The following is a 134,768-nucleotide window of genomic DNA, read 5'->3' as shown; positions in this document are numbered from 1 at the left end:
CTAGACTCTAACCTTCCTTCTATGCTCATTTTCCTTGATCTATCCTCAGTATTTGACATGGTCAACCACGCCATCCTGCTCAATCATCTCTGTGACAACCTGGGTATCACTGGTCAGGGCCTAGCCTGGTTGACCACCTTCCTCTCCGATCGACCCTCCCAGGTCCAACTTGGGTCCTTCCTCTCTTCTATCTCTCTCTACAAGTGGTGTTCCCCAGGGGTCTAACCTCTCTCCCTGGCTCTTTAACCACTACCTGGCACCTCTGGCTCATCGCATCTCTACATTCTGTTCTAAGTTTCAGTGTTATTTGGATGACACTCAGCTCTCCTTCAGGCTCCCCTCAGCCTCCTCTGCTCCTTCTCTCATACCTGACTGCCTGTCTGCAATTCAGGAATTATGTGCCACCAATGATCTCCGCCTTAATGCCAGTAAGACTGGGATCCTCTTCATTGGGACACCTGCTCCCGCGTTTTCTCGCCCACTCTGGCCGCCCACCCTGGGCCCCCTACCTGCACTTTCCTGTGAAGCTATGAACCTTGCTGTCATCTTCGACCCCACCCTCACCTTCTATCCTCACATCTCTGATGTCTCTAAGAAGTCACACTATCAGCTGTAACTCCTCAGAGGTATTCTTCCTTTTCTCACTTTCCCCCAGAAGCTCACTGTCACCACAGCCCTGGTTCTCACTAGGCTGGACTACTGCAACAGCCTCTTTCTAAATCTGCCTGACTCTACTCTTCGCCCTCTACAACTAATCCAGAACAGGACTGAAAGACTTGTCCTTAGCCTCAAGCCTAGGGATCGTATCTCTCCAGCCCTGGAATCTCTCTACTGGCTCCCCGTGGCTGTAAGGATCAAGCACAAGACCATCTGCATCGTCCACAAGCCAGTCTGGCGTCAGGGACCACACTGCATCCAACCTCTCTTCCTAAGCATCTTCCTTCTTAAGCATTCTGTTCATTAACCTCCAACTCTCTGAGGGTCAGACTCTTCTCCAAGCAGAGAGTGGGGGTAGATCTCTGTCCAAGGCTGGGGCCTCCCTCTGGAACAGCCTCCCTGCCACTCTTAAACTTGAACAGGACCACCTAAGTTTCTGCAAGCACAAGCAACTCAAGACCTTCCTTTTTGCTTTTGCTTTTCCACTCCCTCTACCTTACTTATGCTCCTGTCTGCTGCACAAACTGGTTACCTGGCCACCCACTGAACTTATGGGACCAGGCTCTTGCACAACCAGTTGCCCTTGCACTGCCTTCCGGTCTCCCAACCACTTAGGGACTGTATCTGCAACATTACAGTCCCCTGACTCCCTGCACTTATGATCCACTTCTCTGGCAGCACTTACGCGTTACAATGCACTCTTCCCCCACCTCCTCGCGGCACATCTCCCCTTCCTCCACCTTACTTGCGTGATCTGAATGACACAAGGCCTAGTAAGATTGTTGATTTTGTCCTCCTTTTGTCTTCCCTTCCTTGTCTTGTCGCACCTAGAAACACTTGTGTACAGGCGTGTTATAAATGACTTATCATATTACATCATATCATTGTCTCCATGATTATCAGTAAAGTTCAGTTTATGTTAGTGTTTCTAAATCTCGCAATGTGAACTATATTTAATTGTGTAGTGGAATGTGCATCACATATGACAAACACGAGAAAAAACCTTTGAAAATGTACATCATCACAAAGCATAATGGAAAACAGTTGTGTGGCATGTTGGTTAAAAATATCTGTGCAGTTGGTGCTCAACCTATGAGCTAATCCCAAATTCCTTGACATTCTATCTCATCAATCTGTTGCTTAAAACCAGCTACACTGAAAGTGACAGACGTCTGCAAACTACAGTTTGTACCTAGTTTGTCCAGTTCTCTGCCTGCTACAATGTCATCCACTTTGCCTGGGACTTAAAGGCAGTGTTCTTTCTAAGCTTTCCTGCATGTTTATCGGCCGTACAATCCTTGTGGCCCTTGTGCTCCAGGGACTCTTGACATAACATATGACCTTTAAAGTGGACTCACATGGATGTGCCTTTTGGTGTTAGTCGATGTGCCAATCATGTATGTGCAGGTGGCAAAGGCCTGAAATGGTTGAACACGTGTAGTAATATACCTCTAGAGTCCCTGTAATGTACGAAGATCAATTATAATTCATAAAATAATTACAACTGTGTGGGGACTGTAGGGGAGGCATGGTATCACAAGTATGACACTGACACAATGGATACAATTTGTAAAACCTTTATTGAGATTGTTGGGGCTGAGAAAACTCCTACTTTGCCCTATAACTAACATGGGAGTAGTCTCAACCATCAAACGATAAACAAAACCTAGTGGAGTCTGTCAAAAGAAAATGGCCTATGATAACAAAACCTAATGCCTGCGCTATCTCTTGTACAGAAAGTGTGAAACAGAGAAATATATGCAAAGGAAAATTCAGTGTTCAAAAGAATAATTGTGGTTGAACCAGCTCTCCTCCCCACATTAGACCTCAAGGAGTAATGCTTTCCCAGTAGGCAGGATGTCACACTTTGGCTCGGTTTTCAACACAATGAGCAGTTCCATAATGTAGATCGAGGCTTGTCTGGCCATCCACGTTAAAATCTCTTTTCCTGACTTCCAAATACTGTTTCAACAAAAAGGTCACAAAGGCCCCCCACTGTCGGCTCAGACCCTTAACAGCAAAGTTCACATAGGTCCCCCTCTATCAGGCTCAGACTCTTCACAATAAAGTTCACATAGGTCCCCCTCTGTTGGGCTCAGACCTCTCACAATAAAGTTCACAAAAACTTGCAAGGAGGGCTCCCTTCCCAAAGCTAATTATAAGACTTTCAAATGTGTGTGGCTTTCTTTACTGACCGTCGCAGGACCATTTTTTTGACTCAAAGTTCACAGTTTAAATTTAACTTCACTTTTACTATTCATTTGCCTTATCGGTTCAAACAATGTACCTTTCACAGAGACTTTCGAGTGGGCTACTTCCTTTCGCCAGACCACTCTGTTACTTAGTATCGCTGATCTCACTGCCGTCCTTACTTCAAAGTTCATTCACAGGTCTGCCTTTCTTCATGTCTCATCCACACGCGTGCACACCGGTCTCTCAGGTCGCTTGCCAATTCACCAGCTGTGTCCATCTCTTTTGTGGTTTTACGATTTCCAATTCAGGGATCAAGGTTAGTACCAAAGGCTTGGCCTCACCTCCCCAATGGGAGGGTCGCTGGCGTCCTTGAAACACAATGCAGCCTTCTGATGTGGGATCTGGCCTTTTGCGCCTGTCGGAAGCAACAACCTCCACTAGGGAACTCTTGGGGTTTTTAACCCACTGCTCTCATCCCTTGGTCCGTAATTCTGCTGAAGTAGGTTTCCCTTTGTCCCAGAAGTTCTGCTCGTACTCATGTTCTGCCTTGCTCAGAGTGTGATTCTAGGTTCTGCCTTATGTTCGTGTGAGGAGAGCCGATTGGTATCAGGTGTATGCACTTAGAGTTAAGTGCCTGACTTTGCCTGACCCAAATAGCGGGACATGTCCAGTACAATGTGTGAAAGTTAATGTTGTTCCTCTCAGTCACCCTCTTCCTTGGCCCAGTGTTTGTTTAAAAGGAGGGCAGGGTCGACACCTCAGAGTATCCTAATAAAATAGGATGGGTTAGATAAACAAAATAGGGGGGGATACCAGGTCTCACCATCGGCTGCCCCACCCCCTCTCCCTGAAGACCCCTCACCCAGGTTATCTTCCCGCACTGGACCACCCCCAGGGTCTGGATCCACAGGTGATGGCCGTGCCCTGGCCACCTGAGAGAGAGATACCCGGGTACTAAAATGTGACACTCCCTGGTTTCTCACATGAAACAACCCTCAATAATCAATAATCATTCAACGTTCTATTAACCGAAGATTATAAAAACATTTTATTGTCTAGAACTTGAATACTTCACATTGACAAAAAGTAGTATTAGTCAATCCTAATTATTTTGAGATTGTTCTGAAATGTCTTACATTGCACAGTTTGCAGCACTAGTGGTTCTTTAATTGCACAGATGCATATATATATATATATATATATATATATATATATATATATATATATATATATATATGTATATATATATATGTATATATATATATATATATATATATATATATATATATATATATATATATATATATATATATATGTCTGTCAATGTATTTCTGTACTGTTGGTGCTTTGTATAGTATTCAGAATTATGTCAAAATAATTATATTTGTCTAATCAATGTGAAGTATTCAAGTTTCTAGACAATAAAACGTTTTGATAATCTATGGTTAATAGAAAGGTGAATCATGATTATTCATTGTTGAGGGCTGTGTCCGCACACAGTTGTAATTATTTTATGAATTATGTCTTTGGAACTAAATGTGTGAGCCAAATTACCAAGATATTTTGTATTTGTATATATGGTTGAACAACTGCCCGTCATAGAGGCCTTGACCCCATCGTAGGCTAGATATGAAATTATTTCAACCTGAGTTCTGACTAACCAAACATCAGCCTGAAGGCCTTTGGAAAGTGACTTGTGGACTTCCAGTGCTGTTTCAGCTGTATACAAGGAGTAAGTAGCTGCTATATGTGCTTCACCTGTCTTTTTTTTTATGACCCAGCCACCATTTTGTCAAAGGTGTTTTTTATGGCTTCTTCTGGGGCCATGACAAATCTGGCCATTAGGCAAATGAGGACAGTTTCCCCCTGTACTGACTGAGCAAGATATGCATTTGTTTTCTAAAATTGAGTGGCAGAGATGGCTAATTACAATTTTCTTAATTAGCAAACAAACGTTTGTCTTTTCTCTTACAGTATGAATACACACATCTAACTAGATGTTTACATGATATCCTCCCTTTACGTGGCCAGAAACACTTCTTCAACACTTACCCCTTCAGCATTCACTTTGTCAGACATTTACTTCTTCATGCAATTTCTTCTTACATTTACTTTGTCTGCATTTTCACATTGTCAAGGTGGCAATGCATATGGCAAAGTTAGCTGTAAGTTTAGGGTTGGCGTCAAGGAGGGTTAGGGGAAGAATATCATTTGGAAAATACGAGCGAGACAGAGGGTCTCCCACTGTAATGACTAAGTGAATGTTCGAATAAGTGAACCACAGATGAAGTAAAGGTATGAAGAGGTAAATGTGGCAAAGTGAATGTATGGTACAGTGAATGCAGAAGACTTAAAGACATACATCTGTTTACACAAAGTAATTATCTGTTTTTTTATCCAGTCTGTTCATAAAGGACCTACTACAAGCCGTGCAGTGTACTTAGTCTCCTGACCTATCTTTGACCTTTGGTTATGACTGTAATAAATATTAGCACCTGGGCAGAGGCACTGGCCAATCAGGAGGCCGCAATGCAGGCAGAATCTGCAAGTACCTGTCTGCATTCCATTTCAGCTCCCTGCACCCCTTCCCCAACCATCTTCTTGGTTAGGGTACCAGAGTTAAAGTCTCCACTGGAACCACTATCCAAAGTCCCCAAGCTCACAACCCATTCCCCACTCACTTGCACTGCCACGAGGCCCTGGAAAAAGTTATTTCCAAATGCAACATTTTTAGTTTGTAAAGTGAGCAAGCATGTGTGAATCACGCTAAACATTCATGAAAAAATGAAAAATATTTCAGCACTCGTGGTCCTATTAGAAGTAAATACCACTTTATTTTGCAACCAAGGCTGGAACGCTGCTCCCGGGCCTACCTGGCTCGGGCTTGATGGCGGTTACCGGCCCAGCCCACCCCTAAATTGGTATTTATTGCTATATTGATATCGGTTGTGTCAATGAAAGGTAAGAGAGATCTTATCCATCTGACCTTCTGAAATTGCCAATTACCCTGCCTGCTGCAACAACATATTCTGTACTTTATATCCAGCTCTGACTTTCCTCTAAAATGATCTACTTTGTGGGGTTCAATGATAGCCCCAGAATTACATGAACGGACGGCCAGGCTAGGCTTTTATAGTGAAAGATATATTGTTAAATGGAAAAAAAGCACATGGTGAATATCAAAAGGAAATGGCAGCCTGTCAGTTTCAGCTGCCATATTCAAAATACTGGAGTTGTAAAGCAAGGGAAAGCACTGATGCAGAATGGCCTTGCATGTAGTCGATAAGGCAGAGAAAAAGGAAAAGTATGATTCAACACGAAAAGCAGAGTTTTTAAATACTGAAACGGCAATGTCCAGAAGTGTGTGCATTTCACAGCATTAAATAAAGACTTAGGGATAAATGATTGCTTGCTAAAATGAACATATGAGTAAGAAGGGCATTGAATAGCAATGGCAATAGCAAGATGCAAGTTATTAAAAGAAATATAAGGCTTCACATGGAAAACGAATGCACCAATTGAAAAAGGGTATTTTCTTTCAGAAGCAACATGTAAATCTCTTGTGGACCCAAGAACGACATGACTTGAGCTTGCCTGGCAGAATACTCTAATGCAATCCCCAATTGCAGGTCTGCTATGCTCTTTATCTGGAAGTCAGATCTCTTTGAGAGCTGAGCAGAAGGACTTGGCTCATGCATGACAGGAATGTATGAGGGCCTGATCAACAACAGAGCCAGCCTGGGTGTCTGCAGTTCTGAAAAAAATACAAATTCTAGATCTAAAACGTGATGTACTCCAAATGACAGCACTGCCTCATGATGTTCAGAGGGCAGATGTGCAACCATGTGTCTTGAAGCATAAGAATATCGTCACCATTAGCCCTAAGGGAGCACAGGCTGAGAAATGTACTCCAGCCTTAAATCTACACTGGAACAGATGCATTGGCCTCCCTGCAACTTAAATTGGCAAATGAAACTACACGTTATCTATGCTAATTATGTAGCCTTAGACTTACATTAGAAAGGTCATTTAACTGGTAACCTTTGAACCATGATACTTACAGAATTACGACATATGTCATTTTAAAGCTGATATCCAGGTGAGGGTGTTGATATAGTTTTCATCCAAATTTGAGTTGCGGAAGTTAAGTTATAACCAAAAATGTGTTTCTGGTTTCCCGAAAATGCTCTGAATCTGAATGTTGGGGAGCTGATGGCTTATGAAATTAGAAATCTGGCTAGAACATTTCACATTCCTAACTATGATAATCTTTGTGTAAAGGGCAAAAAACCATAGCTCGCACATGCAATACCATGCCGAAACTAAAATAAGTTCCACAGATCTGTTATGATTAGGGAATATAAATAGCTATATATTGTGGAGTTTATTTGTAAATAGCACATTTTTGCCATTTAGAGACGTTTTTAGTGCAGAACATGAAATGTAAAAAAATGGAAATGACGGTTGGTGTGTATCTCTTCACATCACTTTAATCCAAGAACTCCAAGGACCTATCAGTAAAGGGGGGGTTGAAACTTAGGGATAGAAGAGGGCTGTAAAGGTCCAATGAAAATTCAAGGCTACTGGTCTTAATATTCCATGGGTGGGGTTTAGGCATTAAAAACTTGTTATACCAGCCAGAGAGAAACAAACTTGCCATAATCCCTCTGGGTGAATCCTGAATCTGCAGCCTGCCCTTACTTGGGTGGAGAGGCCTCAAAATTGATGGAGACTTAACCTTGCATGGGTGACATAAACTGTGAAAGCCTAAAATAGGACTGGGCCCTAGGATTAAGGAGAGACTAATGAGGGATAAATGCTGGTGACTATCTTTGACTGAAGTGTTCGATGCTGTCCAAAGAGGAGCCCTGCTGTCTTTCCTGAATGCTAAGTTTCCATTGTGAGTAGATTATCCAAATGAAACCAAGTGTGTGGCGAATCTGCCTGCCTTAATATTTTCCCTTAATAGTAGATAGGGGGAAGGGTGTAGACGCCTAACATATTTGAATTAATATTAATTTAATTAACTCCCAAATATATTGAAGCAGGGGGGAGCGTAGGGGGGTTCTAAACCTCTGCCCTCCTTCCAAGTGGGAGGATATAGTCATTATAGTAATTGGGTACATTTATTTTCCTGTCAACCCCAGACTTCTCCATAGAAAAGAGGTGTCCTTGTCTCAAAATTAAATTCCTAACTGTCCCCAGTCACCAGACCTTGGGCCTCATTGCAAGTTTGGCGGTAGCTTTGCCGGTAAAACCGGCAGGCTGTCGCCAAACTTGCAAATAATTCCAGCACACGCAAATGGGCAATTACTGGGTCATTACAGCCTTGCCGGACCTGGCATTTGCCCATTCGCGGGCACCGGAAAAAAATGCTTCCCATTAGGGCTCAATGGAAATGGGGAGGTCGGATGTACTGGCACCTTTCAGAATGGTGCCGGTGCATCTGACATGCTCTGCTCGCAAGTGCTGGTACGCCCCCCAGGTCAGACGTGGTGTGCGGGAAGGCACACGCGACCAGTACTCGTAGTTTACTGGTCCGGTAACAATGGTACTGGCAGGCTTACCAGTTCCATTGTTACCGGACTGGCAAACTTATAATAAGGCCCCTTGTCTTTATAGCAAGGGGTTCCCTTGGACCAAACAAAATTCCCAACTGTCCCCACTCCCCACACCTTACCTTCACACCAAGGGGTTCCATTGGCCCAAAACAAAATTCCTAACTGCCCCCAGTCCCCAGATCTTGTCTTTACACAAATGGTGCCCTTTGCCCAAAATGACATTTCTAGCTGTCCCTACTCCCTAGACCTGGCCTGTAAACAGAGGGGTGCTGCATATAACTGATGCCTAGGTTTTTGGTGCAGGGGAGAGAAGTGCTTTGCAAAGTGATATGTAGGTTGTTGGTCCCTCAAAGAGGGGAGGGCAGGAAGAAAAAAGAATGGAAAGGGAAGAGGTGTTCCTGGGAAGAGATGGATGACCTCATGAGGAAGCACTTTGAAGAGGAAGAGCAGGCCTAGGAGTAATGAAGATTGCCAGTATGTTTTCCCCGCATAAGCTTCAGAAGATTGTGTTTTGTATGCCGGCTGGGGCGCTGGTGAGCTCTTGCATTCTTCTCGGGCTTAGTTGGAAGTGGTGCTCCTGCTTGGTAATCTTGCATGCATGTATGGTGCCCTCTGCAATACTCCCGTAGGCCCCCTCCTCAGTGATTGTTTGACACAGAAGTTCTTGGAAGTGAGAATTTGGTCACAACATACCTCCCCTTCATTAGAAAGGTATTTTGTCTATGTATGTAGTTCAAATTATATTCACTGTGCGTTACAGGTAATATCTTTACTCTACTGAACCAACCCGAGGGCTAAACTTGAATTACTGACTCAGAAAACATGGAGTCCGTAGCAGGCTCATTGAGGAACATCTTGGTATTCTCAATGCCTTTGTCAACTTGAATTTCGGACTGTTTCTCATGCTGACCATTCTTTGAAGCTATTTCAAAATCTGTGTATGGGGTTTCTACCACGCTCCAACACTGGGTTCACACTTTTTTGTTGACTTTCCAATGTGCTTTCGGAGTGTGTCACAATTGGACACATGAGAAAACCTTGTGTTGCTCTCTTTGTACAAGGCAGCATTCCTGCCCCACATTCTGAACACGCTTATCTCCTGTGACAATGTGATAGATTATTACACATGTCACCTTCTGGGGAGGGAAAAACTTGGATGGGTTGTCTGGTGCATAATCTTTAATTTTTTCCTTGATCCATTCTCCTAAATTAAAGGGCGAACGTCTCACTGATTTATCTTCATCACATCAAAGTTATCTGGCCCGTTTACGCATTCTTCACCCTCCATAAGATATGCTCAACTGAAACTAATTTGTTCATGATAATATCTGTCAGGCATGGTGATATCAATGTGGACTATTCCCTTCTTCCCCTCATCACCTGTAATGAGGAAACAATGGTGCTGAGTTACTGGACCCCATTGTCAGTCACCATCTTTATAGGTATGCCTTCTTTGGGAAGATTTCCTTGAGGATGTTGATTACTTTGGATGTGGAAATGCTAAACACGAATGTGTGTTATAGCTACTTTGAGAAGTATTAAGACTAGAGCAATTCTGAAGTGATGTTCTTTATCCATATTGTTCAAAGGGCCGATTAAATTGAGCTTTACCTTTACCCATGCGGCTGATGGATGTTCCACCTTTTGAAGTGGAGCTTGCCTAATCAATAATTTTGTATCGCTGTTAAGAGAATCATGGCATCTTTCGACGGCTCTTGTGACATTATGATCAAACTGGGGCTCCCAGCAAGCTTCTCTGGCTCTCCTTTGAGTAGGTACTTCACAGTAGTCCTTTAGGACCTTTGACTTTTATCTTCCTTTTAATTCACACTGGCGGTACTATCTTGTCGATTCTGAACAGCATGACGTCCATTACCACAAGTACTGGGCCTATTTATTTCATAAAGGTGCAGCATAGGTGGGAGATTGAACCGCACATTGCTTAACTGTGCTGCTTTCTATCACTGGCACTGTGGGATTTTTCACTGCGAAAGTGGTGTCATATATGAATATGTCCCATAGTGTGGCCACAATAACTCAAAGGTATCTGCAGGGTCATGTGGTTCAGGAAGTCTGGACATACAGTTTCTGTGTCCCTTTCACCAACCAGGCACCTGTTGCATCTTGAAAATGTACTTTGTAAGTTTGGTGACACGCCTTGCATGTCTCGATGTGGGTGTTCGGGTGTCTCCATGATTGAACAAATGGATCAATGACTTATGGGCGGTATGTTGGCCATGGTGATGAATCACAGGTATTCCTCCCTTCTTTCCAAGGGGAAGCCTCACCTTTTGAGGCTAGGGAGGTGAGCGCGCTCTGCAAGACCCTCTCTAGGGGTCGGGCAAGTAGGACCTCACTGGGAGAGACTCCCCCTTAGAGGACAAGGACTGCTGTTCGTGTAAGGAAATCCCTAAGCCCTCCACCATTGTGGCGTGCATAGAACTATCGGATATGAAGAGTATTGCAAGTGCCAGAGACCTGGCTGAAGCTAAAACTGAAATAACTGGTTATGTACAAGCAGAAGGGTCTGTCTCTTTAAGAGGAGACGAGTATGCTGGGATGCTGGGAGAGGAGAGCATGCTGAACCAAGGTGCAGTGCGAGCTGAGAGAGACCAGCGTAGGCAGGGAAGGGCGTAGGCAGGGAAGCCCCCTGTTAAGGTTATGCCTTGAGTCAGAACCAGAGAGAGCTGAAGAGCCTGCGACTTCCAAAGGAGTCCTAAGCTGCACAGGGAAGAGCGAGCATTCCAGAATTCCCAATAAGCACGAATAGGACAGGAAACAAAGCAGTACACTGCTGGTGGCGTGACCATAGTGAATCCATAGTGGGAAGACTGCCCGTCTAACAATGCCAAAACCACACAGTATGGGAGTGTGAGAGGCACCCTGCTACCCGCAGTCCTACCTGTGGGATGTATTGACCCACTTTTGCTCTGCTATGCTGCATCACTCCGTTATGATGGTGGGGCCAGAAACGGCAAAATGGCCGCAAAACCTTTGTGCGTGCCAAAATCCCTGAAAATTGCGCTTTTCAACGCACAAAAAGATGGCTTCCCAATCTGCCACGCATGTTGTCAGTGGTGGAACAGAGCTCTCACTACTGAAATGTGCCACTGGGCTGCACAACAACTGAAAGTGGGGTGCAGAAGGAAAAAGTGGTGCTTTGCTAAATGAAACTCCAAATCTTGCTTTAAATCACCTTTTCTTTGCTGATGAAACTCCAGAATGCCGGTACAGAATACCTTTCACATATTCAAAATTCTTGCTGGGTGCAATTCACGTTAAGGAATCATTGTGAATTTACAAGGTCCTGAAAAGCTGAGAGCATAAAGAGGTTTCCACAGAAAAAGTGGCCTGCCTATGGATCTGTCAAAAATCTCTGTGCAGCAGAGATTTTTGACAGAGCTGTCATCACAGCAGAGGGCTGCTGTGATGACAGCTGTCAGGGCACTGCCTGAATAAACTTTAACATGTATAAATTGAAAATCAAATGTTTGCAATCTAAGAGGCCTGTTACTGATAGTAACTCATATTGTAATTGTGTTGATCCCATGGGGGTAACATCTTGAATGAGAATTCTAGCTGTTATTTGATACAACAAGTTTGTTTATGCTAAAAAAAGTCAACAGAGTTAAAAATTAAATTGAACCTGGTTGAAGCTACCAAACTGGAATAGCAGGTTTTTCTCACAGAAGGAAGGTCTTTCCCCCAGCAGGAAATCACGGAGAAGTGTTAATTACAAGGTAGGAAAGAACCTGGTCTACAGATGCAAAAGGAACAATGACCAGCTGCAACTAAGGAAATGTGAGGTGTGAAGACAATTGTAAATGGCCTCTGCAAGGAACAAACAGGGGGTTGGCTCCTTGGCTTCCAGGGAGAGACCGAGGGGTGGAGCCAAACAACCATTTGTTGCTTAACATGGACAAATAATACATTTTAAAAAGACTGATCATTTTCTATTTAAAAGTGTGAAAAATATAAAAATAACAGAGTTGTTAATGTAATTCCTGGCTGCACGGGTGAAGAGGCGCCAGAACTGTGTGACATGTTCTGTACAGCAGTGGCAAGAAATGTGATTTACCGCAAAATGTATTTCCGCTAGAATTGTGAAACTTTATACACTTATTCACATGTTAAACACGCACACTTGCAGAAATTTGTTTAACAATTGGACATTGTGTTCCTAGTGAAAAGGGCATAATTCTGTGAAAAGCGGAGACAAGATCCCACAGCTACAGGGTTTTGAGGTATAGCTGCTAGGTAGAATATGTAATCTGTATGTGTGATTTTTATAGACGTTGCACATGTGGAAATATGTATTTTGCCAAAAGTAGATTTGGTGTTCCAGGGCTAGGGGTGGATTCTCAGCCTCATAAAAGTGCACCATAAAGATGACACTCCGTTGCTCTCCTCCTATCAAGGCAGAGAGTAGACTCTGACCCAATCACCTTTCAAAGGGGCAAGCTTAGGCTAAACCAGCCCACACACCCCCTTTATGATGTCATTTCATAGCATAAATAGAGACAGCTCACCACTCATAAGGACAGACAGATTCACTCACTATCCTGATGCTGGCAGAGAACCCTGCTGCTGAACTCTACATCTGCCTTGCTCCAGACTCCAGAAACTTGGCAAAGAAAAAGGCCTATTGCAAATTCCAGAACAGAACCCCACAAGCTTAAGGGGAAGCATCATAATACAGCCGGGCTGTGCTGTTACTGCTTCCCTGCTGAAAAGAAATAACCACAGAACCAAGATGGGCAGATCCAATCCAGTCCTGTGCCATGCTGTGACCAGAGCACCTTACTAACCCTGTCCAGTCCTGTGCTGTGCGGTGACCAGAACGCCTTGCTGACACTGACCCGTCTGATGTGCCCAGCCGTCTGTCCTAACCCAGATCCAATTCCCTGACTAGAAATGACGGTCCCATTTAAAAATGTATCCAGTGAGTATAAATAGGAAGAATTGTGTCACTAGCATATGTATTTTGCATAGTCTTGTCCCTATCTTAGACCCATCCTATCTTGTATTCAAAACCTGTATTGTTAGGAGTATCTTTGCATTTGTCTGAACCCTCTCTCTCCAAATCATCCTATCTTTCCTCCAGAACTAGTATAGTCAAAACTATCCCTGCACTGATCTTTTCTCATCTGAAGAAGGCATGTTTCCTTAGCAGGCAGTCACCCTGATCAAGTGACTGTGTTCCTGTGTGGTATTTGTTTTGTTCATAGTCATCCTCTAGTGCAAGAAACCCATTTGTCATTTTTAAAAGTGCATTCCTGTTTTCCATTCTTGCGCCTATCTAAAAAAAAATGACCTCTACTAAAACGTCTGTAACTCCCTCAGTGTTTGTGCTAGAAACAAAATTTCAACTTCTGCTTGTAGCTAACATCCGCACCATTCCAGTTCTCCTGTTATAGCGAATATCGCGCAGTGAAAAGTTTGCCGCAAATTTTCATTTTGGGAAAACAGCTTTTAATTGCTTCTGACTTGAATTTAAGATTTTACATGTTTATTTTGGATTAACTCATTGCTCGTGTTTGTGTGCAACTATCCAAAGCGGTTCCCATAAGAATGTATAACAATTTCAGCAATTGTGACCATATTCTGTGTTTTTGCTCAGTCCATTCTAAAGATCACTTTAAAAGCCATTCTGACAGCATGACAGTCAATTCCGTTTTTCTCTTGGGTTTGCTGGGGGAAAGTGGGATTGATATTCTGTTTGAATTCTGCCATTCCTCCTATGTCTTTACATTACCTATTGGGGGTTGAGGGGTGAGCAGGGGGAACCTATAACCACAGTGCTATTTGATCTGAACCAACACAAAAGTATTATTTTCTGTGCTGAATTGTTTTGCTCACTACTTAGTCCTCATGTATTAAAGAGATTATTCAGTGTTGCATCACCCCATTGGTGATTGTTGTGTACATATAAAACCCATTTTGATTACATTTTAAATACACAAATAAATATTTAGCTTTGCAAACCAGCCTGATACCTAATTCAGTGTGACCGGGCTGGGTCCAGGAGAAAGTTTTGCACTACATGCTAGGCGTTGACTTGGGTGTGTGCCGGATTGAAATCCCTTACATACCCGGTCATCACATATTAGCAGATAGAGTGTGAGATACTGACCTAGAGGAGAAGCATGAGATACCGGGACCAAGACCAAGAAGAGAACCCAAGCGAAAGCCGAGCCCGAAAGCATCCCAATGTTGTTAAGGTCCAGATTCAAGGATGCCAAGGGAAGGGGGGGAATGCACACATTATTTGTGCAAGTAATGTGGTGAGTGACATGGAGGGTGTCATCGGGAGCAGGGACGCTATTGAACGTGGTGCAGGCTGCATAGGCATAATTTAGTGTGTTATGGCATAGTCCCACGAGTGAACGCAGTGAAGGGTGGGTGATTTGGGTAAAGAAGTGCGTAGATGTATAGCGCAGGCAAGAGGTGAGCTGCAAGGTGCTTCAGGGGTAATGTGGTAGGAGGGCTTTTGAGCAATATGTGAACAGTACAGAAGGCCTTTTCTTGCAGTCCTATATTAGGAAAGCATTTTTCACAGACAGCTCATAATAAAGGGATTGCAGGTTTTTGTAATGGCAGTATGTAGTTTTGAACAGTCAACAGAAACAGTGTGCAGAAATGTTGCTAGGCTGACATTTCCCAAGAGAATGCAGCCCCATCAAAGTCACTCTAAGAGATACTTTCGAGGCCAATGAGTTAGGCACCTGGGTGCATGAGGAGAGTTTGCAGAGACATAGAAATCAAATAGAGGTATTTAAAATTCAGCCACTGCATGGTGCAATTTTTTCAGACTACTTTTGGCAGCAATGCGTGAAAAGGGAGCTGTGTGGTTAGAGCGCTGGGTTAGGGGTTAGGGGGCATCCGGCCAGGAGCCAATCAGGGGAAAGAGGTTCCTGTGTCCCTAAAGTGCAAGATTGTACAGTGTTCTCGCTGATGTCAACGGGGCACATCATTGGTCAGACACATGGTCGTCCCTTGCCATCTCAAGCTGTTCCGTCAAATCTGTATGCAGCAGTTCATCTATTTGTATACTGGGCATTGCCAACCAATGACAAAGACATGTTTTTGACTGATCAGCACAATCACATAATTGTGGGGTGGTGTTGGAAGGTTTCTGACATCATGAGGGGTGATAATGTGATAATGGCCAAAAAATGATTTACCCAATAAGAGTCACTTAACATATACATTCTTATAGGGGACTTACATACTTCCACAAATCAGCTCCTTTCACCTGCCCTAAAAATGTAACTAATATGTTGTATGATAATTCTGTAATTTGGGTATAAAATGTGTAGCCACAGTGGCAGCCGTTAACATCTCCTTTCATTCAGTTCAGTTCCACGGGGCTGTCTGAACAGTGCTTCCCCGCTGTTTGTGTCCAATTAAATTGCGCTACTTATTGCTTGGTGTACGCTCGGTTTTTGGACTACCTTTACTTCCCTGGAATTACTTTTGGCAGAGGTCCCCTTGTACGTAACGCCAAACACAAAGGTAACAGAAAGAAAGGGTATACTGGGAGGCCGCCGGGGCTACGTTATCGAACAAGAGAAACTCGTCCCAGTGAAATTGACAAAATGCCAAAATCATAGCCATTAAAGTGGACCTGTATAAATGTAATCAGGAGTATAATAAAATAAGGCCCAAAAGATGTTATTGAGGAGTGGGCATGAAGAGAAACCTGTCCCAGTGAAATATACAAGACATTAGAGATGCAAACTGTAAAATGGAGAGTGGACCGATTGGTCCCAAGAGTTACGAATAAACCTGAGAAAGCAAGTGTCCAGAATGGGAATCAACCCCAGGAACCGGTGGGGAAGTAAAGATATTAAATAGGAGTTTAGAAGCACTAGAGTTAAAAGAACATTTAAAGGCGAAACAAAGAATAATCTCCAGGGAAACCGAAATCCCTCCCACATTGGAACATGTATGCAGGGCTAACAGAAGAAATTAGTTCGAGAGCAATTTCACTAGAGAGCGATCCTGCATTTCCCAGGCCAATTCAGAACATCATGTGATTTTTTTGTACATGAAAGGCAGATTCACTTCTAATCTATTGACAAAGTTAACCCATTCCTATCAAATAAAATGTTAATGATTTACACTGCGAATAAGACTGCGATGGTTCATTGTGAAAACATACCGACATTTTAATATATAACATTGCAGGTAAATAATCAGCTGATGTTGTTTTCAATTTTAATAATGTTGTCCTGATTGTAGAATTTGGTGCCGGCTTTCTGTGTCTTTCAGCATACTGTCCCCATGTGGCAAAGCACCCCTTTAAATGACTGCAAACATTTATACTTTACTACAATTTTCAGCGCTTCTGGTGTGTGACAAACTGTATTAGTCTGGTGCGATCTCTCATAGAAGCAAGGAACTACCTGATTCCTGCAGGTACACCCTGGCCATTGAAAGAAACCTTCAAATGCGAATGAAGCAAGAGATTATGGGCCTCGCAGTAGACCTGGAGGTGAATACCCAACTTTCTGCCAAGCTCATAGTTGGGGAGAGAGGTAATGCAGCGGTAATAGCGTACCCCGGCACTTTTTAACGCTCTGCCCAACTTGTGATGAGGCCCATAATTCTGGCATGTCTTTCACTTTAAATTTAGACAATCTCCATGTTTCTCCTTGCATGCGGTCCACTACATGAGGGAACACCTACTTCTATGTTTTATCAGCACAATAGTTCTCCTTACAATTGAATCGTATGCACCACACTTGGAAGAAGCAGTGCAGTTTTTCAGCATCTCATGCTTAAATTGAATACTTTTGGGTGGTTCCATTTATTATAACATGAGGGAATGGGGAATCAAGAGGGATCAAATGTATGAGGGAGAGAAAAGTGCTTTGAGGAGGCATTGAAATCAGGGACCCTCAGCGGCTTGGATGTCCTCTAGACCTGCTCCTGACGGTTCTTGTCACACCATCTGGCTCTGATATGTAGACATAATTCATCATGGAACCTAATTGTGCTAGTTGGTAGTGTTTTGTCATAATAATAGCGTCCAAAAAGATTTTCTTTATAGTTTGTTTACAGGGGATACAACTGTTCCTCTTGGTAACAACTCTTAAAAAAGTGGATCAAAACCACTAGTGTCGTACAATTGCTAAATTGAAGAAAACTTTCTCAAACATTTGTCAAACTGAAAAGAATTCGCGACTGGTCAACACGTGTTTCTCACTGCTTGCACTAGTGATTAATACACAAGTTAATTTCTTCTTCAGGGACTTTATTGCTTGTCATAATACAGTAAATATAAGTTGTGTACTTCCTGAAATCTGTATTCTGTTGCATAATGTTTGCAATGTTAACGTATTTATTTTGGTATTATGTTTTATTTTACGTAAAATATTTTTAAAGAAGCCTGTAGGCATGTGTATTAAAAATAAGGTTAGTAAACCGCGTGATTTTGGCGTTCACTCCACATGCCTCCAGGACACTATTGTTATGAGTAAACACTATTTACTAAAAGGTGCATGTAGGGTTTGTGAAGAATTTTGTCTATACAGCTCAATTTAAACCTGCAGATGGGGTTTATGTTTGGGTTGACATGTGCAGCTGTCCTGAAGGTGCACTCAGAGTAGAAAGATAGTATTAGTTTAAAAGAAGATGAAATAATTATTTCATGGTGCAACAACCAAAGAATACCACATGTGTGTTGTTTTTGTTATACAGATCTGGTATATGTTTAAGCTTGAGTGTGTGTGTTATAAGTAAGCTCAGCTGCATCTAATCCTGTCTCTGGGTGTATTTTAAGTATTTCCAGATACTACATTGGCAACAAGTCTCTGAAGACCCTGCACCACCTGTCCTTGCCGCCGTGATGCAAGTTGTAACACCTCCACCTCTGTTCTTGCCAGTACAGGGCGAGTCTGTGGCGCCATGGAACCAATGGCCACCGCACTTCATAAACCTATGTAGCAGGCAGGGCACACAATTTTCACTAGCCATTGCCTAATGATATTTGACTCTTGGCGAGTAAGAAATGGTGTGCCGTGGGTATGTATAGAATTGAGACGACGAGTGACATTTTCTATGGCAGGCTAGGAGCTTGCAACTTGAATTTCTGCACATTGTAGAAGCAATAGATGGTATTGACTACAGTGCACAAAGGAACAAGGCCTTGGATCGAGGTGGAAGTTTGCAGGCTTCCCAACCGGCCTGCCCTCTGGGGAGGCTGATAATGGCACAGTCGATTTTGTGGCGATGAAGAGGAAAAGCACACTTCCTGAACCAGGAAGATGTGATGCTACACAAGATAAAGTTCTACCTGAAAGTGCAAAGTTTGTTGAAGCAGGCAGATTATGTGCCTCATTACATGTTTGCCGGTATTCTGCGGGTATTAATGGCGGGTTACCGACAAACTGTAATACCGTTTCTGCCACTTGGCCCTGCTGGAATTACCGTCAGATTCCAAGTGGCGGAAATGCAGGTAAATCCCCATTCCATGGAGACCCATAGGACTCCGTGGGGGGATTTGCCAGCATTACCGGCAGCGGTATTACCATGCCGGCAATTCTGGTAGATTTTCTTGCTGGTAGGGTGGGGGATATACCTCCAGCTCAGAGCTGGAGGTAAATCCACCATCCTAGCGGTAAACTTGGAGTGTGCCGGGCCGGTAACAAGCCGGTCTGCAGTAATACCGACACGTTATTCCCGCACCGGCACACTCATAATGAGGACCTATGTCATTAAACAAAGCTGTCTGCATCGTGTGATTTCAAAAATCAGTCTGGTTTATTAATCATACACATGTTACTACTCCACACAAACAATCATAAAATGCAGGTCAAAATCGTACAAGAAAAGGATGTTACCTTAGACAGAGCTTTGAGAAAGACTGATGTGAAGGCCAGCAGGATGAAAAGCAGCTCAACATCATAAAGAAAGACAGAATTGCACGCCCTCAACTGCTAAAGAGGCGCAGGGAGGGGAGAATACAATGCCCGGGTACACACACCCCAAGTATGAAACTGAAACCTGTAATTGATGTGGGAGTCACAACCATATAGCCAATGATTTCACGTGCCCAGCCAAGATGAGCGACTGCCCGATAAGCGGTCACATCGTCCATTTTGCCACCAAAAGCAAAGGAAATAATGATCCGCAATGGGCAGTTGTTCGGAGGCTCCAGCTGCCCATCATCCTGAGGAGGAACCTACAGTATTAACCATAGAACCCAGACCCATGAAAAGATGCAAACCTCATTGCATAGTGAAAGTAGATGGGAACAAAGTCGACTACGAAATTGGAATGAGACTTCCTGGTTATACCCACAGACACAATCGAGTCAGTCAAGATGGCTGAATGCCTAAGTTCAGTAGTATTGGTTAAGAAAACAACATCTAAGTCCCTACGTTTGTGTGTGGACCTGCGCAGCCTAAATAAAGAAATTGTAATGGACCGTTACCCACTACCCAGAATGTCTGAACTGATACTTATGCTATGTATGTGATGCATGCATATTTTCCATAATAGCATGAGAGATGACTTTCATCAAATCAAGCTGCATGGAGTGCCCAAATCACTCACTGCCTTCATAACTCCATTCGGAACATACAGGTACTACCGCATGCTGGTTGGGTTATCATCAGCAGCATTTGTGTTGCAGCGGAGGATGGACTCTACTTCATGAGATGCGTGACATAGCATACTTTGAAGATGAAATTTTAATATATAGAGAATGAGAAGCCAGCAACAATGTGGCCCTCAAAACAGGACTGCACCCTCTAATGTCAGCTGCTATCAGACGGAGGACAGTGATACAGGTGGAACATTTAGCACACTCTCGCCACCGAATGTATTAGACCCAAGCGCAAAGTACTCATGGCCATCGCGGAAGCTCCTTCCCCATGTCCAAAGAGGAGCTGAAGTTGCAGCTAGGAATCGTAGAATACGGTGCCAAATGTGTGCTGTCCTATTCGGGAAAACCTCAGTAAACAAGAGATGTTCCATCTTGAAAGCTCCCTATATATATTTTAAATATGTATTACTTAAACTACAGCGCTAATACTGAGTCTGGCTTGTATACAAACAACCAGGTGTAACTTAATGTTCACTTCGTATTAATTCCAAAGAAAATGTTTTGTTACATTATTTATATGTATATTTATTAGTTATATACGAAGACATGAAATCATATAAACATTTTAACAAAAACACATTTAGTGATGCAATACATTAATCTCAAAGTCTGCATGTTAAAATATAAAATGATATAGAAACAATGTTAACCATGGTAACAATGTTTCGGCATCATTGTGAAGTTCTTCTATGCCTTCATCCACTTCTGTACCATTATGACATACAATTTAGCATGGAGACAAGGATAACCAGTTACTTTAATCCTTCTCTGTGTACTCAAATCTGTAAAACAATGATACTGCGATTTGTGCAAAACCAGAGGGTGTTTCACCCGCTAGTCCCTGGGGATCTCTCTCTCAGGTGGACAGGGCACGGCAATCGTCTTTGGTTCCAGACCATGGGGGTGGACCAGTGCAGGAGGATCACCTGGGTGAAGGGTCTTTGGGAAGTGGCGGTGAGATAGCCGATGGTCAGACAAAGTATTCCCCCCTCTTTTGTTCATCTACCCCATCCCATTTTTTAGGATTTACTGAAGTCCCAACCCCCCGCCCCGTTTACACAAACACTGGGCAGAGGAAGATGGTGACTAAAAGTAACCAGACAAACTCTCAAACTTTGTACTGTACATGTCCCATTAATCAGGTCAGGCAAAGTCAGGCACTTTACCCTAAGTGCATACACCTGATACCAGTTAGATCTCCTCATACGAATAAAAAGCAACACGTAAAGGCACACTCTGAACATATTACAGACGCTGAGTTCCCGAAAGGTCTACCTGATCCCTTGGGAGTGGCCCACTGCCCCGGGTGGTGCAGACATTCGGGAAAGGTCAAACGTTGTGGGAGTTGGCGGATTGAAATATATGTTTGTGCACCCTCAATTGAAAGCTCAAGGTGCAGTACGGTATTTGATGTTGTCGGATTTTCCTTTCTCTCTTTTATTATTGAGTAGTGCAATTAGCGCAGAGACCTCCCCGTAGTTGGGGAAAGGCCGCGTCGTATAGTAGTGTATGCGGATTGGAAAAATGGATCTCTCCAGAGGTGGAGAAGTCTGGCACGGCACAGTGGTGTATGAGGATTTGGTGAAGGGATATTCTCCTTTGGGAGGAAAGATATCGTGATGAGAAGTGTAATATTGTAATACATTATAATATAATATGTAGCATAGTAGTTCATGTGGATTAAGGACATGGATGTCATATGGGGGATCCCTGTATAAAAAAATGATTAAAATGAAATATATTTTGGTACATTTTACTTTTTTTTAGATCGCAAGCTTGTAGGCTACGGGTCAGGCATTGGTATAGCAGGGCCCGTGTGCCCCTGCAGCCCCCATCAGCGCACCCATACCCCCTGCCAGCAGCAGACACAGTACCAGCAGGGTGAGGCCATGAGGGTCAGGCAGGGATGTCTTCCGCCTTCGTTTCACATGCTGCATGCATACGCTGCAAGCACATGCAGTTTAGGCAAGAAGGCAACACTTGCCTGAGCCTCACGAGCCCAGCCGTACCTTGACACCACCGACAGAGGAGCGAGGCTCCAAAGGGGCAGGAGGAAGTGGCACTGTGAAACAGAACTCCCATGGCGCCGCCCAATAAACAGTTGTTGTTTGAGGGAGTCCTCAGCAGATTAGAGAACAATCCAGCAGGGACATTGCGCTTGCAAATGGAGGTGTGCCAGCCTGCTGCTGAGTGACTGTGGGGGTCATTACGACCTTGGCAGTAAGGGGTTAACGGCGCCGGTAAGAGTTCACCTTTGTGGAGGCGCCTCTGACTCTCCAAAGAAACCCTGCGGCAATATGTTAACAGCGGTGGTTTACCATTAAGCACACGCATTTCAGCACTATAAGGAAGGTTATCTGCAGTCCTCTTCTAAGGGGAAGAAGGGCCATTCACCATGAAAGCGCTGCAGCCGCTCTCTGTCCTCCTGCGCCTCCTCTCCTGCCTCCATGCATTGCAAGTCACTACTGTGAGTGTCTTTGCTCTGGAATGTATGTTATGTTATTTCGAATACTTATTTTTTTTTTAATTCTTTTTTGGTATATTGCCAATCCTGCCACTAAATAGAGTCTACCTGCGAAACAACATCTTAGGAGACAACACATTAAACGCATACCAATACAGGAGATGACGGGGATGGGAAATGTGTGATTTTAATACTGCAGAATATTGGGTACAGGCAACTGTTAATGGAAAGTCGCTGAGGTTATCAGTCCAGAGAGGGCACGGATGAGAGGGAGGGAGGGAGGGGTGTGTGTCATAATGCACCACTTGTCGCACATGTGGGATATAAGAAGACTTTTGTAGCTCCACCTATGGTATTTTGGACTTATTTCATGAAATAATGCATAACTTTCAAGTGCACACCAGTGGGCAAAACGTAATAGGATTTACACGCCACTTTAAATTGGGGTTTGGGGTTTTCCTGGTTCACTTTATGAGAAATGTATGGGCAGCCGTTGCATGTTTTAGCATGTGGGAATATTTGTCAAAACCTGACGACAGGATGTGTAGGTAACTTGACAGAGGCGCAATGCGCCCCATGGAATTCTGGGAACATTTGGTGGCAAGTCATGCATTTTAGCGCACATTGGGCAAGCACATGGCTGAAAAGGGCATGGGTTCCAAAGTAAATTCTGAACAGGCCTTGATCTCAGCAGGCAAATCAAATTTGTCATTGGTACACATCACCACCACAGCAGTCCAAAATCAGAGCTTGTATCTGCCAATGACTAACCATGCTCCTGCCAGAACAGTACCGTACACCGGCAAAGCAGTACCAGTTCTTATGTGACACCCAAAAACTTTGATCCCCCAAATCAGTGCTGGAAGTTCTCAGCTCCCAGCATTATTAGCTAAAAGAACAGTATCCCATTTCAGTACACAATAGTCACAGGTCTGCACATTGCCCTTGTCAGCACTGATAGCCCATTGCTTACATAAAAGTATCACATTCTGTTATTAGTGCCTAATACAACAGTTCAGGTTGTTGTGTTGGACGTCTGCTTACATTCACAGTAATTTGGTAATATGGGTCTGTGCACACTGATATTAACGCTACATATGGTGATCCATTCTTGGATGAAATGTATGTCATATTACAGTGATATCATAACCATATTTTTGTTAGTGTACCGAGGAACAATGCTATGTAATGCCACTTCCTGTTTTGTCAAGGGGGGAAAGGTTGTGTGCCACCACTTCCGGCGATGTCACCTTGTGGCGGGGTCAAATGACATCACTTCCTATGACGTCACCGGAGGTCAAGGGTGTGTGAAGTCCCACTCCCTCAACCCTTCGCTTTTTGGTGAAATGGCGTCCCTGATTAAGGAAGGGGATCGTCATAGGCATGAAAGATGACTTTCTAAAAGAGTAGCGTTGACATACTGATGTCGAGCAATTCTTGTGATAAATAGCTACCACGCTGCGCAGAAGTGATTTTTTGACTTGTGAAGGATAACACGAAGTAATTGTGGTGTTTAGAAGTGTATAATTTGGATGTGCACTGTTGTGGCTACAGGTTTGTTTTAAATGTGTAAGGGGAGACATGTGTTATTGTGTTAAAGGTAGGACTGGGTGAGGTATTTGCCTTTGGTTGGATTTGTGGTTGATGAAGTATGTGTGATTGGAGTTTGATGGGATGTGTGTGTATGAGGAGTGTGTAAAAATATGCGTTGTGTGCATTTGAAGAAGTGAGGACGCACACGTGTGGTGTGTGTTAAAAACATCTAGAAAACAACCGGTTGACAATTCGCATTGTGAAATTGGGGATTTAAATCGACTTTTGGGGGTTGTTAATGTACATTTGAATTCAATCACATTTTGTATTGAGAAGGAGGGAACACACAGAGGGAAGGGGTACCGGGCACTGCTGGCACAGTGTTTAAAAGGGGTCACATGGGCACTATGGTGGCTCCATTGATGTGATATGATATGAATTGACGTGGCATTTATAATGCGCCTGTACACAAGTGTTTCTAGGCGCGACAAGACAAGGAGGGGGAAACAAAGTGACGACAAAATAACAATCTTACTAGGCCTTGTGTCATTCAGATCGCGGAAGTGCGGGGAAGAGGGAAGGGAAGAAGTGCCAGGGGGTCAGGGAAGAGGGAAGTGCAGTTAACTCACAAGTGCAGCCAGCGGGTGGCTCATACGTGCAGAGAGAAGGGACTGTAGGGTTGCAGATACAGACCCTTAAGTGCTGGGGAGCCCGGAGGCAGTGCAAGGGCAACTGGACATGCAGGAGCCTGGGCCAGAGTTCAGAGGTTGACCAGGTGACCAGTTTGCGGAGCAGTCAGGTGCATTAGTAGAGGAGAAGAAGTGAGAAAGCAGAAGCGAAAAGGAAGGTCTTCAGTTGCTTCCGGAATCAGAGGTGGTTCTGCTCAAGTTTGAGAGAAGCAGGGAGGCTGTTCCAGAGGGAGGCCCAAGCCGAGGAGATAGATCTGCCCCAACTCTCTGCTTGGAGAAGCATCTGACCCTCAGAGTGTTGGAGATGGAAGAGGGGAGAGCTCGAGAAGGAAGATGTTTTGGAAGAGAAAGTTCGAGGTAGAGCGGTCCCAGGCCCCAGAAAGCCTTGTGGACGATGCAGAGGGTCTTGAAGTTGATTCTTGCAGCCATGGGGAGCCAGTGAAGACATTTCAGAGCTGGAGAGATACGATCCCTGGGCTTGAGGCCAACGACAAGTGTTGCAGTCCTGTTTGGATAAATTGTAAAGGTCGAAGAGTAGAGGCAGGAAGATTTAGAAAGAGGCTGTTGGAATAGACTAGCCTGGGGAGGACCAGAGCTCTGGAGACAGTGAACTTCTGGGGGAGGGTGGGAAAAGGAATAATACCTCTGAGGAGGTGCAGCTGATAGTTTGACTTTGTAGAGACATCAGAGATGTGAGGAGAGAAGGAAAGGGTGGAGTTGAAGATGATACCAAGGTTCTTAGCCTCACAAGACAGAGCAGGAAGAGGGCCAAGAGTGGGCGGCCAGAGAGAGAGAGGAAAGGAGGGAGCTGGTGGCCCAATGAGGAGGATCTCAGTCTTATTGGCATTAAGGCAGAGATCATTGGCGGCACATCATTCCTGAATTGCGACCAGTTTGGTATGAGAGAAGAAGCAGAGGTGGCTGAGGGGAGCCTGAAAGAGAGCTGAGTGTCATTCGCATGTGCAAGATAATCCACAGCACCAGGACAAGATATTGAAGTATCATTTTGAAAGGGTAAAGGTCACAGCAGGGCAACTTTTCACACCATGGCCCGGAGAGGGTACGCACTAACGAGATATCATAGGGCACATGTGTAGAGGAGGTCCCAAACACGATTCGCACCCCCAGCGCCCATTTTGAGGTGACAGGAACGTTCACACTGAGATATGTCACGTATGATGAGCAAATGAACCAGCAGAGAGCAGCAGCGGGGCTGTGCTAAGTACCTATCAGACTGACAGCACCTATTGAAGTACCTGCACCTAAGAAACCTTGGACAGTAAGCTACCCATTGAGAAAACCATATCGACAAGTGAGACAGAATGACGATTGTCAAAATGCAATACCGGAAGAAGCCAAGGAAGTCCTAAAAGACGACGAATGGTGATGTCACAAGAACCCGGACTGACTCACATATAAAAGATATGATGACCTATGAATGATGAAAAGAGACGAAACACCATGGATAAGTGACATCCTCAGTTTAAAGCGAAATAACAATGTCAAATGTTAGATGCTTATGCCATGAGCGTGATGCAGATATTCAGCCAGCTTACACGTGTACATATGTAAGGAACCGCAAGAAGCTAAGAAAACCGCAAGGCTTGCTAAAGACTAATAGTAAAATAGAGTGCGGCAAGCGCCACCTATACATATCTACCTCAAGAAAAGAACAGTATATAAGTATAATTCCACTATGCACAAGCACAGAACTGACCAAAGATTACTTAAGGTCTCACGAGGAGAGCTTCGCAACAGGAAAATCGAAAATTAAGGACAGACAGAAAATGAGACGAAGACAAGTCATGCCAAGAAGCCAAGGTCGTACCAGCTAAAGTAGGCCAATAGTAGATACATTTAATGAAGAGAAGAACAGAGTATCCTATTCTGAAAGGTCAATATAAGCCACAGGAGGCAGATGGCTAACAAAATGAAATCAAATGCACGAATTACATGGAGAATAAGATGACTTTCACGGTGTCGGAATCACGTGACCGAGCCAGCAGAAGGGATGAAACTTTCACACCTACACATGGAATTGTGCCATGCCCATGCGCCTTCACTTTTCCAGACCAAGGGCAGTCTCAAGGCCAAGATACAAAGAAATAATTGACACATGACCACTGAAGTGATGATTGATTGTTGCAATAATTGGAGGGAAACTGAGGGAGCGGACGAGCTCCCTGCATCTGGCCAGCTATTCTGCACGCTGCTAGGCTGGTGGAAAAGTATGAGTGGGGATGATGCCAACCCAATCATAGTGGACCAAGTAATCTAGGGTCGTACAGTTAATAGAACCAATGAGACGTTATACTTTTAGTGACGTCTACGGCAGCCATTTTGAAGGAAGGGCTCAGATGCCCCACCTGACATTGTTTATCCAAGCCCCTCACTTTGTTACCATATACAGATATAGTACCTACATTAAAGTTACTTTCCTATAACCAATAGAATTGCATGCAACATTTTAAGCGTTACACGTCAGTGATGATGAGTTTTCATTACAAAAGATGTGTTTTTTTATGAAGTTCGTTGGAGTTGTCAAGCGAGACGGAAGATCGAGCGATTACTAATGTTCTTGAACTCCCTGTTTTTTGTACTTGTCATTAAACAGACTCCCTTTGCCAAACTATTGAGTTATCATTATTGATTCAGTGCGAGAGTATTAATCTGCATCCCCATCCATCTCACGGATGCTGCTACTCATCTTAAAGTGCTATTGGGTAAGCCCAGCTTTAGGGGCCAGTCGGGGTCTTAGTGCACACTTGGTAGCATGGAGAAGATGGTTTATCGACTATCGATTAGAGAAGACACCCATTGACCGTCGACATAAGTAACTCTAGGTCCTCAGCAATATCACGAGTCCTTTGCCATCCGGTTATGTAGACCGAGAAGCTCCCCATAGATAGTGGCTAGAGTAAATTATGAAATCTGCAGTTGAGGTCTGAAGGAACCTGTGTTTTCACCCAGAAATCCCTTCACACTTCTACGAGCAGCCTTCCAGAAGAAAAGCAGGAGAGGCGGTGACGGTGGCGGTGATCCCGAGGATCCAGAGAGGAAAAAAATGCCGTGAAGAAAGACTAAATGCTTTGGCAAAAAGTTGCATGCTTTAGAACAAGTAAGGGAAGGTAACGGAGGGAGGTGGGAACACAAAAAATAAAGTCTGAAGTAGAGTAGAATGTATTTCTATATATATATATAAAAGGGGAAGGTAATATTGACTCAAGGGTGACCGAGCAGAGCAAAGAGGATACCGGGAGGATACCCGAGCTAAATAGAGGATACAAGGAGGATACCTGAGCAGATTGAGGATACGCCCAAATAACTACGCTTTGAATATAGCGATTAGAAGAAGCCTGCATTCAAAGTTCTGAAAAGATAGGGCAATAGGAGACCGAAACGGTTAAAGACGTTTTCGAAAGGAAAGGAATGGGCTTACACTCCATGTCGGAGTAAATCATAGGGGCAGGAGATCTATGTAGCCGGCTGGAGTCTGTCACGTCTGTCTTATGGTTTTTTTCTCTTTTTCCTCTGACGTCTTAAAAAATAAGATATTTTTGGAAGAATTAGCACGAAAATTACACGATTGTTTAACTAAGATATTGTATAATGTGAATTGATGATTGTTTTGGGAAAAAATATTTTTTTGTGAAAAACTGGATTGGAGCTTGCGATGATTGGTGCTCGCTCATATTGTTGATTTTGTTTAAAATGTAACAAAGTGTTGTGTGAGGAGAAGATGAATAATTTTAAGTATGGAAGATATTACACTGCTAATACACTTGTGCAAACAGTGGCCGAATCATGCACCTAAACTGAAAAAGTACAGTGCAGAATGGGTCAAAGGAACCACCCACAAAATGTTTATGCCATGGCCTCAGGGTGGATCGCTATCTAAAGCAGTCCTGCAACACATGATGTCATATTTGCACGCCACATATACTGGGAAAAAGTTAGACAAACGCCTAGCTAGTTTAGAGCTTTGGTAGATGTACCAAGTGGAGAAGGAGGAGAAGCCACTGGTAGATTGGATACTTAACATATGCACAGAGGGGGGTGAAACGCCTTCAGGCCCACCCGCCCCGTTTGAAACAAAAAGCAAAACCAGCAAAGACGAAGGATTATATCCATTAAGAGAACTTAAAATAGCCACGGGATATAGCATCCCGGCATATGTGTCATCTACACAAAGCAGTGACGAAAACCCAGACAAAGACTGAGACAGAGATATCACCTCCAAAGTCCCGAGGGACAAAGAGAGGCGCGAGAAAGAAAAAGGAGTTCAGGCACAAGCAAGTACATCTATAGATACAAATAGAGAGGGAAAAAGCTGGAAAGGCGATGCAGACAGAACTGATAAGATGGCATTCACCCAGAATGAATGGATGGGAGGTCAGATTCTATTGAAATTTGATGGTAAAGGCAATGAGGATTTGAGACAAAAGGGAGAGCCAGACGATTCACAAAGAAAAGAGAAAGAAAGGGAAAAAGGATTGAGAGACGAAAGGATCAGGAAAAAAGATAGACAGAGATGAGAACAGGTGTATCGCGAAGATCAAGAAAGGAAACGCGATCATATGCTAAGAGCAGCTAATGATCAGAATGGCAGGAACAACAGAGAATAGAGGAAGAAGAACAAAAGATAAGTGAGAAGAGAATAAAAAGACGAAGGGATGAGGAAATAGGAAGGGCAAATGAACGTAGAGATGCAATGAAACAGGAAGAAGATAGGATCAGAGAAGAAGCAAGGAAGCACAGAGAGTTCGATGACGACATAGAAGGTAAGCGAAGACAGAGAGCACGCGATCTTGAATATCTGGAAAGAGAGGTTAAAAAACCTGATCCAGTAGTAGAATGGGAAGACATAGAAGAATTCTTTCTTGAGTACGATTCAGTACCAGGCACGTCTAGGGCAATATCAAAGATTACTTCGACACCAGAAGCATCAGACAGACGATTGATAGAATATATGATGAAATGGGGCTCAAACAAGTACCCTAAGGGAGAGGGGAGGATGAGTGCCTTGAGAGCACTCAGTTGTATGATGCTGATGATGCCTCCCGAAGTAGTAGAAATAGAGAGCTGTCCCTAGATGGGTTGACACTAAACAGAAACGAGGAAGATGAGAGGAGTTACAGGAGTTGGGCACAGGCAATATCAGATGCAGAAAGAGAGGAATACGAGGAAAAGGAAGAAGAGAGAAGATGCCAAAAACACTTCTCTGGTGGAAAAGGAATAAGATGATCAGATTCTAGCGACTCTGGACATAAGGTATCAGAGTCAGCCACACAGTCAGACTGACACGAAGAAGCATCTTATGGTCAGAGAGGGGTGTCTCCACCACCCTATGTGAGCCGACTGAGGACATTGGCAGGTAGACGGCGATGCAGGACTATAACCCCTGCAGTGGATAGAAAAATTATGATAGAGGAAAAAGAGTGCCATGTATTACAATTCCCGTTGCTCGAAAAAGGAGGAACGAGGCCACAGTATATTCCATGGACACACAAGGGCCAAGAAAATCTGAAAAACAAGCTTCCAATGTTAACATCGGGAGCTGGAAAATGGATACATGAGCTGGAAAAAATGACAGGAGGGAACACGTTGGCCACAGGGGATATTAAGGGTCTTTTAATCGCCATACTTGGTGATCGAGCTGACAACGTGTGGACACGTGCTGGTTACCCTGGTATAACTGCAGTTAATACTGCACATGATGGAGCTCCATTTAACAATTGCAGAGCCGCGGTATGGAAAGCTTTACGATTGCTATACCCGGATACGTCTGACATTGGAGCTATAAGGACCCGCAAAATGAAGGAGTCAGAAGATCCGTTGCTTTACATTCTGAATTTCTAAGACGCATGGGTGCTGGAAACGAGGGAATCTTGGGGGAAATCCATACCCGTGTTTTACCACATATTATGCCAAGGGCTGCCAGATCAGGTACAGAAGCAGCTCAAGAAACTGGTAGGAATTGAGGCCAAACCATGGTCTGAGATATAATTGACCATAGCTCACTATTGCAGACTTCTGCAAGAAAAGAATCGCAAGAAAGAGACTACACGAAAAGCTGAAGAGGCAAAGTTAGTGCAGAAGAAAATGTCAAAATATGCCATTGAAGGGGCAATGATAACTAGCACAGACGGATCAAACATACAGCAGGTCAATAATCAACAGCAGGTTAAACAGGGCAGTAATGGGTTCTACCCCAGAGGGAGAGGCTTTCGAGGAAGAGGATGGCAGAGTAATCAGGGAGGTTTCCAAGGTAATCATGAGGTTTTCAAAACATGCAAAGTGGCAATCAAGATATAGCAAATGGGCAATTAATCAAACCACCGCCAATATGTTGGACTGTTGGACGTGTGCGATGACAGGGCATCTAGTGCGCACATTCAGAAGTCAAGACATGGTGCAAACAGACCAAGGAATCAGAAGAAGAATGGTGACTCCACCTGTGTTTTTACAGCAGGGTGGAAATGGAGTAGCACAGAATCACACGGTGCAACAGCAAACGCCAGGAGCACAACAAAGCTTGCAACCTCAGAACTTGATAAGTTTTCCACAAGGACAGTTTCAACAGTCGCTGATGCAACTGTCACAGACAACAAGTGCAGGACATGCATTTAACTCTGGAATGAGAGCCAACACTGGTGATGGAGGAAGTCCATTCACGCAGCATGGGACAAGGTTATATGTGGACTAGGACAGCTCACTGGGAAACCTGATGTGTTCTATCCTATCGGTGACACCAAACCCTCATGAGGAACCAAGGGTGGATGTCGTTATAAGGAATAGAGAATATTCCTTCCCAGTAGACACAGGTGCACCGCGCTCGTGTATACATGAAGGTAAGTTTTCTTTGTCCGGTGATGCCATAAATACTCAGGGCTTCATAGGAGCAACAAGTCATGTTCCTTTTACAAATAAACTTCCAGTCTCTATAGGAGAGTGTGACATGAAGGTGCCATTGCTATATTCAAGGCAGACCGCAGTAAATATATTGGGCAGAGACTTAATGACAAAGTTAAACATGATAATCTTGTTCATGGAGAAGGGCATAGTATGTTCAACTCCAGGAATACATTATTTAAACATCTGCGAAATGATTAGAGTATACGCGGGACAAACAGGTATTAGAGCTGTCCAATTGGACCCAGAAATATTCGCGTATGGGATACGCATACTAATGGCAGGGCTACCAGGCCTCGCAGAAAAAACCATGAGAACCCCAGATGAGTTTCTATTTAGGCCAAGAATACCTATGCACAAAGAAAAGGGACAAGTATTTCCCTGGGCAATATACACAGCCATAGTGCGAGGGAAAATGGCACTGATCAATGGTTGCGATGATGAAGGCAGACAATTGTGCACAGTAATCGCCATTGAGGAAGGGTACAGATTGACTGACATCACTGATGACAATCTGTTTGACGAGCAAAAGGATGTTGAGGAAACAACAGTTGAGGTAAATCTCATGTTTTGGGTGCGGATGATCAAAAGAGAGATGTCCCAGAGAATTTTGCTGGCACAGAATCGTCCTAAATATTTTGATGACGACATGGTCCAGGTGCCTGTCTCAGTGTGGACGACAGGCCCCTATGATGTCGGCTTATTGAAAGGAGTCAGAGAAGTAAGGATTAAATTGAAACCAGGAGCAATATTCCCAAAAGCATGACAATATCCCATGTCTAGGGAAGCAGAGTCGTCATGCAACACCGCAGTTTATCCGATTAAAAAATCAAAGGGAGGGTCGTGGAGACTAATTCAAGATTTATGCCTGATAAATTATATTGTAGAGTCCGAGTTCCCTCTAGTCCCTAACCCGGCCACAATCCTATGTAATATACCTGTTGAGGCTAAATATTTCACAGTGATTGACTTGAAAAATGCATTTTTCTCAATCCCATTGCACAAAGACTCACAAGATCTGACGTAATTTCCATTCAGACAGATGAGTCTGAAAAGCATGAGGTTACTCCAGGGGTACTGTGAGTCTCCTACGATTTTTAACAGAGTCCTGCAGATGGACTTAAGCAATATTGCATTAGATAGTGTTGTCTTACGATATGTGGATGACATCTTAATTTGCAGCACAACAGAGGAGAGATGCAGACACGGTTCTGTTCAGCTATTGACCATATTGGCTGAGAAAGGATATAAAGTTGACAAAGAGCACATTGACATCTCAGAGAGCTTCTGCTTCTGAAGTGATCATATCAAATCCATCGATTAAGATAGTTTGATGCAAAATAGTGAACCCAGTTATGTTCATAGCAGAGCCAGTCACTGAAGGAGAAGCGATCCATGACTGTGCCAATTATGAAGAATTCTATGATGATTCCCAGAGTGAAAGAAAACGCATTGGCAGAAGGAGAAATTGTCTTCATTGACGGTTGTTCGAGAATCGATCAAAATGATGGGCAACGATATAAGGATGCTGTTGTGATGAAGCAGACGGCAAATGGAGAATTTTGAGTACTCATTAATGCACGATTACCATCTTATTATTCAGCAGAGGCTGCAGAATTATTGGCGTTGATACTCGCCATTGAGAATCACGCAGACCAGGAAGTGACAGTGTACAGTGACTCTGCCTATGTGACATCAACGGTTCCCGCAGGCTTAGCGCGCTGGAAAAGGAGGGGCTACCTCCGAGCGGATGGCACGCCAGTACAGCACGCAGCCCTATTGGATAGATTCATTAAGGCACTACAGTTCCCAGTGGGCATAGCGGTTGTAAAATGCCCCGCCCAAACAAAAGGGACAGTTTTGTATATCACATGGAAATCGAGCAGCAGACACAGAAGCCAAGCGTGTGTCCACCAAAGACGAAGTTGTAATAGATGTGGAAACAACTGATGTGCATCCGAGAATGATTGTTGCACGAAGTGAACCTGACAGTTATAGTGACATGGGGCAAATTCCAGTTAATGGACCTCCAAGGGGAAGCACCACAGGAGGAGAAAAACCTCTGGAAGCGGCAAGGGTGTTCTTTAAAACCCTCCGAAAGCTTGTGGTGACAAGACAGCACTGGTAAACCGGTGATGCCTATAGCCCTTTTGAACATAGCAATGGAGCAATTGCATTATCCAGCACATATGACAAAAGAAAATCTAGCAGCAAATATCGCTGAAGACTGGTTCATACCGAACTTAGCGGAGCATGTTGCATTGTTTATGGTGAACTGTATTATCTGCCAACATTTCATGGCTGGGTACACACTAAGAGTAATTAGAGGAGTCATCCGAGGGCCTAATGGACCTTTTCAGCACTTGCATGTCGATTATAACAATATGATTCAAGTATGTAATGGGTACAGGTACCTAATTGTTGTGGTGTGTCCCTTCTCTAGATGGATAGAAGCAGGTCCATGCACACACCCAGACTTTACCTGTGTGGCCAAATTTCTGGTGAGAGAGGTATTTCCCAGGTGAGGAGTATGTGAATTCATGAGGTCAGATAATGGTTCTCACTTTGTTAATGCAGCATTTGAGCAGATCAGCTTGCTGCTTGGTAAAAAGCACAGGTTCCTGTCAGCGTATCACCCGCAAGGTAATAGGGTATGTGAGAAGCTCAACAGCTTGTTAAAGGAAAGGATAGCCAAGTTGAAGCTTACTCTAAAAAAGGGATGGCTACACTGCCTTCCATTGGCACTGTACGCACTCAGAAACCAGCCTGGTTCTGACCATCATTTTACGCCGCACGAAATAGCAACAGGCAGAAGGATGCATACTCCACTGACACCCCGAGCTAGAGTTAAATGTGATGCCCAGCCAACAGGAGAAATCTTAGGGCCTGAAATGCAATATTACTTGAACTGCATGCCATCTTGTCTTACTGTAATTTCAGTACAGCTGCAGCGACGACCAAAAGGGTGCGGGGCAGGACAGAACACAGAAGGAGATACTACAACTGACCCAATTCAAGGACTACATCTACCACCAATCTTTCCTGGAGACAAGGTCCTGGTCAGAAACCACACGAGAAAGAAGTGGGACGAGCCAAGGTTCAACGGTCCATTCAGAGTGGAGAACGTTACTACCTCTGCAGTCAAGCTAGAAGGCAGAAGAGCTTGGCTCTTTCTGGGTGATATCAACCATACATCGGAGAAGGCCCCCTGATCCATGACGAGAAATAAGGACGCTTGACCAGCAAAACAAAGATGAGAAACTCGGATGCAAATTGTGGCTTAAAATTGAATATTTCCTCTGAGCAAAAAAGGGGATAAGGACATAAAAAACAGACACTCTATGCATCCTAGTTGCAGGGTGAAGAAGAGAATTGCACGTATAAGCCACAACCTATTCTGTTGACTTTGGACTGAGGCATGTTGAAGCCTTGATAATAAAAGGATATGCCAAATTTTGATCGAGGACACACAAATTGGAAGAAAATACAATATCCGGTCTCGTTCCAAACAGAAGCATTATTTGGACTCACTTATGGTGTCCCACAGTAGCGACATCACTAAAGACGTTATGAATTATTTTGACATAGTCTAGAGGTCATACCCGTCACTAGTGGGAAGGCTCATTAGCATCACTGAATTTCTGCAAGACCCTGAAATCGAAAAGACAATAAGAAGGTTGCTCACTGTGATCGCCGAGCAGTTCCTCCTGCTTCCGGAATACAGGAAAACACAAATGTACCAAGCAGAAGAAGAAGCAAATAGGCTTGTTAGCATACTGTTCTTTCGCTTAATTGAAGACTGCCCAGATCTTGAGAGGAGACAAACGGACGTCTTGACATTTCTCCGAGATCCTGCAAACACAGAAAGTTTGAGCATAATCCTGAACGGAATCGTAATCCAGGTTGCTCTTGAAGCTCACCGAAATCACAGAATCTGCCCACAGTGCAACAAGGACAAAACCAATGTCCTTGTCACCAGAAGACAGCAGATTGGCGAGCAATGTCTTCTTTCGCCTAATTGAGGACTTCCCAGAACTTGTGGGAGGCCTGCCGGTGTTGACATCCTTACTTTCATCAGAGACCCAGCAAACTCTACACAGATGAGCCTGCTCCTGCATGGTATTGTGATGCAGGTTGAACTTTTTAATCATCATCAGAATTTCCCAAGGAGACTGTAAAACTTTCCGCCGAGGGACAGATCGAGAAAGTGTTGCCAGAGACTTCACTCTTGTTTATACTATCAAGGCCACGACATGTCGTCCAGAGTGAAACAGATAAGAGGAACAGACTGGGTGCTTGTGTATTTTGAACACGTACAGTAAAAAAGGACTTGCTGAACTTAAGTGCCTTAATTTCGAATACAGAAAAGAGAACTGTATCCAGAGACAATAGACACGCCATTGTCTAGACAAAGGAGGATAATTGTTCATGTACCTACAACCGACAAACAGAAGCAGAAGAATCCAGAGATATTGTTGCATAGAATGTATTCAAAGTTCGTTTTCTTTCCTTAAAATGATGGAGATGGGCAACTGAAGGAGTAATGTTGTCATCCCTCAAGAGGAAAGGCGCTCATACTTCTCCAGAACTAAGTGTTGCCGCCTAACCTACAGAGGCATAATGTACCTATGTATTGTATTTATCATTGTTCTACTGTCACTGACGATTCAAACTGCATTTTGTATTGGTGCACAAAGTATTCCGATTTCAGTGCACCCACCTAATGATGTACGCATAACACCCACAAAAGTACCCAGACCTTTTATAGTCCTTCAAGTTCCTAGACAAGCTGACAAAGGGGTGAGTAAGCTTGAAATGGATGTTATTAGCCATGACGCACACACATATTTGGTAACAGTGAGTACACTTGCACCAGGTCTAGTGTCAATAACTGCAGAACCACAATCCAAAGCATGGGAGAAGAATAGACTGCCTACTAGGGGAAGTTCTACTAGAAGTGAAGTAAAAAGACACATGGAAAAAGCTGAATTTTTAAAGAGACAAAAGAAGGTGGAGAATAAACCAACAGAGACAGCATCAATAAGCACACATGTTCCAGTGAAGAGTACAAGTACAAGTTCTACACTAAAGCCATATACCGGGCTAATAGCAGAGTGGATATGGACATTTATAACCAAGAGAAAAAGGATGCAAGAGGAGAAGGAAAGGATTGCCAGACTTCCGTCTACTCCATTAGTACAGATGAAGAGACCTGAACCATGGATTGAGGTACCTGAGAAGCTACATGGATGCTATTAAGGGTGTGATAATAGCAAACTACATGAAAACCTTGAGAATAAAGAGGAGCATAGGAGATGACAATAAACTAAACGATTACCTGGACAGCACAGCACACTTGGGAAATAACATATGGTACCAACACATGAAAGACGTTGGACGACGTAATTCAGAAGGGGAATGCTTTGTTTGTGTACTCCTACCTTACAGCATGGAGAAGTCAAAGATCTTTGTAGCTGTGGAAATTGATGTCCAGAGAGCACACTGTCTATCACACGTCGCAATGTGCACGACCAGAGGCCAGTTCATGCGAAGTGATGCCTCACTGAAATGGGCAACTGAAGCAACTGATCCAAATGAAGATGATTATGTTCAGGACATAAAGACAAGAAACAATGGAAAAACAAACACATTGTGATCCGAGACGAGAAGCCAGGGGGTAAAGGAGCAGCGATCAGATGAGAAGCAAATCACAAACTAAACGTTCAAGGAAAGACACCAGAAGAGGCTTGAAAGTGGAAAAACAGAGGCCAAATGCAAATTTGAGGAAAAGTGTGTTCACCAGACGGATGGGAGAAAGGAGTAGTGATATGCAGAGCATGGATGGTCTTCGGTCCCTACGAGCCCACCATCAACATAGTGCGAAATGGATGCAAGCCATTATGGCCAAAACTTGCTAAACTATTGACATGGGTCGAAGACAGAGGAGGACCCTTACAGATAATGCCATTAGAGAATCCAAAACTGTGCTTCAGAAACAATGGTACAAGAAAAATGGGAGAGAATCAGAACTGAGTCTTTGACACTCCAGGAATGGTACACGGTAGTGCAGTGATCATGGATCAATATGGGGCATGTGGATCCAAAGCATATATCAGACTGCCGAGAAACTGGGCAGGTATATGCACAATAGTAAATGTCCATGTTCCAGCACTGGTGATCCCAAAAAGTGATCTGAATATTGACAGTTTCCCGAAAGCAGATGCTCACCTGAGGAAAAGGAGATCTGTGGAACCGATGAGCCGAATGAAGCGAGAAAATTACTTTTCTACCAAATCCATAGAAGCTTTTGATGATATCCCCTTATGAACATAGGCTGTTCAGTCAGACTTCTTCAGTGTTCACAACAATTTTCATGCCGAGAATTCAAGTTGGAGCAAATACTAAATGGTTGCAGATAACCAGATGGGAGTTACTGCAGACCATCAACACTACCATAAAAGGATTTAATGCGATCAGAGAAGAACTGAGGGCAATTCTACTATTGACTCTACAGAACAGGTATGTCCTTGTCATGATCACAGCTATGGATGGAGGAGTTTGTGCAAAAATTGGAGAATCATGTTGCACATTTATACCATCTCACGGTGAAGAAAATGGAACGTTAACAGAGGCTATAGGTATGTTGATGAAATTACAGAATCAGATGATCGATGAAGCTGACGAAGTAGATGACGACAGATGGTTTGGATCACTATTTTCCTGGATTCCACAATGGATGGCAAATGCATTCAAGTTCCTAGGAGCCCTACTAGTGATGATATTACTCGGATTCTGTGTTATCAAGATAATAATCTCTCAGTGCCACAAAACTGCGAAAAAGGCCATAGGAATGAAGATCATGATCGATATTGAACCAGGATGTAAACGCAAAGACCTGACTGATTAAGAAATAAGAAACTTTGTGAAAGCTAGCATTCATGCACCAGAGGGAACCAGGTTTCGGTATCCAAGGAAACACACAAACTATGTGGGAAGATGGATCTATTGCAGTCCAAATGGACAATGTCAACTTATGACATGGAATAAGGAAAAGCATGTGAGAACAGCAGGAAGCCTGAAGGGAGTCATAACAATATGGACTCCAAAGAGACATTTCTTCAGACCTTCATGTGTGTACCCAGAAGACAAAGTAGAGATGGATCCAGAAGATGAAGTGAAAGTGAATACAGAGGATCCAGGAAAGATGGACACAAATTAAGAAGTGAAAGTGGTTGATGAATTGTCCAGAGGAGGGAGTGTAGAGGAGGTCCCAAACATGGTTCACACCCCCACCGCCCATTTTGAGGTGCCAGGAATGTTCATGCCGAGATATGTGACGTATGATGAGCAAATAAACCAGCAGAGAGCAGCAGCGGGGCTCTGCCCAGTACCTATCTGACTGACAGCACCTATTGAAGTACCTGCACCTAAGAAACTTGGGCAGTAAGGTATCCATTGAGAAAACCATATTGACAAGTGATACAGAACGACGATTGTCAAAATGCAATACCGGAAGAAGCCAAGAAAGTCCTAAAACACGACGAATGGTGACATCACAAGAACCCGGACTGACTCACATATAAAAGATATGACGACCTATGAATGATGAAAAGAGATGAAACACCATGGATAAGTGTTTGGTCTCTTTTCACCGGGTACAGGCTCCCTCGATGTGACTCTCCTGCATGATACAGCACTTTCAGTTTTCACCGTACGCCTCAGTCTTCTACACTCCTGCACTAAGCACGTTTGTAATTTCTGTGCTGCAGCATTACGACCACGCCACATCAGTTTCTCCTGGACTGATCTGCGGTGTTCACAGCATTTTTCTGCCCAGCACTGATTGATACCGTGCTCCAAGTTGTTGGATTTCCAGCACAGCAAGCAGAAGTCTGTGTCCAACAGGCCATTTTCACAAGCAGTATAAGGGTCCCGACACGCCGGGATAGCAGCCCCGCGGCATTCCCCTGCCCTCCATACATTCATAGGGGATCAATCACTGTACCACATCAATTCTGCCCTGAGGAAGGCTCTGACCACAAAAGCCTGTGTAGGCCTGCCGAAACGTGTTTTTCCTTGCGCTTTGTTCCCCTCCCTTCTGGAAGCACTTTGGGAACAAATCTTCGATATTTCATACACATTGGCAGTTATTTATATGGCAAGACAACCATATGACCTAAGTTGATTGTGAATGATTTCACTCTGTCTAAACCAGGGTAATTTTTTACACACCCTGGTGATATTCAGCCCACAGGTACAATTGCTTTCCTGTTGGGCTCCCGTTTCTTTCATTAATTGTTTTTCTGCATAACATCCTATTTCATTTCTTTGATGAAATTAGAATGTACACATGATGAATGTTATGCTTTATGTTTCTGTCTCATTTTTTGATATGTCTTTTAAACCTGTGTAAAAAGCATTCTGAAATTCTCAAAAAAATGTGTTTGTTTGTATAATAAATTTATTTTCATGTACTCCTATGATTTTTCTTTGGTTTTGTTGTTTCTGTGACTTTCTTCGAAAGCACATTCCTTATAATAATATGGAGATTTAACCGAAATTATTGACAGAATTTAGGACTGTCATAGGCGTGGGTACCTTTATTAGGTCCCTTATTTTGAATGTTTATACTGCCCCTGCCCACGCATGCACAGTGGGGTACACCTATTGTTTGTATTTACACCATGGATAAGTGACATACTGAGATTAAAGCGAAATAACGATGTCAAATGTTAGATGCTTATGCCATGAGCGTGATGCAGATATTCAGCCAGCTTACACGTGTACATATGAAAGGAACTGCAAGAACCTAAGAAAATCGTGAGGCTTGCTAAAGCTTAATAGTAAAATAGAGTGCGGCAAGCGCGACCTATACACATCTACCTCAAGAAAAGAACAGTATATAAGTATAATTCCAATATGCACAAGAGCAGAACTGAGCAAAGGTTACTTAAGATCTCACGAGGAGAGCTTCGCAGCAGGGAAATCGAGAATTAAGGACAGACAGAAACTCAGATGAGGACAAGTCATGCCAAGAAGCCAAGGTCATACCACCTGAAGTAGGCCAATAGTAGATACATTTAATGAAGAGAAGAACAGAGTATCCTATTCTGAAAGGTCAAGATAAGCCACAGGAGGCAGATGGCTGACAAAATTAAATCAAATGCACGAATTACATGAAGAATAAAATTAATTTCACAGTGTTAGAATCACGTGACCGAGCCAGCAGAAGGGATGAAACTTTCACACCTACTCATGGAATTGTGCCATGCCCATGCGCCTTCACTTTTTCAGAACAAGAGCAGTCTCAAGGCCAAGATACAAAGAAATAATTGACACATGACCACTGAAGTGATGATTGATTGTTGGAATAAATGGAGGGAAACAGGGGAGCGGACAAGCTCCCTGCACCTGGCCGGCTATTTTGCATGCTGCTAGGCTGGTGGAAAAGTATGAGTGGGGATGATGCCAACCCAATCATAGTGGACCAAGAAATCTAGGGTCCCATAGTTAATAGAACCAATGAGACGTTGTACTTTTAGTGATGTCTATGGCAGCCATTTTGAAGGAATGGCTCAGATGCCGCACCTGACACTGTTTATCCAATCCCCTCACTTCGCTACCATATACAGATATAGTACCTCTATTAAAGTTACTTTCCTATAACCAATAGAATTGCTGCAACATTTTAAGCGTTACACATCAGTGATGACGAGTTTTCAGTATAAAAGATGTGTTTTTTGTGAAGTTCATGGGAGTTGTGAAGCGAGACGGAAGATCGAGTGATTGCTGATGTTCATGAACTCCCCGTTTTTTGTACTTGTCATTAAACAGACTCCCTTTGACAAACTATTGAGTTGTCAATATTGATTCGATGCAAGAGTATTAATCTGCATCCCCATCCATCTCACGGGTGCTGCTACTCATCTTAAAGTGCTATTGGGTAACCCCCAGCTTTATGGGCCGGTTGGGGTCCTAGTGCACACATGTATGCCTATCTTTTACCCTGGGGATTTCATCATAGAATTCTTCATAGTTTGCACAGTCATGTATCGGCTCTCCTTCAGTGACTGGCTCTGCTATGAACGTAGCTGGGTTCACTGTTTTACATCAGACTATTTTGATCGATGGATTTGATATGATCACTTCATAAGCATAAGGTCTCTGAGATGTCAATGTGCCCTTTGGCTTCTCTAAAATGGCAAATAATGAGTGCTCAACGTATATATGTAAAAAGGTATCAGGGATTATCGAGAGATGTGTAGTAAACTACATACTTCATCACGCAATGTAGTGTTCTAAAGAAAATTCCATTGCAGTGTTCTTTCTAGTAGAGGAACCTACTCACACAGAAATGTAGGTATTGGCTGCAGCATTCACCACAGAGGTGCTATGGTTGAAATTTCCCAAAGTTATATAATAAAACGGTGAATGCTTCTGTATCAGACTTTTCCGGTCTGTGAAACATGCACTCAGTAGCTAATAATGCATCACTTACTACATATTTCTACCAAAACGCACAACATATAAATAGACTACACTGCATACAAATATGCCGCCTTTATATGGAGAGTAAAGCAAGCAAACAAGAGGCAGTATCATTATCAATTGTGTATAATCTACATGATTGTATTCATGCACCAAAATGAGTGCTGTGCAGTAGGCCTACTTCTTCCCCTACATATATACATCATAAGATGCGATTAATTTCTAAGGAAAGTAGTGTAGGAACGTGTGAGAATAGCACTATCTATAAATGTAATATCTTTTGAAAGTTAAGTTTCTGACTGTCAGTAGATAAACCCACCTGACCTACTTATGTCAAGAAACAAAAACAAGTGGCTCAGATATGTGATGTCATCAGTGATGTCATGAATGATATTTGTGATTTCATCTTTGATGTCCTGGATGTTAGTCATAGCAGTGCACGGTGGTGGCGCGAGTTATGGTTGCTTAGCTAGTGTTAGTGTTAGCAGTTCACAGTGGTGCAGGCAGTTATGGTTGCTTAGGCTACCATATATATATGGCAGTGTACAAAAACAAAGGGGCTAAATATGTGATGCCGTCAGTGATGTTGTCAATGACATTTGTGATGCCATCTTTCATGTCTTGGATGTTAGTGTTAGCAGTGCAGAGTGGTGATGGCAGGTGTGGGTGTTTAGTCAACCATAATTGGCGAATTTCAGGGGGTTTTCGGTTTTATTTTGAACCATAGTGGCACGTTTGGAAAAGTTTTTTAGTGTAGTGTACAGGTTTTTGGTAGTGCAACTTAACCATAATGTCCCGTTAACAAAGTTTTTTTTTGAGTGAATTTTACAGGTTTTTAGTAGGTCAATGTAAGTATAACGGCGTGGCAATAAAAAAATGTTGTACTGAATGTCACAGATTTTCAGTAGGACAACGTAACCATGATGTTCCTTTAGCAAGGGTCTTTTGCTAAACTGTATAGACCTTGCGAAGAAGTCACATGACAATATGCAGGCATACAGCACGATAGCATGTCCCAGAATCAGCATACACTTAACAGAAAGATCTGTGTCTCGTTGACAGTGTGGAAATATATTCGGTATTGCTGTCGGAACGTTCACCTTCAACATTTACCTTACACACCGCTAACACGTATTGGTACGTAGCGATGTTCCAGAATGAGTGTACACTTAACAGTAACATCTATGCCTCTTGGACAGTGTGGAAATAGATTTTATATTGATGTAGGTATGTGCATCTTCAACATTTCCCTTACAGAGCGCCAACACGTATTGGTATGCAGCGATTACCAATGCACTGCACATTATATATGTGTAGCTAAAGTTGTACTTATGTGAAAGTGACATCAGCTAAAGGCATCCTTCCTCCCTAAGAAACAGTAGCAGTGCTGAGATGAAGAAGCTTGACAAACAGTGCCCCTACCTTCTAAATAACATACGTACAAAATTTGCGGCCGTACATGTACCGACCCATATTACCGTTTGTTGCCTCTTTGCTTGTGGCCGTTTGCAAATTGCCTTAATACCTGTCGTACCAAAAAATAAAGTCACCCATAAACAAAGTTAATAAAGCGTTAATAACGACCTTTCACGGTGTGAAAAATGTGTGTAAAAAATTTTGCATACACTTGAAGTACTGCATATTTCTCACTAAAATACATAGACGTCATAATCTTTGCCAGTAATAGTCTAAATTTGCAAAGCACTAACGTGTGCTACTAAAAAAGAGGATTACTTGTTATAAGCCATGGCGGCTTTGGCAGGTCGGTTTACAAAAGAAAACCCTTGCTCAAGATGGCCACCATAGAAAGGGAAGGGGGTTATTTTATACATAGTCCCTCTTCCCTTTCCATGGTAGGCTGCAAAAAGCACAAGTACATCACGTGACGCAGGACCTGTAAATAAACATACAGCGATGTGCAACCTAATAACTGACATTTCAAAATAATTGAGAGCACTGTAAAAGAAAACGTGAACATTTAAATATGCATATAGTAGGTTTATTTAACAACAAACTGACAAACTGTCAGAGACCATCGGAGTAATCACGTTTTCAATGCAATGATAACAATGGTTGTAAGGGCGACATTGGAAATGTCACACGTTGGTTGTTTCGCATACAAACATTTTCGGTTCTTGGTTAAAGCAGCTGCTTTGTGTTGTGATTTCCAAGAAGGTGCCATGTCCTTGAGGCTACACCACCATAAATGTTGCTCTGAATAGTGAGTTCTGCGTACAGACAGAGCGGGCTTAGGGTGTCATCCCACATAATTGTTATGGACAGGCAACCGCTCACGAGCAGTTGTATTTGCAGGCTGAAAAAGCCTTCACTGGGCAGCTGAAACCCATGGCATGGTTATTACGGCAATATATACCTATGCAGCAAAAGTAGCAGAAATTCCGTGTCAGTAACCAACCTGTACCAAAAAATATCAAAAACGACACAAAAAATGTGCAAAGTAATACAGAAATGTAAGTGGTCAAACATGACAGGTTACTGAAATGTTACTAATGACCATGTGTAACTGTAGTAGGAAAATAAAGGGATAAATAAAAAGTTATTACGTTTCGTCATTGCAAAGAAAACCGAAATAACGTGCAAACTGATACACAAAGCTATGTGGGCAAACCTAACGTTTGAAACAAAAAGATTAATGGTAAGAAAGGATGAGTGTAGCCATAGTTTACTAATGTGGAACCTGTGCACTTTGCAATATTGCGGGAGAAATGTAACAGTTTGAAAAGATAATGTCAGTTATGTTGGCGCAATTAGATTTTCGGTAATGGAAAAAGTAATGGAAAAAGTAAAGGGCATGTCGTTGTAGAGTGGTCAAAAGTAAACTTACATAATATTTATTGCCTCCATTGTATTCGCATCGAAGAGTGCTTGTGGACTGATGTTGCATGTCCCTTACAAAATTTTATAAAACATTACCTTATCAATTCCTATTTTTTTCAACACTTTCATTCCGTGAAAATCTTCAAATGTTTCCCTTTCGCTCAAAGGTCAAAAAACAATAGCCCCTTATACGTTCACTCGGATGTGCGGGCGTATTGAGCGTCCAACCGAAAAAGCAACTCATATGACCTTCACTGAGAAGCCAAATACATTCTTACTTTGCAGCAACATATTGAAATTCAATTATGAGAACCGCTACTCCCATACACCTCCAGAATCGCTTTTCACAGGAAAGAGTGCAGATGGTGGCCTTAGTTTTCAAAACTTAGGACTCCAGTCTGATGGCAATATTTTTGCAAAAATATTTTAACCCACACACACTAATTTGTAATGGTACAGTGAGCACGAACTGAAAAGATAGGGGGAGCACTGAAGAAAGGTAACGTACTTAATGCTGTTTCACAAGTAATCAGGGAAAGCGCCACATGGTCATGGGCATGAACTTTTTCCCCCATTCAGTGTAAGGGAAATAGAGACGTTTTGAAAAAAAACCCACGTTATAACTTTCCACCCCCTGAACTAAACCCAACTGTCCAAAGAAATTCAGAGTGTCTGACGTATGTTTTTGGCAAACTTTGGTGAGGAAGCGTTCAAGTGGAGCACAGTTATAAGGCAACGAAAACGTGCCCTTCCTACGCAAATAGCAACTTCAGCAGAACAACGCAGCCACAAACGTGCCTGTCTAATATGCTGCAGTGGTTGTGGGCAAGACCTAGAGATGTGGATGTAGGTGCATAAATATTTGAATGTATGGGTGTACAGCGGCTTATAACTGCACTGCTTGTAAGGTCTTTTCACTGCTTGTAAGGTCGTAGGAAACGGCCTTACACTGCTTGTAAGGCCGTTTCCTACGGCCATGCATCCAAGACTCTAGGCCCTGCCCACAACCACTCTAGCATGTCACACCCATGGCGCTCTACTAATCAGTAACACACCCATAGGAAAAAATTATGTAAAAACGACATGTACGCAATTGTAATGGTGGCTAACATCACGCATGTCCTTACAACAATTTCAAGATACATGTAGACAGAACGGACACAAATACTATCCTTATTAGACCCCTCATTTGCTACATGTACAAACATGCCAAACAAGGTGGCCATAGAGAGTACATAATAAACACCTGCTGTCCAAACAAGTACAGTATTTCACCCACCTCTTACGCTCTGACCCTCCCAAAGCACTGTAGCAGATCAAAATACATTTCAAAACAGCATTGCAACTCTGGTTGCGACTGTGCTCACTTTGGATCCAAGATGTCTGGCGCATACACACATTTTGACACACATTACGGCTCGCTGTAGCCAATCAGCGAAGACGTTGCGTGTCCGCGGTTATGACGCCACTCCCTGGCGAATTGCTATCTTGTCCGCGGAGCGAACAGGGAAGTGTGACCGCAGAGTGGACATAGATATCACTCATTTTTTTAGACATATTTTGGGTCTTAACTAGTGAACGGAGTGTGAGCAAATTTACAAAAGCATGCTTTTGAGACCAAGCCCCTGGCCATGCCGCAAATTTGGTGAAAATCCGTCCAACGGTTTGCCCTGTAGGCGTGCGCAAAGTTTGTCCCCCATTCAGTCTATAGGAAAAAAATACATTTTGGGACCCCCCCTATAACTTTACCCCACCGGACCAAACATCACCAAACTTTGCAAAACAATTCAGAGTGGGCCTTATACCTCTTTTGCAAAGTTTGGTGAGGATTCGTCCAGGGGGAGCAGAGTTATAAGCCGCCCAAAAAGTGCTCTTACTATGGAAACAGCAACTTAACCATAACTACACAGCCACTACCATACATATATATATATACATATATATATTTGGTTATTTATAATGCGCTTAATACCCAGAGGTTTATAGGTTTCTAAGCACAGAACCGGGGATCGAACCTGTGTTGCTCCGCGTCATCTTGTTTGCAAGCCGAGCGCATTGCCCCTGAGCTATCCTCCCGAGACGAAACACCTTTAACAATAGAACCACTCACACGTCCTTCTTTGTGTTTCAGAACATGAGGCATCATTAAGATGGGAGAGGATGAGGATTTCACCAAGACGATGGAGCCGCTCGGTATGCAAGAAGGGACCTCTACTGTTATGGACCTCTGGTGGGCCGGTGGGATAACACTTATCTCCAGTTGCCACCACGTTGGGCCAGCTCATGCTCTCTTGTTGCACTACACACCCCAGCATTGGTAGTGCCTCATTCAGACATTGCCCCTTTCAATGTCCACATTGTTGCCGAACATTCAACTAATGCACATTCTTTTGCTGGACATTTATTTGCCGAACATTCGGGTACCAATGGCTTGCCTTTCCAGCAGAATATCAGACATTTGCAATCTAGGCGTTCCATTGAAGGTCTATCGAATGCTATTGATGAATATTCGCCTCATAGGCAACTTGTTAATAATTTTTGGAATTACAGTTTTACTGGTGATAGAATACAGAAAGGAGAAAAGGTTTTCCACAATGTAAGTAGCAGAATGAGAAGGAGGAAAAATAAAACATCTAAAAGAATATCACAATTGTTGCATGAGATTCCAGCTGAGTTTCAATTATTTTCCTTGACAGTGACCTTTTTCGCGTCTCTTTTAGCACCAGGTGTTCAGGCAGCTGTCAATGCAAAATGGCTCCAGATTACACGTTGGGAGGCATTGCAGCTAGCAAAATGCAACAGAGAGGGGTTTAAACTCAATACGAGAGGAGTTTAGGGCGTGAGATTGATGACCCTGCAAAACAGGTACGTCTTAGATGTGTTGACAGCTATGGAAGGGGGTTTGCGCAAAGATCGATGCAAGCTGCTGCACCCGAAGACCAGCTAATGATCAACAAAATGGTGGTTAACAGCAGCCATAAATGCTTTACCCAAGTTATACATGAAGATGGAAGAAAAATCTAGCAGGCTCATCAAGGAAGATTGGTATAATGCCATTTTTTCATGGCTGCCCATGTGGTTGGCTCTGGTCCTGAAGGTACTGACCCCCATCCTCATAGTGGTGCTCATCATTCTTTGTGCCACCCAAGTAGCATTGGGTTGTTGTGCCAGGCAAGTTGGGGAAGAGAGTAGGGAGTACATTTGGGAGGGGGAGCCTGTTTAATTTGGGAGTTAAGGAGTTGGAAAAGAGAGTAAGAAAGGAAGATGGAAAGTAGGGGAAGAGGAATGCTGGGTTAGTAGTGGTGAGAAAGATGGTTACTAGCTCAGACATACAATTTATGGAATCACCAGATATGGAACATTCTGAAACGCACTGGGTGCATTACATTCTTGGAGAGGACTGTCTTATCCTCCCCGAGTTGCTAGAGGAATGTGTGGAGGATAGCTACAGCATGGAGGGTCTCTGGAAAATGTGGGTGAAGAAGAAGATGTGAAAGGAGGGACATGGGGGAGTTGTTTGTTACTGACGTACCAAAAGGGGGAGCATTCAGATGCAGGTGCATCGCCCCCTATGTGAGCACAGGTACAATCTGAGGAAGATCATCTAACAGGGCATCAGGACCTCGGCAGTGACATAATGACCACGTGCCATGAGGACATTAGCAGGGCTCATAAGTTTAGGCTAACAGTCAAAAAGGTCACAATATAGCACACTGTAATAGGTTTTTGCTTTTCACATAACATAGGCAGTGGTTGCATTATTTTGCAAAGTTTGGTTGCTTTTGCTGGCATTGTGGCACATAACATTGTATTGCTTGCATGCACTGCACATTATAGTGAGGATACAGCACATAATTTTTCATGTAGCACATTGCCACACGTCTGAGTATGATTCAGAGAACACTGCATGACACCATACTTACCACTCCTTGCCTGCACAACATGATTTCAGAAAGTACATAGTTCATGGCATCTTCCATTCTGCAACCCTTTCAGCTTATCCAGAATAGGGCAGCAAGACTTATACTCCTTGTTGCTGCACAGATTAAATTCAATCCCTCTGCATAAACCACAAGGCTTTCTGGGCCCAGGGACCACACTATCTTCAACTTTATCTCACTAAATACTCTCCCTCTAGACTACTTTGTTCCTGTGGCACCAACTCTTTGTGTGTAAAGTGTTTTGCTATACAGAGGGCCGCTCACTTTCCTCTGTGGACTCCCTCCTCTGAAGTAGCATCCCCCTCCCCCTGCACCTTGAGCAGGATCTTCTCAAATTCTGGAAGCTCTTTAAGACTTTCCTCTTCTCCTCCTCCTTCCCTCCTTCTCTTCTCTGCTAATCCCACAGTTGCTTAATTGGTGTCCTTGGCCCTTATGCATCCTCTGGGCCTTGACCTTCTACACCAATTCTTCCCAGCTCCTGTCTATCCACAGCACTTTGCATCTGCACACCCTCCGCTCTGGCAGCTCGCACATACACCTCCCGTGGCCCAGGCCATGTAGCACTCAGCATTCCTAGCACTTCGTCTATGGCTCACCCACAAGCCAGGACTGCCCACCACTTACCATCTCTTCCCTCTTCCTTTCTACATTTGCACGTTCTGAATAATCACAAGGCATTGTAGGTTCATCCCTCCCCCTCTGCTCTTAAATATTGTGTTATAATGTATTTCCCACGCCTGCTCCCTCCCTGCCCTGTGGGGGCTTTGAAACAGTATTTTATTATTTTATAAGCACCTACAACGCAAACAATAAATACATAAATAAATGGCGCCACATTCCCGCATGCATCATACTTCATAGAAAACACACAACACATTGTGTGACACATCTGACCACAGCCCAGCTCATGACACCACATCTTCGAGTTACATGGCAGCTGGACAGAAGCTGCATAGCACACAAGAACACTTTCATCATCTGGCTCAGCACACACACAAAGCTCAACACATTATATTTTTTCACATGATAGGTATGTGCACCTTTTGTTTTTGGTACTTTTAGAACTCATAGTGTGAAGCACATGACACAGCATTATTATGCCTTGTGCCTTTGGGGATGCAAGACGCTATTAGCAAGAGCATTCGCCTCATCCGATTATGAAATAATTGATAATGGCCATGAAGGCCACAGTGAGAGTTCTCAGGCAGCCACAATATGAATAATATGGTGAAATTAGCAGGAATTATGATCCAGGAGCGTTGCTCAGCAATGGACCGTCACTTTATTTCTAGGAGGCCATTCATTGCAGGGTGGTTACTAGAAGAAGGTGTACCAGGCCTGGAAATATGTAGCAAGATAGGGAGTTACATAGTGAGCAGGTGCAGGTGGTGGGAATGGGAAATGAATAGATGAGGTGTGTGCCATGCTGGTTCGTTGCACATTGACCCATCTTGGTGGGACGTTGTGACCCCAATTGTCTGAGGTGGCTGGTCCAATTAAAATGAAGCCCTTTATCGAATTGTTTTCCCAGTTTTGTTGGGCTGATCAAGGGGAGGGTGACCATGTTGGGTGGGTGGTGTTCTTTTTGTGACAAAATGGTAACTGCCAATAGTTTTTGAAAAATATATATGGTTATTTAGGTGTCTGGTGACAACCAGCCAATGATAATGTTAGGATGATATTTATTTCTACATGTCTTCTGTGATATGCTAATGTTTGATTTGTGGTTATAATATGTTGAGCCTGCAAGGGACGGGTTGAAGTTGGCTTGTTCTGTTCATCTTCCCGGCTGTGATGTACAAATATAAACTGTGGTTTTCCTGCATGCAGTGCACTCCTTTTGAGTTTTTGTGGGTTGTTTTTTCTATGTTTTTGGCCTGTGTTAGGAGCACACCTAGCTCAAATGCCAAACCAGGAGGGGTTTGGTGGTTCTACCCAAACAATTTTGGTTTCCACTGCTGCCAGTTTTGAGGCACAATGGCAAATGACATTAAGAAGATGTGGAAGAATAGACATTTTCGTTTGTAGAGAGATTTGGGAGTTGAGAAAATCGACTGTGCCAATGTATAAAGAACTTTGAGCCAATAATACCGACCACAAAAGTGATGGGATCTTAAGAAAAATAATTGATTTCCACAAGGTTTTGACAACTTCACAAAGTCATCGTTAGAAAATGATTGTAACACCATGCATTCATGTCCCGCCTATGAGTAATTAATTGCCATTGGTTGGCATTATTGTTGCATTTTAAGCTCTGTTTGACATATGATGCTAGCACATACTTGTGTGTGACAGTATGCAGGGGAAGACTGGGAAGGGGGACAAGGTGGCAATTGCCCCCTAGGCTGGCTGGTCTTTTGCTCCTTGGTCGGGAACTTCAAAATGTAGAAAATAATTTAAAAAAGGAGAAATCCTTTAGGATCTAGCCTGCCCTGAAAGAACCAAATGCTCTCAGGACTGCCCAGCTTCTGTTTAGATAAGGTGAAACACTTGTCTTGATTTCGGCAGTGTTGCGGATGTGCTTGGGTGGTCGCCACACATGGCCCACCACAGTGCGTAAGTGAGAGCAAAAAGAGCCTAAGCAAATGGTCATGTTCCTACTGCCCAGCGGCAATGTACTCATTTAAACAACAAGATTCACTGACCCGGGTTAGTAATGTTGGCACCACTGCGGGCTATACACCATTGGTCTGTTACAAACATCAGCAGCTTATCATGACTCATCCTTGCCAAGGAGGTAAGGGTCCATATCTTAGAGTTTTTCTCCAGTTTTATCCTGTAAGATTTATTCCCCCTTGCTCTGGTGAATGTCTTGATCCCTGGTGAGTTCATTACAAAAATACTTTTCTAAACTCATGAGTAGCACCGGTGGATATTACTATACAGGGCTAACATTGAAGTATTCATTATTAGTAGACTACAAACTAAGGGGGGTTATTCAGGGTTGGGTCATTTTTTTCCGGTATAACGTTATTTCATCCATGGGTGAGTACACCTTACCCAAAAAACTCATCACAATATATTGTGGGGGGTTGGAAAAGTATGTATAAGGGGTGGGAGGCTTGGGGGAGGAACTCCCCAACAAATAAAAAAAAAATGTCAATTATTTTTTTCTGTTAAACATACTCAGAAAAAAACACATCGATATTTCACCCATCGATGAAATGACACAGTACCTTTTTTCATGAAATACTGCTGGAGAAAGTTACCATCTACACCAGTGGTATTTGTGAAAATCTGTCCAATTCTTAATTTACCACCGCAGAGATGGTATTTTTGAAATATTTCTTGAGGTATTTTAGAAATACCTCCTCTGGAGGTGGTAACATAAAAAAACATTTGTTTTTAAGGAATGTCAGCCATTTCCACTTTCAAAGAGAAAGTGCAAATGGATTATGAACATTAGTGGTTTATACCACTAGTGTACATTTTTTATGCCCAAAAGTGTCAATTTTAAAATCGGTGGTAGTTGCACAATATTGTTGATTTTACCATTACCACCCAACTCTGAATGACCCCTCTGTTTTTTATTTGTTGTCTTGTCTAGAACATTCTTATCTGACCAACACAAGACACACTTATAAATCAACAACATTTTCACATATATCCCTAAAAAATGTAGATAATAATCGAAGATGCGTCAAACACTGTTTTCTTTGCTGTCAGTGTCTTCTTTTATTGTCTCACAACATTGTGTTCTGAAAAAAACTCGATGCCTCTAAACGTGTTTCACTACCTTAATTACGTGGCTCTTCAGGAAGTCTTTGTTATTTTGTATTTTATTATATTTTATTGAATTTATACAGCCCTTTAATCCAAAGTGCTTTACATGAGAACAAGAAAAAGTACAACAAGCATAAGATGGCAATTAAATCACAACTCGAAAACAGTATAAGGAACAATTTACAATACTGCTGAGGTGATGAGGGAGTGGAGAGGGGCAGAGGTGTGAGAGGGAATGGGAGGTATTAGTGGAGGTAAAAGCGGAAATAAGAGGGAAGGCGAGAAGATGTGAGGAAGAAGAGAGGAAAGAGTAAGACTAGATAAGAGCTGGAGGTGGGGTAGAAGGGAGAAGAGAGGCTGGAGAGGGTAAGGAAGTACAGGACTAAGTGGTAAGGCATGAGGTGGTGGGAGAAGTAGGAGAGGAAGCGAAAGGTGTTAGGGAGGGGAATGGAAAAGAAACAATTTTTGTCACAGGTTTCCTTTTTTCTCACCTGTTTTTGCTGCCTTGCGGGATCCTTCGCCAGGGTTTTCTTCCGTGCTGTTCGGGTCTTGTATAAGCCCGCTCGTCCGTCGTCGGATTCCAGGATTAGTTCAGCTTCTTCGTCCGGGATCCAGGAAACTCCAGGAAGACCAGGAAGGAAGACCGCACACAGGGGCGGTCTGCGCAGAACGCAGATGGATACAGGTACAAGGGAAAGGGAAGGAGAAGGAGTGGGTCTGGGAATTCGAGCAGCAACTCAGTTCCGGGAGCCCGACTGCGATGCATGTCTAGCCTCAGCTAACGATAGCGTTGAGACGCGCAGAGCCGCAAGGGCGTGTTTAATTTATGGAACGTGCTGCATGGGCGTAAAAGTCGATAGACCGCGTTCTGTGAATAGGGCCATGTTGGGTGTACTACAGCGAGTAACCCCCGACGTGCCAGGGACCAGGAGGACCAAAAGGGGCATGATTGATGGATCATGACAGCATGCCCCCTTCTAAAACTCGTTCCACTGGGTTTGCCTGGATGTTTTAGATGGAACTTTTTGAGCAATGTGGGGGAGTTCTGATTAAGACTGGTTCCCAGGTACGTTCACTGGGTGGATAGCCCTTCCATTCCACCAGGTATTGAAGTTGTCCTCGTCTATATCTGGAGTCACATATTCGAGACACTTCATATTCTAGCTGGTCATTGACAATCACAGGACTGGGTCTAAGATGAGTCCAGGTGGTTTGGATGTAGGGCTTCAACAGAGATTTGTGAAAAACTGGATGGATTTTCTTCCACGAGTCTGGTAGTTTAAGTCGAAAGGCCACAGGGTTAATTACTTCTTTTATAGGAAAAGGCCCATAATATCGAGGAGCCAACTTATTCGGTCTGACTTGTCGGGGCAGTAGCATTGAGGATCGCCATACTTTATCCCCAATGGTGTAAGAAGGCCCTGGCCTTCTCCTCGAATCTGCATAGTGCTTCGTTTGAATCTGTGCCCTTTCTAGATGTTCCTTGGCTTCTCTCTGTACATTGATGAGTGTTTCAATCCAGGAATCGACTGTTGGAACTGGTGTCGGGTGCGGAAGGACTGAAGGTAATACTGCAGGGTGGAATCCATGGTTGCAAAAAAAGGGGCTGGTTTTAACAGCCGAATGGTCCGAATTGTTGTAGGCGAATTCTGCCACTGGTATTAGAAGCGACCAATCATCCTGGACCTTAGTAGAGAAACAACAAAGGTATTGTTCAAGGGTTTGATTCACTCGTTCTGTGACTCCATTGGTTTGGGGATGATATCCTGAGGAGAGGGCTTGTTGGATTCCTAGTATCCTGCAGAGGTGTTTCCAAAATTGAAAGATATACTGTGGCCCTCTGTATGATATAATCTTGGAAGGAAGTCCATGCAGTCGGAAGATGTGTTCCAGGAAGATTCCAGCAAGTTCTGACGAGGATGGTAACTTATATAGCGGTGTAAAATGAGCCATATGAGTGAACAAGTCAATGGTGACCATGATAGTGGTGTACCCTCTGGATGGCGGTAATTCTACAATAAAGTCTGTAGCGATGACTTCCCAAGGTCTTGTTGGTGGTGTAGGCTGTAATAAGAGTCCTGCAGGTTTCTGGTTGTCATGTTTGTTTTTGATTACTGACGGAACAAGATTGAATGTACAGTTGAACGTCAGCCTTCATTCTGGGCCACCAGAATTGTCTTTGTATTAGACGGAGGGTGTTGGAAATGCCACGATGACCGGAGTGAAGGGTATCATGGCAGAGGTTTATTATCTTTTGTTGTAGTTTCTGTGTGGGAATGACCAGGTTGTTATTTTTAAACAGTTATCCATCCTGGGTTCTCAGATCCCATTGAGTCCTTTTTGAAAGATCCTTCCAGAGTTCCGAAGTCTGAATTTGCATGCAAATGTCTTCCAGGAGATTGTTTGCTTGAGCTACAAATATTGTATGGGGAAACATCTTGGGATATGCCCGATCTCCCAGAGGTTCATAGTCTGGGCATCGAGAGAGGGCGTCAGCTATTAGATTTTGTGTTCCGGGAACGTGGTGAATCTGGAACTGGTATTGGGCAAAGAAGAAGGCCCACCGAGCTTGACGGATGTTCCTACATTCCAAGGCCTGCAGTACTTGTAGGTTTCGATGGTCCGTGCGGACCTTGACAGGATGCTTCACTCCGAGGAGTAGATGACGCCACTCGGTGAAGGCTTGACGGATGGCTAGCAGTTCCTTTTCCAAGACTGAGTAATGGGTTTCACTGGGAGTTAATGTCCGTGAAAGGTAAGCGATGGGGTGCTCCATCCTGTCCCCGAATAGCTGTTTGAGGACGGCTCCAATAGCGTAGCTGGAGGCATCTGTCTCTACTGTGAATGGTCGGTTAACATCAGGTTGAGCCAGGATGGGAGCTTGTGTAAACTCAGACTTCAAGCGTTGGAAGGCTTCCCCTTGAGCTGTGGTCCAAAGGAAGGGAACGTCTTTCTTTATCAGGGCAATGATTGGTTGGACTATCTCGGAAAAGGAAGGTATGAATTTCCTGTAGAAATTAGCTAAGCCCAGGAAAGACTGGATTTGTTTCACAGAGGTGGGGCTTGGCCAGGATAATATAGCCTTAACCTTGGATTGATCCATTCCGATGCCTTCTGGACTAAGGACAAATCCTAGGTAGTGTACAGTAGAAGCATGGAAGATGCATTTCTCGGGCTTGCCAGGAGCTTGTTTTCGCCTAGTCGCTGTAACACTGCCTTTACATGTTCTTCGTGCCTGGAAATGTCCTTCGAGAATATTAGGATATCGTTCAGATAGACAATCACGAAAAGGAATAGTATGTCTGAGAACACCCTATCCACGAAGCGTTCGAAGACCGCCGGGGCGTTATCAAGTCCAAAGGGCATGACCAAGTATTCATGAGGACCAAAGGGTGTTCTAAAGGCCGTTTTCCACTCGTCTCCTGCCCTAATGCGAATCAGATGGTAGGCACCCCTGAGATCCAACTTGGTGACAACAACTGGGCCCCTTACTGCCTCCAGAATGTCTGTAATCAAGGGTAACGGATAGCGATCCTTAAGGGTGCATTGATTTAGACCTCAATAGTCCAGACACGGTCTGAGTTCCTTGGTGTCTTTCTTGGGAACAAAAAACAGTGAGGCCCCTGCTGGGGATTTAGAGGGTCGTATGGTGCCATTTGCAAGATTAGTATCCAGGTATTCTCGAAGGGCTTTCTTTTCAGGTTCAGATAAGATGAACATCCTTCCAAAGGGAATCACAGCGGATGGTTCCATTTCTATAGCACAGTCTTCTGGTCTATGGAGAGGTAACGCCTGGACAATGGCAGAGGAGAAAACATCAGAATATTCCTGGTATATCTCCGGGACCCGGATAATATTTGAGACAGAGATTGTACCTTGGTGATTCGTAGGAGGTCCTTCTGATGGTGTCGGAGCAAGGTCTGACATTATGCAGTTGGCCATACAAAATTCTGAGCCCAGGAACAAGGAACCCGCTGCCCAATTGATGTACGGATTGTGTTTTTGAAGCCAGGGCATTCCCAAAACCATTGGGTAATGGGCCGACTTGATGATGTCAAATTTTATCCTTTCTCAATGGTGGTTTATGGCAAGTTCGACGTCCTTGGTCTGAAGGTTTATGGGTCCTGAAGAAAGGGGTCTTCCATCAATTGCTTTTACAGGTTGCATGATAGTCCGGGATTTGCAAGGAATATGGTGTTTTAGAACCCATTCTTGGTCTATGAAAATCCCCATAGCTCCACAGTCCACCAGTGCCAGGATGGGATGTGTTTCCTTCTTGGATGGTGATAAGAAGGCCTGTAAAATCACCAAAGAATTTTGTCCAGGAGAGTTCAAGGATGGAATTGATGTGGAGCAGGCATCTCTCTCCCAAATCTGTGCTCCATTTAGGATCGGGAGCTGGCGTTTCCCGAGCGCCGTGGGGGGGCTATTGGGCACTCTCTCACTAAATGTTTGTCTGATGCACAATACATACACAACCCAGCATGGATCCTACGCATTCTTTCTTGGGAGGATATGGGTCCACAGAAAGCCCCTAGCTGCATAGGCTCAGGCTTGTTACTCAAAGTGCAAATACCTTCGGGGTTCAACGGTATCCCAATGGGGTTCTTCTGGAGTGGCGACTTGCTTTTCTTTTTCTCTGCCTTTCTCTCCTGAATGCGAAAGTCAATCTGCAGGGCAAGATCCATCAGGGGCTGATAAGAACTTGGGCGCCACTCTGGCTAGTTCATCCTTGATGTCTTCGTTTAGCCCTCTTCGAAATAGTGTAAAACAAGCTTCAGAGGACCAATCCGCTTCTTTAGCCAGCTGTTTGAAGCCTGTGACATACTTAAGCATATCCTGGGTACCTTGTTGAAAGTCGAGTAGACGTTCCTGGGCACTGTAGACCTGCTCTGGGCGGTCAAACATGGTCTTAAGGGCCTGTATGAAGCCATCGTAATCATCCAGGAGAGAATCCCCAGAGTTAACCAGTGGGGTGGCCCAGGTCAAGGCATTGCCGGAAAGATGCGAAATAATAAAGCCCACCTTAGCCCTGGGCGTAGTAAAATAATAAGGCTTGAAAGTAAAGTGGACCAAACATGAGTCAAGGAATCCACGAAGGCTCTTGCGGAACCATCATATTTATCAACAACGCCGCCCAGTATTACACTCTCTTTCGTGGCAGATTCACGGGACAACACCAATTGCTTTAAGGCACCGTTCTCTGCCTTTAATTTTTGCACTTCAGTCATCAACTCTTGCATGCCAGGCATAAGGTCCTGGATGGCCGCTTCCATGTCTGTGTCGAATTCAATCAGATGGCGTCTCAATCTGTCACAGGTTTCCTTTTTTCTCACCTGTTTTTGCTGCCTTGCGGGATCCTTCGCCAGGGTTTTCTTCCGTGCTGTTTGGGTCTTGCATAAGCCCGCTCGGCCGTCGTCAGATTCCAGGATTTGTTCAGCTTCTTCCTCTGGGATCCAGGAAACTCCAGGAAGACCAGGAAGGAAGGCCGCACACAGGGGCCGTCTGCGCGGAACGCGGATGGATACAGGTACAAGGGAAAGGGAAGGAGAAGGAGTGGGTCTGGGAATTCGAGCAGCAACTTAGTTCCGGGAGCACGACTGTGACGCACGTCTAGCCTCAGCTAACGATAGCGTTGAGACGTGCGGAGCCGCAAGGGCGTGGTTAATTTATGGAACGTGCTGCATGGACGTAAAGGTCGATAGACTGCGTTCTGTGAATATGGCCATTTTGGGTGTACTACAGCGAGTAACCCCCGACGTGCCAGGGACCAGGAGGACCAAAAGGGCCATGATCGATGGATCATGACAATTTTAGAGAAGAGCGAAAGGAAGGGTGGGAGGGAGAAGAGTGGATGTGGAGGGGGAGGCGGTTCCAGTGGAAGGGAGCAAGGAGAGTTTCATTGGTGACAAATATATAGTTGCTCTCTAGTGTTTTCGAAGTATAATTGTGGCCATTATCTGGAACACTTGATGAGGGAATCCCATGTTCCTTTGTTTGTTCTAGATGAGACGTGGATATGATAGTCCAGCGTTCACTTTGTCATGCTACAGCCACACATTATTCACTATTCACCTTGACTTTCCTGATTCGGCCACTGGACTCTTACGCAGCCTCTGTGACCTTCTTTCCCTCCGGTCTGACGCACTCAGCCAGACATTCCTTGGATGCTCTCATCTCAGCAGGCATCCCCATCTCCAACCCTCTCACAACACCTCTCTCCTGGTCTGACCATGATCTCCTGTCCTCTCACCTGGATCTCTTAGGTCCCCTGGATAAGCCTTTGCCTGCATTGCCAGTCTCCTCCTCCATCACACTGACTCTGCCCATGCTAATCATCTCTCTATCACTAGCACCCTGGACATCCTTGCTCCTGTCATGAGGATCCGCTTGAAGCCTGCTTCCAAGCACAACACTTGGTATTACTCTGGCCTAGCCTCTCTGAAACGCAAGTGCAGAGTTGCTGAGCGGAAGTGGCAGGCCTCAGACACATCCTCTGACAGACTAGCCTGTCGCCTGCTTCAAAGGCAATTCAGACTCTCCATGTGCTCGAAGAAGATGGCCCTTGTCCAAGCCTGCATCTCTGGGGCCACTAACAACACGGACAAACTGTGTAAAATCTGCATGGAACTCTCCAATCCTTCTGCAGTCTCCACTTCTCCCCTGCCATCCCTGACCCGCTATACTTCACTGGCCTCCCACTTCTTAAACAAATGTCAGGACATCCTGTCCTCACCCTCCTCTACTCCCCTCCATAATCCCTCCACAGCTCTCTGGCCTCCCTTGGCCCCCCTCTCCACTTCCTCCTCCTCTCCTTTTTCTCACCCATGGCACCAAATGAGTTCACTAGGCAAGTCCTCTCTATAAAAGTATCCTCCAAACAGGTGCTCCCCTGCTCCTCCGGAACTATCAAAGACAACATTGCCTCCCTTACGTCAGCCTTGGCCGATATCAGTAATCACACTGGCTCTACCCCGCAAGCACTCTCTTGTGCATCCTCTCCTCAAAAAGTCCCCTGCCGACCCCACTGCCCAGCCAACTACCTCCCTATCTCCATTACCCCCTTTCTGGGCAAACTTCTGGAGCAGCTGGTCATCTCCCAACTGATCCAACACTGATCCAACACACTGAATCTGCTGGTTGTCTCCACGATCACCAGCCTGGCTTCAGAGCAGCCAGTGGCACGGAAACTGCTCTACTGAACACCTGTGAAGACTTGCTCTCAAATCCCGATTCCAACTTTCCATCCATTCTTTTCTTCTGGATCTTTCCTCTGCTTTTGACACAGTCAATCACGCCACACTGAAAAATCGGCTCCCTGACACCCTTTGCACCACGGGCCTGGCACTTGTCTGGTTGACCTTGTTTCTTTCCAACTGACCTTTGGGCCCTTTTCTCTCCCCTATCACACTCTCCACTTGTGGTATACCCCAAGGCTCTATCTTCCTACTGTGGCTCTCCAACATCTACCTTGCCCATCTGGCTCACCTGATTTCCTCCTTCTTTCCTCACTTGCAGTGTTATGCTGATGACACGCAGCTCTTCTTCAAGCTTCCGTCTACTGTCTTCTCTCTCTCCTCTTTCATCCTGACTGCCTGACAGCTATGCAGGCATGGTGTGCTACAGTTATCTCTGCCTCAATGCCAGTAAGACTGAGATCTATCTCACTGGGACTCCTGCTCCCTCCTTCCCTCCTACCCTCTGGCCGCCTTCTATGGGTCCCCTCCCCTCACCCTCTTGTGAGGCAAAACCGTTGCTAACAGTGCCAGTGCTTCTGTGAGAACCATGCCTGCAGGGGCCAGGACCCTGGGCATATCAGACCTGCCGGGAGCAACGTCCCCTGCAGGCATACTTGTAGTCTGGCGGTCCGGGAGGTGTGCTGGTACGCTGTTACCGGCACCCTTATTTCCAGACCTCCAGGCTTATCATGGGGCCCATGTTGCATAAAGAAAAGGGATATGAATGAGTGTGTGGGGGAGAGGTTGGTGTTAAGTTTAGTTGCTCAGTAAGTCGGAGACACTGCATTGTGGGCTTTGTCCACTGCATAATGGGCCGTAAAAGTATACTTGCCCCTCAGACCAAAAGTTGCCAGTACTCCCCTGACTGTATGGTACCTCATGCATGGTGACTATCTGTGCTGCCTGAACAGATAGCTCCAAGATATAGTGCTCCCCTCTCACATTTGGCCAGCCTACCCATTTGCAAGTTTGAATCCCACTGCAAGGCGACTTCTCCTTTCATCCTTGGGAGCCCGATAGTGAGTACCATGAAATGGAAAAATAACAACACCTGTTCTAACCTTCACTCTTTCAAAGTTAATATATTGAGTACCAAAAAATGGGCTAATAGTAAAACCTGTTTTACAGTACTGAGAAGCAGGAAGAATTTAGAACACAAATTATGATGTTTTATTTATTTTTTTATATATTTTACATTTATAAAGCGCTCACACAGCCCACAGGCATCGAGGCGCTGTTACAGGAATTGTTTGTTTTTCTTAGTTGCGTAATTGTGTTTTTTTGTCTTAGTTACGTATTTATAATGCGCGATCGAACCTGTTGTTGCTTCATGTCGTCTTGCTTCCAAGACGCGCACGCTGCCGCTGAGCCATCCTCCCGGGACAACGATACCATGCCTATGAGGTTTTAACTGGAATTAGGTGATATTACCAAGGCATTTGAAGCTTCCCTTGGCACACAAGGGCAGCGACTAAAAATGTGAGGTCTGCACTTTACATTGACACTATTAACTGGCATTAATTCGGCATTTATATTATGACAAATGATGGCACATGACGCTGCACAGTGCATGTATTTGAGATATTAACTAGCACTGGATGGCATTACTGGGGCATTTGAGGTTGAGCTTGCATATGTTGGCAGCAGATCCACATGTATTGATGCACATTCAAAATAAGAAAGTGCTGTTTAGGTGCCAACACACACAAACTAGGTTTTCATTATTTATATACCTCAGTCTGGAACTTGACCCTGTCCTCAAAGTTGATGGGAAATAAATAACACTTCCAAGATTCAGCAGAGAAACTGCAACTTCATCAAGCAGGTCCTCATCAGCTTCATTTCTGCATGGCCTGGTTTAGTGGCAGAAGCAGGGCAACAGTGAGGTCGGGCAGGAATCCAGCAAATGGTATGTTGCAAGTGACCTGTGGGCCGTGTAATATATATCCCCGCTCACTATATAGTAAGGGTGAGTCAGTGTTCAGGAGGAAGAGGTGTGTAGTGTCATTCAATGATGCAATGCACACAGAACTGTAAACTGACCCGCGACTTGAGGGTTTGGCCCGCAAACAAACTACAAACCCTCAAGGGGCAAACAGTGTTAGGAAACCCACCAGCAGGGGAAGCTGAGAAAAAAGATCATCACTCGTGACGATCCTTTCATCTCAGTACAATGCCTTTACTGAGGTCCACCTCTGCCAGCGACAGAGCTTTCACCTCTTGTGATCTCCTGCAGCGAGCAGCCTTGCGTATAGCCTTGTTGTCACATGTCCAAGAAAAGGTGGTTTAGGTGCTCTGGAGTCACAGAAGGTAATGGTTGGGTGGGGATGAAAACAATGCTAATTTCTGGGGGTAAAGCATGCACTGATATTCAAGTGTTCACAATTAGGTTCATTGTAAGTACGGATAATTGTGTTTGCCCATTACTGATGTTTCGAATTGTCAACAAAGTCAATGCCAGTGAAGACACATTCTCAGAACAGTTTTGCCCAAGATCACAAGGCACTCCAGAGCAATCCTATCACTTCTAATGACCTATTAAAGGGTAACTCGAAAACACAATGCACGGCGCACTGCTGGGTGATGCCAATAAGATGAAGTTCTTGTATTTCAAAAATCACAACTAATTGCCACCTCTATTGAGGACATATATATCTATGCTCTTAAACACTATTATTATTATTTTTTAAATAAAAGGTAACTGTGATTGTAATTCTAATGAGATTGTCCTTAATGGCTTGGGCTCACAGCACATTTTCTCCTTTTAGTGAGGTGGGCAAAGCTATACAAATTAGGCACAATTTTGGAGTATGGGCCATAGGAGTGTGAGCAACGCATAAGTGACCCTTGAGCCCACTGTGAAAAGTTGGCATCCGTGTGCCATGAGTGTTGCAGCGTGGAGTAACATGTGGGAGGGAGTGGGGAAACATGGGAGAGAGTGCATGTGCAAAAGAAAGAGACACGCTCACTGAGAGCAAAGAAAGAGACACGCTCACTGAGAGCAAAGAAAGAGACACGCTCACTGAGAGCAGGGGCCTGCAGAAACACAGACGTCCTCTGGGCTTGATCCTGGTCATTTGTGTCACTGTGTCCAGATTTGATATATGTTTATGTTTGTGTGTGGGTGTTACTAATTCATCTTTTATAACGCGCTTAATACCATCAACAATTCGAACCACGGTTGCTCTGCATTGTCTTGCTTCCAAGACAAACGCGTTGCCTCTAAGCTATCCCTCCCGGATAAAGATAATAGGGCTAAACTGCAACTAGACCAGACACTACAATATGCGCTTACCCTTACATTCCAGGGACTTCCCAGCACCACCCCAGGCAGTTCCCTCTTGCACCAGCGAGGGCAGAAGGTTCATGAAGGGTAGAGCACAGCAAAAGATGAACAAAGCAGGAGTTACCTGCCTGAGCTCTCGGTGTAAAGACCCCCACAGCGTTGCTTGCTCGTTAACTCGATAATAAAGAGATCTAACTTGACAATGTATATAATATCAGTCATGGTTGTACCCTGGCAACGCCTCCATAGTATACTGTTTACACTTGTTTTATTTATTTATTTATTTAGGCTTGTCTGGATAAACCAACCTAATAATTTTTTTTTGTAATGCGCCTAATACCGTGGACCCGGGATTCGAACCTGTGTTGCTCTGCGTTGTCTTTGCTTCCTTTCTAAGTGTGGACCCGGGATTCGAACCTGTGTTGCTCTGCGTCGTCTTTGCTACCTTTCTAAGCGTACACCCTGGATTCGAACCTTTGTTGCTCTGCGTAATCTTTGCTTCCTTTCTAAGCATAGACCCTGGATTCGAGCCTGCGTTGCTCTGTGTCGTCTTTGCTTCCTTTCTAAGAGTAGACCCTGGATTCGAACCTGCGTTGCTCTGTGTCGTCTTTGCTTCCTTTCTAAGAGTAGACCCTGGATTCGAACCTGCGTTGCTCTGTGTCGTCTTTGCTTCCTTTCTAAGAGTAGACCCTGGATTCGAACCTGCTTTCTCTGCATCGTCTTTGCTTCCTTTCTAAGAGTAGCCCTGGTATTCGAACCTGTGTTGCTCTGCATCGTCTTTGCTTCCAAGACCAGCGCGTTGCCAATGAGCTTCTTGGTTTCTTGTCAGATGTGGTTTTCCTGCCAGGAAAAGTGCATTGTATGTGTCATGATGTGGTCATGATTTACCAGGTGACTTTGGACAGGTGCGCCTTCCCAGCTGACTTTGTGTTTCCCATTCTCTTTTGTGTTCTGAGATTTGTTTGGAGCGCTGTCAGTTCCCGCTCTTGCGTCCATTTATCACTGCGCAGCTTCTGATCCTCCCTTGAAGTTTTGGGAAGGAGAGCTTTCCAGTTCTGCCGTCCAGATGTGTAGCCCCTTGGTGCCAAATCCCTGAGCTAATTTCAGTAACTGCTTAGGTCGGAGCAGGGATGTCTTCCCCAGTGCTCTCCACACAGCCCAGACACCACTCTTGGCAAGGAGGACAAGCTTGGACGTTGAGATGGCCATCATCCCAACAACCCCCCCTCCCGTTGCTTACGTTATGAGGTATTTATAAAGTGCAACCGTGTCTGCCATTTGCATGGCCTAATGGCGCAGGCGACTGTCTGGGATCCACAAAGAGTACATGGCTGCATCGAAGGCCAGAAACATGTCAAATTTCCAGGATACCACTTATTAATATTAATGAGATACATTTGCATACAATGATTCTAAACGTATGAAATTAGTTTTTTCATGAATATTAGTGAGGGTTATATCCTGAAAACCCGTCAGGTTTCTGACCCTCGAGGCCTGGCGCTGGACAGCCGCGGCCTAGACTATGAGCAGGTCAGTGTGGCTTGACTTAGTGCTGGAGACCTGTTGTAATAACCGCGCGTGTGAATTTCACCGCTCAGACCAGCGTGGTCCCTTGATGCCTATGTGTAGTTGGTTAGGGGTGTGACTGCTCTTGACAGATTAGTCTACTTACTAGAAGCTGTATTGTGTGCTCAATGGGGGGGGGGTCATGCGTGACCATGCAGGGCCTCCACAATGATGTGTGTCTCATCAAGTGCTCTCCAACGCCCACCCGCCAGTGTTATGTGGCCAGATGTGTTATTTTGGGAATATATAACATGCCATTATGCTGGTTATATTTTGGAACTACCTTACTGTAGCGCTGACACGGTGAGTAAGGTTATGAGCAACTGGGGCAAGAGCATTGATTACTGTTTTGAACTGTGTAGGGGGTTTGGGTGTTGGCAAGCTCTTGTAGGTGTAGTGATATGAGGTGGCTCTGCTCATCTGCAACAGTTAATGTTAATGTTAAAGGATATTTGTACCGCACACTATCACCACCGGAGTGGTCCCCTGGAGCTCTGGCGGCTCTGAAAGAGGGAGGGTCAGTGAGTTAGTGGGAATAAGCTTGAAAAGTGCAAGAGAGCAGTGATTTGCTGTTGGTAGCCTCAGCCCGGTGGGTCCGTTGGCTGGGGTTGGGGTGTTTTACGGTCGGTAGTCGTTGTGTGCTGTTGTGCAAGTCTATGTGCGGTTTGTTTTGTTGTTGCAGTGTAGTGAAGTTTGTGTGGATTGCTGCATTTTAGGCTTGTGGTTGTGTTTGGTTAGAGTGTGAGAGGTGTATGCAGAGGGATGAAATTGTTAGTGGATTGGTTAGTTGTCCTTTCTGTCCTTGCAATTATGTCTAGGTGTGATGCTTGCTATCATTCACTATTCCATCTGAGTGTGTGGCGCTTGATAATTTCAAAATTCTGTCTAGATGTGAGGAAGGCTAGTGATCATTATTCCATTCGGGTGTTGCACTTGTCATCATTCACAGTTTCATCTAAGTGTGGTACATGCTAACATTCAGATTTCTATCTAGATGCGACAGTGCTGAACTAAATGTGATATGTGTGCTCATAGAAAGTCCATAGATCCCATGTGTCATTCCACTGAAGACTAGTGTGGGCTTTAAATGTAATGTAAGCAGTTTGACAGTGTGTGATTTACTGTGATGGTGGAGGCTATGAGATGTTGCATTTGGACGAGGGAGGCACCACATGGCATTGGGGCGAGTTGTTAGCTTGTGTGCCCAGGCAGTGTCTGTCTGATCACCTGTGACTAGTAAATAATCCATGTTTTCTGCTCACGATAATCAAATTATCCATGTTTTCAGCTAATGTAAATCAACGCAATTAAACGCTCTCTGCAAGTGCTCCTACGCTTTGATATTTTGCAAATCGAAATATATCAATCCTTTGTCTATCTGCAAATGTTGACGGTCTACGACAAGTGAATATAGCCTTAGAATGGTACTGTATATGTTGGCTCTGGCATAGCAGTAAGCAAAAATTCCGCCCGCAAAGCAAAAGTGAAGAATTCACACCGCTTCTGCATGTTCCGAAAAATCAGCATTACGGTTCTGCTGCCACTGAAATATCACCCTTTTTTTGCGGTGTCACGCAGAGCGCGGTGCTTCGTTCTTATGTTGCTTTCGTGCAGCGCAATGAGAAACTTTGAACAGGTCTTACGTCCTGTGGGTCTTTTTACGATCCGTGCTAGTTTTGCACAGCAACATGAGAAACTTTATGTAGGTTTTTCTTAAATCTGTGGTAGTTTTGTGCAGCGGTACGAGAAACTTCACCTGGTTTTTCCCGATCCATGCTAGTTTGGCACAGAGGCACGAAGAACTTTGCACGTTTTTTTTTTAACCATGCTAGGTAAGCGTAGCAGCACGAGAAACTGCACAATTTTTTTTCCGATTCTTACTAGGTTCGCGCAGCAGCACTAGAAACTTTACAACATGAGGGAACCCCTTAATGTGCGCTACTTGGTACATTGGTGTGCCTCAACATTTGATCAACTTCTATTTTAATTTACTCTGTATATCCAGTTTCACTGTTTTAGGCATTCCATGCTTCCATCATTAATCTCTCAACTCACTCATTCTTAGCAGTTGATCAAGTTTAATTTTATTGGTTATTTCTTTGCCAATAGAAATGCTACATTGCCTGTTTAGTGCTAATGTGCATGTTGCATATTACATATTGATATGCACATTTTAGATTTCAACATCAATGACCCCCTGGTCTTTGTCACTTTATCAAAAGGGCTTTTTCAAACCAGTGGGGTTATATTTACGTTAAAAAATATATTATTATACCACGAGCCCTAGGTGCTGTTTGTGCAGCCACCATCACCTCGTGACCTAAAAGGTATTTGATGTTGAAATCTAAAATGTGCATATCAATATGCAATATGCAACATGTACATTGGCACTAAATAAGCAATGTTCTATTGGTAAGGAAAGTAAGTGACTTAATTGGAGTTGTAAACGTGCTACGGTGTAACACAAATGTCTCAACCAGGTCTGCCTTCAGCCACTCAATTTATAAGCACTATACTTGTCCTCCACTGAAGTCCTGTTAAAAATACTCATTGGCAAAGCCAACCGTTTTGACTTGTGTATAAGTATTGGGTATTTACCAAGCACTGCTATTAGATGCCCAAGTACTCGCACCATTTTGCACCTGCTACCATCAATGGTGCCAATTAGTACTACTACGGCTGTGCCTGGCAAGTGCATTTCCCATGCCTGCACAAAAAACAAAACTGTTGGCATTGCCAGTGCTTGTTCTGATCAGCTTTTGGAATAACTGGTTTGTGTATAATCTTGATTCTCTTCTCTTAGATCTGTTTCGGGATAGATTCATCTCTGGAAATGAAAGGTTTCTTGCGTTTGTGTTGGTTTTGGTTTTAAAAGAGCTTCATTTGTTAGGTAATGAGGGAATGGTGAATGTTCTGCCAAGAATCTGAGAAACGTCCTTCCCTTGTTTTCTTTTATAGCTTAAGTATTTCCATGTATGCAAAAATTGATATATTTGTATTTTGATCTTTTCCTTTTTTTCTTTTCTATTTCTTCTTTTAAGTCAATGTGTAAAAAGTCAAAATTTCTTTTTGGCTAATGCACAATAAATAAAAAAATAAAAAAATAACCGGTTTATGTTGATGAGGAAACTGAATTATTTAGGACTAGTTTTGGCATGACTCCTTTCAGATTTGTGCTGGATAGCGATTATTGGCCGAGTGGTTGTTATGGATAAACTTTCTGGTTGAAGGCACTTTGTCAGCATATTGATGAACTGAGATGCCATGGTCCTTGAAAAGAGCTTCTAGAATCTCCCTGCATAGGTTACAAATAACCAGTCAGAAATTCCCAACCTGGACCAGCTGGATTCTGCTCAGCAAGTTCAGCACAGAGTCAGTGAATCCGATCTGTGTGGCGAGAAGTGAGAATAGGGTTCTTTGGACGATGGCATTGAATGCGGTGGAAAGGTCAGGTAGGAGTAATATTCACAGTGTTGAGGGCATCGGAGAGATGAAGGGAGAGAATAATGCGGTGTGAAGGTGGACACGTGGTCACAGCCAATTCTGTGGATGCCAGCTACGGAATCCTGATTCAATATGGTCACAGAGTAAATCAGAAGGTTTCTTCAGACTAAGAAGAATAGTGGCTTGCTTGCATATAGTATAGAGGGAGAGGTTTAAGAGGGGAGAGAGATGCTACCAAGGCTCAGGAAATGGAATTGTGGACCACTCTCCTAAACCTTTAAACTATATTATAGTCACTAAATCTCTCTCTTACTATTGGTGCATGCACTTACGAACTTTCAGCTACCGTGATACAGTTAATGAGTACCATCATGGTCACAAACCATACATGTGTGAACAAGGCTGCACACTACTCAGGAATAATCCTCATAAGGTTTCTAATGTTGAATTAAATATAGAATCCATTCAGAAGAAATATATATCAAAGGCTGTTTTAAACAATAAAAGGTATTATGTACCTAGAAAATTGAAAATCAAACCTAATTTAGTTTGCTTAACAACATCAATTCGAGATGAGTTAATGGATATTGTTATAATTCTTAAAAAGAACAGCTAAAGTATGCTCCTTTTCTTCAGTCTACGTTTATACTAAATATCCTGAGTTGGTATAATCTCGACGTGTTACGGATGTCTGAGAACCCTTCTTCAGGAGAACAGGAATCTATCTTCTCTAGCCATCTATGAAATAAGTAGAGAACATTTTATCTTCATAACTATATTAGCCTATTACTATGTCCATGATTCAAATTCTTACCCCCAATGACTTAACTAACTTTAGTCTCAAAGACAAATCTTCTAAAACTCCAACAACTGTTGTCTTTAACTTCCAAATGTTATGCCTTTTTCTTCCAGATGTTACTTCCATCACAACGTATATGTCCTGAATGTATTTCTGAAACAACCTGGATATCTAATTGAAACCTTATGGATTTCCGATGTATCTGCCTATAAAATAAGTACAATATTTAATGTCAAGGACTTTGTCATCCACATACATTGCTCTGATTACACCCAATGAGGACAACCCCTTTTGGGGTGGGACCAACCCGTATTTGCATATGGTATTTCCCTTCTTGTTTAATGACTTTGCAGGCTGTAAATCGATGGTCTGGAGATTTGTGTAGAGCAATTCCTGTGGTTATTATTAATTCAAAACATTTCAACCAGCACCATTCAGTTTTGCTTGTATATTGGAAGTACTCTGTGCTCTGCCTGTGTGATGGCTTTCTAGGTGTGATGTATTGGGAGCATCATGGCCTTTGCACCCAGAAAGGAGACCTGGTACTTGCAGTGTGGTTGTGTGATTGACAGAGATTGCACATGTCAGTTGGTGTTAGAAATGTAGAACGGTGTTGTTTGGAGTCTGGGGGCAGGGTATTCTTAAACTCTGTATGCCGATGTCTACTTTGAGTTTGCCTGTCGTGAGTAAGGTGGAGAAATGTAGGGTTGGTCTATGGAGGCAGAGGTTGCTTCTGCAGGTTTTCCATATTGGGTGCAAGCACAGGCCATCTTTGCCGGTTGTATGCTGACTAGAGGTGTTCAGCTTCTTTGTGGTTGTAGCAGGCTGATGTACCGTGTATCATTGTTGATATTGAAACAGCTGAGTGCCATGAGCTGTTTTGGAACCTGGTGGCCGGGGGCCATAGCGTGTGTTTGTGCTTGGGAGTTGGTCGATTGGGACATTTTGTTTCAGGTGTTTGTTGAGTGTTGGCTAATTTCTGTTGATTATGCATTGAAAAGCCAGGTGTTTAGATTTGCCCTGAAGTTCAAGTGGGGTTATGTAATGTGCTAATTTCCGTGTCCCCAAACGTAGACACGAAAGTGGAAATGGCAGAGTTCCAGTGTATTTCTCTGCAGAATCTCCTGTGTTTATTAGCACATCGTTTCTGAATCTTAGTTCTCTAGTTGGCTTGTAATAAAAGATTTTGCTTTGGATGAATTCTGCTCCTTGAACCAAAAAATGGCTGTTATTTGCAGGGACATTATTACATGTAACATGCGGGGGACACCCCTGCAACCTCCAATCTCTTTTTTTTTCAAGGGGACTGGGGCACCCCCGCAAACACCGGCCCCTCTTGACCCCATATATATGGTCACTATATATAATGTCGCCACAACCTTTTCCCAGAGACATTATGCATGGCAACCATATATATGGTCACATTAAGGCATAAACTTGCTAGTGCGTCTAAAGTCTCAAAATTGTCTTTGCGCAAGTTTATGCGCACCATGGACCTTTGTGATGTTATGACTGTGTGTCAGAAAGAAAAGGAAGACATCGCCCATCCGATATATACCTCTGAGAGTTGCAAGACATCTAGGCCAATAAACAAGGAAATAATGAGTGAGAATAAGATTCCTGATGGTATTTTGTATTTTGTATTTTATTTATTTATATAGCGCAGCCAGGCCCAAGGGCAACCGGGCGCATATCTTGACATGGTAGTGTAATACAGTACTGGTTACAGTTAAAGGTGGAGAGTTGATGCAATAAATATACATACAATAAGACATAATATACAATGTAATGTGCAGAGTATTTACAGTCGCAGTAGCGCTATACATAGTTAACAATGTGTTGTACACAATATCTACAGTTAGCAGGAATACATACAGGCGAAGGCAGTTAAGAGCCGAGCGAGAGTCCTGAAATGAGTTAGGTCATTTAGGCAACATTGTTAGCTAGCCATAATTTGGTTCTATGTTTGAAGAGGGTAGGAGAGTGTTCAGATCTAATGGGTAAGGGAATCGAGTTCCATAGTTTGGAGGCAAGGACAGGGAAGATGATTCCCCCAGCTTTCTGCAGTTTGTATCTGGGGATGGTCAGACAGTGTGCTTGAGCCGATCTGAGTAGTCTGGCGGACGTGTAGTGAGAGAAGCGAGAGGAGAGATAGATGGGGGCCTGATTTTTCACACATTTATGTGTGAGGGTAAGAGATTTCAGAGCAATTCTTTGCATCACTGATAACCAATGTAAGCTTCTCCTTGTCTCAGAAATGTGTGAAGATCTGGAAATGTTAAGGGCTGCTCTAATTGCATTGTTTTGCATAACCTGTAGTTTGTTCAGGTTACGTTGGTTAGTCCCAAGATATAGGGCATTACAGTAGTCTAATTTGGCCATGACCAATGTCCTGGCCAGGATAGTACAGTTCTGTGTGGTGAGGAAGGGGCGACATGCTGTAATAAGCTTATATATGTAGGCGGATGCTGAGACAACTGCATTAGTTTGTCTATTGAATGATAGGGTAGAATCGAGGTAAATTCCTAATGTTTTGGTGTCGGAAGAGACTTTAATGGTGTTACCATCAATGTTGAAGGTTTTGAAGGCCGGGTCGAGTCTGTTTAGTCGTTGTTGAGAACCTAGGATGAGGAGCTCTGTCTTATCATCATTAAGACAGAGCTCATGCTGAGCCAGTAATTGGGATGAGTATCTGGGTGTCATCAGCGTAGTTGGTGTAGGTGACACCCAGATAATCAAGAACATCAAACAGTGGTTTTGTGAAAACGTTGTAAAGCGTAGGTGAGGTACAAGAGCCCTGAGGTACCCCACAAGGTACCGGAGTGGGTTCTGCAGAAGCGGTCGGTGAGAATACCCTCATCTGCCTGTTGTCCAGGAAGGAGCTGATTCATTTGGTAGCTTTATCAGAGAAGTGTACAGCCGATTTCAGGTGGCGACAGAGGATTTGATGGTTGACAAGATCAAAGGCTGCCGATAGATCGAGGAGTAGTGGTAAGGCCAGTTTACCGTTATCTTTTAAGTCCTCAATTTGGGTTTTCAGATCTAGTAAGGCTGTTTCTGTGCTGTGTTTGGGCCGGAAACCAGATTGACTTGTGCCAAGTAAGTTGTTGTTGTCTAGGTAATTTTGAATCTGTAAATACGCTGCCCTGTCCAGAATTTTCAGTAAGAAAGTGACTGTGGTGATCGGCCTATAGTTAGTGGGGATACTCAGGTCCAGCAATGGTTTTTTCAGCAGTGGGATGACCCAAGCGTCCTTAAGGTTGTTGGGGACAATGCCTGAGTGGAACGAGGAGTTAATAAAGGCAGTGATGAAAGGAGCCAGTTCATGGGCAGATTCCTTGATGATGGGAGCGGGCTAGGAGTCGCCTTGACAGTTGGATGGTTTCAATTTACTAATGATACTTTCCACCTCGTTAATGGTAAGAGGGGCAAAGCTGAAGGGAGTGTGCTTAAAAATTGGGTTTTTAGGTTTATTGGTCAATGGTTTGCTAAGGGAAGAGGTTTGCCGGCAATTTTGCTTGATATTAATTTTGGCTTGTAATGTAGTTATTTTAGTAAGGAGAGCTTTTTGAATATTCTCACACCAGTTGCTATCCTTATTGCAGTTGTCTGCGGTGGAGGAAGGGGCTTCTAATTCTTTCAGAATTTTGAATAACTCCTTTGTGTTAGATTCGGCCTGTGAGATACGTTGGTTGTATGTATCTTTTTTGGCTTGTAGAATTGCTTCCTTGTAATTAAAGGTTGCTAGGATGAGGTTGTCTTTGTTAGTCTCGCAGCGTAGACTTTTCCAGAGTGCTTCAGCGCTCCACTTTGCTTTGTGGAGAGATGAAAGATATGACGTGAACCAGGAATTGAGGTGTGCACGCTGTTTGGGTTTTCTAGTTTTAAGAGGTGCTATGGTGTTGATGGCTTTAAGCAAGGTATGGTTGAAGATATCCACCAGGACCGTTGGGTCATCTGGTGAGAGAGCATGATTATTAAGTATGGGCAAGATCAGGGGGAGAAGTTTGGCCTTGGTAATATCCTTTTTATTTCTAGTAGGGATGGATGGTGCAATATTAGCTTTGGTGTGGGGCTCGTGGCTGGTATGTTAAAAGCGATGATGTGGTGGTCAGACCAAGCACATGGATCGTTAGAGATGATATGCGTGTTGCAATTTAAGTCGGCAATCCAGTCAAGCGTCCTCTCTTTTGAATGGGTAGGTTCAAGAATGCGATGAGAGAATCCTAGATTAGAGATATTACTGGCAATCTCGCCAGCATGTGAGTCATTGGGATCAGAAAATCCAAGGTTGAGGTCACCAAGTAGCAAGACTTGGGAGTTAGGTTTGGTGTTGTCTGCCAAGATAGTAGAGATATCTATCGTTGGAGAAGGTAGCAAGTGGGCCCTGGGGTCTGTAAATGAGGTGCATAGTGGCTGTATTGTTGTGCGAAAGAAAAAAGTTTGACTGAGATGGACTCAGCAGAACTGAATTGTGTGTTAGGGATCAGTCTTATGTTAATGTCATCTTTGTGGATGAATGCAACTCCACCTCCTTTGGAGAGGCTAGAGTTGCGGTCATTTCTAATAATGGAATATTCATTAGGAATGGCAAGTGCCAGTAAAGGGCCTGAAGCTGCGTGAAGCCATGTTTCCGTGATGGCAATAAAGTCGAGGTTTTGTGTGGTAATGAGATCAGCGATGTCAAGGGCATGGGCGGTGAGGGATCTAGCATTGATAAGAGCACCCTTCATCTCATATGCGTGATGAGTATTCTGAAGGGATCTCGAGGTTGTCTGATGCACTTAAGCACAAAGAAACCTCTGAAAGGATCGATAGGAACCTAAAAATCATGGAAAGAGGGGTTTTGGGCATATTTGATATTTTTAAAAATCCTGATGTAGCGTCACGCACCAATACGCCCACATCTGCAGGACCGGGTGGTTTGAATCAGACACAAATTACGATGGATCAAATTTCTACCAGTGCTTTGGATGTGAATTATACCGGTGTGACTAATAATTCCAAGCAATGCTGATAGGGGCATCATTCAAGCAATATACCCGGGGCTTTGGGGATAGATGATATGAAGTCTGGCAAAATAGAAAATTTGTGTGAACACGACTTGAAATCTGTACAGATAAATGGTTTGACTATTGATAATGGTCTATCATTTGCATCAGTTAGTACTCTTATAGAGAATCTAATGAACAAAAAATTGCAAAGAGATGAACCAAACTATACCTAGCATTCAGATGCCCGCATTAGGTAAAGAGATTCTGGATATAAACACCCAAACAAGCCGTTACTTGAGTGGGGAAGTTAATGGTAGTAATCAGAAAGATCTCAAGATGAATGAGGGTGACACACGATGTAGTAACATGAAATCCACAGAGGTAAAAGAAATACAGCAAATTTTACCAGTTTCATTTAGGGAGAATGATTCTAATAGGATACATTCAGATTGCTTTAGAGCGCCTGCATTCCCCAATGAACCAAGTCTAATTATCTATAGTGTGTTTGAAGAAGGTGGACCAAGGTCACTTAATAGGCCAAACATATTGAATTTGTTCCATGAGATACCAGAACTTAGTCTGATATCTTCGGCTGATATTCAACTTGTCGATTTCATTCATAATCTTAGGTACGATTATGTCTGATTGATAATCGTATCTCCATTGGTGATGTCCCTTATTGTGAAGGAGGTGTGATCCCTACAAAAAAGGGTTTTGATGTCATTCCATTTTGTAACCAAATTAATACAAAAGCGCCATTAAAACCCAAATACAGGCACTGAGAAGAGGGGATGGCTTAATCCACAACTATGAAGCAGACTCTTCGGTTGTGGCAGAAGCAAGGTCCCAACTGAAGGATATGCAAGAGTGGCAATGGCTTGCCCTCTCCTTGAGGGAATCCATTGAGTAACTTAAATCAGTCAATAAACCGCTTTAGCACAAATATCCCATATAGTCTTGTATCCTGGAATACCAGGGGCTGTTCTCAAATTATAGCAAACTGTAAGATATGTAAAATACTTGAACAGTTTGATTTTATTCTCTTACAAGAGACCATTGGTTCTTTGATGTGGGATGGTTTTACTATAATTTGTTTACCTGCAAAAAAAGGTACAAGAGGACGTCCCAAAGGTGGTATGGCATTAGCATATCGGGATGATGCATCCATTGTGTTGGAGTCAAAAACAGTGATTATATACTGTGCCATTATAGCATCATTTGAACTTATAATCAAAGGTGGGCAATTCCATATCATAATGATAAACATTTATTGGAATAGTACAGAATCACCTGATTCGGAATTGGAACATTTGTTTGCAAAGTTAAATATACTTGTACAGGATGGCGGAGCAACCTCTGACGGGCCCATGGGAACAGAGCTCACCCTCTAGTACTTTAAGACGAGATAGCTGCACCTTGAGGAGGATGGGGTGCAGGATTCTCTTACTCCAACACCATTCAATAAGGACAACTCAGTAGTTTGGTAAAGGGAAGTCCGTTTAATGACAAGTACAAAAAACGGGGAAACAAATGGAAATCAACAGTGATGCGATCGCCCGTCTCGCTTCAACTCCCAACATCTTCATTCAGACAGCAATTCTTATAGGCAAAATTCGTCATGATTGACGTGTAAAACTCAAAGTATGTCATGCTATTCATTTGGTCGGGAAAGGTAACTTAAGTATAGGTGATATATGTGTATATGGTAACAGAGTGTGAGGATTGGTTAATTCTTATTGGTTGGGCGTCTATGCCCATCCCTCTACATTACTCGTGATAGACGTCACTACAAGTACGACGTCTCATTGGTTCTACTAGCTATAGGACCCTAGATTATTTGCCCTGTTGTGATTGGGTGGGATTACACCCCTAGACATAAATCTCCACTTTAATTAGCAGCCTGCAGAATGGACACCCACATGCAGTGTGCCCTAAGATTCACCCAGCCTCCCTTCCATCATTCAGTACTTTAGGGCTATGTGTCAATTAGTTGGTTGAGGATGGCCTCGAAATTGTAGCTCCTTATCAGGAAAAGTTATGGCATCCTCGGGTTCTGGGTGACATCAGACGTTGGTACTTCTTCGCGCTTGGCTGGTCACGTGTCCATTCACCATGAATCTGCTTCATTTTCCCTCTATTTGTATATTTGATTCTTCCTTTAGCCTTGCCACCTGCCTGGTTCTCCTTATGTCGACCTTCACTGGCTGGCTGCTATGCTCTTAAGTTTTGTTTCTTCGAAGTTGCCGCTCTCCTCCCTTTCTGGAGTTGACCTTGGATTCCTAGGCATGAGCTGCTTCTTACTGAGTTTCCATTCTGCTCCTTCGTCTGGCTTTCAGCAAGTATATGAATCTTGGCCTGTTTGTCCTCCACCATCCAGGGCTAAATTCTGCTTTTATAAAAATGGAGTCGCACTTGTATAATGTGCTTTTTGAGGTAGATATATAGTTGGCACTTACCGCTCTATCCTTCTACTAAGCATTGCAAGCAGTACCGTTTCCTTAGCTTCTTGCGTTCCAAGCCTAATTACAGGCATTTAGCCAGTTGCTAAACTTCATCCTTCCTTCATGGTTACGTTCTTTGTTTTGCAACATCGTTTATTCTTTTAAGTTTATTACACCATTATTCCTTATTTTTCTTCTTTTCGTGTCGTTCTTTGCTTGTCGTTTCGTTCATTAGTATGCCTGTTAAGTCCCTTGTGTCATCACCATTTGCCTTCCATTAAGGCTCTTTGGGTCTCTTCGGGGACAGTTTGTAAGTAGTCTTCATTTCGTGTCAACTGCTGGTACGGTTGTCTCAGCGGGTACCGTGCTGCCCATGGTTGTCTGGTTATAGGCACTCCAACAGGTATTGCTCTTCTGATGGGCACTGGGCAAAGCCCTATTGCTGCTCTCTGTTGGTTTTTGTTGCTCCTCATATGTCACATATCTCAGTGAGTATGTTCCTGGTTTTTCAAAGTGGGGGGCTGGAGTGCAGACCATATCTGGGACCTCCTCTAAGTACTAATAAGCAAATGGTTTGACATCAATCCCAGTGGTAACATAGTTCTAGCCGGGGATCTGAATGCTGATTGCAATATGCTCAGTAGTGATGGTATATGGGTCATGGCTTCCATAGGGTCTTCTATTCGGGCAACTGGGAATAAAAAACACAGAGGAAGCTTATGGTTAGACTTTGCAGGAAGTTGGGGGCTGCAACCCATGTTTAATACTACCCCTACATGGTATGCAAGAGGGTACAGTTCGATAATTGACTACATATTTGTGAGTAATGATTTACAGGATTCCATAGGTAATATGTGTGTGCAGAGTTGTGATGTGAGTGATCATGCAATGTTGACCATAAAACTGCCCTGGGCAAAGACAAACAATGATGTTTGCTTATTTGTTGAGCAAGTTGAGGTGAACACCGCAGGTACACATGTTAAATGGACCCCACATAACATAGTGAATCTAAACACTAACATGTTGCATTCACTGCAATACATATCCACTTGAACATAAAATGGAGACTTATTCAGCCACTGCCTTTAATGATTACATCGAAGTAATACTAGAACATTCTAAAGTCATGTCTCTTAGTAAGGCTAGCATGGTAAAATATAATAAACATGGATATGATATTGAAATAAAAAATTGTAAAGCCTGTCTAAGAGAAGAAGTCCATGAACTAAAAACATGGTCTGTTATTACAAAAGAGGTGATCAATAAGATAAAACAATGTAAGCACAAATATAAAAACTGGCTGATTGCTCATAGATCATCGATTGCACAAAAAGACGGGGAATTAATGTTGCAAGCAATGATAGGAAACCGAAATTGTGGTCAATTATAAATAGCACCAAAATTAGTCAGATTCAACTTACTAAAAATCCTATTGACTCTCAGGTGTGGACGTCATACTTTGAAAATGTATACAAAACTCTGTCTAGCGTATATCATCTACCATATGGGGCGGATTTAGTATTACAATAAGGAATATAACAAGACACATTAGAAAAGTGAAACCCACAACCACACCAGGCCCAAATCATTTATCCTTTGCGGTTTATAGTGATTATTTCGAATTGCATTATTTCAAATGCAAAAATGTCGAAAAAATGTTACCGAATTTTTTTGTTTTTTAATTTCTTTTTTGTTGTTTTTTGTTTGAAATGGGGGCGGGGGTTCGCCCCCCAACCCCTCCCTTTTTTAAAAAAACCCTTTTTTTTACTCACAAAACAAAAAAAACATGTAAATGAAAAAATAATACATTCTAAATTTTTTTTCTTCTGTAAAATGTTTTCGACATTTTTGTCATTCGAATTTTTTTTTTTACACATATTAACTGGATACCATCCTTTGCTAATATGAAACACAATGTACCACTGTGGGCGGGGCTCCTTCATATTATGTTTAAGGATATTATTGATAAAAAGATGATACCCGTATCGTGGAAGACATCTAATGTCTTGCTAATAAGGGAGATTGTTGATGATCGATGAATTACAGTCCAATAACATTGATGAATGTAGAATCCAAGATTTTTACAGGAATTGTCCTGGAGGAATTAAATATGTGGATTACAGATCGAGCCATTCTAGACTGTAGACAAATAAGGTTTAGGAGTGCAATGGAGACGGATGTAGGTGGGGCGATTGTGGCACAACTAATGAGTAAGGCACAAAGTAAAGGCCAACAGCCAATATATATTGCCTATATGGATCTAACAATGGCCTTTGATATGGTCGACAGGCCTACTCTCTGTAAAATGCTATTGGATTTAGGTTTGGAGACAGGGTTACTCCATTTGATAATCCACTTATATGCCGATACGGTTATGAGAGTAAGGTTGAATAACATGGATCTGCTGTCAAATGAAATTTGTACATATAATGGTGTAAAGCAAGGGTGCAGACTTGGTGCTACACTTTTTAATGTATATGTTTCTCAAGCAGGTAGTGTATGAGATACAGGTGGACTGATTGCTCCCAAGATCGGTGGTGTGTACATGAAATGGGTTGCCTACGCAGATGATTTTCTGTTAATGGATTGCACAAAGGTAGGCCTCAAGCGAATGATCGTTGCTTTTGAAAAATTCATATGTGAAAGGAAATTATTAATAAATCCTCGGAAAACAGTTATATTCCAGACAGGTGTTAGAGTATGTAAACCTTCAACTCTGATATGGAGTTGTGGAGGTGTAAGAATCAAAAATCATTCATTGTTGAGGTATCTAGGTTATATATTTACAAGCTCTCACTCATGTAATACTAGTAAAAATAATTTAATATCAAAAACAAAGGTATCTGCAAACCAAATAAAAGCCATTAAAAGAAGATACAGGAAATTTACAATGATGCCTTGTATTCAATTTTATCAAATGAAGGTGATTTACCATCTATCGTATGGCTTAGAATTTTTATTTGGTACTCTAACTCCATTCCTAAAAAGAACCGAAGCGATGCAATGGCGTAATGTCTTGTTTTATTTACCAAAATGTGTTCCTCTTGAAATTATACAATAGGAATTAGGGTTGCATTCACTTAAAAGCTTCATGTATTGCAAAAAGTTATCCCTGCTGAGAAAATTGTTACTGTCTGACAAAGAATCAATGTATCATTATTTAGGTAACGATTTGAATGGGTATTTTATAGCAGCCTTGAAAATTGAGGGTGAGAACATATTAGTAAATTTGGGTTTAACAATTGAAACTTTGATAAGGAATCCTGCCAAAATAAAAGAATTAGTGAAAGCAGTTGACTGGTTAGCAAATAACATAGTTGTGCGGATCTCGAACCTGTATTGTCAATTTATCTCATTTTGGAAGTGGCTGCCAATCCCAGAAAATTATATTGTCAAATATCCATCTCGGTCATTTAGAAATGGCACCATTCGATTTAGATTCAATGTGTTAAATACATATGAGGTTATGAACATTCGCGCAGAACCTGGGGTATTCACCAAATTCTGTCGCTTTTGTAAAAAGAAAGGTGCAGTTGAGTCCCTAATGCATGTCTTACTGATTTCCCGAATCTGTTGCCTCAGAGAATATTGTACTTCTCACAATTTGTGGCTGATTTATCAAATGTGAACCGTGAAAATTCAAGGCACGAAATGTTGCATGGTAATTCCGCGGCCATGAAAATAAGAGTAAATGCATTTCTGAAAAATATATGTGCTATAGAGTAACGAGTAGGGAGATAAAATGTTGGGTATTATGTGAAAAGTGGTATTGGTTGTAAAGTGTAGAATGTAAATGTAAAAAATGTAAATGTGTGTAAATGTCTTCAGTTTGTGTAAAATGTGGTATTTGATAATGTGATGTTTTTAAAGGTTTTGTAAATTGGAATATTTTACCTTTTATATCATTGTAGTTGTGTTATAGTAATTTTTGTAAAGGTTTAAAAGAAACCAAAAACAAATAAAGAAATGAAATGATTATGGGGACCTTATTTCAGGATACCTGTGAATGTGAGAATCAATGACACCCAAAATCTCACCCCTTACTTATTTCTCCTATATATTTGTGGGCTACAAGTGAAGGGGGTGTTTGACATTTGGTTTTTACTATAAAAAAAACACAGCAAACAAATAAATATATACCCTTCATTTAGTGTTTCCAAATGTGTAGTATGGGTAAAAAATTATTTGACCCCCATATTTTGGTGAAGGTTAAAATTATGGTGAAAACCGTCAAGGTTTAGGAGGTGTTTCAAGCCCTAATCGTGCAGCATTTACCAGTGTCATTGTATTTCAAACTGCATAAGGGGTAGAGTTGTTAAGACATGTTTCGTTTTTGAAGTAACCTCTGCTCTTATAAACACTGGCATATTGAAATACAGCTCCATGGTGCTTCTGTTGATCTTCAAATCAATAGAAAGCCGGGCATGGGTTCACCATGGTGAACTGCGGCCGATCCCGCAAAATAGGCCGTGCCCATTAAGCTTGTGATATGATGTGACATTTATAACGCGCCTGTACACAAGTGTTTCGAGGCGCGATAAGACAAGAAGGGGGAAACAAATGGAGCACAAAATAACGATCTTACTAGGCCTTGTGTCGTTCAGTCACGCAAGCACGGGGAAGAGGGAAGACAAGAAGTGCCAGGGGGTAGGGGAAGGGGAGCCCAGAGGCAGTGCAAGGGCAACTGGACATGCAGAAGCCTGGCACCGAGTTGTGCACCAGTTGAATACAATTCTCTGCCTCATGTCGGCTCCTAAACCAAAACACCATATGCACAAGAAGATGCAGGCTTGCCAGTCTGGTACACAGACCCAACTTGCGTCTCACTCTTAAGATCTATAAAAAATGGAGGACTTGGAAGTGAGGCGTTGGTGCATGGTACATTGGACAGCATACCTGGACGCATTGAACTCAAGCGATTTGCAGATCCTTTCCTGGGCAGAACCCTAGAGAGTGGGCAAAAAGTAGGAATTCAGAAGGAAATAAAAAGATCCTGGCAGCATCGTTGGCATGCCTAAATGAGAAAAAGACGCAAGGAAGATGGGAATCTCTGTGTGGAAACAACAAAGGGATGTCATTAAATATAGGAGAGAGAGCACATCAAGTAAAGATCTTGAACAGAGTATTTTGGGCACCGGTCCGAATGCATAAGCAGGGATTGATTCTGACAGACACTTGCCGGGGGTGTGGCTATGCTTGAGGCTATGCTAGTCCACCAGCACCCATTTCTGGAACTCCTTGTTTATTTCACCATGGGGGTCATTTTACAGTTACGTTGCTGTTCCGCTTTCATTTCCCGCAGCAGCTCTTTTTCCTGCCATCCTGAGGTGTGGGAGTGCAGAAAGCAAAGATATCATCACCACGTTACTTTCCTCCTCTGTCTTAGGAGAGCATTTCGTTTTTTGTTATACGTCTCGGAGAGTTTTTCATGCAGGTGTATGCCTCACATAGGCACCTGCTAAGTTGGATTCCATTGGAATCCATTACTAAACACGACCTGCAAACACGCAAGCTCTATGTCTCAAAGCAAAGTAAAGGCCGTTTCTCCTCGTTTTACTCTTTAGAGTCACTCTTCGCTTTGAGAGTGATGAAAATTGCATGAAGGGGACCCTTGCTGCTCAGCAGACCGGTCCGACAGGACTACAGCCCCCAGGTACCATGGAATGCGTGATGCCCCACACCTTCTCCATCCCGTGCCCAGATCCATCTCATCCTGCCCACAACTGGAAACCTCTTTTTCCATGCACCAGTCGGAGATCCTCCGCCTTCACAATCCCCTCAGCATTGACCACCCTCACCTGAGCCCTCCTCCCTCCCCTCTCAAACCAACCCCATTCCCTCTCCATCAATCTTCCTCATTCCCTCACCCTAGCTTTTCCTCCCAAAAGTGGTGCAGAGCAGGTTCATTACTGCATGTTCCAGGGTTGTATAAAACGACCAAATAAATAAATAACTCCATATTGAGTAACTTTTGAAGTATCTGTCCACCACCCCCTTTGTAAGCTACCAGCCTGTATCGGTGTTCATAATGAGTGATATGATATTTTCATATCATAGTGCTTCCAAGTGTGTGACTGAGAAGACAAGGAACTCTGGGAGCTATGATGGATCAAAGCATCTTGCTCCCCATTTTAAATACATACTAGTGTGAAAGCCAGTATACACGGGCCAAGGTGCATGAAGAGAGACATTTTCAGAGTGTACATACATCTGGCCTTATATGTTTCCTAAGGCAACAGCTCCTGGCAACAGCGACAACATGCGAAGCGGGCAGTCTCTAATGCCCATGACTGCATCGGAGAAACATACATCTAATATGATATGATATTTTATTTATATTGCGCACGTGTTTCAAAGCGCGACCAAGCAGAGGGAGGGGAACAAGGGATGATAAAAACAAACAATCTTATTAGGCTCAGTGACATTAAGAACGCGCAAGTGCATGGAAAAGGGGGAAAGTGCAAGGAAGGGGGAGAGGTGGAAAGTGCAGCACAAAGGAAAGAACAGAATAAATAAGTGCAATAAAAATAAATAAATGCAATAAATAAATAATAAATGCAGGCTAAGGAAAGTGCGTGATTTGTCCGATGGGGTATATCTGATAAGTGCAAGAGAAGAAAGGGGGTCTGTATGGGTACAGATACAGATCCCAGTGCAAGGGGTGGCTCAGAGGCAGTGCAGGAGGGTGAGCAGGTACCTGGGTCAGAAGGAAAGTGGGTGGCCAGGTGCACGGTGCTGAGAGAGAGAACCGATCAGCAGGGGAGAAGAGGGGCAAAGTCTGAAGCAAAGAGGAAGGTCTTGAGGTGCTTCCGGAATCAGAGATGGTTCTCTTCAAGTTTCAGAGAGGCCGTGAGGCTGTTCCACAGGGAGGCCCCTGCCGAGGACAACGATCTGCCCCCTGCTCGTTTCTTTGAAAAATGGCTGACCCTGAGGGAGTTAGAAGTAGAGGAGCGATGGGCTCGAGAGGGGAGGTATTTATGGAGGGATACTTGAAGGTATTTTGGCCTTTTATAATATTGTGTATCGGCGATATATAAAGAAGAAAGCCAACACAATTACACTTGCACACACCAGTGGAAGTGGAGACCTTTTATTCACTGTGGCTATCTCTATCTTGTCTGCAGTATTTCATGTGACTGTGGACAAAGCAGGATTCTTCAGCATGGCAAATGCACAATACAACCATGTTTCTCCTTCTTGCATTCTGCTGTTGCCGTTGTTGTCTATCATTCAAGACAAGGTGGGAGCAGACTGCGCTTGTGAGTTAGACTGAGGGGCGAGCGCATTCCCCCTCCTAAGTCATTAAGTATCTTTAATTCTGTCGCAGTCTCTATCCTTGAGCAGCATCTGGCATCCTGACTCGCTCCAGAGGCTCTGATGGAATTAGCTACCAGCAGCCTCTATCTTAGGGGGCATTCTCAGTTACAGCTTGATTTGAGGACCCTCACTGCTAAAGCAAAGGGTGGACGGGCAGGGATCCACATAGCAGGGGGTCCTCTGTCAACAGCTTCATTCAAGCAGGTCTGGAATCAGGATGGAACAGGAGAGAACAGCTCCGTGGCACATCCACTGAGCTTGGAGACGCCTACCCTCACTCCAACCTTCTCACATCTTCCCATCCTCTCCTTGAGAGGGAGCTTTTATGCTCTTGCTGGTTCGTAGGAAACTACGATGCCTCCTGGAGCCGTTCACTAGTTCTATAATCGTCTGCAGCTGCCCTGCCCCTTGCCTTGGAAACAGGCACAGCGCAGTTCAAGGAGTGTAACTGAGCGACCCGTGTCACTGTCATCTTTCTAAGTCAGTGATCCGGAAGCACACGGGTCTACTGGAGACAGTCTTTACCCGCCTCTTCTGTAACAGACGCCCAATGGCTTAATGGATGATATGAATACATGGATGGCATGTCTGTTTCAGTCACATTCCAAGGTCAGTTACATGCATTGTTTATGAACAGAGTTTGAAATAGTAGACATCAGAATGAAGTTTGTTATTTCATATTGTTTTAGTCAGTTCATGAACATGTAAAAGGTATGTTAGCGTAGAGTCATGAGCATGCCTTCTGCACCCAAACATTCCCCTAAAAAAAACTATGTGCATCTTCATTTAAGTGTTGAACTTTTTTTTAAATTAACATTTTTTTTTTAACTTAACCCTCTCCCCCACGCCCCTCCCGGCCCCTCCCACGGGTCTCTACGTGGGTGTGGACTCACCCAACAAGCAAAAGCCCAGCTAGTGAGGACAACCAACCATAGCCTCCAACTGCTTGTTCACTCCACACCGTGGCTGGTTGGCAAGGTCCCATTACTCTACCACCGTGGGTCAAGCAAAGGGAGCTGCTCGGCTTCAAAAGCTGAGATCTTCCTTAAAGGAATCCCCTTACCGCCATGAAGGCGAGTATTGAGACGCACTCAGCAACATGTTGCGTGCATTGCAAACACTCTAAACATACACATGTAATTAAGAAAAGCCATGCATTTGCCAAAACTAGTCACTAGAGGTTGTCAAGCCGAGCACCTGTCTCCTCCATAACCGCTACGGCAAGGTGGTTTGCGTTGGTTTGCAAGAGATAGAGAGAGTTTAGGCCCTGTTCACCTGAGTGCTGGGTTATAGATTGGACCAGTTTGTACAAAATAATGAAAATAAATGGATGCAGTCCAATGAGATTGTGCTGAGTTTATTACTAGTTGTCAGCCGACAAGCGCAGGGCGCTCTCTCATGGCAACCCCCGCACCAGCAGCAGGGTACTCACCTTAAACCTACTGTCAAGCGCAGTGATCAGCCAATTCTAGTGCCCTATCCCCTACCTGGTTGCCATTTGTATTTGCCGGAACATCTCCATAACGATTCAGGAGATCTTCTGGGCCAATCAGAAGTCAGGTGATCCCGCCATTAATTCGTGACGCACTGCAGAGATCCACTGCTATCCTACGTCATGGGGAGGAGACACTGCTGTGCATAGGTCTTGAATCGGTTGGGGCATAGTGTACGAATTACTTTGCTTAGAATTGGTTAAAAATAAAGGACACTACCATCATTTTGATGGTTGAACCTTCGTAATTGCAAGTAGTTCTTGTAAGGACAAGATTTACAATAAAACAAACTGCATAATGTCATGAGTTCTTGCTCTATCTCCAGTGTTGCTTCCAATTAAATATATTTTATCCTACGAGGAACTAGAAACTGAGGCCAAATCAAATGTCCATGATGTCACTTAGCAACTGGAGTCACTTCTACATAAACAGTCTGGAAATGCCGGCTTTCTGTTAAGTTTCCCATTATTCGTTGCTGTCCTAATCTCACCTTGCTGCTGGTTGGCTGCCCTCGTGGCCCCCTGCCAGGGGTGACAGGGAGCTGCTCTTAGAGGACCCGGGCTGGTGTCCTTCAGCAGAGCAGCTGCGGAGGCAGCAAGACTCAGTGCTCTCCTGCCAGAGAAAGAGTGTGTGACCTGCACCAGGGTCCTGGGAACCAGAAGGCTGGAATGCAAGTCTCTCAGAAAGGCAGGCTTTGGAATGGAGACGCTCATTAGTCCCATCTTGGGTTAGGAGGAGGGAAGTTGGTGGGGAAATGGAGAGGGAGTTTGAATGTTGTGCTTGCTACTCAGTGGGAGTCAAGACTCTTGTGACTGGGGTGGCCCAAATGGGCATTGACTTATGCAGGGGTGGCATGAAGTACAAGTGCACACACACAGAATGATCATAATTTAGGATAATGGGGTGGCACCTTGGGTGGCCAATCAGATTCCAGGGGTAGCACGTGCCACCCCAGGCCATTCCCTGGACAGGCCACTGTTGCTACTCCCTGGTGATGCTATGTCATTTGCGAGCTCACAGGAAAAATATGTTCTTCAAACTGTTCCTTTTGAGCTGCTTAGTGCTTTGAGGGATGGATGGATGCTTCATATCAATGCATGATTAATGTAGGAGGAAGCGGTGCAAAGCTATCGTAGACTCTCCAAATGGAGAAGGATGTCCTAAACTGCACCCCTGCTGCAGCGTCATTGCAATTCTTCCAATTACTGCCTGAGTGTGTGCTTTAACATTTCCCTGGCAGCTCTATATGGCAGAGATAAAACATGATTGAATTCCTGGTTTGCGTCCGCAGGACCCAGGGTTCCCAAAGTAAGGGATTACCCACATACCCATTATTTGCCCCATATGAGGAACCTTGTCTGGCTGCTTTCAAGGAACCCGCCTGGTTAGTGAGATTTCTATGATTTTCAGGGACTACAGAACTGGCACTGCTTCGAAAACCCAGTGGCCGCATCCTTCAGTTGGACATTATTGCTATAGATATGTGTGTGCAAGTGGCATATGGCTGTACATGCTCAAGGATTGCCCGGGATGGCCAGAGGCATTGCACTCCAGGACCATTTCTGGCTATGCTCTGTCTGAAAGTTGGGGTGAATCCACATCCTGGCACTTTCCCCTCTGCCCATGAAGACTGAGTATGCAGGAAGCTTGAGTGTTGGAAGGAAGGCAACCATGTTGTGAGGAGTCAGAAATGAGAGTCGGACACAGGTTTGTCATGTTTCAAAACTGTTCTGTGTCCAATGTTCTATTCTGACCCTCACACAAACCTAACTCTAAGGTGAAAAAGAGAAGTGTCTTTAACCTTGAGTGCTTAATACAATCCTCTTCAATTGCCTGATATACTCCTCTGCCAGGACTTCTGTTTTACACACTTGCAATTGCCTGGTACTCTCCTGCCAAGATTTCTGATTCACTCGTTTTAGGACCGCCTGGTGTGCTCTCCTTCCAGGACTTCTGTTTCACATACTTGAGATTGGCTGGTGTACTCTCCTGCCAGGACCTATCACCCGCCCCAAAGGTGTCTGTATATAGTATTCGATAATGTATTTTCCTGATATATTATTTTCTTTCTGCTTTCTTCGCATTGACACTGTGTACACTTAGACATTAGAAAGGGGTTTATTTGTGACTCAAATTCCCTTCTTTTCATATGTCCACCTCTTTTCTCTTTCCCACATATGTAACTTTCAATTGTTTGCACTTAGCCTGTTCTCCGGTATGCTGTGGTGTCCCTGTTGCTTTTCATTGGTATCTTTTCTTGTGGTTGGCCAGGTAAGGATTCCATCTGCTTCCCTCTCGTGATCTTCTTTCCTTTGTCCGCTGGTCCTCGGCAGCTTCCTCTCAACACGCCTGCTGCCCTGTCTGGTCCGGTAAGCGACATGCTGTTCCCCTGTACCTGTGAATACCCAATAGTTCTTCCCTGGCTCCTGGCGTTCCCCCAGTGAACCTCGGCTTAGCAGTTCATTCTTCCCCCGGTGGTGAGCCACCTGACTCCACCACGCTGCTCCTGGCTTCTCAGCTTCCTGCTTCTCATAGAGAGGTGAAGCCCTCTCACACCAGTTGCCACAGCAGCTGCCTTCGATTCCCTGTTTGGGCTGCTTACATTTCCCAGGCACAAGTGAATGCCGGCAAACACTAGCACGTTCATAGGTTTTCAGTCTATTTGCTACACATTTTTCGATCCTTATTCCTCTTCGTCTCAGTATTTTGTGAATTCTGGGAATAAAAGTCCATTGTGAAATTTTGCCTGATTGATTGACCAGTGGAATTGAAAGAAGTCATTTCATCACATTTGCAAAAAAACAAGTTTGGAAGCTTGGTCAGTGGATTTGGTAAAAGGGTTTTCCCTGCTCTTTATAAGAAAGGACGTAGATACTTGACAATAGGCAATAAGGGTTTCAGGTATGGGGATGTTATTTTCCTGGGAGAATGGGGATACCATGTCTCATCTGATGGAGCCAGGACATGCCCCCAGAGGCTGTCTCCCTGCATGTGATCCTCCTGTCAGCAACGGCCTTACCTTTCATACCTTGGACTCCTTAGGAGCGAAGAAGTAAGGCCTGTCTCCCCAGGTAGCCACTGTGCTTCCTGTCATGCAATAGGAAAGCACAGAGACCACTCCAAGAGAACAAGTCTCAGGTCAGAGGAAAACCCCTTCCAGGGAAAAACCTCAAGAATGGAATATATGGACCAGAACATGGGTGAATTGGCGCGGAACTACAGGCAGGAAGGCTGGAGTCCCTGAAGTAACTGAAGAGAACCAAGTGAATCCAAGTGAGAGCGATAGAACTTGAGGTGGGAAGGGGCTGGAGCGAGGCAACCAAAGTGAGGAGAGGATTAGCATAGAAGATAGGGAAAAAAGGACAAAGAAATGAGCATCGTGCAATTGGGGAAGAGAGCAAGATTGCAACGTGCGGCTTACCGTTCTGAAGCGTCCTTTGTATTGTTTCCTGCTGGAGTCCATGTCGTGCCATCTTGACGATCCGACATCAGCGTACCGCCACGTAATGCACATTGCCGCCATCTTGGAATGTCAAAACCAGGAAATGGTCTCGTCAGGAAATTATTTTTATATAGAATTAAATTCTCAATGAATCATTGGTGTTTATAGTTGCAGAGTACCTGGTATATTACGCTCATTCCTGAAAACCGGAATCAAACACCGGATAAAATGGAAACATCGCAGTATTTGAACAGGCTATTCATTGTTTTCATGCCTTGCATTTTGAAAGTTATTTATTTAACAAAATGTTCAATTAATATAATATACCTTTGAACAAGCAAAGAAAAATAAGAGCAGTAAAATATCAAGTGCTAAGAGTGACACAAATGAACATACTAAACCTAAAATGCACATACTTAGAAGCAAAAAATACTTTCTCAAAACAGGTGTGAATCAGTCCGGTGGTGGAAGATAGAAAAAACAATGTGTCCAAAGAATACAGTCTGTGTTATTTGACATGACGCCAAGCTATCTGACTAGACACTTGACTCAACAACTAAGAGAGACCACGCCGACCTAATCACAAGCTCAGGGGTCGACATACCATCAACCTAATGATGGGTGAATGGGTGAATGTATGCGTGTGGCCCTAAACTAGCGTAAACTGAAAGTAGGTCGACGTGGCTTTCCTTAGTTGTTGAGTCAAGGCAGGGAAAACAGGACAAAGAAGCAAGCTCTGTGCAATTGGGGAAAAGAGCAAGATTGTGACGTGCGGTTTGCCATTCCGAGACGTCCTATGTACTGTTTCCTGATCGGGTCCGTGTCACACCATCTTAACACTCTAAGGGCAGCGCACCGTCATGGAATGCACATTGACGCCATCTTGGAATGGGCATTGGTCCCTTCCAGCGCCTCCATACTGGATGGAAGCAGCAAGTTGCCAAGCCTGGGAGCGGCAGTCAGAAAGCATAACACCGCTCTCATATAGCCACTCCCAGGGTCAGGATCAGGTAGTGGCTGCCGTCCCCTGGCCACATGGGAGGATGTTACTGCTGGGGAATCAGTGATGAATCCACCCGATTCATTACACTGTGTTTTAGGTTTGGGGGCCTTGGCGTTGCCTCAATGGCCATAAAAAGGGAACACCCTACAGTAAATTGTTGTCATCTCGCTGGTGGAACTGGGATGAAAGCAACGTGCAAAATCCTGCAAAGGAACCTCCAAGCCCCCCTACCTGGAAAGCCCTGGTGCTCACTTCCCCTGTCTCCCAAGATCAGCTGGGATTGAGCTTGCACTGCAAAGAACCTCCCGTTCTCACTCAAACTGAAGCGGTATGTAGAAAACTGGGAATCAGGAAGGAGGGGGGAAAGTGAGAGGAGGAGGGAGGGGTGATGAGTGAGGAAGATTATGAGTGATGTCTGAGGAGGAGAACTAAGTAAGAGGAAGAGTTAGATGGGAGGAGTAGGGAGTATTACTGATGACTGACGGTGATGAATGAGTAGGGGAGAATTGAGAAAGAAGAAGTAGGGAATATTGCTGATGAATGAGGGGTAGGAATGAGTAAAAGGAGGAGTGAAATATGAGGAGTAGGGAGTATTACTGATGACTGAGGGTGAGGAATGAGTAAGGGGAGAAGTGAGAAAGAAGAAGTAGGAAATATTGCTGATGAATGAGGGGTAGGAATGAGTAAAAGAATGAGTGAAATATGAGGAGTAGGGAGTACTACTGATGACTGTGGGCAATTAGTAAGGCAAGGAGTGACATATGGGGGTTAGATCCTATTAAGGTTGACTGAGGGTGAGGAATGAGTAAGGGGAGGAGTGAGATATGAGATGTAGGGAGTATTACTGATGACTGAGGGGGAGGAATGAACACAAGGAGGAGTGAGATATGAGGAGTAGGCAGTATTAATGACTGAGGGGGGATTTTGTAGGAGATGAGTGACATATTTGGCATAGGGTGTATTAATGAGGATTAACGGTGAGGAATGAATAAGGGGAGGAGTGAGATATGAGAGGTAGAAAGTATTGCTGATGACTGAGGGGGAGGAATGAGTAAAGGGTGCATTGAAATATGAGGAGAAGGGAGTATTGATGTTGACTGAGGGGGGAATTAGTAAGTTTGGGGAGTGACATATGAGCAGTAGGGATTATTACTGATGACAGAGTGGGGGAAATTAGTAAGGGGAGGAGTGAGAAATTAGAAATAGCGAGTTGTAATGATGTAATGTGCTCGCTCCCTTCTCGTACACAGGTGTTGCCTGTTTTGCTTCATTCTTCTAGCCTGCTCCCCCTCCCCCGGCTCCTCCCCTCCAGCCTACTTCTGCAGGAGTCTGTCCTGATACATTCAAGTTTCACCATCACAGTCTTGTGGCCAATGATGGATTTGACTTTTATGGAGTTCATTGTTTCACTGTACGTCACCCTTTCTCAACTTTCATGCTGGACTTCCTTTGCATCTTGTACTCATGGTGGCCCTGAATCATGCTGTTCCCATCTTCATCTTGTATCCTGGCTTGCAACATTATGTGTTACTACTGACTTCTGCAATTGTATTCGCTCTCCCCTCATGCTTCACCACTCTTTTTGACTGCTTACTCTCTGTCTTCTCATCCTCTCCCTCTCTCCTCCTCTTACTTTCTTCTATGCACTTACTCTATCAGAATTGTCCCTGGACCTAGTATGGTAGCAAACTCGTCTGTCTCCTCCCCCTCTTACTTGTATTCCCCCCCAGCCCCATTCCAGTACTATCTGAAATCTCGCCAGGCCTAGTATGATAGTCACTTGTTTTGTTCTTCCCCTCCCTTTCTGCACACCTCTCCCTCACCTTTTGTTTTTCTCCGGCTCTACCAGAAATGTTGTCAAACCTAGTACGGTAGTCGCCTGTCTGTTTCCATTTCCTTCCCATTGTCCCTTCCTTATCCTTGTCTTAGCTCTGAAATGTCGCCAGGCCGAGTACGATAGTTAATTTCACATCCTTACTGTTCATGGCCTGTAAGAATGTCATTGTATTTTCCCTTGTTCCCTCCCTTGCCTTGAAGCGCTTTGAAACACATTGTGTATAGGCGCTACATAAATAAACTATCATATCATATCATGAGTGAGGGCGGTGAATAAGGGGACTAGTGACATTTCAGAAGTAGAGAGTTTTAATGATGACTGAGGGGGGAACGAGAAGTGGCATCGGAGAAGCAGGGAGTATTACTGATGATTGAGGGGGAGGAATTAGTTTGGGAAGGAGTGAGATGAGAAGTAGGGGGTGTTACTGGTGACTGAGGGGGAGGAATGAGTAAAGGGTGGAGTGAGATATTAGGAGAATGGAGTATTGATGATGACTCGGGAGGAAATTAGTAAGGAGTTGAGTGACACATGAGGAGTGGGGAGTATTAATGATGACTGAGGGGGGAATTAGTAAGTAGAGGAGTGACATATGAGTAGTAGGTATTATTAGTGATGACTGTGGGGAGGGATTAGTATGGGAAGGATTGAGATATGGGAAATAGGGAGTGTTACATATGACTGAGGGGGAGGAATTGGTAAGGGGTGGAGTGAGACAAAAGAAGAAGGGAGTTTTAATGATGACTGAGGGGGTGAGATAAGTAAGGGGAGGAGTGAGATATGAGAAGTAGGGAGTATTCATGATGACTGAGGGGGGAGAGTAAGGGTAGTAATATATAAGAAGTAGGGAGTTTTAATGTTGAATGAAGGAGTGGAAAGATGCTAAATAGGAATAGTGATGAGAGATGTTTCAGTTGTGAATCAGAGATTTAAGGTATGAGGTCTTAGTACAGTAATTGATGACTAAGGAGAAGGATTAATTGAGGAGGAAAATGAAGAATTGGATGACATTCGGGGGCGACGAGTGACAATGTTCTATAAAGCACAATAAGCGACAAATGATGTAGGAGGTGGATGAAACATGAGAAGGAGGCATAAAGAGTGGGGACTGATGAGTGAGGAGGAACATTGAGGAGTAATCAGTAGAATTGAGGGTGGGAAATGTGCATTTCTAAAGTGAATGCTGTTCATATGGAATCTGTGAAAGTGGTAAATCAGATGTATGAATCAGTGAGTGGCGTAAAAGAAATGTTTAATACACAAGTAACATGCACAGGCGTTTCTTGCCAATGCTACTGGGGGCTCTATATTGCAGTTGTATTTAATAATGATGTGTTATTTATATAGCGCCTTAATCCAAAGTGCTTTACAGAGCACATATTTACATACAATATCACCCAACTGAAATTGGTACTCATTTATCGACCTCGGAAGGATGAAAGGCTGAGTTGGCCTTGCCGGGATTCGAACCTGCGACCTGCAGATCATGCTCAGATCATCTTGTTTTCTCCCAGATGGGAGAACCAGTCTTGGGGGTGGGAGAGGGCATGGGACAAGGTTTGCATTCACCACAGGATCAAGAGTCACAATGGCTGTTGTGATGAAGTCACGTGGAATATTTCCTCTTTGGGACAGAGGGGGGCTCTGCATACCAGGGATGCACACCTGCTAAACGAAGAGCTACCTGGAGGTGATATAAGGCGAACTCCCCAGAGTCCCCCAAATCCCTCAATATCTCCTATATGATGTGAGCAAATTTAAAGGTGAGTCACAGCCTCCAGGATGAAATGTTATGTAAGGGGGAGGAGCTCCTTCCCTTTCCACCAGAGTAAGCCAACTGTCCTCAATGCGGCACACACACAGTCCTCGGAGTAGGAGGCATGTCTGCAGGCTACTGGCCATTGAGGATCTCAATGTTCTGGTAGGGATGCATCTCTTGATGAGGCTGGCTATGTAGAGAGGTGCCATTGTATGTCTTGTTTTTGAAACACAGGGGATTGAATTCTGTTCACTTTCACAGTGGAGGTCATTGCTTCAAATCAGGCCTAATGTGGTCTTGCATTTTCAGTATCAGGATCAGCCTGTCTGCCTTTATTCCTTATCCATGAGAGGACATGTCTGAAGTCTTTAGGGAGACCATTTTACAGGCTCTTGCAGTGTTTCAACATAACTAGTTCCATAGCCTTTGTAACCTCTACTTTGTGCTGCATAATCACTAGTGGAAGGATCTGCTTTCGCAGATGCAAGTGGAAGTCACACAATAAAAAAGAGATCAGATTCCCTGCAGTGAGTGTCACAGACTGCCCGCTGTAGTAGAGGCAGGTGGCTTTTGCTTCATTAGTGCCACGAGGGCAGAGATTAACACTAGAACAGGAGGCTCATCCATTTCACAAAATGGATGCCTCCTAGTGCTTGAAATTAAAGGGGTTTAAACATTATTTGTGCAAAATTTACATAGGAACTTTCTTTCAAAAGATGTTCAATATATGTTTTTTTTATTATTGCCCATCTTTTAAGACATTAACATTTTTGAGCGCACTTTCCCTTTAACAACAATGTTACTGACAATGTGCTGCTACCTGAAGACATTTAAAAGGGCTGGACAAGCCCACTATAAACAGAAGACGGTACAGGAGGTAAATAAACCACCAGTGCTCCATCCGCACCAGGGCTTTATCTGCAGCTCGACACACTGATGCATATCACAGAAGCAATAAAAGGATTTCACCTAGCTCTGAGCCTTACATGGATGCAGATCAACCCTGGGCATAGGACTGAGCGCACTTCCTGTTGTCTAGGTTCCTTTCTCTGACTGAAGAATGGTGGACGTTCATTCTGAAATGTACGGGCAAGTACATCCATATTAAGAGAGCTTTCCCACATGGAGCGCTGTGCCATTAGTGAAGACAATGGGAACCGCGTCAGAAAGACCCTGCTGCTAAACCAAACACAAAGACAACTAATAAAAGTGATATTCCCTGCCCGACCCATGCCTTTCACTGGCAAAACCTTTATTCATGGATGCACAAATGTTAGACATATTATGCATAGCACCAAGACACTTGCATATGCCAAACAATGATTACAAGCAGGTGACTATCACACAGGCTCTTCTGGGTTGTGTATAAACCTGTAAGCGGCGAGCGAGTTAAGAGGCGCGTTGGAGCAGTCACTAGTTTCTTTTGAACTTCACTTACTCGGCACTGCGAGCTCGAGGCTCTTTCTGCATCTAATTGCAAAAGCGCTTCCTGGAGGAGGCGTGGTGTGTATTGCACGTGACTACATCACGTGACTTGGCATCCCTTCAAAGCCCGGAGGCTGCCGCCCGCCCAGTGTGAGCGAGTTAAGAGGCGCGTTGGAGCAGTCACTAGTTTCTTTTGAACTTCACTTACTCGGCACTGCGAGCTCGAGGCTCTTGCCGCATCTAATTGCAAAAGCGCTTCCTGGAGGAGGCGTGGTGTGTATTGCACGTGACTACATCACGTGACTTGGCTTCCCTTCAAAGCCCAGAGGCTGCCGCCCGCCCAGTGTGAGCAAGTTAAGAGGCGCGTTGGAGCAGTCACTAGTTTCTTTTGAACTTCACTTACTCGGCACTGCGAGCTCGAGGCTCTTGCCGCATCTAATTGCAAAATCGCTTCCTGGAGGAGGCGTGGTGTGTATTGCACGTGACTACATCACGTGACTTGGCTTCCCTTCAAAGCCCGGAGGCTGCCGCCCGCCCAATGTGAGCGAGTTAAGAGGCGCGTTGGAGCAGTCACTAGTTTCTTTTGAACTTCACTTACTCGGCACTGCGAGCTCGAGGCTCTTGCCCCATCTAATTGCAAAAGCGCTTCCTGGAGGAGGCGTGGTGTGTATTGCACGTGACTACATCACATGACTTGGCTTCCCTTCAAAGCCCGGAGGCTGCCGCCCGCCCAGTGTGAGCGAGTTAATAGGCGCGTTGGAGCAGTCACTAGTTTCTGTTGAACTTCACTTACTCGGCACTGCGAGCTCGAGGCTCTTGCCGCATCTAATTGCAAAAGCGCTTCCTGGAGGAGGCGTGGTGTGTATTGCACGTGACTACATCACGTGACTTGGCTTCCCTTCAAAGCCTGGAGGCTGCTGCCCGCCCAGTGTGAGCGAGTTAAGAGGCGCGTTGGAGCAGTCACTAGTTTCTTTTGAACTTCACTTACTCGGCACTGCGAGCTCGAGGCTCTTGCCGCATCTAATTGCAAAAGCGCTTCCTGGAGGAGGCGTGGTGTGTATTGCACGTGACTCCATCACGTGACTTGGCTTCCCTTCAAAGCCCGGAGGCTGCTGCCCGCCCAGTGTGAGCGAGTTAAGAGGCGCGTTGGAGCAGTCACTAGTTTCTTTTGAACTTCACTTACTCGGCACTGCGAGCCCGAGGCTCTTGCCGCATCTAATTGCAAAAGCGCTTCCTGGAGGAGGCGTGGTGTGTATTGCACGTGACTCCATCACGTGACTTGGCTTCCCTTCAAAGCCCGGAGGCTGCCGCCCGCCCAGTGTGAGCGAGTTAAGAGGCGCGTTGGAGCAGTCACTAGTTTCTTTTGAACTTCACTTACTCGGCACTGCGAGCTCGAGGCTCTTGCCGCATCTAATTGCAAAAGCGCTTCCTGGAGGAGGCGTGGTGTGTATTGCACGTGACTACATCACGTGACTTGGCTTCCCTTCAAAGCCCGGAGGCTACCACCCTTGCGGCTTTAAGCCCGGCGGGGTTAAGCCCATTGGCTGTTGTGCGGCTGTTGGGGAGCTGGTGGGGCTGAAGTTGTGAAAACATTGTGCAGTGGTCAAGTAAGGGCATAGAGTTTGATGTTACTCCCTTGGGGTATTTATCAAACGAATAACTTGTATAGTATTTTAAAATTTTAGTCTAAATATATTTTTTGTATGGGATTGCTCGAACTGTTTACTTGTATTCATTTTTAGTACTGCAGCGTGCTATGGTATTATATTTTCGATTTCTTGTATGGTCAAACAAATGATTGGGTAGGACAGCTTCTAAAAAAATTTTTTTTTTTTTTAACATCTACTTTATTCAATTCATATTTATATTTGATTCCTAGCTTCATAAAGAGTGGTGACTCTTTTGGGTTTATATAATGGGAGTCACACTCAGAAGTATGGGAAGTATCCCAGAGGAAACCACAGTACAGGGGGGTAGAGTCCCACCACAGGTGGTAATCTCTCTACCACATTTTTCTCAAGTGACACAAGCAGTTAAAGTGGGTTCAGTTCCTTCCATGGGAGAAGAGACTCTGGTAGTTCCTCAGGGAATTTCCACTTCTTCAGGTAAAAAGGCCCCCACGGATTTTGGACCAGAGCAAACTAATCAAGTGGACTCTATGGTAGAGGTGGTGGGAGTTATAAACCGTGCTTTGTTAAACATTGAGTCAAAGATGAACTTTTTGGCTGACGAACCAATGGCGGCGGAGCGAGATTTAGTATCAGATACTTCTATATTAGCTCCACTGTTGTCCCATGAGCTTTCTAGGAAAGTGCACGGCCCAAGAGACCCTAAATGGAAGGATTCAGTAACCGCAGTCTTCTCACCTAAAGAATGGGGTTATAAGGAGAAACTGTCACAGTACCAGTTTAGTCATAAGCAAGAGAGGGAAATTGGTCGAGGGGATGAGGCTACCTCGCTAATAATTCGGGATAGTGAAAGTGTTAAATCAGGGGACGATGACTCCATAGTGGAGAACCCAGAGACTGAAGTCGAAGAAATAGAGGCTGAAGAAATAAAAGAAGTCTCTCAACAGGATCAGCTACCCCCAGTAGATGAGCTATCATTCCCAGTTCTTTCTAGAATCATGGACTCTATGGATAGAGGTTATGATACATTGGATTATGAAATTTGGGAACTTAGACAATCAATGAAGGAAGTACCGAGTAAAGTGTATTTATTGGAAGGTTACATAATGGCAGTCTCAGTCTTAAATACTGTAAATCCAAAAAAGGTGGACAGTGACGAGGCTGGGGTGGTACAAGGTAACAGAATGGAACTTAAAAGTATGGAAACACAGGGGGAGAAGGTCGAGTTAAAGGGAGAAAGTCTGTTGGTAGTACCGGAGGTATCAGGAATAGCCCTCCCGTCGGTATCAATGTTGGGGAAGGAACAGGTACAGGAAAATAAGCTGCTGAGTAGTAGCCCAAAGGTGAGAAAATTTAGTCATATTAACAAGCAGTATTCTCAGCAAAAAAAATCCAAAAACTGTAAGCTCCCTCCATCACAACAGAATAAAGGGTCACAGAAATTCCTGTGTAACCTAAGGTTGGCAGTGGACAAACATATGCAAATTGATAGAGATATATTAGATCAGAGAAAGAAGGACTTTTTTACAAACAGGAAAGGGGGTATAAACAAGGAATTAGTAAGGGTTAAGGAAGCTGATAAGGTTTCATCTGTGTTGGAAAATGTGCAGGAGGGGGATAGTCCTTCCTTCTATCTAAGTAATATATCCGTTTTTCCAGTAGACATGGAAGAGGTAGAGATTGAAAGGACTAAGGAATTAGAGGTCCTAAAAAACATTGAACCTGGAGTTGGGAAAGGAGTTGGTAAGAGTTGTATTTTGGTGGAAGGATTGTTGGTCCCACCGCACACAACAGTAGGAAGGGGACTGGTGAATCCTTTGGTAGAAGTTCCAGAAAGAGGGAATTTATCGGCTCCTAAGTTGTATGCAATTTTCTCGAAACCCGTGGTGGAGAAGACGGACTTGGGGAAGTTGCCTCCGCTAAGGGTTTCTCAAATAGTGCCTTTTCCGACCCCAAGATCAGTGGAGGAAGTGGGTCTGGGGACTCCAAAGTGTAAGTTTTTGGATTTATCGAAGGGGATGGGGGAGAGTATGGGGCAAATAAGATCGCCCAAAAAATGGAATTCAAGGCAAGAGTCCAATTTGCAAAAAAAGATGCCAGTTAATGGTGAGCTAACTATCTTTTTGAACCGTTTGTTTGAAAGTTCAAATAGATACCCTCTAAATAGACATTATATCCTGGCCTTAATGCAGGAAATCCCAAATCTGAAATTGATATCCTCAGGGGACATTAAGACTTCATTTAAGGTCGTACTTAACAAAGGAAATAATAATGGGGGAGAGAGAGCGCTTCCTAGCCCTTGGTTTTGAAGTAACAGATACAGGGCCCTCAATTTTATCAAGTTTGGTACCCATCCACGAAGTAAAGAAAGGCAAGATACAAGATGAAAGAGAAAGATATAATAAGGAGATTTATAGTTCTAGAGGGTATACACAAGTTCCATTTGGTAGAGGGGTAAATCAGGAAAAGGAGGAAAATCGATTCCAACATACATGATGGTCTAACTGGTCATTAATTACATGGAATTCAAGAAGGTTTAAGAACATCATGAACAATCACAAACTTTTCTTAAATTTTGATATTATTTGTTTGCAGGAAACTTTTCTGTTAGATACACCCATGATAGATGGATTTAACACAGTCTATGTCAAGGCCCAACGGGGAGCGAAGGGTAGGCCGTTTGGTGGACTTTTAATAGCAGTTAAACGTTCTTTGGGACTTTCAATGCAGGTAATTGATGTAGACAGGTCAGATATCCTGGTTGTACTTTTAGAATGGCAGGAAGATGATGAGAGTCCTGTAAGCAAATGCTTTTTGGTAAACGTTTACTTTAGTCCCCTAAAGGATAAGTCGGAAGAAGCCTTGATAGCAATCTCTTTCACACTATTGGGAGAATTTCCAGACGATGGGGCCTCAGTGATAATTGTTGGAGATTTTAATGCAGAATGCCTAGATGAAAAATGGTATCTAGAGAACGATAGAAAGTCTGTCTGTAAGGAATCCCGGGAGAGAGGGAAGAGGATCATCCAGGAATTCGAGGCATGGAACTTAAGTATAATTAACGGCAACATACAGATGGACATTCCACCAGCTTTTACATGGCAGAATGGGTTGTGGAAATCAACAATAGATTATATTTTCACTTCGCATGATCTAGCCATAAAAGGAGTATCCCTGGAAATAAAATCCCTGAAATGGAGTGACCACTCCCTTTTGGAATTTAAACTGCTTGGTGCGGTAAAATATGTTGAAACAGACACTGTGGGAGTGGAAATAAACTCAGGAAAGAATGAGGTTAAGTGGGTTCCTAGAATTGCATCTGCATTCTCGTCTGGAATCGTAAACTTGCCAGCAAATAAGATGGCTCGCCTATGTACAGCAGAAGGATTCCCTACCATGGTGAGGGAGTTGTTAGGTAGGTTAACAACAGATAGGGGTTTAACCCAGATGGTGGCAAGTAGGAAGGGTTCTCACTTCTTTGATGTAGAAGTTCAGGTACATAAAAAGGAACTACATCGAGAAGTGAGGCATTTTAGGAAGTCTGCACCTCCGGGTTATATGGAAAAGGTGAGGAAATTAAAATAAACATATAGGAACTGGGCAAAAGGTAGAAAGTTCATATTATACATTAAAGATGCCGAGAGAATGCTGGCTTGTATGTCAGGGAATAGGCCTGGTACATTTTGGGACCTAATTAAACCAAAAGGTATACAAGATTATCTTCAGGCACAGGCGGTTAGTGACATTGGCTGGGTGAAACACTTCACTGATTTGTATAGGGTGGAAGGTTTGGACCAGTCAGTCACATGGCCAGAGGCAGATTGGAGGGGTGCTATAGAATGGGAATTGGAGGATTTAAAGAACTTGATAAAGAAAAGCAAGTCCTCGAACGCACCGGGTCCAGATGGTCTCTCTAACCTGACCTACAAAGGTAATTTAGCAGTTTGGTCTCAGGTGTTGTCTGCTTTGTTTGTAGATATTTTGGCTAATAATTTGTTTCCTTCTACTTGGTCAGCAGCAACCCTAATCCTTATTTTTAAAGGTGGGGACAGGTCCTCTCCAAATTATTATAGACCTATATCCTTACTGGATGCTTCTAATAAAATATTTGCGAAAATACTGCTGAAAGCTTTACAAAAATGGGCTGAGGAATCTGATTCCCTAGATGCTTTTCATTCAGGTTTTCAGCAAGAGCTGAGCACATCTACTAACTGTATGGTGTTAGATCTACTAGCACACCAAGCAAAGGTCCAAGTACAGCCAGTATTTTTCGCCTTTTTAGACATTAGTAAAGCGTTCGACATGGTTAATAGGGCTCTTTTGTGGAAAAAACTGTATGATAGGGGGTGTCCGATAGCCCTGCTAAGTATTTTGGTGGCTCTCCACACAAATACAAGGATTAGGGTAAGGGTGGATGAATTAGGTAATTATTCCCCCTGGATACAGACAAATAGGGGCTTAAGACAGGGGTGTGTCTTGGCACCCTTTCTCTTTTGCCTGTATTTACTGGGATTGGGAGGCTGTATGGAATCTGTAAAAACTTTCCCTCCAAGATTGGGTGCTATGGTTGTTCAATATTTACTTTATGCAGACGACATTGTTTTATGTGACCTTACAGCTATCGGGCTCCAAAGAGCATTATTAGTCGTGGAGGGGATTCTGGAGAATCTAGACTTAACACTAAACACTGTAAAATCAAAGGTTCTGGTGTTTAAGGGAGGAAGGAAAAGTTGTAAAGTAATGCCCTGGTATTTGAAAAACGGCAAACTAGAAGTTGTAAATAAATGTATGTACCTAGGGCTGGTAATTTATGACAAGTTCTCTGGTCCTGAATTACAGGAAGATTTAAGGGCAAAATTTGTAGGGGCCGGGGTACAACTTCGAATTTTCGATGGAAAATTCGGTAGATATTCTCTTTTACCAGTCCTAAAATTATACAAACAACAATTAACCCCAAAATTAATTTACGGAGCTCAAACTCGGAGTCAGCCGATTAATTGGTCATTATTAGAGGGGGCATTGTGGAAAGGTTTGCTCCAACTTCCGCAGTCAGTCCCTTTAGCAGGGATTCTGTTTGAACTAGGTTTGTTACCAATACAGACTATGGTAGATTGGGGCAAGTTTCAGTTGTTGGTAAATATACTGAACCCACCAGTGGCGTCAATATACAGGGTGGCTGCAGGGTTCTCAGGGACTGGGTTTCGAATTGTCAATTAATGCTTCAACAGGCAAATATTCCAATGGAGGAACTGGAGTTGACACCAAAGGTTGCAAAGCTAAGATGGTGTAGACATGTATGGTCTAACTTGAGAACTGAGATAATGGAGTATAAATGCTTTGGGGAACATTTTCTTTGGTCATGTAAAAGTTTCAATACACCAGCACCTTACCTTGAAAAACATCCGTCGAGATCCTTCAGGTCACAAGTGCTAAGGCTCAGGTTGAACTTGTTACTAACAAAAGAAGTACTGGGCCGTCGGGCGAATATTCCGCAAGGACAGAGACTATGTCGGCATTGTAACAAAAACATCGAGACTTTAAAGCACTTGTGTGTGATTTGTCCCAAACTGATTGATTTGCGGTCTTGCTTCTTAGTAGGCTTGGTTTACTCCTCCGAGAATGAACTATGTGGAGGATATTGAATTGTAATGAATTAAGTTTGACCATACATGTTTTCGAATTTTTAAGGAAAGCTGCAGTAATTTTATAAACGTTGGATATTTGTATGTTGGATTGTGTATTTTGTGGATTGTATGTATATGTGTTAAAAGTACCGTAGTACTGTGGAACACAATAAAATAAATAAATAAACCTGTAAGAGGCAAAGCCGTACCTGGGCTGCGCTGCAGATTTTGAGTTGTAGCGGGTCACATGTGGAGTAAGAAACCTGCTCGGGCATCTGGGGCCACAGCATGGTGCGTGATGCCCTGCATTTATAATGTGGAGAGGAGTACAACATGGCTTGCGATGCAAAGGCAAAGGGCTTATCCAACATGAGCCGAGGGATCTGTTTTGGGATATTTGTAAGAGACAATTGTGTGCATAAAGTAGAGATGTTAGGTGGCAAAAGATTTTCGTCATTACTACCTTTACCAGGATTCTGAATTTCTACAATGGTTCATATTCAACAATTATCTTGCATGCATTGTGCTGCTGCGTGTCACCGTAAAAACCATGCCCATGCTCGAATTCTGACAGGACCCTCTCTTTCTTTTATGCACCCCTAATCGAATTTGATCCGAAATGTATTTCACAGAACGATGATTGCCAGACTGTGTTGAAATAAATCCGGAAGTTACGTGAGCGGATGGATCATGTTACTCATTTTGCAAATTACACCTGTAAACTGGGGGTGTTGAAAATGTAGCTGGTTTTCTTTTCTTTTGTCCATGCTACAGCATTCTACACAAAGGTTTGTTAATTCCCCTTATACGAGAGGGCCACCATCTCAAAATGCAAGAAGCCCTGATGTTTCTTCTTAATCTAGATAATAAATCACAGTTATATTATAAACTGGTAAAATAGCTGAGTGGGATGAGCGCTCGCTGCTGCAATCTGAGCGTGATCGCAGGTTCAAATCCTGGCAAGGCCAACTCCGCCTTTCATCCTTCCGAGGTCAATAAATGAGTACCAATTTCAGTTGGGTGATATTGTATGTAAATATGTGCTCTGTAAAGCACTTTGGATTAAGGAGCTATATAAATAACACATCATTATCATTGTATAGACTGGCAAACTTTATGCTAATAGCCGTTTCAATAGATTGCTTAAGATCAACAGCTATTCTTTTTAGGTCCTTAAGGAAGTCTCTTGTTAATATAGCTTGTAGTTCTATTTCTCTCTTTGCAAAAGTGTTGTAATAATTTCTTTTTCAACTTTTTAAATGTTTAAATGTTTAATATGTGTATGCTTTTATGTTCATGTGGCATATGGTTTTATGGAAGACCACTTCTGAAGTAAACTTGAACGTGAGCAGTAGTTATAGAGACTTCAAGGTGGCCACTCCTTTTCAAATTCTGCGAACAGGGCCTGTCTATCGAAGGTGGTTCTGGGTGACGTGCCCAGATGCGAGATGACCCGATCCAGACCGACAGATCACCCGACTTCAGATAGACCCCGACCTTGAGGAACCTAGATCATGTTTACAGCCTTGCCTCCACATTGCTCAAGACAAGCACATTTGGCGGCTATCACGTGTTGCCCGACGTTGCCTTCTTTGCATGCAATTCTGCATGATCGAGTGAGACCATGCACTTTTGCCATTCAGCTTTCCAGAGTACACCTTGAGGCAGAGCCATGACTTTGGTCTCTCTCAGACATTCAGGTCTGAGGTGTCCTTACCTGGCCGGTAGGTGTCTGTCCTAGTCTGCTCTAAAAAAACACCACTTCTATAATACTCTTTCAAGAGTTTGCTATGTCCCCATGATACAGTGGCACATTGTGTTTTACCGTGCTGGACCAGTATATGTCACGTGCCTCCTTATGTAGAGAGGCACAGGCCAGACAGGCCACAGGTAGCTTTTATTTATTTATTTACACATTTATTTTATGTAGGCCAACTAGAGCAACACGTGTATCAGAGTGCTGTGCAGATCATCTCAAACACATTTCAGAACATTTGAAATACAATTACACAAAATACAATAATCAACAGTTTTAAAATCAGTTTCTAAAATCACGACGCAAGCTAATAAATCTTCGCTAAAATCAAGAAAACATAGTCAGGGCAGATTGTTTCTGATTACGATTGGTCACGAAAACTGCCTAATTAAAAGCTATTTCCCAGAACCACGTGTGGGCAGCTTTTTGGAATTTGAAATACTCTGAAATCACTCGTATCTCTGGAGGCAGTGAATCCCAAATTTTTTACAGCAGCTCCAGTAAAAGACTACATCATATTTAAATCTCGGGGTTTCCCGATGTAATGATTCTTGACTCTGAAGGTCTCGTGTACCTTTGCTGATCCGATTCGCAATCCAATATATAACCATAACAATATATAACCATATATCTTGCCAGGGCTGAGGTGTCCTCTAGCTTGTGCCGATGCCTAGCGGCTATAGGGGGTGGGGGGGTGGATGAACAGAAATTGGTTGACGTTGAATGGGTACAAAACAGCGATTCTGTTGGCGGGCTCCCCTTCTAATCCCACTCTTTCGACTCCTTCCTTCTGGCCCTCTGCACTTGGTAATTTCCCTGCTCCAGTGATGGGGACGAGAAATGTAGGGGTCATTTTTTCTTCAACTCTTCCTATGGCTGCCCAAGTTGGTGCGATCTGCACGTCTGGTCATTCCCATCTGAGGATATTGCGTAAGGTCTTACCATTTCTTCCTTGTCATCTGCATCCTAAAGTTGTGGCCTCATTAGTCCTTAGCAGAACAGACTATTGCAATGCCTTGTTTCCGGCTCAGCCTGTTGGCCTTACTCATCAATTATAGGTGTTGCAGAATTTAGCTGCTTGTGTTGCTACCAACTCTTCTTAAGTAATTCACATTTCTCTGACTTGGCGGTCTCTCCATTGGCTCCCGTTGCCTAGGGGAGTGGACTTCAAAGCCCTCTGCCTTGTCCATCAGGCCTATTATCAGCAGGGGGCAGATTATCTTCGTGATTCATGTGTTCCTTATATTCCTAGCCAGGCCCCCCGTTCTGAAGATGCGTGTTTGGTGGTGGTGCCTAGGTTTCGTCTTGCTAGAGTGGGAGGCCGAGCCTTTTCAATTGCAGCTGCTAAACTGTGGAATACGCTACCGCCTGCCCTGAGACGCACCCAGAATCACCTGGAATTCAGACGTCTGTTGAAAACTCTACTCTGCTAGGTCAAATTGCTAGAAAACCTTCTGTGTGTTTCAGCGCCAACATGCCTTTGGGCCTACGAGCGCCTTATACTTTTTATTAACATAACATAACATCATATAACATAACATATCCCCGAGCCACGGTTCACAGAATCGCGCAATTTCCGTTCTCCACTCATCGTGAATGTTTCCTTCCGCATTCTCCGTTCACACAGCCTACTCTTGACTCGGCATAACATATCCCCGAGCCACGGTTCACAGAATCGCGCAATTTCCGTTCTCCACTCATCGTGAATGTTTCCTTCCGCATTCTCCGTTCACACAGCCTACTCTTGACTCGGCTACCCTTACAGCCAGTCTGGGCAGTCTCTGAATTTGTATTCTGAAATTTGATTTCGGGCCAATAATTACAAGTCCAAACAAATTAGCCTCCCTGCGACAAGGGTCCTCGTGAGCACATCTCCGGCCCATCATACAACCACACGCTGCTTCTAACAATGTGAGTGTATAACCCAGAAACTGCCTGCACAAAGAATTCCCTCACCAGGACAGACACAAGATAACTTGTACTCTCAATGTGTGACTTGCTGTGCGATCCACCCTTTGGATCTACCTGCATCCAAAAGCCCATTACCTTGCTGTCAGTCCTGCTTGCGTTTCTCCAAAACTCCCTCTGGTCACCTAACCCTGCACAACGTTGCACCTCTCTTACCCTCTTTTCCTTTGCCTCCACAGATCACGTTTTGGCACCCCTGGTGGGGCACAACACGCCCAGACCCAGACAGGGTTTGTGCTGTGAAAGCACTACTTTGGTGATTCTGCACAATATGAAGCTTTATATTGTAACATCACATACAGAAATAAGCTGCATGCCCTTGTCAAATAATGACTATAAGCAAGTGCCCTTTTGGCGCAGTTTCGTTTGCCATCTCTCTGGAAAGTACAGTAGTAAAACTTTTGAAAGATTTTGTTTCCTTGCATCACTCTATGTTCTGGTACAGCAGAGATGGCCATCTTGTTGAATTGTGTCTCTTAGCTAGTTAAAAGTATACGATAGCCTAAAGTAGTTCAAACTTTGGCTTTGCCCATGGGAGTGTGCCAAATAGAACAGTCTGATAAAATAAAGATACTATTTTTGTTGTCTTGGGCCATCGTGTTTAATGTGCAGGCAAACCCTATAAGGAAATCCTGGCTTCACCACTGGGAGTGGGGGCTCTTTTTCTGGGTCTTCGTGTATAATGTGCTGGCTACGCCACTGGGAGGGAGATTGCAAGGAGTGAACTGGGCATGATCAAAAAGTGAGCTGAGTGCTATATTATTGAGACTGTGAGTTGTAGTAAGAAGCATCTACATGCTATATCCTTGGGACTGTATTTGTGAGTAGGGCACCCTGGGAAGACCATTATTCCCATAGTTGGGCCTTTGAGGCACTTTGAGGTATGCCACCCTGAAATCTTTAACATAGTGTCAGCTGCAGAGTGATCTCCCTAGAACCTATGGGAGTTAGTGGCAGCCATCCTGACAAAGTTAATTAAGATACTTGACTCACGTGTGCTCTGTTCATCCATTCTCAGTGTTTACTCCTCTGGGGTTCATGGACTTTAATGTCCTCTGCATTGGTTTGGAATTTCTGGTGCATTTCTTTGCTTCTTTGCTCAATGCTTTGACGTCTGTTGTCCTTATGTGGTTGTTGCTTGTTTTCTCAATTTGACGATGGGTTCTGGATTTGTACAGCCTATTTCTGCTCTTGGGGGGCATTCTTATTTTCACCCAATCGCCCTGAGTGGAATTGAGGATAAGTAGTAGTAGTTCTTCTGGCATCATGGGTTGCTTCCCTTTGTCTTTGTGGATTCTATTTTGGATTTGGATTGCAGGGGGAATTTCTGTAAATGCACCTTTTCCATCCACCATGTCATTGCCGGTGTTGTGTGTGCAGGGTGCTTTCTCGTGAACTGGACTGGGGGGATTCCCATGATACTGCTAGGCAGGACTCTGTGTACAGTAATGGCTTTGTGTACCCTTCCAGCGCAGCCCATCCTTGCTATATGCGAGGCTTGAATGTTACCTGTGCGTGCCTGTTCACTCTCTCTACTTGACTATTGCCCTGGGGTTTATATAAGGCCATTTGAAAGGGAGTGATGCTGCACCCACCTATTTACAAATGCCTGTTGCACTCCCTTGACAGTGACGATTATAAACAGACTCCTATCCCTATGCATGACTCTTAGTTCGATATGGTTGATAGTTGTGTTGGAGAGATCCTCCGTGAATTTGATCCCTCCCTATTTGGAGATTACTACACTGCTCGGAATACAGCCCACCTATCTTCACACTTCATTTGTTCCTTGGGACCTATACAGTCAACTCCAGCTTTGCTACCGGCCTTGGCCATGCTAACATTTGTAGTGGGACAGATTTCGTGGATAGCCCTTTACCACTTTCAGGACAGTCATGCCGATTTGTCTATCCATAGCGGTGTTTATTTGGGGCCACTAATACTTTTTATTTCATTTTTAATAAGAACGTCTCTGTGTCTCCTTATCCCAGGGCGATTAGTTGTGGTCTGATTCCTGCAGGTGGAATGAGCACTGCATTTCCCATCAGCAATTCCACATTGTAGGACAGTTTCTGGTTTGACTATCCGGTAGCTCATGGTGTCTCTCATCAGGCCACCCTCCTTTCACATGTTTCCACAGTGAGGTTTGTTTATAGTTGGTTTGCACGTTCTATCCTCATTTGAGGGGCATCGCTTTGCCTCCCGTGAGCGTCCGCAAGCTGGTGATGGAGACGCTCTTCTTGCAGTATGTCTTTGTTTCCAGTTCGCGGAGCGGTCATCGAGAGAGACAGTCAGGTTCTTTGTTCTGCGACCATGGGATAATTTTGATCATCTAACTGAACCCTTGCATTTTCAACGCTAGCCTCGACATCTTTGGTGTCTGGTTTCCTCAACTTCTTGGCTACAACCGTGGCTTGCGGTCTTCCCACAACCTGTACTTCCTGTCCCAAGGGATGACATCAATGCCCTTTGATCTCCGACAGCACCTTGGATGCCCATGCTATAGTCTGACTGTGATTTCAGTTCAAAGTCTGGATGTAGGCTCAGAGCTTATTGCAGTCTAGGCTTTGATTGTTTCAAAGTCTTTGTGAGGCTGCTCTTCCAAGTTTCTGGGTACTCCTTTTCTTAGCCATGCTCTCTGATACTGTTTCTGCTGAAAGGCTTCTTATTAATGTAGGTTAGTATTCTTCCATTCGCATGAAAGTTTTCAGTTATCTCTAGACGTGAGGTTTGGGGCCCCTCGTATGCCTTTCACTTGGCTTTCTTCGGGCTCCTCTCCTGCTCCCAAGATGGACTACTCTAGGAAGTCTAGTTGAGTCTGTAGGGATTTGCATGTCTCTCTAGTGAAATTAAAGCCACACCTCCTACTCTCTGCAGCACTCTGCCTAATATCCACTTGTAAACGTGATCAGTCATCCGTTCCATGTTTCATTATCACTTCTTAGAACTCCTTTAGTGATAATGTCATGTGTCCCTGAAGTTGTGGTGCTGCTGATGACAGCCTGAAGGGCATGAGGTTTATTGGTACACACCTGAAGGTGGCGCAAAGCCCGTGCGCAGTTTGGAGTTCAGATGTAACATCACTTGATAATAGGTACTTTTTACGCCCTCTTTTGTGAACACTTTGAACTGTGAAGTGAGAATACCAGTTCCATGAAGTTAGACAACAGGACGTTGTCATAGGCAACCTCATGATTGTGCCTTCTGTAAGGGTGCAGAAGTAAGGCCCGGACGCAATGGTGGCATGTTTTTGGATAGAGACATATCTTAATAATAAGAGGGTTGGAAAAATGCCTCTCTACCCCTAAAGCAAAGAGGGGTTTTCCTGCAGCAAAGGAAACTAGTGGAATTGTCAGGAAGTCCGAAACTAAAATGTCTGTTACTGTCGTGTCCAAAAGCCTACTACTGTCCCTAATGCTGGCACTCTAGCACAGCTGTGCAAGAATGGCCTTTTCTTAAAGTAGAAAGTGTTCTTTGTGCTCTCAAACAACAGAAAGGTTCCCAGTCTCGTTGGTGATAAAGTGACGCAAAATAATGTTTCAAAATACAGGATTTCAACAGGGATGTCATTTCACCAAAATGACAGGGGTAGTCTAAGTGATGTCACATGACCCTTGACCTCAGATGACATGACAGGAATTGATGTCGTTTGACCACACCCCAAAGTGACATCATGGGAAGCGATAGAACATGATCTTTCACCACACTAATGAGTCTAGCAATTATTGTATCGAATTTCAGAAAGACACATTTTTTGTTATTTATATTCTGTCTTATTTGGGGTCACTGTTCAAAGTGTTATACTTGCAGAACCCCCTGTTTTCTTCAAGCGGCCTCAACATAAATTCAAGCCACTCTACAAACAAAGAGCCACATGGCACTGGCCACAGCCCAGGAGCTACAATGTAAAAAGAATATATATATATCTTTTTTTTAAAGTTTTTTATAGGGGTAGCAAGGGAGACCACAGGGGTAGCAAGGGATGATGTCCAAGGATTCCAAAAGCTAGGTCTTGCTCTTTTTACCTAGACTTATTCTTCTCTTAATGCTCTGGATAACTCACGAGGAACTGTTGCGTGCCTTCACAGTTTCTGCATCCTTCCAGTTTAGCATGCTTCCATGCCAAGCAAGTGTTTTCTCTTGCAATGTCTTGTATCTTCTTTCTGGGTCTTAGAGCCTCTTTGCTTCAAACTTTGCCTTCACATATGGGTGCGAGCCCCAGACTCGCAAGGTTGCGTTGTATCTACTTGGTTCACTCTCCTGCCAAGTGCACAATTCTGTTATTTCAGCGTCCCACACCCTCTCTTTCATCAGGGTGATAGACCCTCTTGCTTTTGGGTGCGGGTGCCAGAGTTGCACGGTTGTGTTGCATTCATTTGGTTCACTCTCCTGCCAAATAAAATTGAATCCCAGACCCTCTTTTTCTCTTGGGTCCCAGACCCTCTTTCTCTTGGGTGCGGGTCCCAGACTCTCACCTTTGCATTGTACATACATGGTTTACTCTCCTGCCAAGTATGCAACTGTCTCTGCTTGGTTACAGGGTCCCATCTCCTTTCTCTGCTATTCCTGAGCTCACGCTGATGCTTTCCCAGACCGCTCCTAGCTCCCGGACAACCTACGTACCTGTTTGCATCCCTCTTCACGGTACCAATGGTTCCCGGGCAGCTGTACTCTTCCTGGAGTCTCTGATAATGTTTGGGCGTCCACCATGATCTGCAGTGTCCCTGACGACTGAGACATCCCTCTTGTTGCACGTTCCATGTTCCTCACGCTTCGCATTGCGTCCAGGTAAGTCTTGCGCTATTCCTCTTCCGGGAAAAGCTTTCCCTGGCTCGCGTATCTGCAGCACGTTCGTTCCAGACTGTGGCCTCCTTTGGAACTCGCATGTCGGGCTGATCTGTTTGTTTGAGCCAATCGCTCGGCATAGAAAACTTGACTGCTCGCTCGACTGCACGTTAGTAATCTTTGTACTCCTGGCCATCTTCTTCATCACATTATCAACTTTTAAGCTACATGCATAATACGTTGAATGGTCTGATCTTTCAGTGTTGTCTTGTAAGTTAGTTTGGATAACTTGACAGCAATATATATTAGCCCTATCCAGGGAGGGGACAAGAGGATTTAAAGGGAGAGTTGGATATGGTGAAGAGGGGAAATACTGCATTCTCTGGTGATGACCATCTCCAATCCCATAGTGAAATTCCCTCCCCATATGATCTTCCCTTGGTGCACCACCCCTATCGGGAATATTGTGCTGTGGACGCACCACCCTTCCCCCATGGGAAAGGTCTCCCCCCAGGGGAGAAGGGATGACATCCTCAGATAAGTCACACTACTTACATCTTTCCCATCTTTCTTTACCATTGTTAGGATTTGGAATCACATCCTATGGCCTCCAAAGTGCCTTTTCTACTCCTTTCTTGAGTTTGATCCCCGCTCTACCCTTGCTGTCACTGGGACTGGCCTCACGTTCTGCTTTACTGGTGTGGCTCTGTTCTTGAGTTTGATCTCAGCTCTTCCTTTGCTGTCACTGGGACTGGCCTCACTTTCTGCTTAACTGGTGTGGCTCATTTCCTGAGTTTGATCTCATGTACATACTGTGAGAAACCTGAGGGTATCCTCACTCCTACTCCCTCTGGATCCTCTTCTTAGGTAGCCAGGGAAAGGCCATCGCTTTTGCATCCTGACCCTGGGGGTGGAGAAGCGAGGGAGGATCACCTGGGTGAAGGGCCCTTGGGAATTGGGAGTGGGGCACCCACAGGCGAGACATGATATCCCCCTTTCGCTAATTGAAAACCAATCTACCACTGCCTTTATAGGCTATTGTAACACACCTCCCCTCATTTTCCCACACTTTACCTGTGGCAGTACTGGGACAAGGAAGAGGCCACTGGGAGTAATGAACATTAGTAACTCCTTTCACCACTCTAGTACTGGGATGAGGAAGATGCCTGCCAAGTACTGTGAAGGTCAGGCATGTCCCTCTCACTACAGTCAGGCAAATCCAGTTGAGAAGTCACACCTGCGATCTGTCAAATGGTTGCAGGTGTATAAGAGGGGATGCAAAGAGCAGCGAGAATATGACAAACAGGGAGGCTTGTGTAGGTGGGACCAGCAGAGGACCTTGCGTTTGAGGAGGCAGTCATGGTGGCACCTGAGAGAAATCCAGGACACCGGCAGAAGTCCCATAGGGCCTGTGGAGCCCAAAGCGAGTTGGGTCGTTCGACTTCCACTAATGTGGGAGCCACCCTAGTCGGGAGCGAGCGGAGGATGAAGAACTGAGCAGCTGGCTTGTGCAGTGAAGCACCCAGAGTGCGAGCGGGGCTTGCAGTGAGCAGCTGCCATCCGGCGAATCAGACGTGAAGCAGCGAGGCCATCGGCGTGGAGCGCCGAGGATCGACGAGTGCATGGAAATGACACTCCAAGCAGGGGCGCTCCTAGGGGCTACACATAAGTAACATAGTGCTGTGTGACTCAAATTGAATACTAAACTGAATGAAAACTTGAAGCAAAGCAAAATCACACACATTGAAAATCGAACTGCATAAAAACTTCACAGGCAAGCTATTAGCTGATGAAAGTTAAAAGGGAGAGTGCCCATTTGAAAATCATCTACGAAATTAGAGCGCACTTACGAAAGAGCATGACAGAAAGGTGAGGAATAACAATAAGACCATCACAGAGTGAACTTTATGAATGGATACAGTGAAGCAAGGCCTAAGACTGGCATGAGATGTATGACATGTGATGGCAAAGCCAAGAAGCTAACCAGGAGACCCCAAGAGAGAGTGAACCTGCACAAAAAGGCAAGAGGCCGAAAAGGAGAAGCTAAGTGAAAGTGAATCTGTACACAGAGCCAAAGACAGAGGAAACTGTGTGGGCTGAAGAATCTACAGTTCCTGGTTATGCAACTTGTGAAGGGTAGACCGTGTGGTCTGACAACTGCGCCTAGAGCAGGGAGCCCTAAAATTGTGAAAGCCAGAGACATTGTGAAACAAACCAAGAAGGAGCAAAAGTGAAATATTGATGCAATCCAGAAGGAAGGTCAAATTGACCTGGAGTTGTGTTGAATATTGAGAGACAGAAACAAGTACAAGTTGCTACGTTTAAGTCTTGGGCAAGCGAACCATGAGATTCGATGAACTTCAAATGATTTTCTCGAGGACTGAGCCTCATCCCCCTTTTCTTTTGGACTGTGTTGCCTTGAACATAGGCAAGAGAACCGTGAGGATTGTGTAGAGCTGTATTGCCTTGAACTTGGGGAAGGGAACCTCAGGGATTTGTGGAACTTTCCTGAACTTAGAGAAGGGGAGCTGAAAAGGAAGCTAAGATCTGGAAGAGGCTCAGAATTTTGTTTTGATAATCACTTCTTTGATTATTGACATCCCTACACATTGGTTAGCTTTAGTTGTGAGGGCAAGGATAGACAGACTATCCTTAGTTTTGTTTGAGTAGGGAAATCCCACCTTAGCATGGGGCAAGTTAGGCATTAATCCATCTTGAAATTTGATTTAATAAGCCATTTGATTTTGATTTTTTAATCTTTTGTCGGTGTCTTGCTTCATGGTGCCTTCACAATACCTTTTAAGTGCACCAATGGAATTCTTCAAGACTGTCTCGCTCTTCTGCAGCATATCTCCTTGGTACTTGCAATGTACTACTGAGACCTGCCCAGTCACTTTGAGGTCACATTGTATGCATATTTTATTTTGTTTTTTGTGACCATACTAGTTGAGATTGCTTCAGTAGCTGCCATTGTTGAAATACGTGTGCTCAGTTTTCTGCATTCCTTGGCCCACATTTTTGCAAAGGTTTCTTGCCATTACAGTCATATGTGGCAGTATGTAGTTTGGTACTTTATCCACCCATTGACTGCCTTGTCCATGCTAATCCCTTTGGACATTCCCACCCACTTCCTGCCTCTCCCAGCCCAAAACACATCCTCCTGAGAGCTCTTTGAGCTAGCTCTACAAAGCCTTGCCATCAAACTCTTTGCTCCAAGTGCCTGCTAGTGTTCAAAGCACTATACTGAGCGTTAATGAGTTAATTGGAGCTGCATACACTACTGATGTAATAAAAATATCTTAACCAGGTCTGTCTGCAGACACTCAATTTATAAGCACTGTGTGTGAGTGTCCTTCACCAGCATGTTTGGCTTGTATATACGTATTAGTGAAATGACTTTCCTATGCCTACACAAAAGCTAAAACTGTTGGCAATACAAATGCTTGTTTCATTTACTTCACAGTTCTTCAGTGACAAAACCTTGTGAAATTTCCCACTTTCTGGCAGTTTGTGCACTTTCTCTCCCTCACCTGGGATTCTGTAGTGTTGCCCATGGTCATAACACATCCACATCTGTTTAAATCTCTTTGGTGCCTGCTGTTTCCTAACTGTTGTGGCTTCTGAGCTCTCTTCTTACTTAATTGACTGCAGGTTTTACTTTTTCTGGACTGCACAGTCTCCCTCTATAATCACCAGCAAGGCTTCCTCCATTAGCTGAGCCATGGACACAAGATTGACAAGTGTGGGATTTTTTGCATCGCAATAAGTTCTTGTGTGACTTTGCTTCTTTAAATCTCCTACCAACAAGATGGCTTCCCTTCTCCCTGGGACGTCCTCTATTTCCATCGACATCAGGTACACTTCAAAGTTGCCTTTCAATGTCTGCCACAGCTCTGTTAGTGTCCACATGGTTTCTGCCATGGTCACATACTTGCCAACCCTACTGATTTAGGCAGTAGGCTACTCCTTTTTAAGCAGTCGTACCAACTACAGATTTGGTCACAGATCCTGCATCTTTTCGGTCACAGAAAGTCGGCAAGTATGTGGTCATGCATGCCTATGCCGCGTGCTGTAGCATTATAGGCACAGGCCTTCCTCTTGCTCTTCAAACCTCTTCAGGTTTGGCTTCTTTCTTGTTTAGCTTATTTTCTTAGTTGCATATTCCCTAAATGGCCCCAAAAGTATTTTCAATTTCTTTAACTATACAGAATAGAATTTCGGTTACTTCCTTCAATAAATTGAATAAGTATGTACATGGTGCCACTGACCATTTTACACATTGGAAAACATGAACAGTAGTGGTATGAACCCTTGCTGTGCATTAGCCATTTCCACCACCACCTTGAATGCGGAAATGGACAGAAAAATTATAAAACTGTCATTTGTTAAAACTATCTGCAGTGATATTGCTAGACAGCCAGTGGTATTCCAGAAATACTGCGACAGGAAGTGGTAAACTATGAATAGGGACGATTTGCAGGAATATCAGCTTGGAGGTTGTATTTATTGCTCCTAGTATCGCACCTAAAGAATCTGTCAAACTCATAAGGCCTTGTCAGAGTTTGTGTCACAGCCCTTTGTGTGGGTGTTGTGATGAATCTTGGGATTCTGTCACTTCTCCCCAGGGGGAGTCTTTCCCTGTCAGGTTAGGGAGGTGAGCCTGCTACGCAATACCTAGGGGTAGAGGCAAGCAGGACCACACCGGGCGAGACACCCTCTCTGGGGACAAGGACTCCTGTTCTTATGAAGAACTCCCTGAGCCACATATCATTAATACACCTTTAAAGACATCTCTTGAAGAAAGACATGAAGAACAAGCCAGAATGTGTTATTGTAATCCAAATACTGTAATGGTACCTGTGTAGGAAAGATTGTGTGATACTGGGACGAAGAAAACCATGGGAATAATACAGAATGCAAATCAAACAGAAAAGAAGGACTCTCACGCCGTGATGGCAAAGCCCCACGGCAGCCTAATAAAAAGGGGAGGTGGAGCCGTTGAGAGAGAGAGAGACCCCATGAGTTTCAAACGTACTCGCCGAGGTGCAGAGAAGGAAACTTGGACGTATGACATCCGTTGCGGAGCAGAAGCTAAGTTGCAGCTTCAGACGTGTGATATTGAAAGGGAGAGGAGACGCAACAAACTGAGAGGGACAGAAGGGCCCTCATTACAAGTCCAGCGGTAACCGTGCTGGAAAAACCGGCAGGTTGCAGCCGGACCTGCAATGAGTTATCAGCGCTGGACTTGACGGAATTACTGGGGTATTACAGCCCTGGCGGTCCGGTAAATCTGGCGCCGGCAATTCTGTTACTCCCCATTCCCGTGGAGTCCCAGAGGACTCCACGGGAATGGGGTCCGTGGAAACCCTGGCACCATGTGGTAATGGTTCCAGTGTTTCCATGTCCATCTGCGGGTGGGTGGCGTTATGCCACCCGCCCGCTGAACTCGTAGTTTGCTGGTCCGGAAAACGGTGCAACTACGGTTTTACCAGCATCATTCATTCCAGACCGGCAAACTTATAATGGGGGCCAAGGTGTCCCAGTCCTGAGTGAGGAATAAGCGGTGGCGTGACCATAACCAAGCTGTGGTGGACCAGCAGGTCCCTTAACAATGCCGATACCACTTCCATTAATGAAGCTCAAAGTGAACCGAAAGAAGGGAGAACAGCAAACCCATATGGAGGAACACAGAAAAGCAGAACCTGGCAAGTAACAGCCTGTTGTGCAGGCCAGTGACGGTATCACTAACCAAATCAGGAAACAGGGAAATTGGGAGACCCAGGAGGGGAACCAAAGATAATGATTGGATCGCTCATATTCGTCCCAGTCAGGATGAAGCGTTGAGAATACCTGAACAGATTAAGAATCATTACTGGAATGCTCATACTCATCCCAGTCAAGAAATACTATTAAGAATACCTGAAGAGAGTGAGAATTATTACTGGAACACTCATACTCGTCCCAGTCAAGATAAAGTATTGAGAGTAACTGAAGAGAGTGAAAATCATTACTGTAATGCTCCTATTCGTCACAGTCAAAATTGTACCAACAGTCTATCAGAAGAGTGATAATCATTACTGGAATGCTCATACTCGTCCCAGTGAAGATAGTGTATTGAGAATGCCTGAAGAGAGTGAGAATCATTACTGGAATGCTAATATTCATCCCAGTCAGGATAAAGTACCAAGAGTCTAGGGCAAGAGTGAGAATTATTACTGGAACGTTCATACTCATCCCAGTCGAGGAAAAGAGTCAAAAATATCTGAGGAGAGTGAGAATCAATTCTGGAGCCCTCAAACTAGTCTCAGTAAAGACAAAAAGACAAAGAGTGGACATTAAACAACAGGAAGTTCTTACGTTTGAATGAAGAGCAAGGAACAAACTTGTACCATGAAAGGAGAGGGGAAAAATTTACTAGAACAGAAAAAGAGGATAGCTAGAAGGAAAGAAAGAATAATCGACTGAAAGATACAGCTGAGACTTGGAAGAACCCAGCATCAGAACTGCATGATTTCATAAGAGTAGTTACAAAGAACTACCAACGGATACTTTATTGAAATGAACTTGGTGGAAAACCAGCCCACAGGAAAAGGGAGCCATTCTCTTCTACTTTTGTTCTTCTAGTAGTGGCTTGGTCAGGATAGGTTAGTTTGGACACTGGACTGATCTTGATTTGGACTCTCACTGATAGCTGAAGGGCACCTTAGTTAGCTTTGTTAGGTAGGGAACACCCTTAGTATAGCGAAAGATAGGAGTTCCCAGATTTCAGTTAATAAACTTCAGCATTGCTGAAATTATCTTCCTTCATTGTGGATGGATTGATTGTGTACTGTTCTATCAATGCCTCCCTTAAACCAGAGTCTCTTGTGGATCCTGCTGGGTTCACATTTTGCTGCCACCTCCTGCTTCAGGTTGATCAGATGAGGTTATTGGAATATCTTCCCATATTGGAAAAAGATGATTTGATGTAGCATTTAGTAATTTCTGGGCCTCACGTCTTCCTGAATTTGGTACACCAGCAAATTGGTCAACTGGTTTTTGAGGATGTATGTTTCTGACTCCCATTTTTAACCTAACTTGTTTCAACCTTGTTATCCCAAGCTGCCGATGATGCACTGCCCTCACGTTGGAGAGCTTGAAATGTTAGTTTCAGGTCATATCTGCTTGTTCTTTCGGGCATTCTTCCCAGCAGCCAAATGGGCAAGTTGGTAGGCCTGCTACAGCCTAGTCTGAGTTGTTGCTTACATGTCAAGTAGTCAGTCACCTGGTGATACACTGAAACACAAGCCACACATGGTATGGTATCTCTTTCAAAGAGGCAGCATGGGAGTACCTAGTAGAATTTTATCTGGTACAGTTATAGCCAAGGTAATATGTTGGTTCCATCTGGTCTTGGCTTCTAGTGTCAGTCCTAACTCCCAGAATTCCAACATTGCTCGAAGAATGTTCGATTTGAAATCGGCAACTTCGATGGAATGGGTGGAGTATGACTACCACAGTCGAACTTTGGCAACAGTGCAGCCTTTTGGTTCTTTGGTTAGTTACCAATGGGGTGTTTTGGATGCCCTTGCTGTCCATTTCCAGACACACGCCAGTGCAGAGTAAGTATATTGGACTTGAGATTTCCAGGTGGGGCAAGTTGGCAGTAGGCCTAGCCTCAATCTTGCAGAAAATAAATCTGTAACTGTTCTGACAGTACTCGCCACATCTCTGGTCTGTTGTGTCTAGGAGATGGAAGTTTGGCTAGTTCTAGCACTCTATCCATACACAAATAGCCACTTTGATCATGTTTGGAGAACACTGCTGCATGCTGAGACTTTTGAGGCTGAACAAGTCTGGTAAATAATTACATTTCTTTGTACAAGATGTCACTCTTCACAACCAGAAATGTCCACTACTTTAGCAGGTGACGGATATAGAAGATGATACATGGGGAAGACCACCGGGGGCGCGGGACAAGATGGCTGCATAGCTTTGCAGCTCCCGCACCCTCCAGCGATAAAGGGGAAGAGATTGTGCAGTTTGTCCGTTAAACATAAGATATTCGTCTCTGTCGAAGGCTGATGGCAGTGGAGACGCGTACGCCAGCAGAGACGCGGTGTGAGGGCAGTGTGCAGCGAATCTAAGCAGAAGAAAGGCAGAGCATCCCAGAGTGGAGCAACGAAGGAAGCAGCTAGGCCAGCGACCCCACAGCAGCACCACTCTGCTGAAATAAGTGGTGGACAGGACACGAGCAGGACGCACCCCAGAGACCTCTGGACCTGGGCTGACTGGTGAAATCGGCCCGTGACGACCGCTCCCTCAGCAAGAACGGACTCGAGTGGTGACCGCAGCGTCGGAGGAGTGGAGACCGCTGGAGTCTGGGACGGAAAGAGGCCGGACCTGCAGAGACACACGCAGCCTCAGAACTGAGATCGGATAGCACTGCGCCCTGGAAGCCTGTCCCAGAGGATAGCAGAGGCAAAGGAGGCCGGCTCGGTGTTCCAAGAGAGGAGCCTTTCCAAAGAGTAAGGTATGCCTGAACCCCCCACCAGCCACCCCCCCCTCCGGTGCTAAGCTGTGCGCGCAGAATGCAGAGGGCACTACCCTCATAAGGAAGGCACAAGGGAGTGGGTTCCTTGGGGAGGAAGCGTGGACACACGCGGAAGGCCCCACCGCAGCCCATAAGACAGAGGGAACAGGCCAAGAGAGCTGAGCACAGGAGACTATCCAACTTCGAACGCAGCAGCGCTGGTGAGGAGGTGATCATGGTTGTGGGACAGACCCGGGGAAAAGAACGCTGCTGCGCTGATGGACTAGGGGGCCAGGAAGTTAGTGAATTAAACTGCTGGAGGTGTGCGGACCCCTCAAGCACCCCCACTTGGGTCGGTTGGAAGTGGGGAATATGGTGAGACCACACCACTATACAGTTGGTGCAGGCCTATTCTGGACAGGCCTAGATAAGATCAGGAGGCCATAGTGAGGAGCCGAACCGGTGAAACCACGCGCGCAACTTTGCAAACTCTAAGCATTTAGACGTCCTGCAAACTCTGAGCAGCCCGGAGGCCACTGTGGGGGCCTGCAAAAAGAATCACCCCTACCCGAAGAAGGAGAGGGGGAAAGGGAGGAAAGGGGGGGAAAAAAGCAGACAGCGCTGTGCGGGGGTGACCAGCGAGCAGCACCACAGCCACCAAATAGGACCCACTCCACACTTCAAAAGGTGAGAAAGGGCACAGAAAAAGGGAGACCACAGTTGTGAAGCGGGCCACAGCACCGCCCGGAGTAAAAAGAGAACCAAAAGAGCCCCCCACAAGAGCAGCGACAGCGAAAAGAATACTGCTATACCCCAAGGGAAAGGGGCACCACGCAAAAAAGTAGCGGACAGTCCACGCAGGTCACAGAGGATAATCACCCTCAATTGAGAGCCGAAAAGAGACTGAACCGGACCCACCCCTACCACCAACAGTTGCACAGTGGTACAGGTTGAACAGAGAGCTCTAGCATCCGGGTCAGGAGGGCCCAGTTGGAAGCAAAGAACCAGGTGATCCATAGCGTACTAGGGAGACGGCCAAGAAGAAGTGGAGACCCGGCCAAGCGAACAAGGGCCAATGGCAAAAAAAGTAGGTGATAATACAAAGAAACTACCCACCAACATGGATATGTCCACATTCTCCACCAAGGAAGACATAGGCCACATACTGGCAGAGACTAAAGCATTCAGGGGGGACATACAAGCTTCAGTAACGGATCTGACGGAGAGAATGACCACAATCGAAAACAAAGTTGAGAACTTGGAGCACAACCAACTGAACGCTGATATGGTTGAGATGAAGCTGGACGCAAGAATGTCAGAAATAGAACTCTGTGAGGAAGAAGTCATTCTCAAGATGGATGACTTGGAAAACAGGCAGAGGCGTAACAACCTTTCGGATACTCTGACTTAAGGAGATGGCGAGGGGAGGGAAACCCTGAGGCAGATGGAGGAGAAAGTACAGGCACTAGTGGACCAGTTCTTTGAGGTAGAAGGAGGAGGAAAGACCGTGCAGATTGAGAGAGTGCACAGAGGAGGCAGACCTTATGGGAATGGCCCCCGCTCGATAGTGGTTAAACTCCTCAGATATACAGACAGATATGAAATTTTGATTGGAGAGCCAAATAGCTGATAGAAGTAGAATTCAAGGGGTCCAAAGTGTCTGTTTGTTTGTTTGTTTATTTATTTGTAGAGCGCTCCGGACCCGTGGGTAAAAGGGCGCTTAAGGAATCGGTTACAGGCATAAGATAAGCATTTACAGATACAGAGTACAACAAGTTACAGGGAGCATTTACAATTACAAAGTACATCAAATAGAGAGCATTTACAATTACAAAGTACATCAAATAGATTTACAACGTACAACAATTTACGTATAATACAGGTGTGGTTACGGCTGTTAGAGTTTCGAGATGAGGTTAAAAGCTACTCTTTGTTCAGTAACCAGCCTATAACAAGTTTCCTAAAGATAGGGAAGGACTCAGTGGTTTTAATGTTGAGTGGTAGGGTGTTCCAGAGTTGGGAGGCTAGTACAGTGAAGCTGGCGCCTCCTGCTCTTTTTAAGGCAAATCTGGGCACTAACAGGCATAGGGAGTTGGACGATCTGGTGGTTCTGGGTGTGGGTTTTAGAGTGAATTTGTCAGAGAGGTACAGTGGGGCTAGGTTATTTAAGGCCTTGTAGGTGAGGCAAATAGTTTTGAGGTCGATTTTTTGCTGTATGGAGAGCCATTTACACGCTTTCCTGGTAGTGGAGATGTGCGCACGCCATGGGATGTTCAGTGCTGCACGCAGAGCATTGTTCTGAAGAACCTGGAGTTTGTTAGTTACGGATAGGTTGGCTCCTAGGTACAGGCTGTTGCAATAGTCTAGTTTGGATTGAATGAGTGCTCTGGCCAGAGTGAGGCAGCTGTCGGGGGATAGGAAGGGTCTGCTAGCCCTGATTAGCTTGCCCGTATAGGCGGTGGCCGAGGCAGTTGAGTTGATTTGTTTGGAGAGGTTGGTGTTGGCATCGAGGTGAAAGCCTAAGGTTTTCACACTTTTAGCAATAGGGATGGTGTGACCGTCTATGATAATATTCTTGTAGCTAGGACTGAGTTTAGACAGGTTATGAGGAGAGCCGACCAGCAGAAGCTCCGTCTTCTCATCATTCAGGCAGAGGCCGTGGGTGGCCATCCATGCCTGAATGATGGAGAAGATTTCGTTGATCCGGGAGACGTCCGCGTTGTAGTTGCCTGAGATGGTGAGGAGGATCTGGGTGTCATCTGCATAGTTGGTGTAGGTGACACCCAGACGGTCCAGTTTGTCGAATAGGGGCTTCGTAAATATATTGTACAGGGTGGGGGAGACACAGGAGCCTTGAGGGACTCCACAGGTAATGGGGATGGGGTCAGCAGCGGCTGTAGTTGAGAAGACTCGCATGGTTCTATTCGCCAGGAAGGATTGTATCCAAGCGGAGGCAGAGGAGGTGAAGTGGGCTGCGATAGATAGGTGGTTGCATAGGATTTCGTGGTCGACTAAGTCGAAGGCCGCTGAGAGGTCTAAGAGAAGTAGGATAGCTGCATTGCCTTTGTCTTTGATTTCGTCAATCTGGCTTTTGAGGTCAACCAGAGCGGTTTCAGTTCCATGTAGAGGTCTGAAGCCAGATTGACGTATCCCTAGCAGTTGATTAGATTCCAGGTACTCCTGAATCTGGATGTAGGCAACTCTGTCCAGAATTTTTAGCAGAAAAGGGACAGTGGTGATGGGTCTATAGTTGGTTGGTATGGCAGGGTCTAGGGATTGTTTTTTTAGGAGGGGGAGCACCCAAGATTGTTTTAGGTTGTTGGGGACAAAGTTGTTTGCAAATGACAGGTTGATAAGCTTAGTGATGAAAGGGGAGAGGTCTCTGGCAGCGTCTTTTATTATTTGGGCGGGGCAGCTGTCCCCTTTGCAATTAGAAGGTTTTAGGGAAGTGATGATTTTTTGGACTTCTAGGATAGTTACTTTCTTAAAGGTGAAGCCTGTGTTGGGTTTGATCGGTGTTGGTGGGCTTAAGCTAGGGTTAGTGGTTTTGTTGCTGAAGAGTTGTTGACGTTTGTCCTCAATTTTGGTCTGGAGCCCTGTGATTTTATTGTTGAGGGCATTCTGGATGCTAGAGCACCAAGGTTTGTCTTTTGGGCAGTTGTCTAGGAGGGGAATAGGGTTTTCTAGCTCCTTTAGAATTTTAAATAATTCTTTAGTGGAAGAACCTGCCTGGTTAATCCTAACGTTGTAGGCATCTTTTTTAGTGCGAATAATCTCACTTTTGTATAGTGCAGAGGTGGTATTTAAATTGGATTTGTTTACAGGTGATGGGTTGGTTTTCCATAGTAGTTCAAGTTTAGCTTTCTTTTTCCGGAGTATTTTGAGTTCGGGAGTGTACCACGAATTCAAGTGGTTTATTGGTTTACTTTTGCGTAATTTCAAAGGGGCAATGGTATCGATGGCGGTGGCCATGGAATTGTTGAAGGTGTCAACTAGGAGGTTAAGGTCAGCAGTGTCCGGTAGAGCGTTAAGGGTAGGTAGGACCAGAGGTAATAGTGCTTCGGCAGTGATGTTGCGTTTGTTTCTGGTTGGGCAAGCTGGTGCCAGGGGGTATTTCTTAGGCGTGGACTGGTTGAAGTGAATTTCCAGTGGGATAAGGTAGTGATCCGTCCATGTTAGAGGTTGGGGGTCTTTACAGGTAGTGTTGCAGTTAAGGGTTGCTACCCAGTCGAGAATTCTGCCTTTCTGGTGGGTCGGTACGATACTGAGTTGAGCAAGTCCGTGCTCAGTTAGGGCGTTTGCTAAGGATGCAGCTGGTGCGTCTTTGGGGTCATTGTAGCCTAGATTGAAGTCGCCAAGGATAATAATTTGTGCTAGTGGCTTGGAGTTTTCTGTGATGAGCGCTGTAATGTCTTCTTCGAAGGTTCCAGGCGGGCCTGGGGGTCTGTATATAAGGTGAAGTGTGATCGTACTTGTGGGGGATGTTTGTAGCTTGATTGTGAGTAACTCACATGATTTAAGAGATAGGGTGGTGACTTGTCTGCAGCCAAGTGGTGTTTTGTAGATGAGTGCTACGCCTCCTCCCTTGCCATTAGGTCTGTCAGCTCTGAGGATGGAGTAGTTGACAGGAATGGCTAGCGATAAGTGTGGTCCTGAAGCCTCGTGTAGCCATGTTTCCGTTAGGGCAAGGAAGTCAAGATCATGGGTTAGAATGGTGTCAGCAATTTCAGTGGGGTGTGCGGCCAGGGATCTGGCATTGAGTAGGGCTCCTTTTAAGGAAAGTGGGGCGGGCACTTTGGGGGTCTTTGGTTTCTTTGAGGTTTTGGTGTTAAATTTGGCTGGGGGGATGCTATTTGTGAGGGGCAGCCTAGTGCCTAGTCTGTTGTTACGGGCAGTGATGTCTGCGATGGTAGAGCGTGGGGGTTCTGGAGATTTCAGTATGGGGAGCACAGTGAGAGATGGAACACTGAATGTACCGTGAATCCGAGTTTTGTTAGGGGTCACGATGGCTGGGGAGCTGTTATCTCCGGTGGAAGTAAGGTGAGAGTGGTGGTTAGGTGGAAAAGGCGGCTGGGTGGGTAGGAAGGGAGTGGGGCAGGGGATCGGGTAGTGCCTAGGACAGCCAAGATTGGCTAGGCCGTTGTTGACGGTTATGAGGATGTTGCCAGTACAGTGTATATTGTCCGGCATGATGCAGAAAGGGAACATAGTGAGTGTAAGCCAGGTGATCATGGTCAGGGCGCACGGCTACACAATGCAGGTCTGCAACACGCTAGGGCTAGGTTGCAATGGGACTGGAATTTTAGTGGTACACCCAGCGGATAGTACTGTGAGGTAGCAATTAGGGTGCATGCAAGGCAGGTGTAGGCAGGCGCAAGGAGACACTAAGAGATGAAGCAGTTGGGAGCTGGAGCGGGCTAGTAGAGGCTTTACCTAATAGCATGAGACATGAGTACAGCAATGTTGGGGCAATACCGCCATGCCAGATGATAGGCTGGTGGTGGGCTTATACATGCCAGAGTAACACTACTGAGAACAGCATATTGCTAGAGTAACACTTGTGATAGCAACATAATGTTTACTTGAATGTAAGATCCGTCTGACACCGTATCATGTGCCATGCATCGGATACGTGCAATTAGTTGTACAAATAGGTTGTGAACAGATGTTAAATTTAAACATGCATGGAGGAGCAGCTGGGAGTAGAATGAGAGAGCAAATAAGTAAAGGCTCTGTAAAGGGGCTGTGAGCAAAGACAACAATGCAATTTAGTTTGGACACACGTGGATGAGCGGCTGCGAGCAAAATAAACTAACAGTGTGGCAGGGCTCTGTAAGGGGCTGCAAACCCAGTCAATAATACATTAGAGTTTAGGCACACATGGAGGAGCGGCTGCGAGCAAAATAAACTAACAGTGTGGCAGGGCTCTGTAAGGGGCTGCAAACCCAGTCAATAATACATTAGAGTTTAGGCACACATGGAGGAGCGGCTGCGAGCAAAATAAACTAACAGTGTGGCAGGGCTCTGTAAGGGGCTGCAAACCCAGTCAATAATACATTAGAGTTTAGGCACACATGGAGGAGCGGCTGCGAGCAAAATAAACTAACAGTGTGGCAGGGCTCTGTAAGGGGCTGCAAACCCAGTCAATAATACATTAGGGTGTAGGCACACATGGAGGAGCGGCTACGAGCAAGATGAAAAAGCAATAGAGCAAGGCTCTGTAAAGGGGCTGCGAGCAATGTCAACAATGCAATTTAATTCGGACACACGTGGATGAGCGGCTGGGAGCAAGGTGCGGCGTAAGGCAGTGTTTTAAAGGTAACAGTGTAGGAGACGGTGATCTCATTCATAGAATAGGATTAATGCCAAATCGTGCAGTGAGATTTACTGCTTAACAAGTCATGCAGCTGATGATGTGACCACACATACAAGGAGCCTTTAAACGAGGGCGGTAGGAAGGTAGGTGATGTGCTGTGTGCTGGCAAGTCAAATTGCACGCAGAGTCTTACCGATCGGCGGCAGCAGGTTGGTGATTTCCCGATTTCCCGGGACACAGGCACAGGATGTAGGCAAGGAGGTGGTGAGAAAAACGTGCAGGGGGTATCGGCGAACGGTGAGGAAGGCTGAGGACAGGCAAGGGACAGGGAGCCTTTGTGGGTCGAGCCTTCGTGGAGAGGGCCGGCTCTCGCCTCTCGGTTCGGATTGGCTGACAATATCAGGGCAGCAGCCAATCCGGCGACAGAGAAGGCAGCAGCACTAGGTGAGCAGGGATGGTAGGGCTGCAATCCGGCAGGCGGCCATCTTGGAATGGTGGTAGCCTCGTGGCATCTAATGGAGGATCACTTTGCAGATGGTAGTTGCTGGTAAAAATCAGGCAGTAAGTTTATAGTGAGGACTACTGCGGTATTAGGGCGAAAATAGCGCCCGCGATTCCGGCGTCACGAATTGATTATTGGATTCTTTCGTTTCAAAGGGAATGGCAGCACAATAAGCCTATTGGCCTACCTTGCAACTATGTGGTTGCTTCCAGTGGATCATCATGGTGGTTACACTGCTCCCGCAGTGTACGTCTGGGAGCTCCTGCTCCTACCAGGGTGATGTGATCAGTCCATATAACAGGATCTCTCAAACTTCACCCTGGCCAGGCGCAGAGCCTGTAGACCCCTTACTACAAAGCTGTGCGGTAAGGGATTAGATAGCGATGGGGCTACCCGTTCTCATTGGAATTTGAGGTGGAAAGGGTGGAATATCGCCTAACCTCAGCAGGTGAAGATGAACAGGCCCTTGGTCATCTGAAAGCAGACTTGGGAGCGGAGCCAGGAAGCCCACAGGGGCCATCTATGAGCAACGAGAGGTCGAGACCAGCCCCGGGCCCACAAAGGAGAAGAGGGCAGACAGGGAGGAAATACATGAGGCTCAACGGACCCTCACCCCGCAAATTACCTGTCAATCATGACAACAGAACGGAGTAGGAATCAAGGGGACGAAACACATGAAGATTGGATAGCAACCAAAATGATATTGGGCAAACACCCACGAGACATCTATTGATTAGCCGGAGGGAGGCAAACATCTTCGCTCCAAGGTGACCCTCCATACGGAGGAGGGTTTCTTCAAGATCATGACTGAACTCAAACAACAGTTGTTCTTAGTTTAAAAGTTGTGGGGGGTTTGTCTGAAGGTCATAGCTCTTTGGATAGAGATAGTACGAGAGGGATACACCGCTCCCATGTCGACGATAGATACGAAAGTGCTGAGTCACTTATCGAGCTGAGGTTAGTCATTAGCGATGCGAAGGGATGATGTTAAAAGAGGTCTGTTGGTGGGTACGCTGAATGTAAAAGGGCTCAACTCCCCAACCAAGAGATCTCTAGTCTCGAGGGAATTCCGCAAAGTGTGCCTCGATGTGCTCTTGCTGCAGGAGACATGTCTAATACCTGGGGAAGAAAGAGCGATAAGAAGGGCAGGTATTGATCAAGTTCATTGGGCATCGGGTACTGACAAAAAGGGGGGAGTGGGCATGGTGATTCACAAACAATGTAAGCCAAGGGACTGCAGGGCCACCTACCTATTGGAGGGAAGATTATTGATACTCAGGGGGATCCCAGATGGGGCAAAAGTACTCCTGGTGACGCTATACAACCCCAACCAAGGGCAAGCACAATTTATATCGAATCGAAAGCACTAACAGCAATACAGGAGCAGGAAGTAGACATCTACATAATCGGAGGGGCTTGAACTCCTGGGCAGACAAGTCTAAAGATAGGAGAACCACAGGGTATGCAGCACAAAGGAAAGGGGAGGCCCGGCCAGGACACCTGGGAAGTACACTAGCGGCCCATTGCTTGCTCGACGTTTGGAGGGAGCAACACCCGGGGGAAGAAGGATATACATTTTAATCAGCCCCACACCAGACATACACCATGATAGATTATATTCTCTTTAACATGCACCAGTGGACGAGAATAACACACAGTGAAATCAGACCGGGGGCTGGAGGGATCACGATATGGTCCTCATGTCCCTAGATGTCACCGGGCTTTACAGGCCGGACAATAGCTGGCAGTGCAACAAAACCCTTTGGAAAGACTCCCTCTTTGCCGAACAACTGGGGGGGATAATCGCTGAATACTTTCCACTGAATGATAACGGGGAAGTGAATAGTGGGGTGCTCTGGGATGCGGGAAAGGCAACGTGGAGGAGACTACTCATTAGAGAGGAGGCGAGACGTAAAAGGGAGAGGAACCTCAGAGAGGAGAAGTTGAGGGAAGAGATAGTGGAAGGGGAGGGGAGAATAGACACAATGGAGGGAAACACAGAGGTGCTGAGAGAACTGATACAATCCAAAAGAGCTGAACTGAAGGCACTAGGAATGGGAAAAACCTTGTGGAAGCTGCAGTACCTCAAGCAGACATATTATGAGAAAGGGGATAAAGCGGGAGCGCTGCTGGCAACGAGGCTCCGTGCACAAAGAGCGGAAAGATGGGTATCATCCCTGGTTGGCCAAGGTGGGGACAGAAGGGATTAACCTAGAGAGATAGCGGAGGGATTCGCCCAGTACTACGAAGCCCTTTATAAATCTGAAGTGCAGGGGGTGAGGGGGGAGCTGCAACAAGGGTGTACCTAGATATGATTAAAATGAACACACTTATGAATCTAGAGACGGAACATCTGGAGAGCCCCATCACAATTGAAGAGTTGCAAGATGCAATATCCCATCTCCCCAATGGTAAGGCCCTGTGGGAAGATGTATACACTATAAGGTTTTATAAAAATTTCTCAGGGACCTTGTCGCCACACATGGTACAGATATACAATAACATCCTGGAAACAGGAGAAGGCACACAATGCGCCTCTTACCGCCCTATTTCTCTGTTGAATGTGGACAAAAAGGTCTTTACACGCATCCTAGCACCACGCTTCGAGGAAAAAATGCCACGAATAATACACCCAGATCAGATGGGGTTCATAGCGGGAAGACAAGGTCCAGATGCGGTTAGGGAGGCGTTGGATCTCATGGATCTCATGGAACATGTGGGAGGAAGCCAGGGGGACCACGCACTCCTAAGCTTAGATGCGGAAAAAGCATTAAACTGGGTGGAGTGGGGATTCCTGTTTGCAGTACTACAGAAGTTAGGGGTGAGAATGTGCAGGGCTATCCAACCTATCTATGCCAGCCCCAAGGCAAGGGTAGTGGTGAACGGAGTGAAATCTAGGGAATTTGGACTAAGTAGGGGCACTAGGCAGGGCTGCCCGCCCTCCCCGCTCCTATTTGCCTTGGCGATGGAGGCCTGAGGTGAGTAGATCCGAAATGATGCACAACTGAGAGGGATAAAGGTGGGGGAAGTGTCCCATAAACGTAGCATGTATGCAGACAATATCATGGTATATCTCTCGGAGGTGAAAGAGGCAGTGCCAAGGGTACTCAAGGTGGTGAAGAAATACAGGAACCTCTCAGGTTTCAAGATAAATGTTAATAAGTCTATTCTCCTTCCACTGGGAGAAGTAACCGAGGAGCGGAGAAGAGGATGGGAGGGACTGGAAATACAGATAGGAGAGTGTAGCTTTAAATATCTCGCGGTGAGGATTCCTAGAGTATTGGACACTCCATTTGAAGAAAACTCCCCCCCCCACCACACCGTCTTTTCAGAGACCTTGAAAATTGGGTGAAATTAACCATTTCAAGGCTAGGACATCTAAATGCACTTAAAATGGTCCTCCTTCCTAGGGTATTGTGTATTTATATCAAAGATTCCTGATAGAACTCCCTAATGCCCAGTTTGGTGAACTAAAACGTTGGATGGTAAATTTCCTCTGGGAGGGGAAAAAACACAGGGTGGCCTACAGAATGTTGGTAATGCCCAAAGAGAAAGGAGGTGTCAGACTCCCAAAAATGCATACATACTACAGGGCAGCCCAATTCAGAGCCCCGATCCCCCACCTGAGGTGAGATAAACAGAAGCAGTGGGTAGACATTGAGAAGCACCTATTCCGCCTGGTGACGCTTGGAGAATGGTTGTGGGCACCACGTGCTGCCGCCCAGAATAGAGTACGGAGACATAGGATCTTGGGGCCACTCTGGTCCCTTTGGAGAGTTAAGAAGGAAATGGTAGGGGTAACAACATGGCCCTCACCCCTAAGCCATATCTGGGCACCACCCATAAGAGACCGAATCCCCGGGCATGAGAGATTCCAGGACTGGTTTGAGAGTGGAGTGGAAAGGGTGGGGCAAGTCCTGAAGAGGATGTTTTTATGAGGATAAGCAAACTTGAAGACGTGTTGGGGGTGGGGGATCACAGTCTTTAAATATTTGCAACTCAAAGGGGATCTGATGTCAGCAGAGTGGAAGGAGGACCTGTGGAGGGACTTGACCCAAACAGAGAAAGTGTTAGATACGGGGATGGGGACACGCGAGAGCTCATATCTCCTTTATACCAGCCCTTGCTAGAAGCACAGGGAGGAGATATAGAGGTTTACAGAAGGAAGTGAGACAAGGACATGGAGATGGAAATGGAAGACAGTCAATGGCGAAAACTATGTGAAAACGCCCAGCGAACCTCAATAGCCTGCCAATACAAACTCCATGGGTTGAAACCTTTCTACAGATGGCAATGGGACCCAGCAAGACTTTCACTAAAGTTCCCGGGGGTTGATCCCCAGTGCCAGAGGGGATGCGGGCAGAGGGTAAACTTCTGGCACATGTGGTGGGCCTGTAACAGGGTGCAGAGATATTGGAACAAAGTGCTGAGCTGGATAAGGTTACTGGATGGGGTAGACAGATGACTGAACCCTCCTCCTGGTGCTGTTCGGAATAGAGGTAGTGGAAGTGGACTGGGTCAAGCTTCCACATATGCAATTTTTTCTACTGGCAGCCAGGGCGTGACTAACGAGGGGTTGGAAAGTGGCAAAGCTCCCTGGTGAGAAATAATGAGCCACCAAGGCCCTGGACATATACAGAATGGAGAAACTTACCGGTCAAATACAGGGTCGCACCCCATATGGATATGGAATGGGCCCCGTTCCAAGGAAAATACGACCCCGAGAGGCCACCAGCTAATTGATCGCCAATAGCTGATGGAGACCGAGAAGGAACTGCAAATTGAAAGGGAAACTGGATGCCGGGAAGGAGTTGGGGGAGAAGTTTACCATGAAAAGAGGGGAGGAGAGGGGGCTCTGAATTGATAGTAAAGGATCCCACCACAGACCTCTGAAGGGGAAGAAGTACATGAACAGAGCCTGTTACGAGTGATTCTCAAATATATGGAGGGAGCAGAGGGCACTAGGACCAGATGGATCCTGGCCTCAGCAAGCAATATACATGCCTCATCCAAGAGCCTGACTGTTTGTGCGGGGGGAAGGTTGAAGGGGGTTCAGAATCAGGAGGGGTGGTTGGGGTGATGAAGCTCTTTGAAAAAAGTACAAATCTTCTTCGTGGTACGAAGTAGAATCAGCGAATGTTTAATTTGAACCTGATCTATATTAACCAATAAAACCAATTTGAAAAAAAAGATGACACTTGAGCGTGGTGAAACATCTGTTCTAACACCATTAGCAGTCATTATTTCTGCTTTACTTGGTTCTGCCACCTGGGTTTGCCTGATGTTTTCCGTTTATGATGGTGGCCTTCCTACTGTCGAGGCTGGTGACATTTCAACATGGTACAACATCAAAAGTGAGCCCTACGTAATATATTATTAATGCTTGATCTTCTGTCCCTTGCATGGAGGATACACAGACCGCTTTTATATCTGGAGCTGGCACCGCAGCCCATGACTACATATTCTTGGTACCATGAGGTCAGTAGGACTTTGTGACTGCATGAATGTTGGTCCTGCCAAGAAAGTACTGTAATTGAAAGTCCTAAGCTGATAAGGAGGCAAACCATTAGTTCCCTGGGATTTCCAGTTTGGCGGACTTTGGCACTTAGGTCAAAAGACTATTGTCTGCTGGAAAGGTGAATTTAGTCATGTCATGTTTCAGTTACTGCCTACTTAAACATCTGAAACTCTGATTTTGTTCTGATACATTGGCCCTCATTACAAGTGTGGCAGTCCGGAACAAACGTGCTGGTAACTTCGATTACTGGTACATATTCAGGACATATTCAGAACCATCACGCTACGAGAGGGAATGCCGATAACAACTGTGCCAGCAACAATGTACAGTGTGCCACCGTACCCGGTAGCACAGGTAACGGAAATTGCGGGACCCACGTGAAGCAGTGCCAGAAAAATGGCATTACAACCCCAGATTTCCCAGAAACACCAGCACTGCAGAGCAGTCGGTAAACTGGCCCAGGTGTGCAGGAACAGCACCCAATTGACCCAGCTGCACACAATGAGCACAAGGACTGCAGAAAAGGACCCAACCCACACCACACACACCCATGTGCATCATTTTATGGGGGTGCGAGGGTGTTTGTCCCCCCCCAACTTTCATGGCACACAATTTTGTCCCAATTCATTTGGCTGGGGCACCTTTTCATCAGATGTCATGTCCCTCACAACATTTTCAGCAACGTTATTCCACTGCACACACCCTCCAACAGAACCATGCTGCCACTCGTAGCAGCAGCCATGGGCATTGAGGTTCTGTATGCAGGAGTGCAGCACTATGTGCCCCAGAAGCATGCACCCATACCTCGCACAAGGGCCACACCCTGGTCCCTGACTGACAGGCCGATACACACATTCTACCGCTTAAACAGAGAGACCATCCTTCTAATAGTGAACTTCACCCAGGACAACATCCAGAGTGTCATTGGCATCTGTACTGTCATACTCCCCGTTGAAGGTGGTGTCTGTGCTGTGACAACAGACAAGGTATTGGTTCAACCACTGCGCATAGACCATTGCTCAATCCTTTCCTTAATATGCAATTTTATCAATAGGTATTGGTAATATTTCCAATTTTTCACAAGTCAAAGTTTTCAATTGTATTCTTCACGTTCAGTTTTAATTTCAATTGGTGATTAATATGCTCCATCCAACACGTGTTTCGACCTTACAGAACAAAGGTCTTCTTCAGGGCCAATGTATCACCTTTCTTCTAAATGTTCTAACTATATAAAATAATGCTGTCCACCAGTTTGCAAATAATCTTGCTGGCTGGACTAAAGTGACTAGTCCCAAATAATTTTTTAGAAGTTTTTCCTTCACCTCCTTGGATGTTCTTAACCTTTATAACACTTCCAATAGCGTGTGCAATCTGCCTGCAGTAGTCTGCTACGCGCGTGTCTGTGCTGCATTTCCTTGCCATCGGCACATTCCAAAACACAGTCGGACAGCTGAATGGACTCTCCCAGACAGCATTTTCAAAAGTGCTTGTGCAGGTCCTGGATGCCCTCCTGCGTCATGTGTCCCATCACATTGCCCTACACATGATGGTGTGCAGTCAAAAAATCGAAAACATTTAATCGAAAGTCATAATATCGAAAACAAAAAGATCGGAAAAAAAAGTTGAATGCCCTTTTTTTATTATATATTTATTTTGGGGTCCGGGAATAAAAAAAATGGGTAAAACAAAAAAAAAAAAGAAGGGGAGTTGGGGGGGAGAGGGACCCCCATTTCGAATAAAACGCAATTTTTAAAAAAATTCGAAATTTTTGTTTTCGAATTTTTTTTTCTCAATATTATGACTTTCGAAAAAATGGCATTCGATTATATCACTATAAACCACACATGACACTAGCACAGGTGAACACCAACAAGGTCCATGCAGGCATGCATAATGTATTGGGAGCACTGGACTGCACACACATAGAGCTAGTGGCTGGCCACGTCACAGAGGAGGTTTATCAGAACAGAAAGCTGTACCACTCCATGAATGTGCAGGTCGTCTGTGATGCGGACCTGACGATCACACACTGCTGCGCACGTTTCTCAGGATCAACACATGACTCCATGGTACTGTGCAATAGCAATAGCAATAGCACAAGCACAATGCCTGCGTTATGGTGCGTTACAGTGGACAGCAGACCTGGCTTTTGGGTAAGTCAAAGGATCAACACACACATCACAATCCATGTGCACTGGGGCGGGGGGATGTTTACTGTCACCAGTGCACGACCCACAGGCACCATGCAAATGCAGGGACACACTATGCATGCCAGAGTGACTGCCCACAACTGGCATGTACCACATGAGTACACGGAAGGACACACTAGTACAATCTGGCCACAGATTGACAGGCACATGTAATGCCCCACAGGTACCGGAATGCATCACTCCCATTTCATAAATCACAGCATATCCTCACTATGCCCCACCCACCACCACCAACCCATCCTTGAGAGTCAGATCCCGCACATGCCCCAACCAGCATTACCTGTCATATGGTGTACCGAGGTGATTGATGGACCGCAACTACCCCAACTACCCTCTCCCCAACCTTCCCCCACCCACTGACCCTCGCTGACTAAGCCTCCAAAACACACCATTCCAAAAACACCCCCTAGGTCACATCAGGTCTGGAGCTGGCTCACTCTCGTGGCTTCTTAACACCTGGCCTGCCCTTTTGAGGAGAGCCTGACAGGCGCAGGGATCTGAGCAGCAGGCTGCTCTATTGTGAGCTGGCAGGCATGGTGACAGTTGAGGGAGCTCCTGAACCTACCATGTCCCTGGGCTCTTGTGCTACCTGCAGGGGAAGGGTGCCAAAATGGCCTCTTTCCCTCCCAGACCATCTGTGTGAGCAGGACCATTGTGCATGATGATCATCCCAGGGCATGTGCATAGCACCAGCCGGTGGCCTGCAAGCTCTCAAGGATTAGGCTGGTCTCCTCCCGCATCAACCTGGCCTCCTTCAGGTGCTGGTGCATGAGGCTGGCCATCTGCTTGTGCCGTTCCGCGATGCGCCATATGCATGCATCCATTTCTCTGATGCTTGGGATGGGTGGTAGAGGTGGGCTGTGGATGTCAGAGGGGCTGATTAAGGGATGGTGGTAGGGGGTGTGTTCAAACATGCCCTCCATTGTGACGCTGGCATCCTTTCTGGCATCGTCATCTGAAGACGCGTCCATGTACATGGGACACAGGTGTTTGGCGGGTAATGGTCATCCTGTTGGTGCCTATGCTGCAGCAGCAGGAGTTGTGACAGGGTCTGCAGGTTGTGCCTCCATTTGAGCAGCAGGAGTTGCGACAGGGGCTGCAGGCTGTGCCTCTGTTGGACAGCAGGAGCTGCGACAGGGCTGCAGGCTGTGCCTCTGTTGGGGAAGGCGGCATGCTTACGAGGCCTGTAACTTGCGTAGTGAGTGCTGGTGTTGTCTATGCATCGGTTCGGCGTAGCATGGCTCTCCTCCTCTGTGAGGTGCTTGGTCCACCTTGATCACTGTCAGCTGATTTTC

At 44.6% G+C, this 134,768-nt stretch overlaps 1 long non-coding RNA gene across 1 annotated transcript; it reads right to left on the bottom strand.

Moving 5' to 3' along the window:
• Nucleotides 1-75,459: 75,459 nt before the first annotated feature.
• On the bottom strand, nucleotides 75,460-125,709 carry LOC138467163 (uncharacterized). Its single transcript, XR_011268086.1, has 3 exons — nucleotides 125,437-125,709; nucleotides 88,613-88,714; nucleotides 75,460-77,072 (listed from the first exon to the last, which is right to left on the bottom strand). It is a non-coding gene; the product is annotated as an uncharacterized lncRNA (long non-coding RNA).
• Between the last annotated feature and the right edge of the window lie 9,059 nt (nucleotides 125,710-134,768).

The sequence above is a fragment of the Ambystoma mexicanum genome, chromosome 4q (genome assembly GCF_040938575.1).
Source record: "Ambystoma mexicanum isolate Mex_15411 chromosome 4q, UKY_AmexF1_1, whole genome shotgun sequence".
NCBI lineage: Eukaryota > Metazoa > Chordata > Amphibia > Caudata > Ambystomatidae > Ambystoma > Ambystoma mexicanum.
This window is presented reverse-complemented; position numbering and strand designations above follow the sequence as displayed.